This window comes from Larus michahellis, chromosome 2 (assembly GCF_964199755.1).
Source record: "Larus michahellis chromosome 2, bLarMic1.1, whole genome shotgun sequence".
Classification (NCBI taxonomy): domain Eukaryota; kingdom Metazoa; phylum Chordata; class Aves; order Charadriiformes; family Laridae; genus Larus; species Larus michahellis.
The window spans coordinates 74,708,680-74,836,771 of NC_133897.1; the positions used below are offsets into that span (position 1 = coordinate 74,708,680).

The 128,092-nt window shown below is 42.9% G+C and overlaps 5 protein-coding genes across 15 annotated transcripts; 2 read left to right on the top strand and 3 right to left on the bottom strand.

Moving 5' to 3' along the window:
• Window positions 1-4,737: 4,737 nt before the first annotated feature.
• Window positions 4,738-35,424, bottom strand: SYCP2L (synaptonemal complex protein 2 like). 8 transcript variants are annotated; one of them, XM_074575962.1, is made up of 35 exons: window positions 35,207-35,424; window positions 34,841-34,906; window positions 34,240-34,377; window positions 34,033-34,152; window positions 32,699-32,803; window positions 31,355-31,379; window positions 30,223-30,308; window positions 29,998-30,086; window positions 29,862-29,896; window positions 28,967-29,082; window positions 28,453-28,505; window positions 28,047-28,092; window positions 27,155-27,247; window positions 27,001-27,061; window positions 26,407-26,555; window positions 25,505-25,565; window positions 23,048-23,166; window positions 22,520-22,595; window positions 22,314-22,359; window positions 21,638-21,692; window positions 20,617-20,681; window positions 18,961-19,009; window positions 17,794-17,849; window positions 17,126-17,180; window positions 16,438-16,594; window positions 15,298-15,347; window positions 14,102-14,198; window positions 13,590-13,681; window positions 13,356-13,419; window positions 10,633-10,757; window positions 8,655-8,749; window positions 7,089-7,188; window positions 6,951-7,009; window positions 6,403-6,502; window positions 4,828-5,150 (listed from the first exon to the last, which is right to left on the bottom strand). In XM_074575962.1, exons 1-35 carry the CDS (start codon window positions 35,213-35,215, stop codon window positions 5,091-5,093), a joined length of 2,772 nt encoding a protein of 923 aa, XP_074432063.1. In that variant the 5' UTR covers window positions 35,216-35,424; the 3' UTR covers window positions 4,828-5,090. The 8 variants fall into 8 exon arrangements, with proteins under 8 accessions (XP_074432067.1, XP_074432063.1, XP_074432062.1 ...); XM_074575961.1 differs by having other exon boundaries at window positions 20,617-20,678; window positions 28,967-29,109; XM_074575960.1 differs by having other exon boundaries at window positions 14,102-14,195; window positions 28,967-29,109.
• A 1,025-nt stretch (window positions 35,425-36,449) lies between these two features.
• GCM2 (glial cells missing transcription factor 2) lies at window positions 36,450-42,127 on the top strand. The gene is made up of 5 exons (XM_074575968.1): window positions 36,450-36,491; window positions 37,860-38,112; window positions 38,513-38,625; window positions 40,746-40,871; window positions 41,049-42,127. Exons 1-5 carry the CDS (start codon window positions 36,450-36,452, stop codon window positions 41,928-41,930), a joined length of 1,416 nt encoding a protein of 471 aa, XP_074432069.1. The 3' UTR covers window positions 41,931-42,127.
• A 6,486-nt stretch (window positions 42,128-48,613) lies between these two features.
• Window positions 48,614-82,547, top strand: MAK (male germ cell associated kinase). Of its 4 annotated transcripts, XM_074575973.1 has the most exons (16): window positions 48,637-48,769; window positions 54,071-54,409; window positions 56,124-56,178; window positions 57,101-57,222; window positions 57,525-57,595; window positions 58,261-58,340; window positions 60,783-60,915; window positions 61,015-61,186; window positions 65,531-65,698; window positions 67,473-67,793; window positions 68,844-69,034; window positions 69,577-69,707; window positions 71,322-71,453; window positions 73,379-73,453; window positions 76,210-76,338; window positions 80,980-82,547. In XM_074575973.1, exons 5-16 carry the CDS (start codon window positions 57,540-57,542, stop codon window positions 81,132-81,134), a joined length of 1,743 nt encoding a protein of 580 aa, XP_074432074.1. In that variant the 5' UTR covers window positions 48,637-48,769; window positions 54,071-54,409; window positions 56,124-56,178; window positions 57,101-57,222; window positions 57,525-57,539; the 3' UTR covers window positions 81,135-82,547. The 4 variants fall into 4 exon arrangements, with proteins under 4 accessions (XP_074432070.1, XP_074432073.1, XP_074432072.1 ...); XM_074575969.1 differs by lacking the exon at window positions 57,525-57,595 and having other exon boundaries at window positions 48,614-48,769; XM_074575972.1 differs by lacking the exons at window positions 57,525-57,595; window positions 80,980-82,547 and adding an exon at window positions 78,712-78,943 and having other exon boundaries at window positions 48,625-48,769.
• Window positions 82,548-84,851: 2,304 nt separating this feature from the next.
• On the bottom strand, window positions 84,852-88,783 carry LOC141739185 (transmembrane protein 14C-like). The gene is made up of 4 exons (XM_074575974.1): window positions 88,596-88,783; window positions 88,131-88,232; window positions 85,901-85,985; window positions 84,852-85,668 (listed from the first exon to the last, which is right to left on the bottom strand). The coding sequence occupies exons 1-4, from the start codon at window positions 88,669-88,671 to the stop codon at window positions 85,611-85,613; spliced, it is 321 nt and encodes a 106-aa protein (XP_074432075.1). The 5' UTR covers window positions 88,672-88,783; the 3' UTR covers window positions 84,852-85,610.
• Window positions 88,784-96,039: 7,256 nt separating this feature from the next.
• Window positions 96,040-103,717, bottom strand: GCNT2 (glucosaminyl (N-acetyl) transferase 2 (I blood group)). The gene is given in 4 exon segments (XM_074573511.1): window positions 96,040-96,877; window positions 98,057-98,149; window positions 103,080-103,126; window positions 103,128-103,717. Coding segments are annotated over 4 exon segments (906 nt in total). The 5' UTR covers window positions 103,703-103,717; the 3' UTR covers window positions 96,040-96,686.
• Window positions 103,718-128,092: the final 24,375 nt, after the last annotated feature.

The window sequence follows — 128,092 nt, forward strand, 5'->3', positions numbered from 1 at the left end:
GACTGCCTGCGTTCACCAAGGAAAATTTGTTGTATGGAAAAAAACCCAACATCCCATTTTACCAAGCTCTAGTGTGTTTTCAGGGCATTGCCTTTACTCTGAATTGACGCAACAAGAGTTTTAAGCTGCCAGCAGCTCCTCTGTCCTGTGGAATGTCTGCACCTAGATGCTCATACCCACATCAAGCCTCAAGACTCTGATAAATGAGTCCCTTCGTTATGTGTCATCATCAGCCAAGTAGAGATCATGGATTGATGAAAGGATCAGATACTGTAGCTTTAAGCTTCCTTCACCCACAAATATCCAGCATGAAACACAACTCCGGCAGCACTTCCTACCCTTGCAGTTGGAAGGCTGAAGCACTTCTCTGCCAACGTACAATTGCTCCTTCAGGTGGGGCATGCTGATATCTAGCAGCTTGGTAAAGACTGCAATATCAGAAGCTGAGGCACAAGAAGGATAGCTCCGCAGTCTCGCACCTAACACTAGTTAGCACAACAAGGATTCATGATTGTTAAGAACAAAGGCTGTTCTCCAACAAGATATGAGAGTTTGGGTATTTAACTAACACTCCCACCTCTGGCCAATTTACATTTTCTAGACTTAGATATGGTGCCCATAGAAGTGCCATACACATCACGTCTCTTCTGACTTAATTTTAAACTGGACCGAACTACCAACCCAATTAGAACTTTTTTCCTATGGCACAATACTGTAGCTGGGAACTCCTAGCTCTCTACAGGCAGCCCCACTACCTGTAAAAACTTGTCTTTTGAACAAAGCTAAGGTTGCAATAACTCGCTTGTTCAAAGCTTGTACTTACCCATCAAAAGTCATCCTTTGATTCTTAGATTGTTTTCAGCTGGGCCCTGATAATAGAAAACTGAGAGGAGAGAGAACAGAGAAAAATCAATCTCAAAAATATAATTTCTTGCAGATTGAAAATACAAACACGGTGGGAGATGTGCAAACACTTGACCCTGCTTGGGTCTCCCCTGAGCGTATATGTGGGAGTACAGGGAAGTAAAGAGGAAGAGAAAGAGCTATTCAGTTTGATTCACTGGTTTTGGATGTTAGCAGCCTCCCAAGGAATGGAGAGGAAGGAATGAGCTTTACTAAGGCCCTTCCAGGAACACTAGGACTAAAGAAGAGAAATCAGGCTGCTGATGTGTGACAAGGCTCAGCTTTACAGGGCTTCTTTCATGTTTTGGCTATAAGTAATGCTTTTTTAACTCTTGCTCATGATAAACAAAACGCGCCCTGTAATATATGACCAGGAAAGGCTCTGTTGCTGTGTTTGTTTCCAATGTAGAATAGCTCTCCGCTGTTCCTGGAAATTTGTGTATTTTCCAATGCACCATTCTTTTAGACACAGCCCTACCACTTGCAGAAGCGGGACCTGTCCCAGCGGCACTGCCAGCCCCTATCAGCACACCTTACTGAGAACGGGGCAAGCTGACCCCAGGCCAGGGCAAGCACAAACAGGCAGTTCCTCTGGTCACTCTGCCTGTTTCCAGCCACAGAGGACACCCCCTTCGCTGGCACTGCATAGCCTTCATGCAGCCTCGCCACTGGGTAACAGGAGCCCTCTAGACCTTGGATGGACCATTGCATTGATAAGAAACGTGCAGGTAAACAAGCACTTGGCACAGCATCGTGCCCTGAAAGAGATATGCCATAAAGACAGCAGAGGTTATAACGAGGTTTAATAATAAGCTGGCTAAGAACTTAAAACGCACAAAGCAGTTGTCCTTAACCTGCACTTTGTATTTCCCATTTCTTTTTCTGGGTACTGATATATGGCTTTTGCATTTCAGCACCTGCATCATCTTTGTTTTTCTGGTTCAGAAGAACAGGTTGAAAATTAAGCTTTATCTATTTACACTGAAAGGAATAAAATATAAAAGAAATAGCTGGATAAATAACACTTAAAAGAGTGTAAGCAAGCAGGCAAAGGAAACCTGCCAGGTCAGCTACCTACTTTCCAAAAGGAAATATTAGGGTAACCCAGTTACAGGTCTGTGTTGCAAAGATATCATCTGCAGAAGCCAAATGGACTTAAGACCCTCAGGAGGTTTCAGCTCAAACACACTGAATTGACCCAACAGCGTAGGAAGTGGTATGAGATGGGCTGTCCAAAAATCAGAAAAAGCCATTCCTGCCCCAGATGCTGTCTCCAAACACAACTGCTGCTGACTATGGATGGTAAGATCATTAGGAAAGACCAAAATTTCCAGCATGTCCTCCCAGCTTGGGCAGTTCACAGGTTACCAAGCTAGAATTCACTGAGCTTCTCAATAGGTAAAGCATTTTATATGAAGGGGTAGAAAAAGAAGTGCAGGGGTAAGAGACAACTAAGCTGTATGGCATCCCTTTCTGCTCTCCCATAGTTATCACTAAAAGCAGCCTTTTAGGGTTCAGACTTTTCCAATAAAACAGTTAAAGGCAAGTGTAAGCGGATACAACTTTATGATAACTTCTGGTAAGTAAGAGATCCTGATTTCTCCTTCACCCACGCCCTGTGAAGTGCTCAACACTCACCTTCCAAGCTTTGTAGTGACAGGTTACACAGGGAACCAACAGCAAGAGATAGTGAGCATCGGTCTTGTTTCTGTAAGTTATCTAGCAAAGATACTTGGATGAAAAATTTTTTTACAGTCGCAGGAGACATCAAGAGAGCATTCTGTCAGCACACATCAAGTGTGGGGAAATGTAGCAAAACAAGACTTGCTACACATCTACTCCCCTCTGCTGACAAAGTTTAAATGCTTAGCAGCTCTAACTTAGAGAGCAATGAAGCCAAACAATATCTTGGAAATGAAAGATCAACCATTATTGTCATACTTAAAAAAAAAAAAAGATTTTTTAAAAATCCTTAAACCATAGAGGGACATCACATCTCACCCTCTTCCTATTTCAAACCTTCCCTTTGAGCAGTAAGCTCCTTGGAGATGCAGATGAGCAAGCTCAAACCAGCCAAGGCAACATCCACCCCGAAGGAGATGACACATGACTCAAGATGCAGGTTATCAACACTGTTTCTGTGGCTTTACAGAATTCAGTATACAACAACAGGCACAGTGTGGAAAGCTCCACTCAGTTCTTCTTGAGGTCTGCTTCACCTCAAGCACCACGTTAGGCCTGGTTGCATCCATCACATTTGGCCAGGTTGTGGGGAATAAAACCATAGGATGTAGGCATTTACCCAGGAACTACTAGAAGGCTCAACCTCGGTAGTTAGACCAGGGAACAACACTGCACGAAGCATCCCTTTACATTCACTAGCGTGAACTCTGGGTTACGATAACAAGCAACAGGGCAGTTCAAGCCCTTACCACACTCCTAGGCCCAGGACCTTGCATTACTACTCAGGTAGTAAAAGCCCCAAATGGTTTTCTGTTTTGCACCTGCTACAGCCAGGCAATAGGAAGAGATGCTCAGATCCCTCAAGGCTGGTATCTTAAAGCCTGTTTTGGTTAGTGACACTGCTGGTGCAACCACAGCATACCAGCGGGACACAAAGCATGCCGAAAACTCTGTTACCAGGCTGCAAAACTAAACAGCTTTACCAGGCACAAGCAGAGCTGTTCACAGGGGTTACAGCTTCATCTCCCAAAAGACACAGCCACTTTGGCTGAGTGCTTTGAGAGACTGGGTTCAAACAGCAGCTGGGAAGACACTGAAGAGCAGCAGGAAGATGGCACCTTAGTCAGGTCACCAGGGCCAGCCCTCAAAGGAATAAGTGCAACATACTGGATGCAAAAGCACAGCTTCAGCCCTTCACATTGTGAATAGGAGACAGCAGACTTGTGCATCTGGAGCTTCGGGAAGGGCAGAAATGGAGAGGTTTTTTTCTTTTAAACCAGCCCAGAAGGAAAGATTCAACCACTGCCCTTGACAGGGATAAAGGTGGTGTCCTGACTCATGCCAACTCCAGTCAGGACTACTTAAACTAAAGGAATACGCATAATCTCCAGACAACGATGAAGTGATGGCAACAGCAGCTTCTCACTGTTGTCTGCACTGGCACTACCCTGCATGATCTTCTTGAGAAGGAATGGTTTCAGCCCCCTCCCCGAAAGACATTCAGTGGTGAAACAAACCCTGCCAGAAGTGGGTTTTTGTCATGAAGGTACATTGCGTGCAGGGAATGATTCCCTCCACTCCAACCCACGCAACAGTCTGAGGTTGGTTTTATGAGATAAGTAGATAGAAACACAGAGCTTGGAAACATGCCATGTTCCCACAAATTCATTAAGATGCACTAGCACGTGCAAAGTCTGCCACAGCATTAAAGGCAGCTTGTGAAGGGCAACTGAGATTAGGGAACTCTGTCGAAGCAGAAGACAGCACTAAATAGCATGGTTTATTCTGCTACTTGCTTTCAAGAGACCTTTGATGCTAGTTTACTTAATCTCAACATTGTTCACTGTACTTTAAACTCTCGCAGAAATCAGTAGTCACTGGTTTTAAAAATCATTTCTCCAGCTTCACTTGCCGTTTTCTCTGCAATGCTCCAAAGTTTCGTGCCCTCCACAGTCTCCAGTATGCCATCAGGCATCCGGCCAATACCCAGTATTGAGTGGCTCTGGTTTCAAGCCAGAGGTTCCCACAGTGCTGGATGCACACGAGAAAGGCTACCCTTAACATGCCCCATGCAGGGTACACAGAACTCTAGAGTACCTTAACATAGGCATGCACAGTGCATCAAGTCAAAAGAAATGAGGAGACTTTTAGCCTATGCAAACAATAGTTTACTTAGAATCAGTCATTAAACGCTTTTACATTTGACAAAGGTATTAGCAGAATACTCAAAAGAAAGCCAGTATATGCATCAGTTTGGTGGCTAAATCATATTTAGTTCGTTTTCTATTTCATCAGAAAAACTTGATGTTATCAACACACAGGGGTCAAAACTGGACTACTCAGTGTATATTCTTTCCTAAGCAAAAAAAGCCTCAAAATCAATGTTATTTTGCTTCCCTTTTTTTCTTCCCATTTAAAATAGCTTAACATCCTTCACAGGATCATCTTCTCTACACTGTATAAGGTGCTCAAATATTAAGAGCAGTAATGAATTCAGGGGTTTGCTAGTCAGAAGGAACAATGAACACGTTGTTCTCTACTGTCTTCTTCATTGACTGTTCATACTGCAGGGAAAGAAAAAAAAAGATAATGAATAACATTTCAAAAGCTTATAAAAACACTTATATTGCATAAGAAAAGAAACTGTAGAGATCCTAGAAGCACGTTTAGATTCAGCTTTTAATTCTCAAGCCTGGAACCCAGCCTAGAACTAGACGCTGCAGGACGAGGAGCTCCCATGATACAATTGCTCTTTCCTCAGCCCTGTCCCTCTTTAAAGGTGTCCGTCCTTCACCAGGAGCACCTCTGGTAAGTGAAAGGCCTGTGTCCCCGAGCAGCTCAGTGCTCATCATGGAAACTTTTCCCTCCGGAAAGGCTCAGAATATGAAATTTAACAACTAAGGGAAACAAGCCCTCGGTTTTCAGCGTCTTTTCTAAAATCCCAGGCCCAGTCTACTGTGGTGACCACAGACACGGCTTCGACACAGGGAGCTTTCTTCAGCTCTGTGCAGTGCAGGCACAGAGCATCGCACACATCACAGTAATCCCACAGTCTTGTTACAGGAATGCCAAACCCCCAAAGCGTTCGGGTCTGAGCATAAAAGCTGGAACAGCAGCAGTAGCAAATATACATGCCCATGTGATGGGGTGGACAAGATGGAAACTAAGCATTGTATCAAAGTTAACAGAGTATTCAGCTTAACCTACTAATTAAAACAAGGGCATAAGTTAGTGATTAGACTCTGAAGAGTTTAAGAACTTCAACAGAATATTTAACTGGGATCAAAGGCAAATGAATACATTTGGTATTTAGAAAGCAAACTTGGAGGCATCAAGGCTAGATGTCAGACCCAAAAAGCAGATGAGAGAAAGCATACAGGGTGCTGTTAGGCTGCAGAGATCCTAGCCACAGGATGTCACGGATGCACAACTTGAAGGGCAAGCGGGACAAAATGACAGAAGAGAACTGCATTAAGGATCACTAGCAACACAGAAGCCAGCCTCTGGATGAAGGAATCCCTGAGCTATTAACCCAGGAGATGCATCACCACCTGATAATCCTTGTTCTTAACTTCTCCCTTAGGCAAGTGCTTCTTCACCACTTTCCCTAGTCCCTAGCAGGGCAAGCACTGCTTTCTCAATGCTTTTCACGCATTAGGATTGTGGGTCCCGTAAGGAACCAGCCCCATAGATCAGCTAACCAAAGCTTTCCCCTCCCCAGGACCTCAGTTTCATCTTTTCACTTCCACCACTTATCAGTCAGGCCACAGTCCAGAGTCCACCACCCGTGCAGAGCTGCTCGTGTACTGCACATACCGTTGTGTTCCGGATAGTGGTGGCAAAACTCTTTGCTGTTTCACCCAGGGCTGAGTCAACAGACTGAATTCTGGAAGGAAAGTGAGCTTGGCTAGTTTGCCTGTGAAATGTTAGTACTTACTGATGAAACTTGAACAGACATTTACCAATAAAAGTGAACATCAAGATTGCCCCTTTTGCAGCTTTTTGCCCAGCATTTGTACAAACAGTATTTTTTATATAGGAAATGATTGCCGCCTCCTACCACCTCTGACCTGTAGATACAGAGATGACCAGAGGGTACTTCTTGTTCCAAATCCTGGTACAGGTTTCTCGAGGTATGTGCCTGTCTTACACAGCTTCCCATGCAGAGAGGCCTTCATTGCACCCTAGTCCCAATTCAAAACCCTCACATGGCTGCAAAGGCTCCATCAATGGACACCAAGTGGAGATAACATGCTGACTTCAGAATACTTCCCTGTATACCAGCAAGGGTACCACGAGCCTAACTAGTGCCCTCTGACCACCAGAGGAATTGTGAGCATGCAGGACAGCTGGTAAAGACATACCTTTCCTTTTGCTGGTTGCAGAAAGAACTCAGTTTGAGTAACTGCTCATTCCAGAAGTCCTAAAAAGAGCCCCAAAGAAAACCCCCATTACTTGGGAAGGGGTACCTCATGGGCTGGCACAGAAGAAGTCATACATACCACTACATCCTTCTCCATGTTTGCTAAGATTTGAATTTCCTTCTCAAGGCTGGCAAGCTCTTCAACAACAATCTTCTGAAAGGTCTCTAGCTTACTCAGCCTAGTGATGGGGAGAACAGGAACAAGTTTGACAGTTTAATGTGGAGTAGCACAAGGCAGATGACAATCCCTTCAGCACCAAACCTGCCTTTAGGCAGAAGCAAACGTCCTTGCTGAACTACATGAGGCAGTTTTGTTCTCAGGTATGTTACAGAGCACATGACTAGCTGTACCAGGTCAAACTGAGCACGAGTTTAACTAGATAGCTTGTCTTAAAAACTAGCCAGTAACGGATGCCCAGGACAGAGCATAAAACGGGATTCCCACTGCAATACTTGCCCTGCATACTCGCCCAGCCTCCAGGGATTTCAGCAGAGATTTCCCAAGCTGAGAGAGCATCTTGGCACAAATAACCTCCGATTGGGTTTTCCTACCATAGGTTTGATATACATATACAGCATTGCCACAGGACGCCAGTGATTTCTATTCGCTTGTTTGCCACCTTTCCCCTGGCAGTGGGATGCCAAGCCATCATCTGATGGTGACTTTAGAAACTATCCTTCTGGGGTAGGACAGACTTGGCACAGCTCTATCCCCGCTGTCCTGCGGCTCTGGTTGGCCCCGGGTTACTTAGTTAATAACATCAAAGCATAGCAGCAGCTCAGTACCATCAAAACTCTTATCTTCCACCCCAAAACATTCCCTGGTTTTGTTTTTTTGTTTTTGGAACACAAACTTCAGCATGTACCTTAACGACAAGCAAATTCTGCTCATAGATATCCTATTGATACCAGGTATTTTGCATTTTAAAGGCTATTATTTCATACTATGTTTGATCTAAATCCTGCAAACTAAAAGTGTAGTAGATAGAAAGGCCTGATAGACTTACTCATATCTTAGGCTGTAGGCTGCGCTTGTATTTCGCTTATAACAAATCCATAACTGTTATAATTGACTTTTTTATCTATCTCCTATCTGAGAAATTGGACAACTTGTAAGGCAAAAGGACCTTCTTAAAGGCCCATCTGGCGAGTAGCTGTAAAGTCCACTAACTGGCACTTATTTTGTGTACATCAAAACAAACTACAGAAAAGTGTCTGTAACAGACCCCTTACTTTTCTTCTCCCCCACTTCATTAAGTAAATCAGAGTCTGGCTTCTTCCTTAAAACATGTAGAAACAGAAGTTCCTAAGTGTAATAAGAGGGTTTTTAAACAGATTTGTGAACACCAATAGCAATCAGAAGACAGTCTAAGGATTGCTTCATCAACTGCTCTTAACTCAAGCTTGTTTTGCCTTAATTAATACATCCCCTCTCTCCTTAACAGGAAAAGCAGGATAAGTCACAGGAGCCATGCTTCTAAAACTCTTACAGAAAAGCAGGAGAGACACACGCTATTTTGCCTTACAAACCATAGTAAGCGCAGTATCTTACTGTCAGGTTTGCTTACAAAGAGGCATTCTTTTTCATATCAACCAAAATTTACATAAAGCTGATGCTGTTTTCAGCCAGCAGCAGACAACTTACCTGCACTCATGTATCTGGTTCAGCAAGGTGGACACATTCTTCTCCGAAGTCCTCAGGGTGTTCTGTGCGCTGGTCTCCATCCTTTTGTACCGGGACTAGACACAGGATGCACCATTAGGGATAAGCAATGGCCCAAGCCAAAACCTAGAATTCTAGTTTGCAAAACCCTTCCCTGGAATACAAATCCCTCCACTGGCTGCCATTTAGCTTAGTGGAAACCATCTTAACTAAATTTAAGCTGAAGCAAGATGACCAGTAGAAGTAGGGAGTTGATTGTCCCCCTGTACTCAGTACTGGTGAGGCCACACCTTGAGTATTGTGTCCAGTTCTGGGCACCTCAATTTGAGAGAGATATCGAGGTGCTGGAGCAAGTGCAGAGAAGGGCAACAAAGCTGGTGAAGTGCCTGGAGAATAAATCTTATAAGGAGCGATTGAAGGAGCTGGGACTGTTTAGTTTGAGGAAGAGGAGGCTGAGGGGAGACCTCATCACTCTCTACAACTACTTGAAAGGACATTGTAGAGAGCTTGGTGCTGGTCTCTTCTCACAGGTAATTAGCGATAGAACAAGAGGGAATGGGTTCAAGCTGCAGCAGGGTAGGTTTAGACTGGACATTAGGAAAAAATTCTTCACGGAAAGAGTGGTTAGACACTGGAATAGGCTGCCCAGGGAGGTGGTGGAGTCACCATCCCTGAATGTGTTTAAGACTCGTTTAGATGTGGTGTTAAGGGATATGGTGTAGGGGAGAACTTTGTAGAGTGGAGCTGATGGTTGGACTCGATGATCCCAAGGGTCTTTTCCAACCTAAATGATTCTATGATTCTATGACATGTAGGCAGGATACTGCAAATATGAACTGACTTCGTTCACCCACGCTAATTACACCAACAAACCTCTATGTAACCCATGCGACTTCAGGTCAGGGTCACATTATCCAGCTAGCAAAGAAGTGTGCATCATCCATACTGCAACACACTTAACAACTGCACAAAAACAGGTCTTTGTTAGCACTAATTTAGATCAGCATTAATGCAAACTGTGTGCATTTTAATCATAACTGATTTGCAAATGCAACCACCTCCAGCCTTGATTCAAGGACTTAGTGACAAAAAGTTTAGTGTGAGCACCTAGCACCAGCTCAAAGAAAAAAGGGTCATGGTTGCATGATACAAAGTGCTGATCCAGTATAAGTTGGCTCTGACACATCTCGTTTGTTCAGAGCTTTTAAACATGGGATTTTGTGATGGGTCAGATACTGTCTTCTCATATTAAACTTGGTTTAATGCTCACCTTTTTATAGCTAAATCAACAGTAGCGGTTGGTTTTTTGCACTGCATCTCAAGTATGTCTATATAGTTGAGTGAACCAAGAATACACAGCTCATATACCACCAATTGTGCAACCAACACCTCCACATACCATTAATCTCAAAGATACAAGCATGTCCTTATGGATCTACACACGTTCTAGTCAATAGCTGTAGCCTGTATTGCTTTCTGATTTTCATTACGAGTAAGTTGCATTGTCTTACATTGCAGTGAAACTGCTCTGTGGTCCAAAAGGGAGTTTCTGCATTTTTGATATGTGCCCATAAGGGCAATGACCCACAGCTCCAGTGTAGGTACACTGTCACTTTTGAAAGGGTTACCTTTCAAAAAGCTTTGATCCCTTCCCTCTGAGGAAAGTATTTGAAATGCCTAACCAAATCTGATGTTCCAGCATATCTATAAGACAAAAAAGGAAAAAGCTAATGAAAATTTCTTTTCCACCTTTCCTGTAACACTTCTCAGAGTATACAGGTACTGCAGAATATTTCTAAGAGCTCCAGGCTAACAGACACTGCAGCCAAAACCCTGCTCTGGGCCACAAAATATTGAAGGGATATTTAACACCAGTTCCCCTGGTCATAAGAAGGTAATTTCATGTGTTTTCATGAGAAAACACCACACATGGCACACACATTAAGAGAGTGTGCATTACCCAGAGCAACTTCTTTAGTTGGCTGATAAAGCTTTCAAATGCAGTAATCACCCCTGAATCACTGAAGTCTTCATGCAGCATCTTGGAAAAAAACGCATCAGTCACACTATCATCCATTTTCTGACCTAGAAGAAAGTGTATGCCCAGTTAGTACCATGCTGGAGGGCTTGTTGGAATATAAACCCTCCTGCTATTGAAGGGTTCATCATTCATGTGAACAACAACGTTTGTTATAGAGCTGGAATTTGAGTCTTGCTCTTCCAGGACAGAAACTGCCCCAAAATGCATCAAGAAAGTCATGTTAGAAAGCAGCATGGAAGAAGAGGCACAATACTAATCAAACACAAAGAGCAACATATTTACAGATAATGAGGCAAAAGCACGGCATAAGGGGAGGAAAAAAAAAAAAAAAAAACACAAAACCAACAACCCCCCAAAAAAGTCAGGCCACTGTTTCACTGTCTTCTACTTGTTCATTGCACGGAAAGCCTAACCCTCTCTTCTGTTCAGAATTAGCAGTGTTTGCAGTTAGTTTGTTCATTATGCATGGTTTTTTCAGTTTTGTGTGTTTTTTTTTTAATAGCTCTGGAAAAACACTATACAGAAAGACGAGAAAGTGCAGACATCATTGAGCAGCTTTCCAAGTGGATTGTGGGTTAGGGAACCCAAAGTTCCTTACTCTACATACGTGGTATCCAATGGCAGTGTCGCAATACATGCCCTCTGCTCCATTTTGACTTTTGGAGAAGATATCCTCCCTACAGATACCTCTCTTCAAGCTTCCATGTGACTATGATTTCTACCATCAAAAAAAGAAAAGCTGAAAGCATTTAAACGCTTAACCTTAATTGCTAGCCTGACTTTACCTGTTTGGATATCTGCTTCATTCTCTACTGAATCAAAAAGTTTCTTTCGTACATAGAAAGTGTCAGACGTCAAATGACTTGTTTCCCAACTGGAAAATTTAGGCTTTTTAATGTCAGTGCCCCTTAATATACCTAGAAAGAGACTAGAAAATGTTTCAGAAAAGACCTGTTCTTTTGCATGAGGTACATGGCAGTACCTACCAACTACTCAAGCAGAAACCACCACTGGGATTACCAATACTGCAGAAAAGCAAGCAACTTCATTGTAGGGTCTGACATCACACTTACAGAACAGGATAAGACTTCACCAGCAAGTCTCTTCACTCACAAAAGCCAACAACTAGACTGCATAATGCTATGCAGATAACTGGAAAGCTACCGTATCTCCATCTTAAAGACAATTTCTTTTCTTGGCCCACTTCTCTAAGCATAAAAAAACACCCTCTTGTCCAGCTGCTTCCCATTCTCTTTCCCAGCCCGAGCTCACAATCTATGCCCATTTGTTCCTAAGTTAATTTCAGCTGCTCCTTAAAAAAAAAAAAAAGAAGACACACATAAAAACAGAAGAGGGAGGAAAACTATTCATGCCCATAACAGCCTTCTTTTCTGCATCTTCACTAGAGTTGCTATACAATTGCTTTTAACCCAAGAAAACCCTTGGTAAGGGAGGCTGCAGCCTGTATTTTAAGGAAAACTTGCAAAAAAGCATCCTCCCTTTGTCTCACTATCCACATTCCTGAGCTCAGTGAGGTGTTTGTTTGACCAACCACCTCTCTGGAGTCTCCATAGGGCAGAAAGCAGGAAGGTGGTGGAGCCCAGGACAAGGGGGACGGTCAGACCATGAGGAGCACACTGAAGCAGATTTAGAGTTCACAGAGCAAGAGTTCAAATGCAGTCACAGACCACATCTGAAATTTCTGAATATAACCCTACTTACACCTTTGCATGGTATCAATTTCTCTCCAACTGTAAGACTGTACAGTAAACAGTGATGAAAATTAAGTCCTCAGCACTTACCTTCCCCCAAAATTAAGCAGATGTGTTGGTGCAGTGAAACCTTATCCTACAAGTGCTGGACAGGTAAGAGACATATTGGGAATACAGAACTGTCAGTTCATGAGAAAGCGGATGTTTTTGTTCAAGACCAAAGCTTCAGTGACTTGGTTCATAGTCACAATACCTGTAAGACAGCCTTAACTACATCAGCGTGGGGAATAGTAGGATGAAGAAGGCCCATTGCTGCTCAACTTTCTTGAATTTCAGCTGTTTCCAATCACCAAAGAGACTATGCAACAGCTTTGAATTAGCTTGTGCAAGTTCTGCTTCATTAAAGAAAGGTCCAAAATACCACTTACATTAAAAAAGCCGCAGCAGTAATACAAGTCATCATTTACCAAATGCTTATAATCATGGTCTGAGCGTCTATATTCTTAGGTATAAAGAAAGTCAACAGCTTTCAGAGATGCTTATTTTTTTAAAAAAGAAGTTGCACTGCACTTTCACATCATTAAAAATTAGTTTTCAAGCTTCTTGTTTTACTTATTTCATATATTTTATTTTGGGTCACCGGGTTTGTAAATCCCCAGCTCTTAATAGCTATCCTAGTAGTTCCCCTGTGATCCAAGGATAGGATTTAAGAGTTAGTGATAAACTCAGGAACGTATACAAAAAGCATCTTGCCATAGCCTGTCATGGTATACAAAACAGAGGAATGGAAGATATTTCTTGTGCAAAAAAAGTATCCTTCAAATATCAAAAATCTCAGTGCCTACTTGTCTTTGAAAGAAAAATTAGAACTCTGTCGACACCCCCTTCTACTTTTCAAACAGCTCTTCCATGTTATCAAGACTAACAAACCTGAGTCCTTCCGCTTAAAACTTTCTTCTTCTCCTGACAATTTGCCAGATGCATCAAGAAACTTCTAAGGAGAGAAGGAAAACACAGTAAGAAGGTACCACCCTGCACTGCAGACAAGCTGTCAGGGGTTTCCCTAGTTACAGGAAGCAAAGCAACACAATGCACCGTTTTTAGATGACAGTTTTTAGATGACTAACAGCAGATTAGAAGGAGTTTAAGCGCCATGTACTGCACCTGCGTGGCCTTCTCCTCATCACTAGAATAGCCCTTGGCAGATGCATCAAGTGATAGCGGTCCCCCTTTGAGCTCCTCTGAGAGCGTTTCATCTGCATGAGAGATCAGCCAAATGACACAAGCAATAGAGGTTGAATCCTGTATTGACTAGAAAGCTCAATTTTATGACATATATAAGAAAAAAAACCAGAAGAATCCACCACCTGCTCCTTTATCTCTTCACACAGGAAACAGACAGAGGCTCAAACTCAGTCCAAAGATTGTTTTATTTCTGGCTGTCAATTAAGTTCATTTCTTCACCTCTCATTAGCCCCAGCTAATGTTCTCCCTGCTCAAGAGACTATCTACAAACAATATCCAGCCGCCATAGCCATTACAAGAAATATCACAAAGCAGAATGCTTATGAAGAAAATGTGAAGGAAAAAGGCAAAATTTTAAAAACAGCAAACACACCCGCACACATATCAAGACAACTTTTCTAATACATTGAAGAAGATTAAAAAAGAAATACCAGCAAGATCCACTGTAGGTAAGTTGTCTCCCTTGGAGCTGGATTTGCTTTTTTTCCTAAGCGTCTCCTTTTGAGCTCTTTGCCTTGATGTTTCCTGCTAAAACAAAATCAAGTCTAAGCATGTAATTTATTTAAACATTAATACAGAAGTAGGGGGTTGAGTTGATTTTGGGGAGGGACACTTTGTTTGGTTGGTTAAACACACTAAGAGCAGAGATACACTTGAAATATGCATAACATACTGATAGCTCTCTCCAACACTGAGGGAGATCTGTGCCCTGATGTTCAATGCACACAGAAGTTCTCCCTTTAGCCATTATAGTTGCATAGTGGATGAAGTTCTCATAGCAGAATCAAAGCATTTTAGTCAAAAAAATAAGAGAAAAGATTTGGGGGAAAATAAAAGCTTTCAATGCAACTATCAGTTGTGGAGAGTTTTTTTCCCAAATTTTCTGTATTTATGTGGGGACCTTTCCAAAACATTTGATATACAGCACTTAACAGCTGGGCATTGGAAAAGTCTGGCATTGCTAAACTGTATTTTATTTTGCCTGATGTATGTCTTGTCCACCAATTCTCCTATTAGAATAACCCATGGTTAGTTTTCCCAGAGCTGTAGTTGAAAGTGGAGCAGGACAGTGCATGAAACAGGACTCAGCACGAGCACAGGACTTGGAATAAAAGCCCTGGAAATTGCCCGAAAAACACAGAGAAGAAAATGAACTTTTCCAAGGCACCGGCTGGCAGAATAGAATAGGGAGACACAGTCTGGTACAACTCAGTTGGGATTTCTGCAGGTATTTGGATAGGCAGCTGTAGCTATCAGCATAGCCCTAGAGGCAAATTCATTCCTGTTGGAGTGACACCCACGTCATCCAAGGCAGATGTCACACCAAGCATGCCAATTCCTGCCCAATTTTCCATCTATCACAGGTAAATATTATAGTTTTAGAACAACTTGCTTAGGGCTCACACACAGCTGTTTCTGTTAAGTTTCCTGTGTTTTCCTAAGACCTCCTTGTTTCCCCAGCCTCTAGTACACCAACACAGACTCAGCAACACTTACTAGGCAAATTTGTCCATCAGAACATTTGATAAGAAAGATAACACCAGTTTGTTTAATTCCTACTCATTTGTACATGTTTTGCGTACGTCGTGTTTTAAATCCGAGACACCTAAGCTTGACAGCTCCTTACCTTCTTTGTCTCGTAGTCACTGCCGCTACTTGCGGAAGACATTGGAAGCACTGCAAGGAGAAAAGTTTACCTGGTTACTGACAATATAACTGTGTGGCTTACCCAGATAAGGGTTTGTAATAAGGTTTGTATCGCAGCTGGCTCAGCTTCGAGTTTGATTTTCTAAGCATTTACAAGAGGAAAACTTCACAACACTTGCATTAAGCTTCAAAGCCCCTTTCTAACAAAGCTTCTAAATGATGGTGCAAATGTACACGACTCACTGCATCCAGAGCAGTTGTCAAAAAAAGGAAGCAAGCTGAGCAGTTTGTCCAGTGGTCCCCAAACCCCAGCTGGGGTGCACGGGTTGGCACTGCAGTGAGAACAACAACTTCCACGGAAACACAGTACAAAGCATAATTTCTCCCTCAGCTTTCTTTTGCTTTTTCATCCCTACAGAAGCCACCAGCTACCTGAGCAAGGCTCATCCTCCATGAGAGAGACAGAGAGATTCCAGCTCTTTCTGGGCAATTTAGTTTGAATTTGGAGATCCCAGAAGCCATGGAGCATGGCCACAGGGGAGGTCTGCTGTTGGTCAAGCCTGAGCAGAGGACGCTATTATTAGAGATTATCACATCTGATTTTGCAAATCACTCCGAGGACAATTGGCCTGTCAATGTATAAACAGGGGAGCAGGGTGCCATGCTCTGCAAACTGTGTGGTTTCTCAAGTTTTATTCACCAGAAATACAACTGACATGTGAAATGAAGAGTGGAAAGTTGTAGGGAGGAGGTATGACAGCTCCAGAGAGATCCTTCTCTCCTTGCATTCAAAAGCACTAATGCAGCCATCAGGTCAGCACCCACGAGCTCTTCAGCCCCATTACAAAGGGCTGCACCCACACAGACATTTAGGTGCCAAATTTCCACCTAGATGTTTGAACTCCAGTACGTTCACTGAAGGGAAAGAGACAGGAGCCCGGTTCTTTGAGCACAAGGGTGCACAAGGCACCTCCTCCACAGGGCACCCTGTACTGCCAGCCTCAAGCCTGCTCTCTCCTACTTGGATCAGGACTCAGCTGAATCCTCCTTCTCAAATCATCATCAGCCACTTCCTTATCTGCAGTGCAGTACATCGTGCTCAACGGGGGGCCAAGCTCACCTTTCAATTTACTTCTCACCCTGGGTCTTTTTCGGGTATAGTCAAGAGATTTTGGCAATGACCGTTTCTGAGGGTCAAGGATCCAGCTTTTTTCACTCTGACCAGTACTTGTGTTTTCATTGTTGCTTTCAGAGAAAAGATGCTTCCTGTAACTGGACTAAAGACACGATTAAGAGTGAGTCCTGTGCAGTCAGCTCCCTCTGTCTACCCAGAAGGCCCCCAGCCATTCCCCCTCATTTACTCCCAAATTATTCCATTTCTTACTCCCCACAGTGCAAGACCTAAAATATTTTAAGCTGTGAAATCTGTCGAAAACAGCAGTATAAAAATACCAAGAGACACATGCTTGCCCTTTGCCAACATGGGGTCTACAGCATCCTCCAACCTCACCTTCCCCCTGCCTCCTGCATCGAGATAAGAGAGCTCTCACAAGGAGGAAAGCCTTGGCATGCCTGAACTGCAGCCAACAGCACAGTGAGGGGGGAAAAAAAAAAAAACAACGAACACAGACATTCACTCATGGGTCTGTCAGTCCTGGCACACCCTGAGCACTGCTTTCAGCAGCAACAAGCAGGCCGTTTTGAGGCTACCAGCCTCACGTTCCTCCACCTCTGGGCTGGGTACGCCTTAAACTTCAGCCAATTCGTACAGGCGGATACAGGCAGCCATCAAAACACCCACAACCTACCAGACTTCTCTTGAGCATGTTTGATTCCTCATTCTTGTTTCCTGTTTCATAACTCCTGCCAAGTAACCCACAAAGACCCAAGTTAGACTAGCAGACACTGCGATAGTGCAGTGCAGAAGGAGCACAGCCAAATAGCAATGGCAGGAGGGTTCCTATAGAGATCAGCAGGAGAACCAAACTGTTAATGCACAGTCTTTAGCCAAGTTTTTCTTCTTTGGTTCGTTTCTGAAAGTAGCAATCCAGGGATACCTAGAAGATTCCTTTTAAAAGAAAAAAAACAGGCTACATCCTTAGAGGGGCAAGTCCCTGGGAGCTTGCTATAACTGGAAGTGGCCAAGGCGAGGCAGAGGGTTTAAGCATTTTTCAAAAATTTAATCAGTAATTTAGGTATATGATCAGGGGAGGAGGATGTTTAAGAGTTAAAGTCTTATTACTGTCAAAGTGGACAGGAGTTATTATTCTCTCCAGTAACTTTTATATTCTCAGGTACTATTTTAAATATTAGTATTGACAACATACACAGATACCGTGGCAGCTAAGCAAGGAACTATTTTACTAGAAACATCTCACAACCTTTTTGATCCCAACTTAAAACAGCCTAACTAAAGCAATGAACTCTTCTATCATGGAACAAAAGGTTCATAAATGGTACATGTATAATCCTGTACCTCTGATTTTGAGAAGAAACTTTTTGGCCAAGAATCTTTCCTTTGGCTTCAGCAACCTAAAAGAGAAGCAGGCATTTGTCTTAAAGTCCAATTACCCCATGAAATAATCTACAAAATTAAAATGTATCAGAACTCAGAAGGGCTAGAGGATGAATGGATTACAAGTCCAGCATGAAAATCCAACTTTTTAATGGAGTGGGATTTGTTCATTGGAAGTGCCATAAATTATAACAGGCCAACATCTGTCTTCTTAAATAGAATTACTTCCTCTTTTCCTTGCTTTATGACTAACACTCATTTTAAGCAATAACGTCATAAGAAGCGTCATTTTAAGCAATAATACCACTAGTAGCAGCATACAGTACCTGTACAACCTTTGGACAGGGCTGCTAGGACATAGGGCAGGGTACCATGAAGCAGGGTTTTATGCTGACACCCAGTGGCAGTAGCGAGGATTGGTCGGTGTCCAGTTTATAACCGAAATTTGGGGTGTCCCAGTGAGCACCTATCGCCTCTGAATTAACAGGCAGCAGTGTTTGTACGGTGAAGCCATCTTGATGGAAGCCACCAGGAGCAAGTTTTCAGCTTCCTGGGGAAACCCAAACTGGTCAAAGTTTCAAAGCAGGCAGAGCCACTCATTTTTATTCAATTTTCCTAACAGTCTGCAAATATAAGTCAAGCAGAATTTCCAACATAAGTTTTGTGAGGACTAGCTTTAACCAGGGATTCCCAACATGCAAAGTGTGGCTCAACACAGATTTCAGTCTCTTCTGGTTTAGCCTAGGAGCGCAAAGCAAAGGATGCTCAGCAATCTGCTTTCAAAATTCAGTAAGATGCAAACAGAGGTTGGCCTTCAGTTGCAAAGATATCCCTTGGCCTCACTCAACCAACAGCTCAAATTTGTTGCAGTTGGTTTTATCATACATTACTCACCACAAAATTCAAGTAGTGATGAGCATTCTCCCCACCCCCAAAAAAAAAAAAAAGATATTTCCATGCATAGCACAATACTGAAAAAAGAGAACCTCAGATTCCCATTTGCCTGTTTTGCTAGAACAGCATGTCCATCCTCACTCCTGAGATATCCCCCGCTTCAAGTTACCGCTCTGTCAGCTGCTAAGCTGGGGACCTTAGTGTATCTCCTAACAGCTTCTGCCGTGACTTTACCTTTTCATGACTTGCAGAATCTGAGTTTTCAAAGTCATAGAAGTCCTTCCTGCAAGACAACGTATACATGGCAGTGACATGCTATCATGAACAGTTACCCTATAGAACTTCATTGAGAATATGGGGGGAATAACTTTTTCCCCCACTCTCTTATGAAGTCTGTTATAAACAGTCAAATACTTTATATGCTTAAAAATGCGATTTACTCAGCTTCTAAGAAATACTTGTTCCTTTCCTTCTTAGCCTCCATTATCGTCTTATTTAATTCTCACACTTTATTTCTTTCAATTACAGATTTTTAATTTTAAGAGAAATATGAAGAAGATACAAACAGGTTAGCCTATCCATGTTTATATAGTGGAGGGATTTTTTTTTTTCCACATGTCACTAATAGTATGTGGTAGGAAGAAGTCATGAATGAATTTAAAGATAAAATTTCAGAAGTACTTAAAAGGGGAAAAAAATCCATTTAATTCCCTTTTGAACATTCTAGTACTTAATGTTTGTTCCCTAATCCCTTCTCTGTATGCATGTAGATTTTTTTCCATGCCTTTCAACAATTAAGATGAAGTGTACTTTTATTTCTTTCTCCAAATCGCAGCTATTTAAAAAAATCCTACAATTAGCTCTCCACATACAGTACACCCTTCCCTTCTTATAAGCAAAAGGATAGAAGACTAAAGAACTAAGCTCTTCTCGTTAAAGCTTCCGGAAGGAAAGACATGGTCATTCTCACGTAAAACACTAGAGGGAGCAGAACGACTGAACTAAAACCTTCTCCATCTCGAACTTCTACAGTGCCAGTCCTGTTTACAGTTATTTGCTGCATCAAGCTATTTGGTCTTAAAACACAGAACTCGTAGTAATGATGAAGTCCTGCATCACGTTTTCCAATTCTTATCTCCAAGCGATAAAAAAAAACCCCAAAACTTCTGAACACTTGTTTTTTTAAGCTAAGAGCCAGTAGACTTAAGCAGGACACCCAAGGAAGCCCTGGAGCAGCCAGAATGGCAGCAGGGATCCTCACGTACAATTCATTTACTCTCTTGCCCAGCAGCAGGCATTAACTCGCGGACAACACTTTGCTGGCAGAAAGCACAGGAGGAGGGTGCAACAAGACAAAACTTCTAGTGCCACAGACAGCATATGGTCTTCAAACTCGAGTGCTTCTGCGGGCAGTGCCACTAGCTTTGAATATGAGCAGACCGTTCAGGTATGGGTGTGAGGGAAGGGGACAAACTGAGAAAGAGACAGTCCTGCAACTCTAGGACGCACGATGCCAAAGAACTGGGACAATATCTGAAAAAGCTTAGGTATTTGTGAAAGAAGCTGCCACTCAGAACCCAACTCACTGGAGGACAGGCAGGATTACAGTTGGGTGAGGAAAAAATGGAAAAGCCAACCTGACACAGCATCACAGAGGTGAGGGCATTTTTTTGGCAGCCTAGCATTAGTTTCTGAAGTCTTTATTGTCTTGGGGACCCAAAGATTCCTATTGGGACATTACAACCCTTCATAGCCTCCTGCTTGTTTAGCTGTCTGTTCTGTTCAGATGATCCAGCCTGCGGGCACTCCTTCCCTCCATTAGTGCTAGAAATGCTCTAAAATCACCAGGTACATGAGACCCTGCATAGATACGGGGCTTGTGTGTCATACCTGCCTTCAGTCCTCTGCTTAGCCAAACTTGTTTTTCTGTTTTTCTTTTCCCAGGTAACATTCTTCTGAAAAGAAAGAGAGTTGCAGGATCTAAAACTACAATATGCAAAGTCACATTCTTATCCCAGAGCCTGCTAAAAGCAGACATAAGGAGTGCCAGGAAACATCATTCACCCCTATTGCAACAGCCATCCATCTCAGTTTCCTGCAGTTTTTTCCTACCAGAAAATACTGGAGTCCTGAAACTAAAAACTAGGAAGGTGAGGATACAGAAAGGAGGAGTTCATAAGCTTTGAATCTAAACGTAGTCCATGGAAGTGTAAACCCAGGAACAAGTCTAAAATGTGATTTCTTCCTCTAAATGAAAGTTATTGCTTTGGAAATTTAGTTTCTCTCATGTAGAGCATAGATTATTTTTTTTATACCTAGACATATCAAAAGAAATTTCCAAGTGCGCAAGTTGTCTGAAGAAACACAACTGCAGGTGGCTCTCAGTTACTCATTGTTAATTTATCCAGGTTGCAAGCTCCTATGCCAGGAGTACAGAGACAAATCTAGTGCGGGAGGATCATTAGAGTTCAGATACAAAACTGCATAAATATGTCTGTAGACTTCCAAGACTCACTTCCCTTCAGAAACCAAACCTTTGCCCTTGCAGACCATGCCCAAGACTGTGACATGCGAGTTTGTCCCACAAAGGGCCAGGCTGGTTGCCCACATATGTTCCTGGACATAAGCATAGCACACCACCGCCAGGAGGTATATACTGAATGAACTCAGCTGAGCTTGAATTACATGGCTGGGCCACACTAGGCTGAGGCCAGCAGCCATTACCCTCTGCAGCTTGCTCCTGGTGCTGAATGGCATGTTACATCAGGTACAAATGACACTACATGGGCTTAGGACACTACTCAAGGGCAGGAGGGCATCAATGCATCCCAGTTTTCTTCTGCAACTCCACCAGAGCACCTCTTCCCTGCCCTATGTCTCTTCATTCAGGTGGGCCCCAAGGCAAACATACCTTTGGTGTCACGGAGGTCAATTCCTCCATGGGTTCTTCTTCCAGGGGCTTCTCACTGGGGACAAGAGGACACATGAGGGGAATGCAGTGCTGAGGGGCTGTTCATTTAAAGCCCAAAGAGTCAGTTTGCGAAGTACTAAGAGGAAAAAAACACTAGAAAAAAACACTTGCACCAATTAGTATCAAAGCAGTGATTTAAAAGGTGTATAGGGAAGACAGCTAATCAGTAGTTCTACAGAAGGCCAGCTCGTAAACTCTAAGAAATGCTGTCCTGCAAAGCTCTGAAAAAAGGTATTACTAATGCCAAGGTGAACTCAAATTCACATGATCTTTCACAAAAGTCATCATCCTCATTATGAACAGCTACATATCTGGTGAGCTCCGGTTACACAGCTGAAGTTAAATTCCGCAATACAGCTGTATGCTCATCTTGTATTTGGTTTAACAGGTCACACCAAAGTAGCCACCAAGCCAGTAACCCAACATCACCATCCTGCAACACCGAAGTGCTCTAACTCTGGACAACCAGCCGGTGGCAAAATAGAATCTTTGTTTTCAATTTAATAATTGATGGAATAAACCTCAAGATCACATGCATTAAAACCCAGGGGAGGGAAAACAAAAAACAAAACCAGAAAAAACATGCCTTGCAACTTTTTGTCTGTGAGACACTCACCTAGGCTTAGTTTTCATCCTTGGAGACAGAGTTTTGGTCTTTTTTGCTGAAGGAGGCAAGGAAACTACAGCTTCACCCTCTGGAGCTACTATTAAATGCTTTATCTGCTTTTGCTGTAAGGCCCACAAAAGCAGAGCCTTCACCATGTCACCTGGGTGACACACAACTGGGTCAGACTTAAGGAACTGAAGGGAGCCATGCCTGACCTGAGCCTTGGTTAGCATCTTCCACATCAGTCTGCTGGCTCACTGTAATCATGGCGACACCAGAATTAACCATTTTCTGCTCGGAGACATGAAACCATGAACAGAGCATGCATAAGACCAATAAAGAAGCGGGGGTTTGGGGGAGGGGGAGCAGAGCAGAGATTTTCAGTGCTAGCCTGTGGCAACAGCTGGATGACAGGTTCATCATTAACCACACATAAAAAAAACATTTTAGGTTGCATATAAAAGCAATACTACGAGCTTCTCACTAAAAGCATCTCACCATCCCCTAATAAGAGGGAGCAAAATTTATTTCTTTTTAAAGCAGTTTTGACAAAATTGCAGCTCTGGAGGCAGGTGTTTGTGTGACTTCTCACCAATATAAGATGGAGTTTGAAAACATTGCCATACCTGGGTACAGACTAGTTTTCTTTGAAAGAAGGTTTTAACGACACCTAATAAAAAAAGCAGACTAGAGGAGGGGGAAAAAGGGCACATGGACTGTTTCACCATACACCAAACACTTACTGGTACGGTGCCTGTTAACTGTTGGCTCTGCTGAGAGGTTAAGCTGTCTGATATAGAGTCCATGTTTTCAGAGTTCGAAGGATCTTTCCCGCCCTCTGGATTAGTGGACTCGGGTACCACTGCAGGACAGCAACAGGGCGAGAACTTTGTTGCAGTTACTGAACACACACACGCATTTCCTTTCCATTCTTACACATGTGTATAAAAGCATAACAATACAACTTATAAGGCACAAACACCTCAAGATCTTGTTTAATAGAACAAAAACATCAAACATCTCCAAATTACCTAGTGCAGAATTGCAATACTAAATAAATATCATCTTGAGCCTACTCCTTTTAAGCCCCTCGTACTATATGAATAAGTTTATCATCTTATTGCTACCTTCACTCTTAGCTCTTGAAGACATAGAGCAACCCTTTGTGTCTGGCTAAAGGAACAGACCAGCAGGATCTTCCACCATCTCTGTTTCCCTCCATTGAATCTCCACCAGACAACTGCAAAAGTTGTTTCACTACTCTGCCCTTTCTACTCCTTGATTGCTTCAAGTAGTAGTGCCCACCTTGTACCTCTGAGTGCTTCATGGTGGACACTGATGAAGGAGCTTCTCCCTCACCTGCACCTCCAGAATCTGGGATTTCCGTTCTAGCTCATTTTGGGTTGTAACCCAAGGAAAATAGGAAGGACTACCGAAGAACTTACTGTCTCAGACATCTAGAGCTGCAAGTATCCCTTTTGCCTATTCACCTGGAGGAATCTGAAATGCACAGTAACTAAGAGAAAAATAAAAATTTGCTTTTAACATAAGCACATAAAGAACGCTACCTAACCTAAGAGCTCTTCAAGCTTCTGATTCACTTTCTGAGATGATGGGTTGTAGCAGTAGAAAGAAAGCTGTGAGTTCATTGTCTTAAAAGACTTGGAAGGATCCCTTAAGCGAGTTACACCAAGGAATAATCCACACAAAAAATAATCACTTTAAAAACTGAAGAACAGCCAATTTGGTAGCAAGGACATATCCCAGTCTTCAGACAACTATACAGAAAAAAGCCATCTCCCAAATTGATACTGAAATTGAGCTGAGAAACATTTCCTGATTAATACCAATTTTGATCATGCATGCCTCTTGCTTTTGTGCTGAAAGCAGCTTTTTCCTCAAACTATGGATCACAGCCTTGGTGGAGATTTGCAGAAGAACTTCAGAGCAGGGTAGAGGGAAAGGAAGGAGCTACTTTCTCTTCCCCTTGGACAAGTGCTGGCCTTGGACCTTCCTTTTGGGCAGGCACCCAAGCATCATGCCTTTACTTCAGGCTCTGCGTTCCCTCAACATCTATCGTATTTGGAACAAAATTAAACTCAGACCAGTGTTCCTGGGAGGAAACATCCTGCAGACGTTCACTGGCAGCATGGAAAGTGACACTATTGATCACAGAAAATTCAACATTCCCAACTCAAAGAAATACAAATCATTGGCTGTGGGCTGGTGAGGAGAAGGAAGTAACGGCTATTCCAGGTCCAGCTAAGAGCCTTTCCTACTGTAAGGCACACATGTACATTTGTAGTTGGGGCACACAGAGACAGCCCTGCAACACAGGGTATTTACAGCAGCACTCACAATGCCCCTGCATACAGCAGCAGGTCACCTCCTGCAGAGAGGACCTGAGCTACTGCTCATCCCTCTACAAACAGGGATTGCAGGTGAGTGTTTCTGCTCCCCTGGCTGCACTTCCACAACAGCCCCCAGCGCCTCCAGGGCATCATCTGCTCTGCGTGGGCTAATGGGACCAGAGCGCACCATTCTCTATCATGTCTTGTTGCTGGAAAGAAACAGAAGTGGCCTCCCTGCAGGAAGCCCTGCAGGCTGCCCCACCACACACACCCGCTGCACAGAGAACACATCAAGTGCCAAAGTGCAAGCGCTGGTCCATCGGGGGACCTGTGCACCCACGGGCACACAGACACCACGATCCCCTCCTGAGGGGAATCTCGCACAGGCACCCGCACAGCACAGCCAAACCAGGAACCACGCATGGGGCAAGCAAGAGAGGATGGATATGTGCATCCCACTGCACTGCAGCTGCAGGTGGAGAAACCCTACTGCACTCTCTTTGCATGTCAGAGGTCTGCCACCAGCTGAGATGTGCCATGCCAGGCTACCTGCTGGTGCATGGATCCGGCCTCCACGAGCCGTTCCTCTGCCTATGCAAGCCCCACAGCACATGGCCATGGTGCCCCATCCTCACTCCCTGAGCTAGAGAGACCCAGTGTCCACCAAAAACACCAGTTACCAAGCTCAGCAGATACGAACAGTAGAAGATTGAGCTTGGGGGTTGCACCATTTTTTGGTTTGGTTTTTTTTTTCATGTGGTTAACTGCAAGCTGTGGACTGCAAGTGAAGATACTCATTTCAAAACTGAACAATTTAAACTTCATAAAATAATAATTTAAAAAAATCACCTGCTTCATTCTGCCTGGTTTGCTTCCCAGCATGGACAGACTCCTCTTCAGTCAAATTTATCTGTTGGTGTGAGTTAATCTCATGTGAAAGTGACCTTAAAAACAGTAAAATCTTTATCTAGCGAAGTCAGCTACTTAATAACATAACTAACAGTTGTTTATCACCAGCAACAATTCATCGTCAAATCACTGGATGATAGTGGAGTTGACCATTTGGAAATGTCTCGGCTCCTGCAAGGATAAATGACAGCCGCTCTACTATGGCTATTTACTGTCATGGAAGACTTTCTGCAAATGCCAATCACGTTGTGTGGATGAATCGCAAGTATAAAAAATTAGCCATATTAACATTTTAAAAAAAAATCACCCCCCGTGGTTTTTGTTTTTACATTAGCTTATTAAAAACTTGAGGTTTTAAAAGTACTCTACTTTTAATCTAGAAGTACCATATATAAAATCAAAGATTTGTGTCTTGCAGCATTCTGTTTCTCTTCTCTAGGTTCTTGTGTCACAATTTGCTCATCCGGTGCAATGTAACGCTTTGAGCTAATATAAGAGAATGTATATACTTCAAGTTATGAAATTAAATGCTATAGGCTTTATTTTCCTGCTTCAGAAACGCAGCAAAAATAATTGTATCACACTGAATTGATTAACAAACCAGTTTAACCTTCCAGCTTCTAAACCCTAAGTCTGAGTCCCCTGAACATCTTTAATCTCTCTTCCAGGCCAAAAATAAGAACATCTATACAGAGAGTCACAAATCCTCAAGGGGATGACAGATATATGATAAACAGACATGAAAAAAAAGCCACCCAAACAAAAAACAAACCTGAGTGGTTTTGCCCAATGTATATCAAGTAATATAGTTTAGAAAAGAAGAACTCGTACTAAGAGCTTACCATCATTTTTTCGTCTCCCAGGACTTTTCTAACTACACTGAAGATTTCAAACTTTGCACTGAAAGATATTTTGATTTTTGTTGCTTCTGTTTTGTTAAGAATAGCAGGAATCTTCATGTAAATTTTAACAATATTTTGCCCATCCTCCTCTGTGTAAAAAAAAAAGCAGTTAAGTCGTTTTAGAGCAAGACATTCATTCTATCACCCCAAAAACCAAAAAGTGGGGCCATTTGTTTTGTTGTTGGGTTGGTGTTTGGTTTTTGTTTTTGTTTTTTTTTTCTTTAAAACAGTTTCTTTTATATCTTGCCCACACATTTCCAGTTACTCTGTTCACTCATTTCTTTCTCACCGGATCTAGATGATTATGCTGTTCCCTAACACATCTATAAACTGACCCCTCAACTCAAGCAAGTAGGTTATGGACCCACAGACAGTCCAACACGCAGAGCTGGTGCAAGGTGACCACTGAAGCGCGCAACAGGGAGAGGGCGAGATACAGGAACTCTCTCCAGTGATGGTGAGATTTTAGGTTGGCTCCCTCTGTCTTGTGAGCCCACAGCCAAACAGAGAATAACACCGGTTGGAAAACCTTACCCTTCAGGCTGTAACTGCTGACTGCTTCTTTCGACAGCCTCACAGACTCCCAAAGAGCACCCTTCGAAAACCAAAACCACCACATCAGAAGGACTAAGCAAGCGACCCACTGCATTTGGTAGCTAGCCCAAGGCCACTTGGGCTTTGCTATTACCTCATTACTGTCCACATAGAAAGTCACACTCTGGGTACCAGTATTGAAGTCAATCCAGAACTCCTCCAGCTTCTCGTCTGATGGCTTCTTCATCTGCAGAAGCACAACAGCAGTGCTGCCATTCCCAGAAAACCACACAACTGCTGTCTTATTCTCAGTTTTCTTCAAGACGACAAAATGGGAAGAAGTTGCCCTATGTGCATGTGTACACATACGCATACCTTACAGAAATTAGAGTTGGGATCAACCTGTAAGTTCCCAGCCTACTGCTCACCCAACTGGACCTGCAGAGTCAGATGTTGCTCTACATCAGCCAAGGGACAGGCAATACTTCACGCAAATGCCCACATGTTTGTGGCAGGAAAGAATCTCTGAAAGTTTTCTGTGTTTCTGAGCACTTGAAATAAGCAGAATGAGTGGAAACCGCTTCCATCGACTTGGTTTTGATTTGATGTCAGGAACGGTGCCACAAATACATTTACTTAAAGGCTAGTAAAGCAATCTGCAGGATCTATAACTGTGACCTCTCCTACACAGGTGTCAGGCTAATCTTGTTTTCTGGCAGTCTGGGAGCAGCTCTGCCAGAGGAATCAGAGTTGTCCTGTCCTCCTGTTTCCTTTTAGAGATCTCTCGTCTGTCATCACCATGAAGAGAAGCGCTGCCTCTATCATTTGGCTGACACAAAAGCAAAGTCAGCAGCAGTAAGTTGGGAACTAAGTGACAAACAAGCAGGCTGTACAACTAGAATAGAAGGTTATGCTCTACACTCCAGAAAATTAGGCTCTCTTATGAAAAACAGGGAAGAAAAAAACAAAACCATATACGACAGAAAGTAACATTTTAACAGCAGTAACACTGCAGGGAAGGTGTCACAGTGTTAAGGACTGTTTACCTCGTTCATGTCAGCAAAAGCAGATATGCAAGGAAATGAATAGACTCTGGAAGAAAAGCAGACTTCACATGACACATTCAACATCAGAGTCCGACTTTATGAAAGACAAAATCATTAAGATTGGTTACTAATCTTATTGTCAAAAATATTTAATAAATTCCTAAGAGTAAAATAAGCTTGGAGAAGCTTAGAGAATATAGTATTTTAGTAATGCATTGCCTTCATTAATTTCACTTTCAAAAGAACCACCATAAAACGAATAAAATCACTTTCTTAAGGACTTAATTATTCATATATGTGATGCAAATCCTTTTCTTTGGAATATAACTGAGGTCAGTTTACAATCCTCATTTTCCCCCCCCGCAGTAACGACAGCACCAGCTTAGTCTGTTGGTTCACAGCTTACCTTCTTTCATCCCCAAGCCTTTCATTTAGCCGGTTAAGAAATTTTCTGCAGTCCTTCAAGATAAATGACATCTTATTAAAAAAAGTCAGGCTACATTTCCTTTGCAAAGAGTTATTCTATTGGGCTGTGTAACCTCTACTGCGGTTATAAACTTTTGGCTAGTCAGTGTCATGACAAAGGCCACTGGGGAAGAAACACTCAAGTTGCTACAAATGGTTGGACCCCACTTATGACCAGCAAGCCTCCAAACATAAACCACAAAAATTAACTTGTTTATGCTTTAGAAGTAAAATAACTTAGAAATAAGAGCTATTTTAACAATATGCCATTTTATATTTGCCAGATTAAAAAATTTAAAAAACGAACCTCCATCCACAAATAACTAAATAACTTTGTGTATTTATAAAATCGATTTTGTAGGAACTTCTTACAAGGACATCCTGACTGAGCTCAACCAAAACTAGCCCCTATACAGATTTGTCAAGTATGTTGTTTTCAAAATAAGGACCCTCACCGTCTCAAATTCTCTATCCTTGATCTCTTTGAAAGCTTCAGCAAGATAGTTATCTTCAAACCAGTGGTGAACAAGGTCATCCCTCCATTTTTTTGTCATTAACCTACAAAGTGCTTCTGAAAGGGCAACCTGAAGGTCATAATCTATGTGGTAAACATAAGCACAGGATAAATATCACCCCCCAGCATAACAGAGGGTTATAGCATTGCTACTCTTGCACTTGCATACTACACAGTCCTATTCACCAGCCAGCTTCAGTTTCACCTAGGAAGACAGCGTGTCTTGAGGGTAAGAGCCAAGTGTTAGCTCCAGGCACCCTCAGCTCCCCCTGGCTCAGCAAGGTTGAGATGCAGAGCACCGCTAACCACGACACACACGAGTGCGTGATGTTCTTGGGGATCAGGGAGGGGATGAGAGCGAAGCCTCATCACTAACTCAACAGGATTCAGTTACATTTGACATACCACGGTAATGACCTAGAAAGTGTTATCGCTAGCAGAAAACAAAAAAGATTTCACTCAAGAGGCTATAAACCTTATTAACTGCAATTTGTCCACATTGTGGTGAAGTAGTTAAAATTTATTTTTTTAAAGACTAACAGGAAGCATGGTTTGTAAACACGTACATAAGCCTGGTCTAATTGCCTTTCTACATACATCAGTTTAGCTTTTCTTATTAGTTAATACAAATTACTAATACTAATCAGAAAGAACTAATGCATTGTCGCACCTAACAATTTTTGATTAATGTTTTCTTAAAGTACCACCTGATTTTCCTCCCCAAAAATCTTGATAAGGAAATAATTTAAATTATAATTCCATCTACAATAAAGAAGCCGATGAAGTAAAGCCAGAGAACCCCACTTTCATACGAATAACCACTAAACACTTCTTACCACCAGCCTCCAGTATAGTTTTTGCAAGGTCTTTCCTGGAACAACATAATGCAACAAGTTAAAGTGGAAATAACTTTAAACGTTGTTGCAGGGAAGACGGTGTTTAGCTACAGGACCTGGAGGTAAAGCCACTTACGTGAGCGAGCACATCTCCTCGGACAGAGGGAATTTCTTTCTCTCTTCCCGTGGGACACTATTGAGTATAGAGTTGAGGGTCCTCAAAGCCTTTCCCCCCCCGCAGAAAAAGGGGCAGAAAAGTAAGGGAAATAATTCAGTAACATATTTTTCACATTTTGTATCTGATTACACACTCCTGTGTGCACATGTATCTGTAATTTTCTTCTCCTAGTAGGAGTCTTACCTCCTGACGCAGAGCGCAGCAAATATTTTCTTCTGTCACTAGATGCCCTAGTTCGGGTAAAAATAAATTCACCAACTCTTTCTTCCCTAGAAAAATCGTTTGAAAGGTTACAGCTAGCACTGAGCTGGTCTCCATATAAAAGACAGGTGAAGCAACTACAGTTTGTTGTGCTGAAGGAGTTAAAATATCCCAACTTGGAACACATTTTAAAACAAAGCTTCCAACAATCTAATCCTAGACAGAAAAGGGAACTCATAACTTCTCTGTAACAAAAGCTCCAGATACTTTAACTGCTGACCTGGGTAACTATTTAAATAGGTACAGAAAGGAAAAGCTACTTACTAACCACAAGAGATAAATCCATAATATACAGCTTTTGTCAAAGTCAACAGAACAAACCACTGGAGTATTAACCTCAAGACACTCTTGCTCATTCTGCTCCCACTGGAATAAGCTACAAGGATGAACAAGCTCAAGTTACCTGGCCCACAATGTAACACTTCATTTTCACATGACTGGTGAGCCTGGATGTCTGGGTACACAGATACTTGCTCTTTCTGAGAGCACCTGCCCCCCCACCCTACTGGAAAGCCATTTGCAGCCACAGACAAAATCTTGCCACTGCAATGAATAAGAGACAGACAGACATCCCCTTGCCCGGTTGGGACGGCTGAAGGAGTTACCATGTTATTCTGCAGAGGTGGTAGCCTTCAGCAATGGAGTAACACCTGAAGCCATTAGGAACAGACATGCAAGAGCAGACCACCTAGCCTGAACTCCTTTCAGAAGCACCACTTACTCTGACCAATTGAAATATTTGATGCTGACCATTCAAACAAGATACCACTAGATTACAACTACACCAAGCTAGATTTTTTTTTCAGCATATTTAAAACAAGCAAACAAAAAAGAAACAGTAAAAGGCTTTGTGTTCTGATCTGTTAATGAAAATTAACTGGAGAGAAATCAGCAGAAGAATTTAAAGAAAACATTGCAGAGAGGAGAGGAGGAAGAGGTAGGAAATGGAGGGGAGAAGAGAAAGGGGATAGAGTTCAAGCAGAATAAAGAAAGGTGTTCCTGAGACTGAGACTCAGGATATCGAGGAATGGAGGTAAGAAAAAAAAATACTGACCTTCATTACTGCACTTGCAAATCACCTGATGGAAAAAGTAAAGGAAGCCTTCATTAACACATGACAACCCAAGAACAGCAATACTCAAAGTGCTGAGGTGTTTATGTCCCCACCGTCACACCTTTCAGGGGCTAAATAACATAAGACATCAGTGTACCCACATCAGGAAAAGCACAGTGCCACCTGATACAGGGATGTCACTTATGCTCACCCCGATCATACAGGCTGGCATTATGCAGGGAGGGTCAAGGGAACGAAGCACCCACTTCCCCCAGGGATTTCAGCAGCACTTGAGAGTGCAATGCTCTCAGCTTCCCTGGAAAACCCACATCTTGGCATCACTGCATTACTTTTATTGCACATGTGGGCCTATGTAAAAATACACTTTATGTTTACACACTCCAGTACTAGATATCGTAACATATGATATCTGAAGAGCGTTAAAGTCCACTGAGGAAAATTAAAAGTAATAATGAACAAAAACCCACAACACAAAAAAAAAACCCACTTAATCCTCCACAGTGAAAACATATGGAAAAAATGGACATGGAAGACAAAGAAATCATATTTTGACAAATAAATAATTTATAGAGTATTTCATATAAATCCAATCTGGTTAGTAGGGAAAGAAGAAAATTTGATTTTGCTCAAATATCTTTTATCAGGTCTCCTAAAAAGAGTCATGAGTATCCAAATAAATTCTGACGCACAAAGTGACAGAGTTCTGGCAAGCTACAGACAAGACTGGGGAAACAGCTTGGGGAAGGAAGATAAAGGCATTCTTCCTACTGAAAATTTACATCACTAGGCCTCCGATACCTTTAAAGTTACAAATATTTAAAAATAGAAACCTAAATGAGAATTGGGAGCAGCTCAGCTTATTCTTTAAAAGTAAGTCAGCTGTTTTAAATACCATAGGAACAAGTCACCAGGACCACCTTGGCAAACACGTTTGCATGTAAGGTGCAGCTCAGTGTCGGTAACTTGTGCTTTTAAAAGACAGCTTCAGCACAAAAGCTTTTATTTGCAGAATGCATCAGAACTTCTTGCACGTTTTCCTGCAAAAACAAGCACTTGGCTTCACATTAGAAAATGAGAAACCGCTGCAGCTCTGGGCAGCCCCCCTGCAGCAGCTTCTCCAGGTGTGTCAAACCCCAGCCTGACACCAGCCCAGAGCACACCCCTGGACACTGCCCGTCACCACCACCTGAGCCACGTCCCAGGCTCAGTCCTGGGGCACAAGGTCTGTGTGACTGTTCATTTTTTAACAGAAAACTGTCTGCAAATGATGGCTTTTTTATCTAAGAAAGGCAACCCTTCTGCCCCCTTAATGCACGTACATACCAATGCAGAGTCAAAGAAGTCTTCAAGTAGTAACATCAGAAATTTATTCTCGTCTGGGTCGATGAGGATCAGAAATGCTCTTGTTCTTTCAAACCAAGATACCAGGTAAAAGTTAAAAGAAAAAAAAAAATCAGTTAAAACCCGGGAAGAAGGGTTAATAATCCTTATACTAGATATATCTGCAGGAAGCCTTACACGCATAGACAGGTTTTATTTTAGTCCTTGAACTTCAGAGTCATGTAACTGCATCAAAAGCTACACAGCATTAAGGAGCTCGAATTTTGCCAGGAGGACATGAAAGGTCCCACCCTCACACCCACTCAGCAGGACTTATCCCCCCCACTTCCCTCCTTTTGTTTGTCTTTCTTATCTCAAGGCACCCACTCTTGGTGCTCAGGACCTCCTTGACACAAAGCACAGTGCTAGTGGCGTTCAAACTCCTGTGGAAATTTCTAGAGGACATCAATTCACAGTGAAATAATTTTTTAAAAATTCATGAAGCTTTTTCAAAGTCATTATTTTAACACTTATGTTATTAAACATATTGCACAGCATCACACACCTATGGCTAGCTAGAAATCTATGCTTCACTAGAGATACAGAGCTCAGATTGGTAAAACTTTATTAATAAGCTCTCTATACGTGAATTTTGAGCAACTGTATCCCTGAGAAGCATAATCACAAGGCAGGATTACAACATTTTGGACTGAGGACTCCTTAGTACAATGCTGCTAAACAGAGAGCAAGTGTTAACTGTTCCCTCCTAGGTATGCTAGATCCAGCTATTGCTCACCTTCGGCACAAGTACATTTCTGCTACTACAAGTATTACAAGCTGAAATCAGTATTGTGCCAGAAGATACAATGCAATTGCAGATTAAATGCATCTGGTTTCTACATACCTAAAAAGGGAACTTAATAAAGAGCGTGTCAGCTTTTAAAATTTTAAAAGCACAAACTGCTCATCAACTCTATCACTAAAACTGTATTTTGCTGGATCCCCTAAAATGCATTTATAAAGTCTGTATCATTTCAGAAATGGGACTCATCAAAACTCATCCTCTCCTTCCATTGTCAGTTTAAAAGAAAAAAAAAAAAGCCATAAACCCATGAAGTCAGGTAATAAGTGATGCCACGATGTTAGCTACTATACTAAAAGTAATGAAATGAAAGTAAGCATTTTTCCTCCACTCAGTTCATGCAATATATCAAAAAAAATATTTCATTTCTGCATGGCCAACAAGCCATCCTCTAGTTCTCCCTTCCTTGGAGTCCTTTTCCTGATGTAAGCCACCTTAAATCACATCAGTAACTTGTATACAATATTATACTCATCTTTTCTACCAGTCCTTGCTCAATAAACAAACTCGTCCCTTCTTGAAGATCAGTTTTAAAGTAGACCTGAACACATTTCAGCAGCAGCGAAACATTCTGGAACTCATTCTTGTCCAGCTCCTACAGAAACACAGAGCGCTGTGCTTCATTAGTCTGATACCCATAGAGCCAGGCATTAAAATGGTTAAGATTACTTATGGTACTGGCCTTTCTCAGTGCTCTGTCTAGCTGATTGAAGAGAGATTCGCTGTATTTCTGGGGAGGCTCTATTTCTCTCTCCTGAAGCAGGTTGCTTATTTTCTGAAATCCCTTCCCCTTAAAAGCATCAGTGAGAAGTGATTCAAGCTGCGGAGCAAGGGGAAGCAAACAACTAAGTAGGACATTTGAATTGTTGCAGCACTAATTATAAGAAAACACTTGTAATGCTATTTTAAAAGTTGTAAGCCTTTTGTTTATTTGTTTTTACTTTGTTTCTCTACTTTCACTGTTGCATCTGAAGGTGAAATAGCAGTCTTAATCTCCAAAAGAGACAGGACCTTTGAAACTGAGTCATCTTAAAGGATGCTCAATAAGGAAACAAGCAACTCCTTTAGTTTTCTCAGTCTGTAATTCTTACCACGCCCCGCAACCCTTACAATCATTTCTTCCCGCTTACTGAGGACAAGATTAAGGTGTCTGTTGCACCTACCACATTACATTAAGATACTAAAAACTCTAGCTCATCCCACATCCATTTAAGAACACACCTTTAAATATATACATAGCTATTTGTAAGATAAAACTAAGGATACATTTTAAAGATATTTACATAGTCTTCTGCTATAGCTCCCATGTTGTTGTTCATCCCTTTATTACGGTCCTCACTTCTTCCTTCCTTTAAAAGGAAAAAAAGAGAGAAAACCACAGAAAAAAAGCCCAAAACCCTGAAGATTCACCCCATCTTTCCTAGAGGGCCGTTTTTCCTTCCTTATTTCCTACGTAAAGTTTCAAAATCCCCACAAAACCTCCAAACCAGAGGTTTACCAAAGCCGTGACCAGGAGAGGCGGTAGCGGGGCCCCGCGGGTGTCCCCCGGCGTGGGGACCACGCTGCGTATCCCTGTCCCCTCTCCCCGCCACTCCCACTTCATCCCCCATCCCGGCTGCCAGTTCCCTGCTGCACGGAGCAGGGCTTACCTGGTCCATGGCCGGGGGAGCTCTGGGCTACGGCTCCAAGGCGGGGGGCGACCCGGGAACCAGGGAGGGGGTGGGAAAAGGGTGCTGGGGCTACTTCGCCCCCTCTCCACGACCCTCGCACGATAGTAGCCAGGTGATGCTGGATACACCGGCGAGTGAGGCGAAGGGGAGACGCTCAGCCAGCACTTCCCACAGCTCCCAGCGCCCACCTTCCCTCGGCAAACTTAACGCGCCCTCAGCTCTGAGTGGGGGAGAAAAAAAAGCGGGGGGGGGAGGAGGCCAGTTTTCGCACCCGCACTAAAAAGCCGCACCTGTGCGGCGGGGAAGGGCCACCCCCGCACCCCGGTGGCGGCGTTTGGGACCCCCGTCCGAGCAGAGGGGTACAAAAGAGGAGCCGGGGGGGGCTCCTCTCTGGTGGGGGTGGGTCACAGCTAGCATTTTCTGTTACAGCCTAGCTTTTATTTTATTTTGCACAACTAAAGGTAAAGTTCAGTAAATTTTTAGAGGGGACAGAAGCAAATGAGAAAATCCCATGTAACAGGTGGGATCCTTCAAAGGATTATAGCAGCACTAGTCATTCAACGATTCCGTCTCTATATTACCCATATTTTTTTTTTCTTTCTGTTTCTGAGAGCTAAAAAGAAATTCCCCCACCCCGCCCCCAAAAGCCCCATCAGCTACTTCTTCCTAAAAGAAAAAGGTAACAAAAAAACGTTACCTGTAACTTTTTAATAAGTTAAAACGTGCTGATGGATAGGACAGCACCGACTCTGGGTTTCTGTTTTAAGCCTTGTGTCACAGAGCACAGCGGGAAGGGAGAACACGCGTAAAAACCCTTAATTCGTTTACATCCAAATCCGAAGCGCAGGTATACGCCCGCATTTGAGGAAGAGCCGGTTATTCCTATTTGACTCCCTCCAGAGGCATTTTTTTAAGCCGCAGACAGCTACGAAATCAAACATCAGGGGCACCCCCCGACTTACAGACCCTACTCACATTTGCAGAGGTCGCGCCCTCCCCCGCTGATGCTGGGGGTGTGGATTCAAGCAAGACCCCCCTCAGCTGACACACACACACCCCATCTCCAGGTAGCCGCAGCAGAGCCCGCTTGGGGGGCGGAGGGGGGAGCAGACCCTGCCTGCCCGGGGGGGGGGGGCGGGGCTGGCTGGGAGTCCCCCCACATCCCGGGGACGCCCCGATGGCATAAAAAAGCGGGAGCCGCCGCCCGCTGCTGCCCCCCGGCATGAAGCTCACCTGGGACATCAACGACCCCAAGCTGCCGCAGGTACCGGGCCGGGGCCGGGGTTGGGGGGGAACGCGGTAGAAAAATCCCCGTCCGTCTATAACGCGGGTCGAGGCGGCAGGGGTGCCAGACAAAAAAAACCTTCCCCCCGAGCAAAGCTTCGTTTTACGGCTGGTTCAATTTTCCTGCACCTTTCCACGTATAATTATATGGGTTTTGATGGGCTGCAGTAGTCCGTACAAAATGACTTGTAATAAAATATGGATTTGATACGCAGCTTTGGCCGGCTGTCTGTGAACTCCTAAAACAACCTTCAGCTCCGCTGTTTAGCGTGTTTCCCTTCTCCCTCATTCCCCATTTAAAGAAAAGTAAAAAAGAACCCTGGATTGACTATTTTCTGCTATTATAATTCAAGCTCTCTAAATATTTCATTGGTTTGTTGATGTGACGTTTTATTGTCAATGAGCACTTCGCTTTTTTCTAGTTGTGAGCTCCAAATACATTGTTAATTCATGACTTTTTTCATCTTAGAGTTTGTTTAATTTTACAGAGCCCATGCAATTACAGAATGGCTGAAGCCTGTAAATGCTGGTAGTTTACCTCCATTCACTGGGATTCCTCATATGTGGTACATATGTATGTCAAATAAGTGTTGCAGGAAGTCTTATTTATACTGTAAATATTTGGAGTTTAAAATCTTGGTCATTCTTTCATTGCTCTGATAATTATATTTTGTTAAGGAACTCCGGAAAGCCAGTGACATCCAAAATTGATATTTTCTTTCTCCAAACTACAATGTATATAGTAAAAGTATATTTAAGATGCCAATCTTTTTAACTTTTTTTTTTGGTCAAATTTTCTTTCTCCAAACTACTATACTTATATTGGAAGTACATTTACAATGACAATTTTTTTAACTTTTATTTTTTGTCCAAAGCCTTATTCAACTTACATTAGATGCACTTGAAGAAACCATTCCTTAGCTAAAACTTCTAATTTCTAGTTTGCAGGTGCACAATTCCACAGTGAGGAGAAATTAATAGCAAGTAGGAGCAGGGCAGCTTCTGTCCTACCTGGGCGCGTCGGTGGTAGATCAGTTCTGGTAATAAGGCTGATCTCTTACAGCTGGGTAACCTTACTGCAAAGAGGCATCTGTGATAACACACAGTGGTCATAATGCAAAAGAGGAAAGGATCCTGACTTTCTTTTGAGATGTGGAAACTCAGACTGCCTCTCCCCTTTTATAAAGCATTTCTGAATGAGCTATTCTTTTCCTGCTGCTTGAGTGGTCACAGAAAAAGCCCTTTTTTCCCCATTATGTATGTTGTTACAGGGCAAAACCATCAGGTTGCAATATCCTGCTAATATTGTCTTGCCCTCTCCCTTGCTGCCTTGCTTGCCCTGCCACAGGAGCCCAAGCACTTCGACGCCTTCCAGGAATGGCCCGACGGCTACGTGCGGTTCATCTACTCCAGCGAGGAGAAGAACGCACAGAGACACCTCAGCGGCTGGGCCATGCGCAACACCAACAACCACAACTGCCAGATCCTCAAGAAGTCCTGCCTGGGGGTGGTGGTGTGTGCCAGGAGCTGCGCTCTGCCCGGCGGAGCCCGGCTGCAGCTTCGCCCCGCCATATGCGACAAGGCTCGGCAGAAGCAGCAAAGTGAGAGTCGGGATGCCCGAGGGATCCCATTTTTTTCTTTCTAAAGATTTATTGGTTTCTAAACTGGGATCGCCCTCGCTTGCATGCAGACTATGGCGATAATTGCAAAGACTGTGATGAATACATTTATTTCCAAATTTCACCAGTGTCTGTCTGTAAATACTGCAGGGGACAAATGGATCTAAAATCCTTTAACTCATTAGCATTTATATCAAGTACGCAGCTCTAGTCCATACCATTCAGTTATGCTTGGCGGTCTATGTTGCATTTCCTTGAACACTGCATTTTGATCTGAATTTCTATGAAGACTGATCATATTGGTTTTGAGCTCTGTTTACTCTCAGACAACATCCTTGCCTTTAACTGCTGTCTTCAGTAGTTTCTTTATCTCTATTTGCAGAGAAAGCCTGCCCAAACTGTAACTCGGCCCTTGAGCTGATCCCTTGCCGCGGACACAGTGGCTACCCAGTCACTAACTTCTGGAGGCTTGATGGCAAAGCAATATTTTTCCAGGTAAAATGCATGCATACATACGTGCACACGCATTTTTCCAGTTTTACAAATTACTCACATCCCTGGAATTACCAATAATTAAGGCATTAAATCCAATCACAACAAAACATTTTAGGATTCCCCAGATCAGACTGTTTTGAAGGAATCCATGAACGGTGTGGTTTAGGTTATATCTTCAATAATACAAAAATAACATTTTTTTTTGCTAGGACATTCAAAAAAGCAGAAGTTATTTCTCCAGTGCTTGACATTCTTCACTAATGTTTAATTCCCTTTTTTTGACTGGTATTTTGAGATCTATGTACCTTTGCTCATATTTATACTATTTTTTAACCAGCTTCAACAACATAAGGTTACCGATGATTAATACCAGATAGCTTGGTGCAGTTATAGAAAAGATTCTACACAAATTTAAGACTTTTCACCTTCTTTGAAAATTAATCAAAGCAAACTTTCAAAATTTCATAGCTATTGTAACAGAGGAACAAATTCATCACTAACAGAAGATCCCATGGTTCCTATGACTTGCATTTGGAATGATAACATTGGATGAGAACAGGCTAAGCACAAACAGGTTGTCTTCAAGTGATTTGTAAGCCGAGAGACAGACAGGTAATTTGGTTTTTTTTTTTCCATAAAAAGCATGCATACATAAATGCATATATAAATTATATCCAGAGAAAGAGATTTTTCCCCGCCCCCCTTTTTTCTCTTTTTTAGTGTAACACTGACCATGGTGAGCCTGGTGGACTCCTGGTCCATGACTGAATTCCTCTGTAGTACAAACCTGACAAGAACAAATAAAACAATAACACTTGGCTGTCTGCTTGAAAGCAGCACTTGAGTGTTAACAATATTCAATTTTAACTATAACATCATTACAGATGTCTAAAATTCTCCTGTTTGCAGTACACAAATATGAACAAAAAGGTTGTCCTGCACCCTGGCGCATCTGACAACTTAATCTCACCAAGGACCTAATACTTATTTCCTACTAAAATAAATAAATGGGAAAAGAAGAGCCTTATTGAAATTGCACAAGTTGAAATGGGAAAATTTTACTTCATGTGAAAATAACCTTTGGATTTTAAGAGAATTTTAAAAATTGCCAGAAAAAAAAATGAAATTTAGAAAGCTGAAATTTGAAATTTCAGGTTGATTTGTTCTTTTTTAGCAACATTAGGACAAAAATTTCATGAAAAGCTTCTGTTCTATGAGATTACATTCTCTGATGGATGATTTTTTTTTTTTTCCCCTGACCCACACTGCAGTGGATTCTGTTCTCCAGTCGGTAAATGGAAGCAAACTGGCCACATGCTCAAATTCTCAACTGAATTATTACAATTATTACTATTCAGATATTCTGTCACAGACATGCAAAAACTGAAGATTTTTACCATCAAAATTGTCGAAAAATCCTCACTTAGAAGTTAATTTCTATTTGAGAAAGGAGAACATTTTAAAAGCTATTTTAAGTTTCCTAATTTGTATCAGAGCCTATATGCAGATCCATTTATGCAAATGTAATGAGTAAGGACATGTAGAATATATTGTTTCACCATATATTAATATAGCTTTGGGTACATAGATCTGCATATCCATAGATGTTTCAATAGCAGAGCATCATTGGATGGCTTTCCAGGGTATACTTTTTAGTCCTTTTCAGAAAATGTTTACTGTTTTTAGAGTAGGGAACATTTGTCATCTGGTGGCATGAAACCTCTTTAAGGCCTATTTATACTGTTTTAACAGTGGCTGTTCTAAAGCAGAACTGAGACCCTGGACTGCAGAAAACCAATCAAACTAAATTTATAATCTTTTTTTTTCCATTGGTTCTAATCAGCTACTCCTGAATGTCACAAAGACAGGTAACACCTTTGATCCTTCATCAGCCCTGCAGTCCTCTCTGACTTCTCCCGTACTTTTTCCATCTATCTACCTGCAAATCATGATTTATTTTATTTATTTTTACATTTAATCCCTCCTTGTTGGTTAGTTTCTCCTCTTTGTTCTCTTGTGCCAAACCACAGATGGTGCCGTGGCTACCTCTCATTCTAACTTACTTCTCTTCTCTTACCCCCTTCCCGTTCACATCTAATTCTCTGCTAATCCTAATTTAGGCTAAAGGAGTCCATGACCACCCCAGGCCAGAGAGCAAATTGGAGGCAGAGGCAAGACGAAGTACAATTAAGAAACAAATGTCCTCTTCTCATCATTCCCAGAAAAAGAGACCTCTCAACTCGGAGGTAAGTCAAAGTCATTAGTCAATTAAAAAGATGTCAGAATCATGTGCTGGGGATCCCAGGGCAAAATCAATCCATTCATTTGGGGCTGAAATGAGCAGTAGCACAAGTGTTGAGACACATACGGATGTGCAGGCAGTATTGATTCCTGAATCTCAAAGATTTTCTTGCCTTTGTCAGGCAGGAAGGTATCACGACACCGGCAATTACGCCAATAACCTACAGAATCTGCCCTGCATGGATGGCCCAGAAAGGGTCGGTATCATCACAGACACCGGTTTTCCGATTCCAGCCCAGTCTTACCCTTCACTGCAAAACACTGACCTCTACAAAGCCTCTTACGACCCAGCCAGCTTCCAAGAGGACCAGCTACTGCCATACCCAAAGTGCCCCAATCCAAGGATCTATGTGCCCAGGCCGTGCAGCTATGAGTTCGGAGTTCCTACCTTTATAAGCTCCAGCCCTTACCCAACATTTTACAAAGATTTGACAAGTCCTGCCATCGATGCTGATCCCCTTGGTTTGAATGGATCTCACTACAATACTGTGACCGCCCATGATAAGAGCTTTGATAACCCTGGCAGACATTACGGACTGAAACCAGCTTGGGGCAAAACTAGCAGTGGAGAACGGAGTGACTATGGACAGATGCAAACAAGTGTTAACCACCCTTACTGTGGTGGGGACTACCCCTGCAGGTATGGTCCCAGCCCTTCTCCCATAGCCCCGCCGCTGCAAACCGTCATCACAACCACCACCAAGGTGTCCTACCAGGCCTACAAGCCGTCCACGCTGAAATACAGCGACAACCTCTGCGACATGAAAAATCTTCAGAGCTATACTCACGTGGCAGAAAACGTCTCAGGCACTATCTATTCAGGGATGAAGATTCAGGAGGATTTTGGAATGATAAAGTCGGCGTTGCTCTACCAGCATGACCCAGTCCCCACAAAGTCTGAACCAGCTGAGAGTATGGAGACCTATCGATATGGACCAACGCTGGGGAACAGCTATGCTGAGCACGAAGGCGAGACCTTACAGTTTGACAGTGCTGAATATTGACTAAATGTTGCCTTAAATGGCAAATACGTGCACATGGCAAAATATATTCTCGTGCTGACCATGTGCATGCTAAGCCCAGTGGTTTGGGATTTGAGGAGAGGTGAGGAGGCAGTACATCACAACAGCTTATCCCCCAAAAGTACCTTTCTGGAGCTGTGCTGAGCAAAGCGTATTTCGCACAAAATTTCAAACCAGCCCCACCTATTCTCTAAAATGGCACAAGGAGCTGAGCCCCAGACATGCCTGGGGGAAGGCAGTGGGTAGGCACAGCACCGCTGGGAGTCAACAGCCACCTCTGACGGGGGATGCAATCCGCTTGTAGCCACAACTCCTGCCAGACTCCTCCAGCTTTGAGAGATAACACTCCATCGCTAAAAAAGAAAACACTTACCAGGTAATGGGAAAAAAAGACGAAGGAAGGTGGCTATAGACTATAGTCAACTGAAAGAAATGACAGAAAATGTAAGAAATAAAAGAAATGAAAGCAAGACAATTTGATGAATAATTGATCTGAATGGTCCATTCACCTGCTGTGATCCATTTGATGAATGGAAAAACCAGCTAGGTTTCTCTGAAATGAGAAATGAAAAACCTACGTGCCAACTTCATGTTGCCTTTTGATCCCGTGCATCAAGGGCTCTGACTGTCCAGCCTTTCTATGCAAAAAGGAAAGCCCAGGCATAGCCCCACCACCACTGAGAAACAACATCTGGCTTTGGAGGCAAGAAGGCTCAGGTGATCCCACCAAGCATGCCCGGCGTTGTGTGCGTGTCAGGGTTATGCATATGGTCCTCAAAAGCATTCGCAGTGAAACCGCTTTTTGTCTAAAAGGGTCTGGCAAGCTGGTCAGACCAATGCTACGCAGGTGTTGCTGCAGAAATTCACTTTATCCATGAATAGAACTCCATCCTGTCTAAAAATGCAAGATGCTAGCTGCTTAGCAGTACAGATCAGTGTTGAACGCACCTTCCTGGCACACCTTTCTGCACTGCATCTCCACTGGATCCTTCTCCGTCCTCCAAAGGATTCCTCCTAGTCATTTTTCTCTCTGCAATCATAACTCCCCATGACAGCACTGTTCTGGAAATGAAGCAACCAACAAACTGAGAGTTCAGAAAACAAAATTTCTAGGCACTCTGAGCTAAACAACGAAAATGTAAGGACTGGCATCCCCAAGTTCTTAGCTAATTCTCCAGTAGGCCAGAAAGAAGAAGAAATGGATGAGTACTGCTGGTTTAAAACTGAGGTATTTTGAAAGCTGTCTAGCAAGGGGGAATGGAACCCATACCCAAACTGTGCATGCTGAGCAAGGGAGCTATGTAGACACAGCGGATTGGTCAGAGTGACAGAATTTATTATCATCATCATTATTAAGTTACTAAGTATCTTTAACTTTTTGGACACTGAAATATTTTTGAAAAGTCAGTTTTATGTATATTTTTGCTATGTTTTGAGTAACAGCATGCTACTGTACCCTTTCAATAAACATGAAATCACAGTTAAAAACAAAGCACCACATAAACTAATGTGAGCAGCTGGCTAATTGGCTTCAACATACAGAACCTTGTGATGCTATCATCAAACTGCAAAACAAATCTTACTTGCAAAGCATGGTGTACAAATACCCAACTTTTAAAAATCATTATTTCTTTCTTTTTGTATTTTTATGAAAACAATGTGCACAGTCTGATAAGTGAAACTGAGCCCCAACGGAATTTAGCTAATAGCATCCTGTTTCAGTAGTGGATTGTCCAGCATTTTAAAAATTCAAGCCATGCAAAGCTGGAATTTACAAAAACACTAAATGAATTCATCTGCAGCAAGCCTACCTTGTCCTTTAGGGTATTTGCTGTATACCTCACTTGGCTCATGTTAAACTCTCAGGGCAATTCTTCCACCAGGTGTTTTAAATTCCTGACGAGAACAGATTCAGGTGAGCAACATCAGCTTGATAATTACCCCATACACTGATCTTAAAAAAAAAAGAAAAAAAAAGGGGGGGACACAAAAAAACACCCCACCAAGTTACCACCGAGAAAGACTGATGTAATGTTTTAGAGTTCAGGAATAAATAACGCTATGCCAGTTTACAAAACTGAGATTTTTCATCTGTACTCCAAATCATATTACAGCATTTGGTGTGTAGAATAAAAATTGAGATTTACAGCCTTCTAAGTTTAAAAGAAGCACACTGGAGGGGAATAAGGCAAAACAAAATGACTAAAAAATCTGGAAAGATTCACAGCAGATGCGAAAGCCGAAGAAAATTTTAAAGCTGTAAACTGCTCCATTTTACATTGATTTTAGAAGAGTTAGACAACCACAACACAAGCTTCAAGTGTATTAAAATATTAAGCTGTGTGGGTTTTGTGCTGTTAATGTTACTGGTATAAAACTTGTCATTGTAGCTGTATGCTTAAACCATTATGCTATGCTCTTAAACGCAGCCTTTTAAGCAGAACTTTGTACATGCGTTAAGAAAATGCAGCCAGTTGTGTTAAGATGCTACTTGCTTAAGATGCTAAGATGTGGACTTATTTCTAATAAACATGACAGCTGTTTAAGCACAGTAAAAAGCTACGGTAGCAATTACCTCACTGCATCATCTGTAGCACTAGAACAAATAAAACTACTCTAAAGGTTATTGCAATCCTTCTTCACTTTGCTCCCTTTCATGCACAAGTGTCTGGGACAAGATAGACATACGTTACCTCTTTCAGATAAAGGATCAGATGGATAAAGTCTAGTGCTGTACATAGTTTTCTCTCCAAAATATATAAATATAAAGGCAATGCGAGCTTCTGTAACAAAACAAAAAAAAAAAGCTGAAACTGAATGCCTCCTTTTTGGTTTATATAGCTACAGAATTTACTTTAAAAGCGTGTTTCTCAAGCCAAGCAGCAATCCTGAAGAAAGATGCGATCCCTTCGGTCCCTGAGTAAGCAGCTTCTCCTCCATTAATCATCCCCTTCAAGCGCGGTTTCTGGTCCTGCCTCGAGCACATGAGAGGAGCCCCTCACCAGCCCGCATCCTGTACTGCGGCAGACATCTTCATCTAACAAATTCCAGTTGTTATGGCAAAGCCACCGAGGGAGGGGGGGGAAAAGGTGCTTTCAGACCTCAGCCACCTGTGCCTCCGGCTTCATATGGACTACAAGGGCCCTACTGAGGTAAAGTGCCATCTGCCCCCATGCTGAGGCTGCCCTTTGTACCCAAAAAGCAGCCTTTTAATGGTAAAGTTTAAAAGCCCAAGTGTTGAATGGATGCCTCCCACAGACAAGAGGCTGCTTGACAACGTTTTTCAACCGCGTACCTGCCGAATGCAGCCATATGTCACACATCTGACAGACGCAACTTCACGTGGGCATCATTCCGTGGTCGCATCTCCTTCTGCGGGGAGGACAGAGCCGGGCACACTGTCCCACTCCAAGGCCATGTGTGTCCGCCCAGTCAGTCCTGCCAAAGACCTCCGCTGAGAGTCTGAACAATTGGCTTTGCCCTCACTCCTCTTCCGAAAGCAGGTTATTTCTGGGCTCTTCAAATACACTAAATACTAGAAACAAAGCGTGCAGAAACTTGGCTGTTTGGGGCTTACTGAGCTTGAAGCAGGTGATCTCATGTTGGGGGTCAGAATATCATCTTTAAAGACAGAGGCAAGCTTTTCTCTGAGCTCTGCGGGTAGAAACCAGAGCTACTCTATAGACACTGACAATGCAACAGAGCAGAATATGATTTCTGACACTGGTTTGGGTTTGGTGTGCTGTTTTTTTTTCCTGGGGGTTTTCTGGGATTTCTTCTGGATTTCTAGGGTTTTTCCTTCTGTCTTTTTGGGGGAAGCTATCTAATACAACCAAGTGACTCCCACTCACAAACGTAGATCATGTTTCTTGAGAGACACTGTTTAGCAGGATGCAGAACGCAGTTCTAGAGATGCGTTTAGGAAAGTTCATGGCATTCCCACCCTTCTCAGTAGCAGTCACATGCAGATAAAAAAGGGAGAACTGGGACATTTAACATTGAAGCAGTTCCTCCCAACACGCAGAGTGAAAAGTTAGTACAGGTAGGTTAAAACCCCTCTGCCTGAGAAGTAATGAGACTGGTGTACGGTGGTGTCCCATGTCTGGATAACAGCCTTAGGTGTTCTAGCTGCGTAAAGTAAACACCTGTCTGTCACGAGCAAAGGGAGGGTGAACCTGTTACCGTTTATGTAGGGCTACAGTTGGGATTGTGCAAAACGGAGAGTGCATTTCAACAGGACACCTCCGTGGGCTCACAAGAGTCCGATGTAACACAAACATCAGTGGGATGATACAGGTGTGAACAAGTAATCACACAGAAGCCTGGCTCAAACTCATTCAAACAAGCAGAAACCAAATGAAGTTTACACAACCCCCTATTATCTTCGACACGCATGCTGGCACTTGTGATGGCGTTGGGGAGAAGCTGGTTTCGGGTACTTAGGCTGGAGTTTGAGCAAAGTATTGACACCTTTAAGGACCACAACCAAAGAGGGTTCTTTCAACAGAAAATTAGCAGCGGGTCTGCTCGTGTTGTTGTGTAAAATGAGCAGGGAAGCAGGTGCAGGAGGATGTCCCCTTGGAGGTCCTCTCACAAGGCTCACAAACATCCCGGCAGCTCCCGGGCCTCTGTTCCAGCCTGTTGCCTTTCCTTCGGTTTCCCGGTTCACAGGCAGAGCACAGGGCAGCTCCTCTCTCCCCCATCTTTGTGACAACATGGGGGTGTGAAGTGACTGGCTTGCAGTGCTCATCCTCCAGCTCCACACCGTGTTGCAGGTTGGCTTAAACGCTGGCAAGTTCTGTCTACAGCCTTTCTGCCTTCACCCACGCGAGATGCTGGGGAGCTTTGTGGAAGGTACCAACAACTGACAGGCACAAAGTCCTGGTAACAGAATTCAGACTTAAGTGCTGCACCTCTGCAAAACTGCTATTGAGATTATTTAAATATCAGATCCCTTGTCAGTGACAGATCTCTTATAAGTTACTATAATTAGACCAGAAATGCCCCAGAAGCAACGAAGAACATTGTTCTAGGGACTTCCTGGATAAGAGCGTTAAAGCAACTGCAACTTCCTTCCTTTCCACGGTCTAATCTCCTTGGAGAAGGGATTATGGCTTCACAAACCAGTCTGACAGGCCACCTAACACGCAGGCACACAAGCCCAGCAAGGTCCCAGGAAGATTCACATTAGCCCCAGCACCCTGCAGTGGAAGGCAGCCAGAGGGATATCCACAGAAATTGTGTGGCAGCACCAGAGGAGGAGGAGGGAGCCCACCACAGGGAAGGAAGGGCTGATGTGCGATGAGGCTAAACTGAGGAGAGGGAGAGGAAAGGACAGAAGCACAGGGAGGGGACACTGCAGGGCAACCTGCACCGTTTCCACTGACGGTGGAGAGCTACTTCCACACGTCATGTACGCCCAGTATCATGTACGTCCATGCGTTGAACAGCGTTCAAACACATCCTTACAGGTGAACACATGGTTAAAGGTTTTGCCACGTATGATCGACTCCTGTCGAACCTCTGCCTGAATTCACCCATGTGGGCGATGGCACCTTCTCCCTCCCCAGGTCCAAGTCTCACCTTTGAACTTCGTCTTACCCGGGGAGGCACGGCTGATGTTTTCATTTCAATACAGGAAGTGGGCATATTCTGTTTCAGAAAAATACAACGTTGTTTTCCTTAACTTTCATTTCAGCAAACTATGCGTAAGCAATCAAATCCTTCGGATTCCAGAAAACCGATTCCCATAGCCCCACGTTCCACACAGTTGACTTGAGGTAGAAGCAATTAATCTGTCAATGCCGTTTAAACCACCACAAAGTTACCACACCAGTTAATGAGGAACACCGGGGGGGGGGGGGAGGGGGGGAGGAAGAAAGGTAATAAAAAAGAAAGATATAATTAAGACAGCTTCCCGTTTTCACTCAGCAAGCCTGCTTGCTGAAGCAGATATGAATCTGAATTTGTAAAAAAATTTTCTGCCTTTCCCTCCACAGTACCACTAGTAGTTACCATCTTGAAAAGATCTCCTCCTTTCCTTGCCCCCCGCTCTCAAAAACATTTTAAAAAAATAGGAAGTTCAAACTAACGTTGAGAATTGAAAGCTTAAAATGAGACTTGACTGCCAAAATTATTCTCCGACTCTGACGCTAAACACGCAATCTTTATTAACCGTGCCTTCTGCTCACCCTGGGAAAATGTGGGTTACGAAGGACTGAGAAACTTCACGTTTATTTTTATAATAGAAATATGCATATATATTTTAGAATGCCTAGAGCGTTCGAAGCTTCCCCCCTGCATCAGTATCAGCAGTGTGCATTTAACAAATTGCTTGCAGTAAATAATAAAAACGCCGGCAGGCTTCATCGCAGCTACGAGTATTATAGACACGAGTTTCTGTGCACATCCTGAGGCCGCAGCGGCTTCGCTGGCGCCTTTAATGATCATGAACAGCAATAACTGCAAAGACACTCTCAAGGTGATCTCGCGTATTGTGGTGCCACCTTCCGGAAGCAGGTGACACGGCTCTCGTCGCCAGGCAGGGATCCCGCCGGCCGCTGCTGGCTGCCTGACTGCGTTTGTGCCTGGTCCCCTCTCCCCTGACCGCCCCTCACCCGCCACCCGCCATCTTGTCCCCCTCCTCCGCTTTGCGCACTGCCCGCGCCTCGAGCAGGGGCGGGGCCGGCGGCAGGCCCCTCCCGCCGCCCCGCTCCGTCGCCCCGGCGACGAGGCAGAGCGGCCCAGCGGCGATCGGCGGCCGTCGGGTGGGACGGGATCTTGATGGCGGCCGGCCGGCCAGCACCGCCTGCAGCGCTGCAGTGAGTGGGTGGCCGGCCGGCCGCGCTCGGTTGACGGGGAAGGGGTTGGGTCTCTCGGCGGGGGCGGCGGTGGGCGTCCCTGAGCCTTTCCCGCCTATCCGGGGCCGTGCCGTTTGGGGCGTCCCTGGGGTCCCACCAGGATGAAGGAGCTGCCGGTTTAGGTGGGAGCAGCCCTGGGGTGCATCGTCCGTCCCTCAGCGGGACGGCCTCTGCCAGGCCGCAGGCTGATTTGAGGTGGGCCGGGTCACTAGTGGCCTTTCCTCGCGTGTGTGAGAGCTCAGCTCTGCAGCGGTGGGCTCTGTTTGGGTGCGGAGCGTGTGTAGGTAGGGACCCTGCCTGCTTTGGCTCCAGTAAGGCAGGTCCGGGCCTTGACAGTCTGACAAGTTCAGGGTTAATGAGAGGAGGTGAATTTTTATTTATGAGAACCAGGGTGAAACTTCAGGCCGGGTGATCTTGAGTTTCGTGGCCTGAGTAAGCGAGAGGAGAGTTGTGCCCCCCTTTGCACTGTGAGCATATATTAAGGAAGGCGGCTGTGCACTCGTGGGAGATGACTGTCATCAGGCGAAACTAAAATTGGCAGGGAAACGGGCATTTATTGAAACTTGCGGTGGTGCGGAGTTGTTGAAAGATGGGTAGTCTCTCTTCCTTCTGGATGCTGCCTAAAGCTGAAGACTTGAAAGTCCATCAGCAGGTCTCGCTGAAACCATTGCTGTCCTGAAACTCACTGTACTTGCTGGTCATTGCACTGCGGGAAGAGGTTTCATGGAGGGTGGGAAGAGGTAACCTTGCTGGCGTGGGGCAGCAGCATCCAGGCAGGTTGCTGTTGAAACGTCCTGAAAAAGTTAGTGTGGATCATTTTGTTTTGAAAGCAAAGCTAGTTTGGAACAAAATGAGGGAAAATATTTCCAGCAAGCTGCTTTTTGATATGCCCAATACAAAGAAGTGAAACAATATTTTAGACTTTTGAAGATACTTTAAAAAAAAAAAATTATTTAAAGCAGTAAATATTTGAAAGTACAAGTATTTATTGTCAGTGTTATTAACTTATTGCTTGCAGCTGAGCAGTCATGCATCTAAATAACGACTGGTCTTTGATTAGAGTAATGGATTTGTAGTTAATCTTAAGAACTGAATCCACTTGCCATGCGACCTGATTACTGCCAGCTTCACTAATACACAGTCACTACAAAGAACGTTCTTGTAGCAACAATTTGTTCATTGGTTTGTGGTTGTTTGGTTGGGTTTTTTGACTTTTAAAATTTGTATCAGCATACCTTCTGTACTGTGTAATACTGCCAGTTTTGATCATTGAGAGTAGTACCACTTTCTTTGAATGGTTTTGGTGATTTCAACGGTTGCTGTAAACAGGTTGGTGAAATTGGGTTGTATGTGTTTTGCTTATCTGTGTGGGAGGTCTTTATTGGGTCATATATTCTAGTTTGTATTTTAATTTGAGTGTAGGCGATAGCATGCAAACAAAACTTTTGGTAATGCATAATACTTATACAACAGAAATGCAGATGACTTGCTGTTGTTCGTCAAATTTTGAAATGTAATTCAGATATTAAAATAATTTAAAGTTGTAGCTAGTGCTTAAAATAAAACACCAGTAATACAGTAAAAGTGGAAATTTGCTTAAATTATTTAGTACTTGTTCAGATTCTCTAAATTTACGCAGATTACTAGATTCTTTCAACCTATTGTATTTTGTCCTCTATTTGTCCCCTGCTTTAATCTTTCCTTAATCCTATGTGAAGAGATTATGGGCAGTATGTCATTAAGAGTATAAAACAAGCTGTTGTTTACAGTAGGATTTCTCTTTTCAGTTCGGTAGCTGACTATTATGACAATTTTACATTTTTGAGCTTCATGTAACTGAGGAAATACTATAATATAAGCTTCATGATGGGAAAAGTTACTTCAGAGGCTTGTGTTAACCATAAATTGAGCCCTTGCTCTTCCCCAGGTTGGTACAAAAGAGAAAACTGAACTCCAAACTTGAAAAAAATAGAGACCACAGAGAAAAAATTGCACATCTGAGCTGAGTACCTGTAGTGCAAAGTATGGTTAGAGTCTTGCAGGATACAGCACTGTACTTTTTGGTCAGCAAACCTCTGCCATTCTCCACCACTTCTTATGGACTACTGTGTGCCATAGCATTGCCGTAAAATGACTGTTTAGTTGTCCACAGAACTCTGTCATTTTTTTAGATACTTCTGTGTGAAGGATGAATTCTCTAAGAAGTTGGAGAAGAGCCTAGAGTCAAGCATGATACCTGCAGTCCTTTTTTTCCCACTGCATTTGGTTAGTTTTCAGTTGATGATGTCCCACTGTAAGAGTTCCCTCGTTTGCCTTTCTTATTAACTGTAAGTGACCAAGACAACTCTTTCAGGAGAGTCGTTAGTGGAATGGCCTAGTGCGCACCAGTGTGGTGGTGCATGTATGTGGTACGTATGATGGTACTGTTGTCAAGGTACATAGTCTTCACACCTGGTCTTGTGCACTTCAGTAGAGTAATTTTGACATTTCCATTTGATTATTGAAAGAATGTGCTGACATTTCTGTGCTTCACTTGATTAGTGTTTTCATACCCTAAAAATTACAGTATACAGCAGAAAAGGAATAAGGCAATAAAATATATTACAGAACAGACAAAATGCACAATTGTGTCTGTGATGTGTTACATTACATAGCATTTCTGCAGGGAAGAAAGACTTTATGTGATGCGGTTTCAAGTGCACATGCCAAAATAATAGAATTGGACAAAAGGAATAATTGGACAAAAGGAATAAAAAGTAAAACTATGTGATTAATTTATATTCCAGAAATTACTTGGAAAGCTGATAGGATTTAGGCATCAAAATTAGAGGACTTCAAGGTCAAAACTTGCGGTTTGTGTCTAGATCAGGGTCTGTTTATTGCAAATACAGAGGTTTTCATTTTGGTATTTTGGGTCACTTTGTTAACAAAAGGTTGGACATGAAATGCATGCGAGTTCTCCAAATTTTTAATGTATGTAACTCTAGGAGTTTAGGCTAGGGCCATCTTTGGCAGACACTGGTGAATCCCCTCCGAAAACCATGTCTTAAACAATGTACAATGATGCTTGTTGAAAGAGAGAAACACAGGCGCTGAAATGCTGTTACATGTAACTTCACTTGGTGTTATATGCCTATGTAGACCTGTACATAAAATGCATAAGCAGTTTATCATTGCTGATGCTTTAGATGCAGATGCTGTGTTTTAAAATGTGTAGTAGAATACTTCCAGAAAGTTTTTGGTTTGTTTTTTCAATATATGTATATATAAAACTAACAACTGATAACTTGCAAGATATGTATGTGGTATGTATCTTAGCTTGGCATAAACACTTGATCATCTCCTCATTATTGGAGTCACCAAATAGTCTTGGTGAAGAAATGGCATTATTCAGGGTATTAAAGACCAAGGTATTAAAGAGTGCATGCAGGTACTTTGGGGAATAAGCTATAAAGCTGAATTCTGAGAAAAACAATAGGCTTAAATATATGAAAACCTAACTTAAAACCCAATCATAATTTGAATTGTCTATGATTGTTACTTTTTGGTAAATTTGTTGTTTTGTTATGGAATACACTATTAACTAGCGATCTTTTTTACCGTAGCTATGGCTTTGGGGGTGTGGGGGGATGGATAAAAACTTATTTATATTCTTCACTGCCAAACTGGCGGTTGTCTGGTACAAAGATTATAAATTGAGATGTCCACTCGGTCACTTGTTACTGGCATCTTAACAGCTGATGTAAGATTCCTCCCTGGTAACAAAAGCAACAGGGAGTAACAAGGTGCACATTATGCCTTCTCCAAGGGTAAGCACCCTTTCAAGTAATACCAGTTTAGAAACATCAGTGTATTGTCCAGGCAGATATTTCCTTTACACAGTAGGCTAGTCTGCTTGAGAATGCTGCGTTCACACTTGTAAGAGTCTGATTTTATTGGTGAATTTGGCCAGGCCTGTGAATCTCAGGGCTGACCCGTATTACCAGCTGAATTTCAGTTCCTTAATCTGTTTGGACAGCCATACCAGCCTGTAGCTATTTCTGGCATAAGGATGAGGACTACAGGATAGAGTTGCATGCGGAATCCTGCATCTTCTGTAGAGGTAGGCTGTCAGTGGATGCCAGTTGATTTGAGCTTTATTTTGCATTTTCAGATAGCAGAGGCAAAAGGTAGAGATAATGCTGGAATTTGATTAGCAGTCAGTGCTTCTATTGCGTTTAAGCATTTGGGTTATGGTGAGCAAATGGTACAGTGATTGGTTGGTAGCATTTTCCTAGGTCTGCAAAAATAAGTGGATGACTATTATGAGTTTGCATAAGTGCTTTAACATTAGGTTTTAGGATTGCATCTAGTAGGCAGCCGGTGCTAAGGTTAGAATTAGGATTTGTGCATATGACCTGTGGGAACTGGCCTTCATCTGAAGCGTTGGTGACAGATAGTGTTGTGTATAATGAAAGCTAGGGTTCAGATTCAGGTTTGGATCAGGATTTACATTAAGGTTTACATATATTCAAAGACGAAGATTCAAAATTGTTTAATGTGGATTCTTTTCCAAATGACGGTTCAGATCTAGTCTTCCATACCAATGCACGTTAGCTCTATACTTCTCTCTCCAGGCCTTGTAAAACTGAACAATAAGCTTAACTCTTCAGCCATTACTGTGCCTAATCCTAACTGTGGCTACAGAGTAAGAATTCTGTGAACTTCAGAGCAAAGTATCCAAGTACATTTAAAACATCTTGATTTACCTTGGTGAAGAAGGCAGCGTTTATCTTGCTTCTTCACCTCCCTTCCTCAGTTAACTTTAAGCATAGCGAGCCTGCTTGCACTACCAATCCAAAACACAGCATTCAGACCCTAGGTTTACCATAGCACCTTGTGCAAAATTTGGGTTCTTCTGTCTGTTTTCCCAAACTTCGGCCCTGGCTTCATTACAGATTAGGAAGCTGCTGCTGTGTGCAAATCAAGAATAAAGAGTTCCGTCAGAGGACATCAACCTTAAACACGCTTTTCTGGTTCTAGGGAATTATGATGGTAATCTTGACTCTCCGGTCCCTGCTTACTCTAACCCTAATCCTAGACTAGGCACCTTCTGTGGTTTGAAGGATTTAAAGGAACTAGTTATATTGAAGTGTTCTATTTAAAGAACAGATACAGATTTGGGAGTTTGGGAGTTTTTACTGTTAGATACAAATAGTAGAGTGACCCTTTACTAAAATACTATAAAATTACATATTTCCCTTTTTTTTTTTTTTTTTAAAGGATCTATGTGAGAATGACCATGTTGTTCTGTCTCTTAAACTTTGTATCTGGATCTCAAAGTAGCTGGAATTTGGAGGAGATTAGTGAATATCCTGCTCCATTATGAGAAGACATTCACCAACGTAAAACAGTCTGGAAGAAGAGTTCCTGAAGAAAATCAAAGAGCATAGAATCTCTTATTAAAACAGAAGACATTTAGAATTTCATAAGCTTTTGGCTATCTGGGTCTTAAAAGAAAATGAACCGTTATACAATCATGAAACAGCTAGGTGATGGCACCTATGGCAGTGTTTTGATGGGGAAGAGCAACGAGTCAGGAGAACTTGTGGCTATCAAAAGGTATGTAACACCTAAATTTAGTTAAGGTACTTGCAAAAGCTTAAAGATTTTCACTTTTAACTTTATTGTTGTCTGCCATCTGTGTAAAATAAAAAAAAAAGGGACTTTTTTTTCTGAGGAAATTAATATAACATTATTTTTTTTAATTAAGATGATTAACAAGGTGACTGTGGATCACATTTCAGCTAACAGAACAATAGTGATACACATCACTTTGTATAAGTTACTGATTTATCTTGGCTTATAAAATTGCATGCTGGTTTTGTTCAGTTCGAATGTGTTTCCTTCTAAAAACGTTGTTAGGCTAACACCAAAGGAAAAGCAAAACTGAATGTGCAGTTGATTAATTAGGGAGTTTGTTTATTTATATGAATTGTAACAATACCCATCTCAATGGGTAGATTTGCAATACCTTCCCACCCCACCAAATCTTTATAGGTCCTGCATTAAGTTTCAGATAGTGCTACATGATAAATACCAGGTAACGATCTGGTTGGCTAAATAAAGACGGTCTCCTTGGATCTAATGAAGTTGTGTTGTGCGTAATCATTGGCATTATGATACTTGCCTAAAAAGATTATTAGAAAACAAGAAAAATTGTACTAGGGAAGTGGGGAAGAATTGCAAGCAGGATGTAAAGTGTAAGTTGAAATAGCAGAAATTGTTGTAGGTTGCTGAGATATTTTTTTTTTCCTCCATTTATGGATTTTCTGCAGAAAGATAATTGTAATATAATTGACTGACTTTTGTTTTAAGAATTTCAGGTTTTTCCATATACTGCTAGTACTGTTACCTAAGTTATTAATATTAATCTAAGCTAAAAAAATAATCTGCGGTTGATTGTTCTCATCATTTTTAGGCAAAAGCAACAACATTTTGTGGGAAGTGTTTTTCATTAGCATTATTTCAGGATTTGGAATCCTTTTGTGGGATTTTTTAAGTTTGGGATTTGAGGGGGGACAGTTTTTGTTGAAGATACGTTTATTTTTAGTGAAAATCTTGGGTTTAAATCTCTTTGCTCTAGGCGCTAGAACTTTACGGAAACACAGCAAATAACATGCCATTCCCAACACTGTCCCAAGATCTGAGCAACACGGAATATCCACATTTGTATTTATGCAAGACTTACAAATAAATGTATTATACTGTTATATATAACGATTAGTTTAGAGACTATTGTATATATGTATGAGTATTGCTTGAAAAAATGAAACTATTTTTATTTTGTATTTAAAAGCTTGGAACAGGATTGTAAAAATGACTGATCAAGTCAGATGCTTAATTATAATGTTAAGCAGTCAAGATGCTTTTCAGATTCCAAAAATATAATTTTCTTGTTTTCCTAGAATGTGCAACCTAGGCACAAAGAGGGGATTTTTTCTGGTTTGAAATATCCATGTCTTACGTGCAGCGTCACTGTTGCTTTCCTTGTTATTAAGAGCACACTTAAAATGATACAAAGGGGTTGTGTGTCCCTGATGTTTTTATAAATACTGTGGAGTATCACGGTCTTTCTGGCTAACTACTCCTGTAAAATATGTTAGCAATTCTAAGAGTTGAGTTTGGTTTTAATTATGTTGATGATGGGTATTCTAGAATGTTTTGAGTTCAAAATACAGCTTATGCTACGCTTGGAAAATATGTTCAGTTTTTTTGTTCTAAAAGTATTTTGTACTGTTCACTGAAAACACTTTATCTTGAACTTATATTTCAGAATGAAAAGAAAGTTCTATTCATGGGATGAATGTATGAATTTGAGAGAAGTCAAGGTAAAGTGGTGAACACACCACATTTAAAAATAAGTGTCTGGTTAGGTTTGCATGAAGGAAAAGGGCATCTACAATGTCCAAGCATAAGGCCAAACTGTGCACACTTTAAATGGGGGTGACAGATTCTGCAAAACCATGGGCTGCTGGCACTCCTAGAGCTCCTGCTGGTTTGTGGAATATCTCATTATTCTCAAGCAGTGGCCATGTCTCATAGCCAAGCCTCTTGTCTTTGAGAGAAGATAAAGAAATTAATTCTCTGTTTGTGTTGTGTATGTTTCTGTGTTTTACCATCCTAGTCTTTCATTTTACTGGCAGATTTCTAGGTGTATATCCAGTCCTTATAGCTTGTATTTGAGGCATTTGTAGAAAGCACTGGGAGTTTTGACTAGCCAAATGACAGAATAACACTTGAAACCCTGCACTTAAATTCCACGTCATCCCATGTTTCAGGCATCTGATTTTTTTGTATATACAAACCACAAAACTCCATAACAAAGAAGTTGGTTTAACTTGTAATCAGTATCTTCAAAAAGAACACCTGTAAGAGAGTCCTTGTTCATGAAAGTTTCGTGACAAAATACTTGCTGGGTTTTCTTATACAGTCCTGTGAGCAAGAGCTGTTACAGCTTCAGAACTGTCTTTCATTGCAAGGAATTAGGTTTTTGTGTTAATCTTCACCCCAGCTATGATGTAATCCCTAGAAATAGAAGTTTTGAACTACTATTAATATTGTTGCTGCTTTTATTTTGAAGTTAATTTAAAATGCTATTTTGTTGTTCTTTGACACAGATTACAAGATAAATACAGACTGTCAGATGGACACGTTTTGTAAATTCTGTGCTAGAAATTTTTACATGTTAATTCTGATAAGGAATCAAAGTCACTGTTGAATTCTCTGAAGCCATATTTTGCTCTATTACAGTCTCTGAAGAAGCTAAATCATGCCAATGTAATAAAATTGAAAGAAGTCATACGAGAAAATGACCACCTTTACTTTGTATTTGAATACATGAAGGAAAATCTTTATCAGTTAATGAAGGACAGGTATGTATTTTTCATGGAACAAATAGGGTGCCATCATGCTTTATTTAATGATTCTTATGCTATCCTGAAGAACACATTGGAATTTCTGGGTTTGGCCCTTCTTGCAGTCCCACTGATGTGAACAGGAGTTGCTGCACTTGCTTATCTGAGAGTAGAATTCCGCATTGCTCTGCATTACAATATTTCATATTGTAATGCCTTTTGGAAATAAGGCTTTTTCAGTTGTTAACACAATAGTTTGCATGTCTTTGGTGTGTAGAGCCATGAGAGAAATTCCAAATACTTTTTTTTTTCTTTATTAGCCTTCACTTTAATGTATGAAGGATTGGATAAACACTGTTCGTTCTGCTTTTGCTCATGGATTTGTCTTAAGGTGGGGATGGTCATCTGCATGTATATGCATGCATGCTCATTAGAAATACCTATATATGGACTGTGTGATGTTGCAATCACGGACAAACAGTACGTAGCAAGGCTTGCAAGCTGGACTTTGGAATAGGACCTGCCTTTTCAGTGACATTTCTCTTTGCTGAATACTTTTGCCTTAAATGTGTGTTTCTTTCAGGCATGGTCATGCACCTTTATTTCCTAATGTGCAAAGCTCTTAGGTTGGCCCATGAGATAGTCGCTAGCGATATTAACACAATGTTACCCTGCAGCTGAGAAGCACTGCTCTCAATCAGGGTTCTGTTAAGGTTACAACTGGGTAGCACACCTACCATAGGGCTGCAGGTGCAGTCTGTTCCTTGCTACATTACTGTGCGTTCCATATTCAAGCACGCTACTGACACCCAGCTTCTACAGAAGAGACAGGATCATGAACTTCTGTGCAGCACTTAAAGTGAGTGAAATTAAGGCCTGGCAGCAAGTGAGTTTTGAGATGAGAACTAGTTGCATCTATCTTATTTTGTGCGCAAAACTGGATGGGTCTGTTTTTGTTTGCTCGTGATGTATTGTGCAAGATGAAGAAACACATGTGTTCTCAAAATACATTATTTTTTTTTAGTTATGTGAAGTGGTTAATCTCTTTCTTCACAGAAACAAGTTGTTCCCGGAGTCGGTCATCAGAAACATGATGTATCAGATCTTACAAGGGCTAGCTTTTATCCATAAACACGGTAGGTTTCGTTATAGAGTTTAATTATGTAGTGCTTTTTTAGAAAACGGGGTAATGCACAGTAATAACATGAATAAAAATATCTGGCAAAAGCTATTACTTATCTCTAATAAAAATTATTCTTACCTGTTTCAAGTATGGTGCATTTTTAAGCCATACTTGAAGGTACACACTGTTTTCCTATAATCAGTTTTTTCTCTTTCTTTTTGAAAGCATTGGATATTGTTCATACACTGTTCAGTACTTTTTCCCACCTTGTTTATTCATCTGGTAAAAAAACTCAAGAAACTTGTATGCTGTGCTATGCTATGCATTTCTGTTCCTCAAAAAGATCTATTTAAGGAGCATTGATACTTTACAGATGGCAGTTTCTCCTGTCTTGAGATACTATAGCTAATATTGTTACCTGAAATAAAAGCCCTCAAAACCAAAAGTAGTTTAGAGAGGAGATATTGCTTTATTCGACGTCGGGTGCTAGGGGAAAACCCACAAATCTAGCACACCTTACCGGGGATATTCACCCATTACTTATACACAAAATATTCTCATAATTCCGCCTACCTAATACATCACTCCACCTAGGCTTACATATTCATTAGGATGACCAAATAGTCTTTTTGCACAGACGTATCAAATTTTGCTGCATCAGCAAAACACTTCTGTACAAGTGTGAGTGTCTCAGTGGTTGTTTGGGTAAGGAGACCCTTCCTCACATTATCCTTTTAAGGTATTGAGTCATCTCAGGACAGTAAAAGTTTACTGTAAGTTTGCCAACTTCTTGAAGATAATAAGGATGTTCTTTGAAGTAGCCATAACTATCCTAATTGGTATAGGAGTACATACTTGGCATATAGAAGAACCTTGAAGTGATTAACTACTTCTTGTTATTCCATCCTTGGTGATTAACTACAGGTTGTCTCCTCATTACCACTATCTGTAACATCAGCTCAGTAACTAACTATTTTTTTACACAGTAAGAAGGTCAGTAAGAAACAATCATTTTAGAAACAAAGCAGAGGCCTGTCTTTGTTAACAATATGATATCCTACATCTAAAAAAATATTAAAATAACTTGTTCACTAAGAAATTCAAACAGTCTCCTTATCAAATACAACCTGGATATAAATATTTTAAGAGATAGGAACTTTTCTAGGAATTACATACACAGTCTAAATAAGAGGTGCTGTGTGCTCACCACAACAACAAAAATTTCACAGCACTTAGAAAACCTTTAATGCCCAGTTTTAATATCTGTCTGCACACTGCATTCTCAAATACTGCTCCTTTGCATTTAAAAAAAAAGTGGTAATTTACTGTCTTGCTCAACTCTTTTATTTTGTACTTGTCCTTCACATCACATTGGTTTCCTTAAAACTTCCCAAAGACAATAAAATATTAGCTGAGAATGAAATAAGAAAGTTCCCAGTGATCTCTGATTGGCTTTCATCTACCCTGGTGAGGCCTGTTGATGAATTCAAATACATAATTAGTTCTGTATAGTATTATCAAATACCCAAAAATGCCATTTCTACATCTTTCTGATCAATGTCACGTACTGTTCTCTGATTATTAGCATTCTCTTTTCCTTCCTTATTTCTATGTGAAATAAATGAGAAAATTAGAATTTAAGGAAAACTGCCATTTCTAAGTTACAAATGAGTATTTTGTTACATCCATAAGTGTTTGGGAATCGTGGGTATGATAAATTTGAACATTTACATTTCACTGTAATCATTTCAGCCAATTTCTTATAGTGGTTTTCATTTTCTGCATGCAGAAATCAAACACTTTATTGTAGCAAGTGAATTTCTATCAAATTGATTTATAACAAATTGTGTGTACTGATTAAATAGCAGAATTTATTTGCTTAGCAACTTATCCGCTGTCCAGGTATACAGGTGCTCAAGCCAACAGCAAGCATTAAAGAAACTCCATATGGCTGCATCACTAATATTAGCATTCCGTAGCATAATTTTGATATTTCTTATATGTCTGTGTCTGCAAATGGTTGTCACAATGAAAAATAAACTAGCTAAAAATCATTGAAGGAATTTTATAAATCAAGTAAGTCCGTCAGATGCTCAATTTTCCATTATCCAAAACTGATAAAGCAGTTGTAGTTTTTGCAAAAGATTTCATTCTGAAATTGGTTTGTTATTTGATATTGCTGCAATTGCCAATTCATTTTCCTTAGTGTGCTAATGACACTTGTTAATTTAAGAACCCTTGGTGCCATAATCACTGGAGAGAAAATGTGTGCACTTATTGGGGGAGGGTTACCATTCTTCTATGCTGAATTTAAAAAATAAACAAAAAAACAACCAAACAAGCTGTATTCTGCCAAAATATCCCGAAGTGAATTTTGGATTACTTTATTAGAGGTTGCTGTTTAGGAAATGATGACAAAATAATTCACTATTCTTTTCTGTCTGGTCTTCTCTAGGATTTTTTCATAGAGATATGAAGCCTGAAAACCTTCTCTGTATTGGACCAGAACTTGTGAAAATAGCAGATTTTGGTTTGGCTCGAGAACTAAGATCTCAGCCACCTTATACAGATTACGTTTCTACCAGGTGGTAAGTATATTAATAAGTTGATACATTATCTTAACTAATTACCTTTCTCTTGCCACTTTAATTTCTGTTAATTTCTGTTATTTCTTTCCATTCTTATAGGTACCGTGCTCCTGAAGTTTTACTAAGATCGTCTATTTATAGTTCACCTATTGATATGTGGGCAGTTGGCAGCATAATGGCTGAATTATACACACTAAGGCCTCTTTTCCCAGGCACAAGTGAAGTAGATGAAATCTTCAAAATTTGCCAAGTATTAGGGACTCCAAAGAAGGTAAGATTTAGGAAAAACTCACACAATTGTATTTAAAAACAAAAAACAAGTTACATAAATTTGTTATAAAACATTGAATGTTATCTCTCTTTTGCAACGTACATATAAATTATTGTTTTACTAAGTTTTTTGCAGACTTAAGGTTTTCTCAACTGTATTTCTTTTAAGCTTCTATTAAGACATATAATGCTAGTCTTTTGTTATATATTAGCACCTGTTGTATATCATACCGTTATGTGTAGTCTTGCTCTCCTCTGATGAAAGCTAGATAAAACTGTTCAATTTAGTTGTTTTAAGCTACGCATATCGGAAAGAAAATCAGAAGTATCTTCGGATTTCATTTTGCCACAGCCAATTTGCTTTCCTTTTCTGAAAGTAATTCTTCTAGGCTGGCACACAGAATTTGTAGCTTGTAGAAGGTACCATAAATAAGACAAATTATGCTTTTCTTATTTTTAAAGCATAAAGGAAACATTTGATCTCAAACACAGATATCTCAAAAATACTATTAGCAATAAACAGTAATGGAGGAAAAATGTGCAGTATTTTAGAGAGGAAATATTTTCAATTATTTTCTGGAAAGGCTAAATACTATTTAAAATTACAAGGAAGGTTTGGGTAGTGCATATAAAAATGTATTTACTTTAGTTAGAAAGTTGTTTGAGCAAACAGGTATATGAACACACAAGAAAAGAATAAGCTTACCTTCAAAATATTGAATAAATGGAAAAAAGACCATATAATATAAATGGTTTTTGGAGAATAAGGTAAGAGATGGCAGATATTTATCAGTACTGTAAGGATGCAAACAGAACTTGGTGAAGTAACTGACTGAACACAGAGTTTCTAGATCTGGAAAATCTAAGGGTGGGAGAGAAAAACATCAATTTCATTAGCGTTGTACTGGTATAAAATATAGCATAATTCCTGTCCAGTAAATGAGCTGTTATCAGTAGAAAAATGAGGAACAGAAAACTTAAAACAGAAATAGATTAAGCTTAGCTAGGAACATGCAGAGCTTGAATTGGTGGGAAAACATCCAGGAGAACATACTGAGAAACAGGTGCAAACTCATGACAGAGCAGAGAGTAAAAGGTCAGAGGTGGAGAATAACAGATGAGACGTTATGGAAGTGAAAATTGAGTCTAGAAGACTAAGTGAAAATTGCTATGATGTGTAAACCAGTGCTTGCTATGACAATTATGCATCAGAAATTACGTGTAATATGAGCATTATTTTAAGACTTGAGTCTTCAAACACAGATGTTAAGTTTCTTCAGCAGCTCTCAAGCCTAAGATAGTAAGAAGAACATTTTGATGTATAGTAAGAGTATCTGCGAAAGAGCAACATACTAGCTTCCATCCAGAACATTTTCAATGTATAGCATAAACAAGTTCTGCAAGTGCAAGGCAATCAGAGAGAGGATTTCACTGTGTGTAGCAGCAGAGCAGTGCTGAGCTGACTGCTGTGGTTTTTCCCTAACCTTGTACGTAGCTCAACAGAAACAAATCCTGACTGGTTACACTCTGACGTTCCCTGACTAGCAAGCTTGGGGATGCAGGGAGCATTACCAGCTGAGTATTTCAGAGCAAACTGTAGCCTCTTCTAAAGACCCTAAGGGTTAGAGACACTGTAAAGTTAGCCCTCTAGGATCAGGAAGCAATAATTAGTTCCTTTGTGCCCCTGTCATCTGCTAGGCAGACTTGGGAATTTTGTCTCCTTATGACAATGCTGAGGCATTCTTCAGGGAGATCACTGTGTAAGAAGAGAACTTAAATATTATGACAGGAATTATCACAACAAATGATGCATTTGTTACAAGTGAAGTTCTGTTCTGCGTTCTGAAAAATATGAACAGTTACTTTAGTAGTCTGGTTTTGCAGATAGTTTTACAAATAGCATTTTTTTCAGACATTAATTTTCACTTATTCCATTATCCTGCAATAAGGAATTGCAGGAATTATGCCCAGAAGCTACCTTCATTCCAATTTGCCTTCCTTTGTTTAAATCCATAATAGCATACTAACAACTTCTGTGAGTTTGGGTTTTTTAAATAGTGACAGTCAACTGTTTTCCTTTATTTTATAAATGAAGTTGCTTTATTTATAAAATGTTGCTTTATTTATTTTATCAGAATTTATTTTATAAATAAAGCAATAAGTTGCACCATTCAAGTACTGGCAACGATGGTACGCTTCTAGTGTGACAATTTAATGAAAAAGCGGATGATGATCTGAAAAGGGGAGAGTAATGAAATGCACTTTCATTAATTGAAGGTTGTCAATAGCACTTTAAATAATTCCAAATTCTTTTTTTTTTTTATAAATTGGAATATGTTTTTATTTTTGCACTTGTACTAGTTTCCTATCCTATCCTTGCACTTCAGCAGTTCAACACTCAGCCCTCACTTCTTTGTTATAAATCCTTCCTTTTTCACTACCTCTAGCAGATAGAATGTCACCAACTCTAATAAAGGAGGGAGATGGAGCTGAGGAGGAAAGAGTCTGTCTATCTCCATTAATTTAAATGAACAAGTAATTCTCTGAGGTGGAATAGGAAGTCACTTGAAGTCTTGAGGCTTATTTTAACCAGACTTGGTTTATAATTATATTTGAGTTCTTTGATTACCATAGACTATGTTAACAGAGCTAAAACTGTTGTACACAAAAATATGTGTAACAGCTAACATGGTATCTTAAGACCAAATTCTGTCAAATCAATCCAGTTTACTCCTGTAGCAGTGTAACAAGCTTTGGGGATAGAGGAGAAGCACTAATATCGTACATTGTCTTCAGTAAGGTTTCTGATGCTGTCCTTCATAACATTCTCATCAGCATATTTATATAAACAAACTGCATGGTAAGTGCATACCTGTTTTGAAAGCCTTATTCAGAGAGTAAGTTTTACTGGTTCACATTCAAAATGAAAGATCTAATAGGACTCCTGAGTCATTCTGCATCTGATGAAATTTTTAAATTGTGTTAAAGGCCTTCTGATGGAATATATTTTACTTAAGTTGGTAGATAGCAGGCTGGGAAGGACTGAGTATGCTAGAAGACAAGATTAGAATTCAGAGGGTTTTTTATAAAATTAGAGATATAGCTTAAAAATTTTTCTTTAGTAGTGTGTAGACAGCTGTACTTAGGCAGGAATAATCATCCGCCTAAATATCTGGGGATAACTATACAGCTAACACATCTGTAGAAGAGGATGTAGGAGCTGTATAGTGCATTGTATGTCAACAGTGTTTTGTTGCAATAAAGACAAATACCATACCAGTGTGTAGAGAAGGGAGTATTGTCAACTGACGTATGAACTAATTTTTCTGTTCCGCTTGCTATATTATATCCAGTTTAAAGTTTTGCCTTTCAAGAGAGAAAAATCAGAGTCCGGAGAGGAAGAAAAACATAAAAAGCCTAGACCCAGGAATTCAATTGTTTGGGTTTCTTTAGCCTATACAAAGGAAGACGGGAAGAAAGGAGAAGAAATACACCTTCTAATGTATAAAAAGGCTGTTCTAGATACAAGAAACAAATAGTCCTTCTTGGTATCCATGGATGATAGCATACTCAGCAATGGTCTTTTATTGTTATAAGAGAAACCTGCATTTTTCTAATCCTGAGGAGAATTACGCATTGGAATAGACTGTTTAGAGCGGTTTTGGAGTGCCAGGAACTGGAAGCTTTTTGAGACTAAAACCTACCACAAAGCGACAAGGGCATGGACTACATGATCTCTTGAGGTCTTTGATAATCCTATGGTTCTGTATTTAAACAATGCAGTTATCAAGCAGCAAAGGACTTCAGGGTTTACTTTTGGAAAGTGAAACACTTAAAACCAAAATTTAATCTGGTGGTCGTGGCTTTTTCCTGTTGCAGTAGTGTCTAGTTGTAATTTAATCATTGACTGTCTTAATGGTGGAGTCAGTGGTATATTGTATAGGTTTCATCATGGTTACACAACCATGGTATGCTGGGTGGAAGGGCCTCACCTCTACTATTGCCATAAAAGAAGGTACGTTGAAGTCAGCTGTTTGAGCTCATTTCTGTGGTAGATGGGATGTTTGGTCCTGCTCCTGGTACTGCTGCGCTCTCTTCTCCTTCAGGTGGACTGTATCCAAGTGGGGATTACAGCTTTACCTACAGGAGAGCTAGCGAAGGGCTGCGTTCACTGGTGGTGTAATAATTGTAATGGAAAACAGGAATGCCTGTTTTCCACTATACAGGAAGGAGCTACACAAACCACGCGTGACTCAAGCTGCATAAAATTAAATTTGATCTAATGTTTCAAAGATATATAGTTTTTGTTCTTTTTTGGTGCTTATTTTTCTTTCCTTTGAAACAGAGTGAGTGGCCAGAAGGATACCACCTTGCTTCTGCCATGAATTTCCGTTTCCCACAATGTGTCCCTATAAGCCTAAAAACTCTAATCCCAAATGCAAGCAATGAAGCAATACAGCTTATGAGTGATATGCTGAACTGGAATCCAAAGAAGAGACCTACAGCAACTCAGGTCTGAGCACCTGAATGATTAAGTATAAGACTGAATTTTCTTGCATTGTTAAAAAATTGTAGATACAGAAAGCAATTGATTGTCATAATACTGATGGCCAGAGAAACATCTCCCCATTTTGAACACTTTGGTGGGAATGAGACTGAGTAGTGAGGAGAGAAAGTTCTAAACCTGTCTCAGCAGACATCATAAACTCTTTAGGTATTTCTGTAAGGTTGTCTTCTGTATTGGCATATTCTAAAACTTTCTCTGTACAGGATAGAGAAAAATCTGAGCTGAAAATTTCCGAATTGTAACTCTAAGTCACTTCTGCTGCCTTCTTTTTCCTCCCCCATCTGTACAAATGGGGATATTGAAAATTCAGCATTGGTTTTTGTGATGCTGCAGATGGAATGCAGTATAGAAGAGCTAAGGATTATTTTTACTTGGAGATGGGACATAAACTACTAAGTGATAAGGAAAGAACTTTGTGAAGAACATACCAATAGGTCGCAAAGGTCACAGTTTTTCTCCAAGTTAATTTTAAAAAACATGTTTCAAGTACTAAAGATGGTTACATTCTACTGATTTTTTTTTTTTTTTTATTATTCATACCTAATGCAATCCTATTTAGAAAGTATAAAAGGGGAATACAATTGGGAAAGAAAAAGGACATATTGCAAGTTATGCAAGATGGATGTAATTTAAGTGATTCAGAAGTGGTTAAGCAGATGGTACCAAGTACAGCAACCATTTCTTTCCACTTTATAAAGCATATCTATTGTTACAGTCACTGAGATCTAACTGTAGTCCGGTGCTGTGTATCTCTACATAGAATACTGCATGGTGCTTTATGAAAGCAAATAACCAGCTTTTGCCTGAGTGAATTGTCAAGGAAGCAGCTGCAGCAGTTGTGTAATCCACAGCCAAAAGGGAGAGTTTAATGCATATACATGGAAATGTGTACAAAGACAGCAGTTCTCAAGTGTAGCTGAGGCAGAACATCTCTTTGAGAAGTAACAAAGAGTAGGATCCTACACAGGAGTAGCAGAGTGTGTTTTGACATAGGAGGAGCTGTGCTAATAAGGTATGTCCGTGCTGTGCATCTAGTTGTGGACATGAAAAGGTCAGAGAAGAATGAAATACACATCTGCCTGAAGACAAATGCTGTAGTTTCTCAGTAAACACCATGAAGGCACAGCAAGCACAGTGAATGTATTTCAATGCAAAACAAAAAACAGGGAAAGCTGGTGATAAGAAAACGAGGGAGAAACTTTGCTTGTTAACATCCTCTAATTGTAAAACCCATACATTAGTATTAAATGGCAATCATCACACTTCTGGGTTTTGGGTTTTTTAATAAAAAAAAAAAAAAGCACTTCATCAAGTTGCCAAAATGTAGTTAGCTGTGGAAACATGTAATAAAGCATGTGGTAAAGGTAGTGGAGACTACCTGTTTTAAGATTGAAATTCATTACTGCATTAATATAGAATAGTGTGGAATGTAAAATGCACCTCAAAACACAGACTCCACAAAACCTAGAAGAAAGGCGGGAAAGAAAGGACATGACTGCTGTAACATGTACAAGTACATCCGTCTTACTAAATTATATGATGGGAAGAGTTTAAAATACAGAACTGACAGTTATCAGTACACACTGTTTACATATGATCTCATGCATCCATCTTGCATCTGTGCTGTAGAGCTTGCTCCATAAACCTGCTTAGATCCTTGATGAGGTTACCAAAGTCCACTTTTTGAAGTAAAATTATTATGTTATATCTTCTTCTCCAGGCTTTGAAGTACCCTTACTTTCAAGTTGGCCAAGTTTTAGGACCTCCTCCACAGTATCTGGAGAAGCAGACTCCTATTAAACCAGTTCAGCCAACAGAGACAAAGCCAGCTTTACCTAAACTGGAAGCTATATCCAAGCCAGAACCTCTGTCTTCACCTGAGGCACCTGACAAAACAGAGCTACAGCCCCTGTCAAAGGTTAACCACCAGCCTCTCCAGCAAATTCAGTTGCCTCAGAATACAGCTAACCAGCAACTACCAAAGCAGCAGCAGCCACAGGCACAACCATTTTTTCCAACGATCAATAAAAACTCATCGCCAGTAAGTTGTCTTCAACAAATACTTAGGTGGTTTTTTTTAGAGTTCTTAATATATTCAACCAGGCGATCCCTTGAATATTGTCATACTTTTCCTTTTTTTCTTTTGAGGAAATACAGATAGTTAGGTACTAACTAAGGACATAACTGGCCACTTACTGAAATTTTACAGCAAATCAGAATACTAGATTGCTTGTAACAACAATGTATGTTCGTTTATAATAGCCTTTACTGACATCTTTATGCAGTAATGTAGTTACAGTAGCTATTGTTTATTGACATTTGAGAAACAATTCACAAAAATATTGTTAGTATACAGTACAGAAATGGAAAGGGAGAACTTCGCTTGCCTCAAGCAGGAAAATACCTGAGAAAGTTCATCCAATTCCTAAGCTTGTAAGAATTTAACAAGTAAGATTTTTAGCAAGATGAATATTAAACTTTGGTTTGTAATCTTCATTTTGCTTTCCACTTATACTCATTGAACTACAATATAAAGTATGCTAAAAATAATAGGTGTTCAGAAAATACTGGAAAGCAAACAGTCAGATGAAAGGACAGTTTTAAAATCTAATAATTTATTTGGAAGGGAATGTTAAGGAAAGGCCCAACTAACTTTTTTTTATTTACTGCATTTACTTTGGGGCCACAACAATTGGCACTTCTAAACCCCGAGTGTGATTGCTGCAAAGGTTCTGCACCACTGTGCCCTACTTCTTGATGGTTCATTTACCACCGTTGAGAGCATGAGTTCAGCAAGATACCAGTAGTAGAGGCTGAGCACTGAACTGGGTCTGCAAGTAGAACATTAACTTCGCTACTTCAGGTAGATTTGAGCAATTTAAGGATGACAGTCCAAAAGAGCTACGCTCAAAATACCTGCTGGCATTATTATTATGTTTTGTGCTTAAAGTCATTCTATGATCAAAATAGGCACAACACAATGGAAAAAATTCCCTCAAAATTCTTAAGTGGTAGTCAGGAAGTGAACTAGATACAAAATACAAAATTTTAGAATTGAATTGAAGCTTTTTTTTTTTCCTATTTAAAATAGAAACAAGCAGCTAATGGCCCTCAGAATGGTGCAGTAGGTCCTAAAAGCTGCCGAAGACGATGGGGTCAGACTTTGGTAAAGGCTGTGGACAGCTGGGATGACTTGGATGACACTGAATTTGGAATGTCATGTTCAAAGAAGCCTAGCATTGCACTGTTAAAAGAAAAGAAAAACAAGGAATGTCTTTTTAGGTAAGTCTTATAATTATAAAATCACATAATTATTATTTATTTTTTTTAGTAAACAGTGTCTAGTAGATTTATAAACTAAGACAAATTTGCTAAAACTTAAATCACCAAAATCCTGCAAGAATGCAAAGAGCTCCGTGAGCAGAGCTGCTTTGGGTGTGGTGTTGACTGTGCCAGTAACATCCAAACTGAATCAAATTTGTTTTCAGACACTGTATGGTTTAGGTGTTTGTCATGTTATTAAGAAATTGTGTGTTTTACTAAAATCAGATATACTAACTTCACTTCCTTTGTCAGTTAAGCTTGGTACTAAGTTCTGCCACAGTTACCCACATTTGCTTTTATTCTGTAGCATGGAATACACTTTTTACTTCAAAGTCCCAGGTCAAACTCTCATGAGGTATGAGATTTGGCTGTTTCTTTCTGAGAATAAATACTGCTGATGAAAGCAGGATAAGAAAAGAGCACTGTAGTCTTTGGGCTAGGATCAGCTTTTGGTATTCCGAGTTGTTGGTCACGTTGTTTGAACACTTTTCATTTTTTAGTGTGCCAGAACAAAAAGCTTCATGCTGTATCCAGCCAGGAGGGGAAAATAAGGTTCTGATGAGAAATGATTCTGGAAGATCAAATACATCAGCAAAGCAGTACTATCTAAGACAATCAAGATATCTACCTGGTAAGGGTAAAAGTCAAAACATATGAAAATACAAGCTGTGAACAAGCTACGTACAGTACATTTGAACTTTGGATTTCACGCTGGATAATGTTGCTTTTCGTAACCAGGCTAAATTTTCAATTTTTGGACTTATGCAGAACATATCACAATTGATGCAGAAATTCCTGGCTATGTAAATGTAGAAGGGAGCTCAACGCTACTTGTACACCGTAGAAGTTCACAGGCCCTCTTATGACCAGTAATACATAAAACCCTCAGTAATGTGAATTGAATACAGTGCATAGTTTTCAGTTTTGCAGTGTCAGGAGGTTTGGGGTTTTTTGAGATTAAAGTTCTGGTAAGCTCAGTTACCCTTCTTCGTAGAAAGTGTTTAGAAGTATCAGCCACTCGCATTGGTAGGAATTCACACGCTCACTTCTCGTCCCAAGGCAGTCATCCTCCTTAAAAGTAAATACATAGCTTGGTCTAAATCTGGGTGATTTTATCAGGAAAATAACATGAAATGCTGTAATTGCTAAGGAATAAAAATGGGAAGGAGGAGAAAGAAAAGGGAATGTTTCCTTCAGTTACTATTCTGAATATATTTCATAACCAAATAATTTCCTTGGTGTCTCAGTATCTTTTCTTTATTACCATGATAGTTTGCACAATTACAGTAAGTAATTTATGTACAGTAAGTGTATCATGACATCTACTGTAATCCACATATGAGAATTTAGGTGACTGACAGAGAAATTCCTGATTGTCAGGCAAGTTGTTTTGTTGTAATGTATCACTAATTCCTCAGAAATTCATTAGGCCAGTGATGACTTCTGAATATGAAATCACTTCTTGAATGTTAAATAGGATGCCCAGAGACTCAACAGTTTAAGTCCAAAAGAGAAAAAAAAGAAAAAAAAAGAAAAAAAAAAAAAAGGGGGGGGGGGGCGGGGGAAGCTTCCCTATCAAAAGGTAACACAAATGGAAAGTTCATCTGTATGTCTTATCTTTTCTGATGTCTCTCTGATTTTAGTAGAGTTTTCAATGAGAAATGCATAGGTGTAAAAAATAATTAATTTCAGCACTTAAGAGAATAATAGCTCTCCAAGGAGCATATTTGTTATTTATCCGTATTACATATTACTTTAGTTCTGTTACTGCTAGATCTGGGAGCTGCTTTCATGCTGTGTTGTTGTAATGCTCATAACATACTGAAGTAACAAAACCTCTTTGTCCTACTTTTTAATTTATCCCTTGAAGAAGTAGTTTATTTTCAGCCTTGAGAACCCTAGTTTTTGATAGGTATTTTTAGTTTGTGTTAATTGTTTGAGAGTCAAAAGTATCAATAATGATATTATGGTTTTATGCAAAACAAGTAACTGTACTAAAAAGGCTTTGAAAAGTTCTCTTGAAAGCATGAAGAGAATTGTTTTTAAGTCAGTGTCTCTAGTTTTCATGGTTTGGCTGAAAAATCTGACCTAATCAATGGACATTGTTCTTTTACATTAATGGTGTTTACGTTATACCACAAATAATTCAGTGTTGTTTTATTGTTCTAAAAACGTACATTTTTCATTGCTTAAATGATGCTTGAAAATTGATATTTATAACATTTTCCATAATTTCTTTTCTAAGGTGTAAACCCTAAGAGTGTCTCTTTAGTAGCAGTCAGTAAAGAAGGATCACAAGGAACCTGGAACAACCAGTTATTTTCTAAACCGCTGGCACACACTGGAGGAGGAGTGGCTTTCAATAGAAATACTACAGGTAAAAGTGTAATTAAAAATGGTCACTTATATCTTGTCATACTTTAATTAATTTAGTTAAGACCATCTGGTTTAACTTCTGTTGTCAGGCTTAGCTTATTAGCTAACTTTTTTTTTCTTGTTTTAATGACAGACTCTTAAAGTAACAACTTCTTCATACGTAAACTATGTGTTTTGCTTTCAGAGCGTAAAGGAAGTATAGACCAGCCCTATTATAAAGTTCTATCAAGACAAATTTTGTCCATAATCCTCTTAGACCATTATTTCACTGTGTTAATTTAAGCAAATAGTTTGACCTCATTACTGCCTGGTCACTGTGCCGTGGAACACAATCAAACGGCAGTCTCACATCTGAAAACAAGACGGTGGGTGGTGTGCTCATGTAATAGAAGTACTGCCTAATATTCTAAACATGTCTTTTAGAAATCTACTAGCCTTGTCCTAAATACTTTGCTGCATGAAAATTCCCCTTATTTTCAGCAAGGAATTTGCAGCAAGATGCCTTTTGGTACTGCATTTTGTGAAGAACACTATTATCAGCATTTTATAGAGTGAAGACTAAGACTAGTTAAACATCTTATCTAAGATTTCACTGGGGAAAGCATCATACTCGAGACTAAAATCTATCTTCTGACCACCAAGCCCTGTACTTTAGGTACACAGTCCCATCACCCTGTTATGGGAGGTTACCTTCTTAAAAACTTTGCAGCCATTGTCCAGCTAGCATGAGTCACTCCCAAATACTTTAATGCGAGTAAACCACCTAGCCTTAAATTCTTGTAGAGAAAGAACTTTAGGAGGTTTGTTTACATGCAGATGTTGCACCCCTTTCTAATAGAACTTCAGTAGCCATTCTGCAGTATCAACGAACCTGATTTTCCCTCTGAAAGTCAGGTGAGCTGTAAGCTGTTCATCTGAAATTATGTGAAAGGTTTTTTGCAGTGGAAAAATAACAGTGCCTACCAGAATTTTTATGGAATACAAGAGACTTTTTAAGCAATCATCATATGTACCTTTTTATTTTCTGAAATATAGTATCCAGGTGCCTTGGAATTAATTAGTATATTCATAAAATAGTCTTGCAAGGCAATTAGGCACAAAAAAGCAAAGAGCTGTTTCCAAAAGTATGCATCAGTAGACATCTACCTACTGAATTGCACTGAAAATAAAATTAAGATGAATGCTAATGGTAAAAATCCTGCTTTTGTCTTGCTGGCTTACTTTGAATGTCTACCAAAAGTTTAAAGAAAATAAAACCTAAAACTGATTATTTTGTATGTTTGAAAATACTTGGTATCATTTCCATCGGTATCTTAAATTGCATGTGATGTTTCATATGCTGGTGAGTCAACAACATCTAAGACAGACACACATGAAACCAGGATAGCTGCAGCACCCATCACGGAAATACAACACATGTAAATTATATATGTTTACTTTTTTCATATTGACAGATTTGAAAGTTGACACTGTACTGTTTACTGTTTAAATAACTATGTTTAGTTTATTTAAGTGCTTCTTTTTTTTTTCCTCATCCACAACATTGCCCTACGGTGAAATAAGATAAGAGCAAACAGTTACAAATGATTTATTTGTGAAGAATGGTAACGTTATGATCAGTCAACTTTGTAGATAGGTCTAAGTGCTTAAACTTGTGATTTAGGCATTTGTGTGACTGGAATGTTATTGCATTGTTGGTAAATTACATTTGTATTCCATTATTAGAAAGGACCTTGTAAAGTAACTTGTTAGAGTTGCTTGAGAAAACATAGGAATGAGACAAAAGTTCCAAAAATGTCAGATATTTATTCTTTCTTGCTTTGTTTTCCCTCATTTCTTTTACATCACGTAGCCATGTTCTTCATACACTTTTTCTAAAGTTCTGTCTTTCCATCTTTTTCTTCCTTTCATTTTCCTTGTCTACAGATGAGAACTTAATTATACCTATTGAAAAGCTATCATGCAAAGAAAGGTTGAATGAAAAATTAGAGGATCCAAAAGGTAATTTATAGCAATTATAGCTTGGTTCTTTGTATCTTACCTATTTATGTTTTACATTTTCTTGTAAAAAAAAAAATGCGTTTATAATGCAGATTCAAGGTGATCATGTACTTCATTTTCAGTTGTAATCTGTTTTGTAAAATCATGGTCTCTTCATTGTGATTTCTGGACTCTTGGCACTTAACTGTGCTTTAAAAGACAGAGAGTATTTTATTACCCTAACTATAATCCACCGCGTGTCACTGGACTATTGCCGGATAATGGTGAAGAAGCGCTCCTAAAGCAGCAGCATATGCATCTCTCCTGAAGAACTGCTTGTTCTTAACAGCACTCGGGACTTGCACCATTGACTGCATTCTCATTCTCTGTGTTACACTGATTTTACAGCCCTGTGATTGCAGAGATTTTGGTGGAGCTACCTTAGTGTAAGAGGGTGGAAACTCAGGTTTCCAGGCAGCCTAGTTTGTATTCAAACACACTGTTCACGGCAAGCATTGTAAAGCTGCTGGAATGTTTCACCTCTCCCCCAGTTTCTGACCCCTCTGGGGTGTACTGCCTGTGTGGTATGCCCCATTACAACTATTCATTGGGTTTTTTGAACTCACTACCCAGCTCAAACAATTCAATGACTTTGTCCTTTATGAAGAATCAAGTAGGGGGCATGGCCTTGGCCACACTTATACTTGCTGACATCACGGCCGTGAGTACTTCCCTATACACCTGCTGCCAGACCTCCTGGATGCCTGATGGATCAATACTTCTATAGCAAGCACCCCTTCTTTTGTACGGCAGCGGTTAGAGGTAAGGAACTGTGCTTTTCAGTAGGCTTATTTTTTTTATTTGTAGTTATTTTGTTATTTTATATTGAACTTTTTTTCCCTCCTTCCCTTGTTCTCATCCAACAAAAGATCACCACTCCAGACCTCTCTGTTTCACCCAGACTGTTCTTCCTGGCTGCACTCTTCCATTTCCTGCAGGAAAGCTCATAAAGGACATTGAACATCAAGAGGTAAGGAGAACCAAAAAGTGGCTGAGCAATTTTTGACAAGATAGGCAGCTTTCCTGAGCTGTAGGTAAGAAGCAGACAGAAGTAGTCTTTTTGAAGTTATATTGAGGCCTATCACATTCTTATTTTCAGACCTCAGAATTTTAAGGGATGCTACTGAGCCGTCAGAGCTCTGAACCATGCCCAGTGAAATAATTAGGCACTGGGGGAATAAGAGAATGTGTATGTGCACAGGCGGGTGAACGAACCACTAAAACTGTGTTGTTTTGTTTTTCAGGCAAATTCCTGAAAAGGAAGAACAACTTAAAGACTACAAGAAAGTTAAATTGTATTAGAATACGTTATTAAAGTTATATTTTTTTACTAGGCCTTTTGTGTCATTCTTTTCTGTGCTGGAGACTGGCATCAACTGGACACAGGGAGGAAGCCACACAGAGACTCAACTATTTGTGGAACTGATAGAAGCAACAGTTTGGGGACACTGAGAAAACTGAGTTATCTGAATGCTTTTTTGTTAGTACTCCTGAACAGGGAGGTATGCAATGACCCAACACAGCTGGAGGATAATTTTTTGGGTTTGTAGATTACCAGTTTTGCAGCTTATAGATCCACTGCTCTGAGCTCTGAAATTATCACAGAAAACTGGGAGTATTTGTGTGAAGAGGAAGATTTTGGGATTGCACTGAAGGCAGAGATTTAGGAGACAGAAAAACTGTCAAATCAGATATTCCGTGTTTTATTGGAACTACCATTGAAACCATGCTGAATATTAATATGATTAAAATGCTCACACTTGATAAAGGTCAAATTAAAACTACTGTGTATGGCCTTGTAGTTCATAAATTTAATACTACGGAATACAGAACCACACCACTAGAGAAAAGCATTTCTCTCTGGACATTGTGCCAGCGCAGTCTTAACACTGTCCCAGGTGATGACAGCCATGGAGAAAGTAAGACATTTTCTTGGAGCAGGGAGTTTAAGTACTGTTACAGATCTTTCTGCCATTAGGCAATAATTTCAGTACTAATTTTGTATATAAATGCGCAATGTTTCTCAGCTTCCAAATGAGGATGATTATGTCAACCTTCCCAAGGTAGCACTTCTTTAAAAAAATATCTGAACCAAAACTAGGCACAATAGAATTATAACCAGGATTAAAGAAAGAGGGTAATTGCGTCTGACACTTATAGCAGGCCTTTAACTGTAGAACTGGCAAAGTCAATTTCAAGCGGTGCACCGCTTCCCACAAGAGCAGTTTGGTTCCATTATTTTAGACAGATTTAGGCTGAACATGTTGAGAACAAGAGTACTGTTGAGCACTAGTTTTCAAATACTGAAGTGCTTAAACCAGCTTCCAGTAGAGCAAATAGCTGTGCATAAAAGGTAAGATGCTACCTTTCTCTAAACCTCAGGGTAAACCTTTCTCTGTGGTCTAAGTTTAATGAAAGTATTAATTAAATGTTCATCCCCCTCTCTTGTCTTTATTCCTGCTGAATTGCAGATCATGTACTGGATCTGCAACTTACACAGTCTGTTAAGTGCTATAAAGGGTCCAACTAATGTACAAAGCAAAGAATGGACATAATACTTTTTTTTCAACAGACAAGCACGAGGGAGTTTTTAAAGAATGCTCATACTTCGTTCTCTTGTGGTGCTGCAAATGTATTTTGAAGTGACTTATATAAAAGTGACTAGGCAAGATTTTCTGAATGCAACTGAAAGTACTGAACCTCTGTAATTTCAACAGGAAATCCTGGCTTTGTAAGTGGGGCTGCTTACAACCCATCAGGAGTATACATCCCATCCTTTCATAAAAAGGAAGCTGGATCAGCTGGACAACGGATACAGCTAGCCCCTCTTGGTGCACCTGTATCAGGTAGGAAATATCCTTTCACTATACATATCTGAGACAAAGAGCACCTTAGGAAGGTTTTCCTCAAGTTTTGTAAATAAAATTCTTGGGCATAAATTTTTTTTTAACATAAGTGAATTGAATGTAGGTGTCTAGAGGTAGGTGGTCCTGATAGAGAAACTATTGCTACTATTATTTAGAATCATAGAATCATAGAATTGTTGAGGTTGGAAGGGACCTTTAAGATCATCGAGTCCAACCTTTAGCCTACCCTGACAAGAGCCACTTCTAAACCATGTCCCTAAGTGCCCCATCTACCCTTTTTTTAAACACCTCCAGGGATGGTGAATCCACCACCTCCCTGGGCAGCCTATTCCAATGTTTAATAACCCTTTCAGTGAAAAAATGTCTCCTAATATCTAATCTAAACCTCCCCTGACGTAACTTGAACCCGTTTCCCCTCGTCCTATCACTTGTCACCAGGGAGAAGAGGTCAGCCCCCATCTCTCTACAACCTCCTTTCAGGTAGTTGTAGAGGGTGATAAGGTCTCCCCTCAGCCTCCTCTTCTCCAGGCTAAACAACCCCAGCTCCCTCAGTCGTTCTTCATAAGGTTTGTCCTCCAGACCCCTCACCAGCTTTGTAGCCCTTCTCTGGACACGCTCCAACACCTCAATGTCCCTCTTGTAGCGAGGGGCCCAAAACTGAACGCAGTACTCGAGGTGAGGCCTCACCAGTGCCGAGTACAGGGGGATGATCACTTCCCTAGTCCGGCTCACCACACTATTCCTGATACAGGCTAGGATGCTGTTGGCCTTCTTGGCCACCTGGGCACACTGCTGGCTCATATTCAGCTGGCTGTCAACCAACACTCCCAAGTCCTTTTCTGTTGAGCTGCTTTCGAGCCACTCTGCCCCAAGCCTGTAGCACTGCATGGGGTTGTTGTGACCCACGTGCAGGACCCGGCACTTGGCCTTGTTGAACCTCATACCATTTGTCTCAGCCCATCGGTCCAGCCTGTCCAGATCCCTCTGCAGAGCCAACCTACCCTCAAGCAGATCAACACGCCCGCCCAGTTTAGTGTCATCTGCGAACTTACTGAGGGTGCATTCGATCCCTTCATCCAGATCATTGATAAAGATATTAAAGAGAACTGGCCCCAGCACCGAACCCTGGGGGACACCACTTGTGACTGGACACCAACTGGATTTAACTCCATTTACCACCACTCTCTGGGCACGGCCATCCAGCCAGTTTTTTACCCAGCGAAGAGTACACCTGTCCAGGCCATGAGCAGCCAGTTTCTCCAGGAGAATGTTGTGGGAAACAGTGTCAAAAGCTTTGCAAAAATCCAAGTAGATAACATCCACAGCTTTTCCCTCATCCACTAAGTGGGTCACCTTATCATAGAAGGATATTAGGTTTGATAGGCATGACCTGCCCTTCACAAACCCATGCTGACTGGGCCTGATCACCCTTTTCTCCTGCATGTGCCGTGTAATGGCACTGAGGAGGATCTGTTCCATGACCTTCCCAGGCACCGAGGTCAGACTGACTGGCCTGTAGTTCCCCGGATCCTCCTTCCGGCCCTTCTTGTGGATGGGTGTCACATTTGCTAACCTCCAGTCAGCTGGGACCTCCCCGGTTGTCCAGGACTGCTCATAAATGATACCAAGTGGCCTGGCGAGCACCTCCGCCAGCTCTTTCAATACCCTTGGGTGGATCCCATCCGGCCCCATAGATTTGTGCACCTCCAGGTGCTGAAGCAGGTCCCTTATCGTTTCCCTTTGGATTACAGGGGCTTCATTCTGCTCCCCATCCCTGTCTTCTAGTTCAGGGGTCTGGGTGCTCACTTGTTAGGTAAAAGAGAAAATAAAGGTGCAAACCTTCTGTAATTCTAGGTTTGGATCATTTGCTAAACTACTGTTCCTGAGTGGTGAAGGGTTAAGCAAATTGTAAAAATATATAACTCCACAACTCTATAGTAAATGGTCACATAGACTGCACACAAATATAAATCCATGATTTGTGTAGCTAGTAGGAATTGATACAGTCACCAACTATTAAGTATGCAAAATAGATAAATTCAAGTTTTTAAAAAAGCCTTATAATTGAATGGATTTGAAGGAATTTTCTTGACAGTGACTTCCGTGTAGCTTGGGGCTGTCTTGTGTGGGTCTCTTAATCAGCTTAATGTCACTTAATGCAACTGAATGATGCTGATCTATGCTTACAGTGGCCAGATGAGAATGCAAATGGCCAGTTCTTAATAGTTACGATACAGTAATGGAGTAGCTGTACATTGCATTAACAAAGACATTAAAAGACACTTCTATTCATCAGTTAAAAACAACGTGAAATCTGTTCTGAATGTAAATGTTACCTTGGATCTTCTACAGTGTGGATGACATACTGAGCACCTTCTTTGTTGATATGTTTCTGATTCAGAGAAGATGAACTGAAGTCCTCAGGTTGCAGGAGAAACTGGTTTGCAAGTGAAGATTTAGAACTGTTGTCCAAACCAAACAGCACACCTCTCTAGTTACTTCAGAGAAAATAGCAAGGCCCTCAACTGGTCATGAATTGTTTAAATAAAGGACCTACGGCAGACCAAACTGATACGGTCCTGCTTAATAATGTTGTCTTTTTGCTGACTTTCTGAGTTACCTGTTCCCCTTACAGACTTGCAAGTGACTTGTGAGAAGGAGAGGGGGAGGGAAGACAAGAGATAGCACACATGTATAAAATACACTTAGATGTATGCATGTTCTGAGTCTGAGTTGATCAGCAGCCCACCAGGGAAGACTGGAGCTGCACTTCATTATCTTATCAACTCACTGCTGAAACACAACAGCGAGAGTTCTGATTTGTCACAGTGTGTGGATCAAGAAGTTCACAGGAGGACAAAATCTGCAACTATCTCTAGACTGCTGTGAATAGTGAGAATGAAAAGGAATTACGTATGGTGATCCAAAGGGAAATAAATTCACTGTTAATCTGTAATTAGAAATGGAAAATGTGTAGTAAAAGTCAGAAAGGCTAGCAGATGGAGGTCAATTAAGAGACTGTTCCAACGTCTTGGAGAAGAGCAAGAATCCTATTGCTTAAACCCCTTATATTTAGCCGAAAGTCTGCAGACTTGCAGGGGAAGAGAGATAAAGATGAAGCAAATGGCAGGTTTTATCTCCTATCTGTCGGTATTTGAACATTAACATTTTTGCTGACCCTTTGTTTTGTATTATCCAAACTGAAATAAGTTATGGTCTCAATTGTTTCTGCTCTCTTCGTTTGTTCTGTTAAGTTTTTTAATGCCATAATTTAAATAATATAATGTAGTATAAAAGATAAATTTCTCTGTGGAAAACGCAATGCCAAGACCCGAGAAAAGTGACCTTCATTGCCAAGAGAGGGTAGGCTGGAATCGTACTTGCTGATGAAAGATAGGGAATGCCAGCCTACAATAAAAAGGAACAGTATTAATTTTCAAAGAGGTGGGGACCTGACCCCCAGTTTCAGTTCCTTGAGATTCCTCCTTTTTAAATGTCTTGATCTGCACCCGTTCCTGAATGGATTGAAAAATACCACCAAAAATAGGTGGACTTTCATAAGAAACAGAATGATATGTAGGCACACACACAAAAAGTATTTTATCCATGACATGTTAAATGTAATTAGAAAAAAAAAAAGTATCAGTGAGACCTAATAAAAGATGACTAAACTACAAAAGCAGGAATGGAAGGGGCAGAGAACATACTTGAGGAATGCTAAGGAAACAGTGCTAAGGTATAGTAGGAGTTATATATATTTCTTATACACACAAATCCCAATAGAATTTCTTCTTTATATATGAGAGGTCCCAAATGACTGACTTTAAAGGCATGGGGAAAATGACAGAATTGGTGATGAGCAGTCAGCCCCTGCAGCAGGGCAATTACTATAATCACACGAAGCTTGAGGAAGCAGTGACTATCTGAAATGCAGAAAGGGGAAATCTGAGTAGGAAGGCCGGGAATAAAGTAGTGCACTACAGTAGCGCACTACTCACAGTGCCTGAGACCAGGTGGATGCCAATATAAGAGACAAAAAAAAAAAAAACCAAAAAACTGAGGACTTGGAACAGATCCTATGAAATCAGTAGAGAAATGGGAAATGCAGATGAAGAGGACTCACCACCACGTACACCGGAGTTCTCAGCTAAGCAGGAGGGGAATAAAAGGTGTAAAATCTCAAAAAGGAACAAGAGGGTCTCCAGAAGCTGTCCTTCAGTCTAGGCTGTTTGGTTTTTAGTAAGTTTAGCAATGTTATATGTTTTTTCAAATATGACATAAAGGAAAGAACACTTCCATTCTATAGCTGTTTTGTAATAGGAGATACAGAGTTGTAGACAGACACATCAGTTTTTCCACTGAATTTCAGTCTGTGTTTTCTCACGGGATTGATGCAAAATAAATATCCAGTAGATGAGAATGACTAATAACATACACAAACTATAGGAAACATTAACCTTATCTGAAAACAAGTATAGACAGCACGTCACAGACCAAAGTATCCTGCTCTGTTAGCATCCTTGTGTACCACAGGTTATCTTTAAGCTCTCATTCTTTTCTGTGTAAAAGAGTGAAATACCTGTTGAGTCGTAACTAATTCAGAGTTCTTGTTCCTTTCAGATTATTCCTGGAAAACCAAAGCTGCTCATCCTCCATTACCAGGTCCTACTTTCAATTCAGCAGCAAAAAACGTGACTATTTTAACTCGCCCACCAGCAATTCAGCCAGTACATGGAAGAACAGACTGGGTGGCCAAATACGGAGGAAACAGATAGAAAATGCCATCCTTGTGTAGATACGTGAGCTGTGTTCAATTCTCCTGCACTGGAAACCTGAAATGCCTATTTGCTCAAACTTTTCTTAAGACTATGCAATACTGAAGAAGGAAAAAAGACCTTGTGTTCTATTACCTGTGGAAGAAAAATATTAATATATATTTATGATGCTGTGTAAAATACCGGCTATAAAGTAGGATTTGTTTAAGTATTGTATAACACATATTGCCAAAACTACTGAGAAGTAGATTTCACTCAACATTTTTCTATAGAGGGTCTCCTATCATTGTACTCCTAAAGCGACTGTTACAGTTGTTCGCCCAATCCAATGTCCACTATCAGCATATGCTTGTTTTCATGTACACAAGCAGCTAGAAGCGGGCCTAAAGCAGAGCAGCATCAGGCTTTCAGGTATTAGGCTGGTTCCTTACCAGAAAGTGAAAGCACAGATCGGGCTTGGTGAAGAACACCACGCTCTCATACAAAGATTTCAGAACTCACTTGTAGCTAAGAGTTACTTAGGGTCTGTGATGTGCAAATATTCATAACAGCAATGAGAACCTGACTCCTTGTAGCAGGACATAAGCAAACCACGGATAAATACTATACAGGGAAGGTCTAAAAACTTGGCCCATGTAGCCCATGAATGGCTACAGAATGAGATAGCAATATTGGAAAATAGCTAAACAAGTTCTGAACGCTAGACTTACCTTGCACCAAGCTGTAGTGAAGCCTAAAAATTAGATTCAACTAGATTAACTTATGACCATTTTTGGTCAAAGATCTGTGGAGATTTATATCTGTCCTGTCAAGGGAGTGTCACAGTGGCATTTTAAGGAGCCTGAATCACTGCAGGCTGTCATCATTTTAAGGGTGAATTAGCCAAAAAGGCATAAATTATCAGTTAACACCTACTTCTACATGTTTTTGATGATGGTGATCAACCTAAGCTACAGAAGTTGAGTAAGCTACATGAGGGAGGGTATTGGGCTGTTGCTTTCTGATTTAGATCTTAAAGGCCAACTTAGGTACCTGAAAACACAAGCTTTAATAATGCAATACCTCAATCCATATATGCTCATTCAATACTTTCCCTGGCTTCTATACTAAGTTTTATAGTAATATCCCACAAAGGACCTTGCAATGTACAACAAATTGTTTTTAGGATGTTGATCTACGCTCTTTCTGTTAACAGCTGCATTTAGAACAGATGCTTGAGGCTTAGTAATTACATTAAACCTGCCATTTTAAAGTACAAAATTTGTATGTTCTTTAAAGGTGTAAAGCTGTTCATGACTGCTTTAAGCATTGTAAAAAAGAAATGTATTTGTATGACTTTTATAACTGCATATAAAAATATAAATTCCTGTTGTTGACCTAATGTGCCATAATACATGGGTTACATTAACTTACCGGAAGTCAGTTTAATCTACCATACTTGTACCAAAAAGTATTTTGTTATGAAAATTGCACCTAAAGAAAATGCCACTTTAATACTGGAAGAGCTACAATGGGATGGGGATATCTGGTTAGTAATGCCCTGGAGACTTTAATTCAATCGCCATTGGCCTAGGCTTAAGTATTTGTCATGCCCTTAGTACTACCACATGGCCCTATGCTATTTAAATGCATCTGAATTTATCTGTAGAATATATCTGTAACTGGCTATGGCAATGAAGGACCACCTCAGACTTTCTGTAACAGGCATAAATGCATTAGTTTCATAATTAAAAAACAAGATAAATGAATCACTCATCTCCAGTACAAGACACCGTTGACTTAGTTAAAATCACAGTCTGGTCAAGGAATTAATTAATAATGTGTCCCTGTCCATAAGTCACCTAGAGCAGAAAAATAAATAGGTATTATTTATGGCACTAAATACGGTTAGAAGAAACATGTTGTCCTTACCATATGCTAATGTACATCGAAACTGCTTTGACATAACCATAACAACCTTGACATGTTCATAATCAAAGCATGACAAGCATTAAGAAATTCTTGCAAACAGCAAGAAAAAACAGTAGTAAGAGGCTAATAGGCTTTCTCGAGTCATTGTAACTCAGATGCATTGATACACATTGAACTGTTAGTGCAGAAATGCCATCTAATGCTTAAGAAATTTAGTATATGCTGATAAAGTTCCAGGGGAGTAAGAGGTATGTAAGGCTCAAGCTTTTCTCTCTCCCATTTGTCTGGATTACTACTGTTTCTCCCGAACATGAAAAGTGATAATAAGAGTTCTACAAGCAGTTCTTAATTCAAGCTACCGCTTTCCTAAAGCAAGGCTTAACACTTTGATCTAAGAGTTTAAAAGCTTATCAGTCCAGTTCCCTGCTTTCTATTGTCTTTATTCCATTAAAGGACAATTGCAGGCCAATTTTGCAAGTTACCTGATTTGAGACTGCCATTACACAATTAGAAAACTGCTGAAGCATCTGCTTATTGCAGGAGATGGATGGATGTTTGCACCTTACTTCCACAGAAAATAACTGCTTCAAAAGCAGTATGAAGAGGCAAATAACCCATACAGTACTTTAGAGAAATATCTTAAATGCTGATGTGTGGCTTATTAACCTTTTCAAGTGAGAGCAAAGACATTCAGACACCTGCGTGCCAACGCTGGGTCCGCAGCCTGTGATTAGGCACTTTAAAAGGACTATTTATAAGCAAACTATCTGCTGTCCTGCTCAGTCCTTGTTTCTATGCAGAGAGGTAGGAGGAAAAAGTAAATACGGTTGAGCACCTGAAGCCAAACTTTGCAGGATGAGGAATAAGAGCTCTAGGAAGGTGCCCCGAGTAGTTTTTCCCAGGAGACCTCATTGCCTGTGCTCAAGCCGGCTCTAACTCAAGCTGTGTGGCCAGGGGCAAGGCTGCCGAGAGCCCTGCCGGAGCTGCGTTGCAGCCGAGTCCCTGCCTGGCCGTGTCCCTGCTGATCTGGAGCCCACCCTGCTTGACTTGGCATCCCGGCTTGACCTCAGCCCTGCCTCACCATTGCACTGCTGGCAGAGCCTAGCCACCGCCACCCCACTGGCTCTGCACTGCCTGTTTTACTGCGACAAGGAAGGAAGGGAAGAAGACCACAAGATGTCACCCTCCTGCGAAGGTACTAGCCTGATTAATTCAGAGAACTCGGACCAACTCCAGAGTCATCACTCTAATGGATCAACCCCACTGCTTCCATCTCTCCCAGTACCAGCCACCAAAGAAGAAAGGCTGAGGAAATCAAAGCTCAGGATCTGTGCAGAAAGGGAAGTTAAGTTAAATGAGAGCAGAAAAGGGATACATTACCATCCATGTGCAGCTCCCAGGATTATTTCTGTACGGCAGGTTTATATTTAGAACTATCTCAGGCATCAAGGGAATCAACTGAGGACAAAGACTGATCAACTGAGCCCTTCAGTCTTTAAATAAACTTTCATAGAGCATTTTTCAAATCTGAAATAGATGATTCCTCTCAGAAAAAAAAAAAAAGAAAATAAAATTACTTTAATAGAACACTTGTCTGAATATGTAGTGTGTAGGCTTTTGTCCTCTACACCTCCCCCCAGTTCATGGGATTTTTATATCTACAAGTCACTAGAGTCAGGGAATGGAATAGAGGTTATTTATACAATTCATGTTTGCCAATATATCCAGACACTGCGGGAAAGGCACCGAACTGTATAAATCCAGATGAACAAGTAAAGTTAAAAACAGGTGTGCAGAACAGAGAAGTTTGTAATAATAATTTGTTCGTTTATTTAGAATAACATTTTAATCCTCATGAAATGCAAGACTATGCCTACAATTCAGCATTATCTAATACAGCATATTTTTGATTTATGAGTTACAATCTGTAAAAGTGAAAGAAATGACATTTAGCTGCGCACTTTCACTTACAAGTGATTGCAAGAACAGGTTTGCGTTCATTGTGTTACAGCAGGACCTCGACAGCCTGCTCCGTGATTGTGTTTTCTGGGACCGGGTTCGAGCACACAGTGCTGGGAGAACAAAGTCCCTGACTGACAAACATCATGATTGGATAAACTGGCAAGGAAAGGGAGAAGTAATGTAATAAGCACGTTTGTTATATTAATTACTAGTGACAAATTGGCAACTCCCCTCCCCTTGTTTTAGCGGTATAGATGATTTTAGAATGACAAGTCCAGATGTACATTTAAGTTTCAATCCTGCAACTGTCCGTGTGCAAGTGCCAAGAGGTCTTTGCCTACAGCAAGTTGCAGGACCAGAAGCTAAGGTAATGCTATACTCATATTTTCTTGCTTCACAGTGCAGAAACTGTTAAGACAAATACCATTTTGGAAGACGTAGCAAGGGATCTCAATGTCAGTCCTTTAAAAACACAACCCACATGTGTTAGGATATGAAAAATACAATGGACAGACAGTGCCTTTTCCACTTTTGTGCAGCACATTTAGGCAGTTGCATTTTCAGGCTTCTCAATCAGGTATCTTCAAGTGACTTGATGCGGACTTAGGGCTTAAGAGGCTTTTCCATGATCTGCAATCCAAGCCGTCCAACCATCAGTAAACTGTTGAACAGAATAGTTGTTATAAAAAAAAAAAAGGGATGGAGGACAAAATCCCATAAAGAACAAGGAGGAAGAAAACACTGACATGATTTCATTTAGCTGAACTCCGCCAGGAGATTTCATCATTCACAGAACTTGCCGCATAACATTTTAATCACAATATAATCCACAAATAAGTTAAATAAAATGCTTATTCAAAAACAGAGAGAAGAACAAAAGAGGGGTGACTTACCTGGCACCAGCAACTATCCCAGGCATTGCTTTTCTGGAGTTGTAAAATCTCATTCCCATAACAGCAGACAAGGTTCCAGACGCCACTGTTGAAAAGAAGCCCAGTCAGATCCATTTGAAACAGAAACACCAGCAGAGCACCGCAGTGCTTGGACACCTAGCGGTGCCAACCAAACAGGCATATGTCTACAGACAGGAACGCCTCCCTCCTCGCCGCAGGGAAGCGTATGCAAACAGAAATTTTTCACTATGAGAGTGGTGAGGCACTGGAACAGGTTGCCCAGGGAAGTTGCGGATGCCCCATCCCTGGAGGTGTTCAAGGCCAGGCTGGATGGGGCTTTGAGCAGCCTGGTCTAGTGGGAGGTGTCCCTGCCCATGGCAGGGGGTTGGAACTAGATGATCTTTAAGGTCCCTTCCAACCCGAACCATTCTACGATTCTATGATTTTACTTCTTTTTGTTAAACAGTAGAGCTGTTGCAAGCTTCTCAGCAGCTTTGGTAAGCGTGCTCCACTGCTCAGTAGAAGCGAGTAGATCTCACCAGGGTTAAGACTACTGTCTAATCACCCACCACCTCCAATCCTCTGGGCAGGCCACTCTCCCTCCCTCAGCTTCTCCTGATTTGCAGAATGACTATTTACTTTAATACAGATAGGCTCAAAACTGCCAGAAAGCTGGGACAGTGACAAAGTTCACTATGTGGGAGGCAAATATTGTTACAGTTCCTGTTTCTCTGTGACATTCTGATCTGGAAGGTGGCAATAAATTCTACAGCTAGAAATAAAACAACCCCATTTGAAAATACACATTAGTAAACAGAAAGCAACTTAAGGGATCAAACTGAAAAGCAACTAACATTTTAAACATTACTCCAATTTATTTAATCTCTAAGTCTGGGAAAAAAATCCCATCGATATTCACATAAAAATTACAGGGCCGTTGCTTCTTCTTCGAAGAAAGGCAGGTGCAGGTGTTTTATAACTTTCTCCAAAGCTTCAAGATTGTTTGCATCAGACAGGGCAAAAGGTATGCTAAAGATATTCCATCAAGGTTCTTTTTCTGGATTTCTACCCGTGACGCACTGTGACCAACCTCAAGCTCAGTGGGAGCCGCAAGGGCACACTGCAGCAGGACTGAGGAGGACTGGATGAATAAAGAGTTGTCCTACACTGGGACGTAACACCGCTTTCAAGAGGTCCACCTGCAAGCGCTACATGCACCACATCAGGGCATAGCGAAGCTGCTCACCTTTCTGTCACGACACTGCCTAAAAAACTCACGCTGGAGATGCACAGAGCAGAAGAGACAGTTCACAAATGGAAACTTTGCTCCATGTTGCACTGCATTTTATGTTTCGTTCCTCACTGAAAAGGCGGTTTGGTCCTCTGCAGTATCTACCACGGGCTTCCTAAAGCCTTTCAGCACATTATGTGATCAAGTCCTATTGGTTTTAAATAGTGTTAAATCACTGTAATACTGTAGTATCATAACACTAATAATACTACGGCGTAGTTACAGAACAAGGAACCTCAAGAGGTCATCTAGGCTAACCTAGTGCCCAAAGGCAAGATCAATTCCTGACAGACACTGGTTTAACCAGTTATTAAGGTCCTGCAGTGATGGAAGCCCACCTGATCTCTTCCAGTGCTTCATAATACTTTCAATTGGCATTTTATCCTCCTCTGTCACCTGAAGGGTTAACTGCAAGCTAAACTCACAACTTCTTGTCCCACCTACTGTAAGCAAGCAGAATGTATCATTGCCTCCTTTCTTTTACGTACTGCAGACTGTTTCTTCCACAGCGTATGATGCATTAAAACATACACTGCTCTTCTGAGATGCCTGTGCAAGCCAGTATTCCATAAAGCCACACAGCGCTTGTCACAGTGCTGTCACTATTGCAAAAATGCTTATTCCATGACCACAGGCTAAAAACCCTGCTTCACAACCGAACATTTTTCATGTATGTTTCCTGTGCCTACATTAGTTTAACACGGTATCTCCTCTGGCAGAGGAGACAGGTATTTCTCACCAATGCCGGCTTCAAGGACAATCTACATTTTAGGTTTACACAAATACCTCCGGGCTGTGGGACAGGAGCTCCTGCCACCACCACTTACAACATTTGTACAAATAGAAGGGCACAGATCAGCTGAAACGCGCTAAGAAGAAAAGGTTACTATTCCCACTGCTACCGGTAATGCTCAGTCCTTGGCTGCCCAGCGAACTCACCGAGGGAGAGCCACACATTCTTTGGATCTTTGGACTGCTGGTAAGCGCCTAGTCCCGCCAAGCCACCAAAGAGGAGCCCGGCAGCTAGAGACGGGACGCTGCCTTGGATAGAATGAAAGACACAGCAGTTAGTAACTAAGTATACGCACAAAGCTACCCTGCAAACCAAACAAGTGTCCATCGCTAAAATAATCCACATGAACAATCTAAAAAAAGGACACTGGAGTGGGGTTTCTTATAACTAAGACACTTTGCAGGCCTCGGCACCATTTCCCCACAACCCGGATTCGGGGGATCGGCCGGGGTCACTCCCCGCCGCGGCCCAGGGCCGGCCGACACCCCGCCGCCTCCCGGGGGCCTCAGGTGGGCCCGGCAGCGACACAGACCGCCCTCCCCAACCGCTCGGACACCCGCCGGGCCAGGCCCAGGCCCGGGACACCCGCCGCCGCCGCTACCGGCACCTACCTGCCTTGGCGTAGCCGACGACGCCGCCCGCCGCCACCAGCGCCGCGTAGCCGAAGCCCAGCCAGTCGTACTCCATCTGCGGGCAGCGCCTGGCCTCGCCCCGCCGCCCCCCGGCTCCGACCTTGGGCCGCTCTCCCCGCCGCGGCGCCGCCTTCCCCCGCAGGGCCCGCCCGCTGGGCCGTGACGGGCAGCCGGAGGGAGGCCGATCGACCCGGCGGCCGCGGAGGCCGGGGCCGGGGCCGGGGCGCGGGGTGGAGGCGGGTGCGGGAGCCGTGCCGCCGCGGCCCCTGCGGGGCTGGCGGGGTGGATGAGCCGCAGTGCGTCCCGGGCCTGCGGTTCCGCGGGAGAAAAGGTCTTTAATCACCGGTTACCGACACGGGTAAAACAGGCTCGGCTTGGGGAGGTTAATTTAATTTATTGCCAATTAATAACACACTAGGAAAGTCAGAAATAGAACGAAATAAAACCATCTTGTCCCCTTTTTTTTCAGGCTCACCATCACTCTGGACTCCCCCGGGGGATGGGGAATGGGGGTTGCGGTCAGTACAAAATGCCTCATCTCCCCTGCTCCTTCCAACTTGCTCTCTTCCCCTGCTCCAGCGTGGGGTCTCTCCCGCGGGGGACAGTCCTGCACGAACTTCTCCAACATGGGTCCCTCCCACGGGCTGCAGTTCTTCACGGACTGCTCCGGCGTGGGCCCATTGCACAGGGTGCAGTCCTTCATGGACAGGCTGCTCTAGCGTGGGCCCCCCACGGGGCCACAGGTCCTGCAGGAAAAACCTGCATCTGCTGGGGCTCCTCTCCACGGGCTGCAGCTTCCTTCAGGGCATGTCCACCCGCTGCCGTGTGAGGTCCTCCACGGGATGTGGTGTGAGTACCTGTTCCACTGTCGTCCTCCATGAGCTATAGTGTGGGTATCTGCTCCACCGTGGTCCTCCATGGGCTGCAGGGGGACAGCCTGCTTCACCGTGGTCTTCTCCGGGGGATGCAGGGGAATCTCTGCTCCTCCTCCCTTCCTTCTGCTCTGACCTGGGTGTCTGCAGGGCTGTTCTCTCGTGTTTTCTCACTCTCTGTCAGCTGCTGCTGTGCAGTGTTTTTACCCTTTCTTAAATATGTTGTCACAGAGGCACTGCCACCATCGCTGACGGGCTCAGCTTTGGCAAGCAGTGGTTCTGTCTTGAAGCCAGCTGGAGATGGCTCTGCCCAACATGAGGGCAGCTCCTGGTATCTTCCCACAGAAGCCCTCCCTGCAGCCCTCCCGCTACCACAACCTTGCCATGTAAGCCCAATACAGATATCAAAAGAAGGCATCTGGATTGCCCAGAAGCTCTGCTGAGCACAGTGTCACATGCTGAGTGATGGCAGTGATGTGCTACAGGGCACAATCCCTGGCATCACATGGAGCAGCCGCCCCAGCACTGCACTGGATGCAATCCCAGCTCCCGAGGGCGGGTGGAGGGTGTAGCTCTCCCGTTCTGGGGCTGCAGAGGTGCCTGGGACTGGTTGGCTGGAGAGCAGCTTTGCGAGAAAGGCCTTGGGCATCCCAGGGTGTGAAAGAAGTTGCTCATGAGGCAGCAGCATGCCCTTGCAGCAAAGAAGGTAGACGGTTGAGGGAGATGATCCTTCCTCTCTGCTCTGAGGTGAGACGCAGCTGGAGCGCTGGGTCCAGTTCTAGGCTCACCGGTGCAAGGGAGACATGGACATACTGAAGCAGGTCCAGCAAAGGTCTATGAAGATGATTAAGGGCTTAGAGCATCTTTCATACAAGAAAGTGGTTGAGAGAGCTGGGACTGTTTAGCCTGGAGGAGAGGAGGCTCAGGGGCATCTTATCGATGCGTATAAATATCTGATGGGGAAGAGTAAAGCAGATGGAGGCAGGGTCTTCCCAGTGGTACCCAGTGATAGGACAAGGGGCAATGGGCATGAGTTGAAATACAGGAAATTTCATTTAAATGTAAGTAAATCATTTTCATTGTGAAGGTGGCCAAACACTGGAAGAGGCACTCAGACAGGCTGTGAAGTCTCCATCCTTGGAGATACTCAACACCCAACTGCACACAGCCCTGAGCAAGTTGACTGTGCTTTGAGAAAGGGAGTTTGGACTTGGTGTACTCCGGAGGTGCCTTCCAACCTCAACTTGTCCATGATTCTGTGTGACACAAGCTCTGTGAAATTGGTGCAAGTTTCCCAGCTGATCTCTACCTCCTTCCTTCCCAGCCATGCTTTGGGAACTGAGCGCTGAGGTTTGTGCTTGTGACAAGATCTTTTATGTATTTTACAGAAAGGAAAATATCATGAGGCCCACCTGACACAAGAAGCAAATTACCTTCTGACCCCTGGCAGAGCTTGTTCATTAATGTGTACCCAAAGGTTTACCGAACTTGGCAAGTTTCAAGGCCTGCCTGTAGAACAACACAAATGACTTGTCGATCATGCTTTCTGCTTTGTGGGGCTTTTTTCCCCAACTGCACTACTGATGGTAGCTATTCTTGGGCCTGGATGTATTTGCAAGGAAAAAAAAATCAGAAGAGCTGAAGCTTGCACACTGCAAACTATGGTCAGACCAATTCCTTCACAAGGCAATGAACTTTCCTCCACACTTGCTTCCATAAAAGACTCCGGAGAAGAGGTGTTCAGGCTAGATCTTTGTTCTGTTGTATATGAATAGTTAAAAGACTAGCACAAACATATTTTGACCAAAAGAAAGTTATTCTGACAAAAAGGTCATCAGGCTTTCGCTAAACAAACAAAACAAGATAAAAAAGGGCCACCTATTGCAGTTTTATGAGCTCTATGGCAAACCAGCAGTTTGCCCCTGGTTATCTGGAAAAGAAGGCTTACACTGAACAAATGACGCTTACCGAAACAGTGTTTTTATTCTATTTAGCTCATCAGCTCTTCACATTCTCAGTTCATTCTCTCACGTGCTGTTTTCCTTTTCCCATCTTTTTTTTTCCTTCTCTTGCCTCCTGCCCACTTTTGTCCTCAGGCTTTCTCTGTCTTGTCAGCTGTCCTCCTCTTCCCAGTGTTCTCTGGTCCCCCTTGCTCTGAGCTCTGTCTATCCTCTTAAGACCCCCTCTACTGCCTGTAGTAGTGGGTGCATGGAAAAGACTAAGAATATGGATCACATTTGCTGAAGCTTGCTGTCTTTTGTGGGGGCAACCTGATTTGCATTTTTGTGCCAAATATTTGTGTTTCAGGCACATCATAGGGTTTGCAGTGGAACCTGAAGCATCTAGCCAATATAGTGCTAATGACTGTCCGCAATGACTTGCTGATCAAAACCAGGCTGGCTCCTTTGTTTAAAGCAGGACCTTTGGTCTTGCTTTGGCATACCTAATCAGATCAGATAGTAAGGTTTACCTGTTACCTACTTGATGCCATTGCTTTGCCTTGAGTACCTATTTCTAGGCCTATTTCTAGTACCTATTTCCCGCCTCTTTCAGGTGCCCCTCCCAAAAATGACATTCACACACCAGCCAGTTGTTTATCATTCCTAAAGAGTGCCTTCATGCTCACAGAGCAAACCACCACCGTGCCACCTTAAAATACCTGCTGGCAGTCAGCAGCCCTGAGCCAGCAGGATTTGCTAGGCAAAGACCTTTTCTTGGATGGTCCTCTGTTAGCAGAGGTCTGAATCTTCCCTGGCTTCTCTGGCGTGGGGAGAGGAAGGAGATGGCAAGCAAAACCATAGCTATAGGGTGGCACCATGAATCTGGAGCAATGAAAATCCATCTTCATTCAAATCCATTAAGAATGGACTTATTTGCAGAGGGTCAGCCTCTCTGCTGTGGAGCAAAGCCAGCAAAACATTTTTTTTAAGCCATATGTCAAGATGTTATGTCCATTAGATATTTGTGTGTTCACAGGCTGGATCCTGGTGGAAGCGGAGGATGCTATTGTATTCCTGCACGTCACAGCATAACGCGGCATCTTGACCTCTGAATCAGTGTGTGCGAAGCAGCAGATCTTGGCACCATCCTCCGTGATGTTTGCAGCACCTGTGGCTTCTACTTAATTCATTGTTTGGCGTTGCTGATGTCACTGCTGACTTCACAGCCCACAGAAGTCAGGTCTGCCAGAGTCTTGAATTAGAAGCCAGCGACTGACTCAGAAGCCAGTCAGAAGGCAGTCCTACCGGCCACTTTAGTTTTATGCCACCTGTGGGTATGCGATGATTCATTCATGTGCATCAAAGCTTCAGTCTGGCACTTGTGGATGCCAGAATGCTGGGTTTGTGGTAGCTGTGGGGCCCATAAATTGAGACAAGGTTTGCAGGACAGGGAGTGGGATGTTGCGAGAGAGCAAAACAAACCAGACCACAAGCCCATTAAAGTGTTCCTGGCTTTTGCTCTGTTCTACAACTTCAGTGTCACCCCTCCTTGCTTTTATACCATTTCTGTTATTCGTCTGGGGAACATTGATTTTGGACTCATATTAGTTGGCTACTGTATGACCTCTCGGGTGATGCCTGATAGTAGTGGTGAAACTGAAAACATGAATACATCCGCATTACTTTCATTCCTTAAGTGAAGTTAAGAGGATACCCTGGTGAGCCTCTCTTTTTTCCTTTTTTCCTTTTTTCTTTTCTTTTTTTCTTTTTTGTCACTAGATTGACTTGAGCAGCTGCCTGGCTCCTAGTCCTGGGATCATCGCTGCCACCTCTTCTTTTGGGTCGGCAGAAGTACTGCTTGGCCTCTTGGTAGAGGAATTGATATAGCTAGGGTGTGGACAAATCTAGCAGGAGGGGGAATGGGAGGGCTGGGAGTCTTGTGGTTTAGGCTGGCTTTTGCAGCACCGCTGCCAGACATCGAGCCACAAGCTAGGCCTCAGACTCGTTCTCCCTTCTCTTCAAGAAATCCTGCTTGGGGACTTCTGTGGAATTTAATTCAGGCCTCTAGACAGGAGCCCTGGAGCAGCATTTGCGCAGATGCCGGGGTTGCGATAGCAGCCTCAAGCCCTGCAGTGAACGCGAGGAGGAGCCACAGTGTTGTATCTTGCTTTTCTTGGACCCGCTCTCACAGCTGTGCTCCCGGGGACTCTTTTGCAATTCCTGCAACCTGGCACGCGCTGACAGACATTTTTGGCTGCTGCGCACAACTCCAATGTTGCAGGCACACGCGGAGCATACATCTTTCTAGGGGCAGGGGATTTTTGGAGGTATTTGGGTGTGTTCAGTTGAAAGGGAAATAGCGTGAAACCTGCAAGTTATTCACAATGGGGAGCAGCAGACCAGCAGCCATGGCCGTTGTGTAAGCCTGAAACCGCAGCTCCTGCTGGTGTCGGCTGGCTCTGGGGAACGCATGGCCACGGGGTCTCCATCTGCATCAGCTCTGCTTGTCACCCCACGCTGAGCACTGACTGCACCAGGTCCGCACCTGAACTGCCACCCTTTCTGCTGCCTTGCATCAGCCCCTGAGAGATAATGAGTGTCTCAATTCTCGTATTAACTTCAAGGTGCTGCACTGTGGGGTGGAAAACGAGCACCTGGCAATGCCTGCTGGACCTGAAGTAATAGTGTGTCTTAGGAAGATGAAAGCTTGGGAAGAAACTCTCAACTCTCACACCCAACAGCAACTTTAAAACCCTGTAGGAGAAAGTTCCACTTAATTTGAGACTTAGCAAGCACCACCCCTGTCAGCTCGTATACCCCATTGCAAGCCCAACTATGATGCTGTACAGCCACAGGGCAGAGTACTCCATGTCTTGCGCAACTACGTACTTGTATTAATAGACCAGTTAAACAAATCCTGATGATAAGTCCAAGATTGGTCCTAGGCTAAGACAACAGCAAGCAAGGCGTGAAGCAATGGTGATGTCTCTTCCCTACCCCTGACAGAAGGTGCAGAAGTGCTCCACCAAACATCCTCTCCTCCCTACCTCACCTATAGAGTGACAAAAGAGGAACACATGCTCCTTCTCTCGCTCATTTTTAGTATTTTGAATCTCTGAGGTGCTAGGGAATGAAGGAAAAATGTTGCAGTATCTAGAACAGGCACAGAAGTTTGCAGGGTCATGGAGCTGCTCATACATCAGGTTCAGAGTACAATACCCTTTTATATCCGTATTTTCAAACTGCCAAGCTTATTGCTTCTGCTGTTGGGTGATATTTTGCCATTTGCCTGCAGAGTCTGAACAATGAAAAGTAATCTTGTTTGTACTCTGTGCCACTTTAAATATTCACATAAAATGATGAGAATGCCTTTATTTTATTTGGGATATTTCAACCTGCCGAATATTCAGCTTAGTAAAACAAAGTGGGGGCTGATTCCAGACCTCTCAAGTTGGACACCCTAAAACTCCCTCTTTAAAAGAATGACTCCAAAATACTTCTCTCTTCAGCTGCCACCATGGCAGCAAGTTAGCAAAGCCCTCTTCTTCTCCCCTCCCCCCCAAAAAAACAAACAGGTTTTCCACCAAAGTTCTGCTCTGGAGGTAAATTCTCAGTGCCTTTCTGCAGGGATCAGCACTATTAGGTGTTGGCAGCTCTAAATGCAGAATAAGCTGACTGAAGCAGATCCCGCCTGTTCAGACCCTTCCCTGGGGGTTACCAGCTGTGCTTCAGGATGTCTGAATGTGATGTGTTGTCATTTCTGAACTGCTGCAGGTTGCAATCCAGTTTGCTAAAAGACCCTGGAATTAGGAATGGTTTAATAAAGTTGATGGTAAATTGCTGTTATTCAAGAGGTACTCTTTGAGCCATCTTCGCTTGTTCAGAAGAGAGACAGGAGAGCAGCACACACACTCTCCTTAGACTCAGGCATCCCGATTTATACTGCCTCCATGCTGCTAATCAGGTCGCTCAGCAGTGCTGCTAAAACGCCCCATAAATGCAACCGTCATAGCTACAGGAAGAAGTATTCATAGTTTTGCTTCCTTGCTTTGTTTTTTAGAACACAATGACTGATACCCGTAACTTTTGCCTTCCGTTTGCCATACAAAAATATTCCCGAGCACTGATTTTTTTCTCTGCGATATGCCTAGTCTGTTGAGATTTTGTGTGCTTGAAAGGTTTATGTAGACTTGGAAGGGAAAATCTGCTCAGCTATTCGTTGGCCTCCCTCTAGTGGCTGTTATCGGGGAATAAAAATAGGGCTGTGATGAAGTGGACCCCAAGGTTAAGTATGTGCATTAAACATTGTATGAAGATGAAAGGAAGTATACTTGGGAAGAAGGCTTATGCCATAGCGACATATGACACAGAATTCCTGAGTTACTGCCAAAGCTCAGTTACTGTTCTTTCAGTCCTGAAAATATTTATCTTGCTACTTCCTTCCCCGCTTTCCATCTCTCCCGCTGTGTCCTTACATATAACAATCTAAGAACACTGGTGGCCCACAATCTGCGTGTAGAGAGGTTTGGGTTTTTTTTCCAGTCCTGTTAATCGGCCAAGACAAATATGCAAGCCCCTGTTTTTCAGACATGGAGAAGGGCTCCTGTGCCTGAAAGCCTATCTGATTTTTCTAACCACACCCATTGATTTAGTAAAAGATGCTGTTTTCTCTTACAAACCTTGTCCCAACAGGTATATAAATAACAGGTAAGATCTGGGAAGTGCAGCATCTTTATTCCATTTCCAGTGCTTTTCCACCAGTTCTCTGCAGTAAATATCAGTATCTTTGACAAAAGGGCATCTGCGTGTATAACCAGCAGTTGCGTTCTTGCTTTTAAGATCTTTCTGACCGTGACTCATTACCTTTTTGCTTACCAAATGTGAACATTTGTTTTTTAGACACAAGAAGTGGCAGGGATGATACAGTCTTATAGAAAAAGATAGCAGTGACAGTGTAGCAAGACAAAAGTTGGGGCTGGAAAACAGCCCATTAAAAATGTCAAAAGTGCAAAGATCCTCCAGCTGCAACAGAAGCTTTTCCCTGGTGTCTCTTTTTGGATCTTTTGCGCTTTGGCCGCCAGGTGTTAAGTGGGAGGTGAGGTTTGCAGGCAGGATGAGACAAGCTGACCCGAGCTGCATCTACAGAACACCCTAAGGAAACCCATCTCATGAGTTCGTGCTTCTGGCACAGCAGAAATTAAGATTGCTGCTGTTCTCTTGACTGCTTCTGTTGGTGTTGTAGCCTGGGGTTTTGCTAGCTAAAAATACCAGTTGGGTTCCACCTGAACCTCACTCTGGGACAAGGTTCTCTGCCGATGTCTCAGCTCCAGGCACTCCACAGTCAGGGGGTATGTTTTAAGCTCAAACTTATTTGCAAACATACAGGTAGAGTTAAAAAGCCACTTGAGGTCACCTGTTCCATATATGCAAATCCCTCTGACATAATGGCCTGCCAAAAGAGAAAGAAAAAAAAACAATGTCAAAATCAAGGATCCAAATCATTCTTTTTTGAGAAGTTTTATCTGCAAAGCCACTGTAAATAATTTCCTACACAAGAAACACGCCAAATGGCCTACAGGACGTGCAATGGGAATAAGTATGAAAAATGGGATGAAATGAAGAAAGTTACTTCAGAATATATAGTGAGCAAAATAAGGAGATAGTTCAGAAAAGAAGTGTTACTACTTGAGACTCTTTCTCAGACAAGGCTGAAACACACCAAAGTGTTCCTTCTGTTAGTGAAGAGAAACTCATACTTCTGCTCGGACTAGATTTCCCACTAACTAATTCCGGCTGATATTGGTGTAATTTCACTGATTTCAATGTAGTTATGCCGATATAAAACTGCTGCAACTGAAGTTGACTGAAGTTCTCAAAAACTTTCCCCTCAACACAAACAACTATGTTATGGATTAAGAATTCTTGAAATAAAATTCGTATCATTAGCATTTTGGCATTCCCTTTCTCATTCCACTTGGATATGTCAGAATTAGTAGCAGTACGCAATGTACAAACAAGTGACTGAAAAATTGAGTGTGCCATACAGAAGATTATCTACTGCTAATGTTACATCATGAAATAACATGACATAGGAAAAGTCAAAGCTCAATCATCATTGCCAGCATGCAGGTCCTTAGGTTCCTCGTCAGCTGTGGCTCTGGCAGGCATCAGTGCCCATTTGAGAGCTGGGATTTATCCGAGTCCACACAGGACACCTTCCATGCACACTGCCATTGGCTCTAGCACATCTGCGTCCCAGCGAGAGACATACACGTGGGCTATTCCCACCCACCTGCGAGAAAATTCCCCCAAGGCCTTCAAGAGAATAGTCAGCTAACTCATGTGAGCTCTAAGCGCTGTCAAATCTCCACCTTTCCAAGGCTGATATATTCAATAAAATTCCTGATGAAGAAGCAACTGTTCCAGCTTCCTCACTGTTTATGTGGCTACTATCATTCATATATGGACTATGAAGGAGATGACTCCTTTTTAATGTCTTCTCTCCAATGAAGTGCTGTCTAAAAACGGTATCACATTATGATCAGAGGCTATAGGAGTACAGAAACAACAGTCGAGTGTTTTCACTGTATGAACAGGAAGAAGAAATAGAGCAAAAAGTACACATTACCATGACAGCCTCCATGGCTCTCTTCCATATCAATCCACTTCACGGCTTTCAGGTCACCTTCCCATGAAGCGTTGGGCATGGAGCCTGGGACACCTGCAATTAGAGAATAGAAAATCAAATAATTAGTTCTTTTAACAGCTATGTGTTCAGGTTTATGTCCACTCTCTGGGACCTTTCTCCACAGAACTGGGATGTGTATGGAATATGTATCAACAGATGCCTATCTGTTAGCCTTTTTGTCAAGTTTCTTCATTGAAAGCTGCTTTTGTGACATAAACAAGATGTCAGCCCAAGAGACCTAAACATTTCACTTGAGAAATAAAACCCCTCTTTTGCAGCAGCCTCAGTGTGATACTGCATGCATGTACTCATGTCACCTTCCCAACCAGCACTGCCTTCCAAGGGATATTTGAACACTGAGCCACTGACACCTAGTATCTTCACGTGAATTTGGTGGTAAATACTTTCTTCTTTTTTTTCTTTTTTTTTTTTTTTCAAAAAAGAGGCTAACAGAACAAATTCAAGCATGATACAACTGGATGGAGCTGTTGAAACTCAATTATAGCCTGTAATGTTATATAATTATATATATAAGTCTAGGCAGGTCACAGGACCTATCTAGGAGATAAACCAGTCAGAGGACCTCTCCTCATCAGTAAATGATCAAGTCCTGCTATAACCTGGCAAACATCCATTTTAAGTAATGAAGGGGGAAATGCTGAACATGCAGTGTTTGGTATTTGCTGAAGAGTAAACAGGCAACATGTCTGCAATGTGTAGGCAACTGCTGTGAGTCAAGGGGATTTCAGTATCTTCAGCACAAAGCAGTAACTATACCAGACCATTGCCACGGGATGACGTCTTTGCCTCCGAAAGCAAGAGCAGATCAGGTAGGTACAGTGAGGGAAACCTTCTGCCTGGTCTGTACTGCAGTATTGTATTCAATTCAGTGAAAGAAGTTCATTGAAGTATTTTCTAAAACTGTCTTCAGAATACAGAAAAAAAACCAAAGCCCCAAGGTATAAAATAATAAAAGCTTTCTATGAACCCAACCCTTTCAGCAAATTTTATCTTTCTTATTGGCTCAATCAGTCGTTGAAGAACAAAACAATGATACGGACTGTGTAACTGCCACCTGATGTACAAACCACTTCGCTAAGAAAAGCTGGAAAAGCTACAATTTCTCACTGTAGCGCAAACACTTGTATATAACTTATCTGCCTGCTTGGAAAAAACTAATCATCTTTTCTTCTTTCCTGCCCAGCAAGCAATGACGAATGCTGTACCTGAGCTATCAAAAGGCAGAACAGGCAATGTGTGGGGAGCCAGCAGGTACAAAACCACAGATGTTATTTCTGCTTTCTCCAAACGAAGCTGAAAGCAAAGGAGAAGACTGACTTGCTCAAGTGCAAAGAATTACTGCAGGGTTACTGCTGAGGATTACCTGGCACTCAAGCTTTTTAACAAACGCGGCAGAAGTGCCAGCACTGGCTGGTGGCGGTGACCGGGGAGGAGAGGATTTGTACCAACCTGGCTGCTCCTCACGCGCCCAAGGGGGTGACAAGGCAAGCTGGGCATCGCCGCTCTGTGCCGCTCACGCACCGCTGAAGCTCAGCCCCTACCCCACAGCCCCCCGTAGCAGATAGCCCTCCTCACTAGCAAAACTGCGATTTTCGTTGATCTGTGTTGTACACACAGGGGCTGGGGAGTTCAATAGTGATGCCAGTATTAAGTATTATTACTATTAATAATTACTATTAACCCTGCTACTACCCTAATCATAGCTGATGCAAAAGTTAATCTGGTTTAACAGATAAACATGTTCAAATGTTTTTCTTCCAGATTTTTAATAGGGATGTTTAAAACCTGTTATTCCTACTTACTCCTGTTTTCTTTTTAAAGGAAACACGTGTATGAGTGTCAGGGAGGGAACCATGCAGCTTTTTATGAAAACATCTTCATGACATTTGTATTATTATCTGTCATTTGTACTAACTCTGTATATTGAAAGACAGCCATTTTCCTCGATTTACAGTGAGATGAGAACGAAGCCTTTTAGAGCTTATACCGAATGCATACTAGCACTGGTTTGCAGTTGTGGGACCTGTGCAGAGACAGGGAACCTAGGCCCTTCAAATACGATTTTTAACTAAAATAAAATTGACGTTTTAATCTCCAGTTCTGACCTCTCTCTTTCTTTAAGGGTAATTAGCCCATCTTCCTGATTTTCCTAACTTCATTTAAAATGTGTATTAATATAGGTTATTTACTTTGCTGGTTAGCTACAATCCTAAACAGGGTGATTTGCCAGCGGTTCTGTAAAGCACAATTTCAACTGGTGACTGCAGCACACGCAAGAAGCCCTCTGTGCCGAAACGGTAGCTGAGAATGTGTCATCATCCTAACTTTGGTGATTTCTAAAAAATAAAGGTGAAAGCAAAGTAAGATTTTGTTACTACTTTGTTTTTTTCTGTTCCTTCCTTAGATGGCAACAAGTAGAGTCACCATAACGCAACAACTGTTTTACTTGTGAGCTTGTAAGAGAAGTGCAGGGAAGGAGAAACGAGATCCTAAAGGCACTGGATAATGTCAGGGGCGGTTGAGTTTGGAGTTGGTTTTTTTTGAGAAATTGGATGGGAGAAAGGTTAAACATCAGGGTTGGTTTTTCTTCTGTTTGCTTGCTTTGCTCTGTGTTTTTAAGGATAGCTTGTTCCTGGTAAGTAAGGGTGGTGGTTTGCAAATAGCGAGTCATGACTTTTGTATCTGATGCAAAAAAACTGTATGATCCAACAGCAGAACCACCATAGCACTTTGCCATAAACAGAGATATATGTGGCAGCTATAACCAGAACTTCGTGACATTATTTCTCTCCCTCTGTATATTGGGCTGTTATCAAATAAAATAACATGCAAAAAAATGTGGGTTTGTCCTGGGGAAAATTCGGAAAATATTACTCCTCCGCAGAAAGCATTAAGCCAAGATAACACTTTATAAAAAGACAAAAAGAGGCAGTGATGGCAGGGGATAAACACTTTAAATGGCCTGGGATGTGCATTACTATCCCAAATTAAAAACCTGTTCATAACAGATGGCAGTAAATGTGGTGGTGTGCAGAAAGACTTGGAAAATGCTGACACGGTGGGAAAGCAGAAAAATGACGGACAAAACAGGAACAATCCCAGGACATCCACAAAAACACTGGAAGGCACTGCCTTCCAGGAATACAAAACTACTGACTTCACATTATTCACCATCTCCCAAATTGAGTAAACTAGGCATTTTTGTAAGTTAATTAAAGAGTGGGGGAATGTGTAGCTCAGCACTGGGAAAAAAAAATGGATTTACCACATTTTCTTTTAAATATTTGTTTGAGCGACTGATTTCAGATTCAGAAGATGTTCGGGGGTCCTATTCTTATAAATACAGCTTGTCTGAAAAGTGGTGCTGATGGTAGAAGTTAATATAAACTTCATCATGAGTTGCTCACTCTACTTTTGTCCAGCTCTCGTTCTCCCACTCCATCAAGGTGAGTGGAGTTTTCTCCCCAAAAACAAGGAGGAGGGAAGGGAAGAGCCACCTCACAGGCAGCGGTACTGAGCACTGCCCTGGAAACAAGTTTGCCACCACCAGGTCTTAGAAAGAGCCACCAGCAGAACTGCAGTGCTCGCGCGTGAAGACAGACACGAGTGACTAGAAAGATGTGCCAGCCCCTCCAATGCCTTTAATTTCATGTCTTCCCACGGTGGCGGAAGTTTGGAGGCAGGAAAAACACTGCTTCAGAGCCTGGACCTCATTCACAGCAGAAAGGCAGCAGAGCCTGCTTCTCTGCAAAGCTCTTCCTGGTTTTTTGTCAGTGCAATTCCATTGAGAGCTGATCTGTATGTGTTGGCTCCAAGAGACAGCCCACTCCCTTTCCTCCTTGCTACTGTGTATTAAGAAGACAAACATAGGCAGCTTACACAAAACGAGTCACTGCGTTGGCATTTCGGTAACACACACACATAAACCGACATTGGGCTGGGAATCTTGCAGCATAAAAGGCTGCCTGATTTGCCTTGACCTTCCAATCCTGTACCTGTGATTCCAGGATCAAACCCACACATCAGTTCAAACCTAGCTGCCCATGGGCTAGTCTCCGACAGTCCACTGAAGCAGCCTGTGCTTCCTCGTCGGCATCTCTCTCTAGGGAAAGGGACAACTTCTTTACACTTACGTGCCACCAACTGATCCAAGCTTTTCTCCTGCACTTTATAAGCTGGTGCACAGGAATTTGTACTTCAGAAATCTGCCTGGAATGGTGTACATATCACCCTCGGGAATATTATTCTGCAAGACCTGTTTGAAATCAACTACAACTTTTGCTGGACTTCGGGGCCATGTATTTATGTTTGGGAAACATGCAGGACTTGGGGTGGGCCATGTATAGGGGGGCAAGTGCATACCCTCTCCCCTACATGTGAAGGCATGCAGCCCACTAGTGCGTGAGAGGGATGTGGAAACAAATCCCTTTGATGGCTTTTGGAGAAGCAAGATGGTACAAGGAAGTACATATGGGACTAGTAAGACAGTGTGGCCAAAGACGATGGAAGCTAAGTGGATGCCAAGCTGTGTCCCTAGGTCTTCATGGACCAGGGCAGCTGCTCCTAAGCATGAAGGCGTACGGTGTCCTTGAACCCAACACACAGCAAAGCCCACCATCCCTGGGACCTCCCTTACCCTGTTCTCCCTAGACGACAGGTCAGCCAAGTGGATAAACGTCCAGGACACTAAACGCAAGGAGGCTCATTGCTTACCACTAGTGCTGACAACACAGGCTGTCACCTGCATGGGTGTTTCTGCATGTGAAACAACAGGAGTGGTGACAACCTGTTGGTGGGCACCAGCAAGAGCCACAGCTGGAAACACCTCCATGGAGAAGAAAGCCATGGTGGCCACCACAAAGGGCTGGCACCACGCAATGGCCAAGTGGCGGCAAGTGCTGGGGCAGGGAACTCCATGCCCTCCCCGGACCTGATGCCCTACCTGGGATCCTGTTTAGCGTCACCCAGAAGTGCTCGTCAGGGCTGTAGGTCCTCAGACCATGCCAGCAGATCGATGGCACGCTGGTCCTGCAGCACAAACTCCACGAAGGGTCGGGTGACGGCCACGTACGCAGAGCCAAAGTAAATGGTCAGGTTGTGGGGGGGGGGCGCCTTGCGCAGCTGGGGGGTGACCAGCCTTGAGGTTTTGTGCCCGGTTCCCTCCCTGTGGACGTATTTGGTGCGTGCAGTAACATGGGGTGGTGGCAGCACCCCGGGGGTGATGTTCTTGCCCCCAAAGCTCTTCAGCAGCCGGACGATCTCCCGGTTGGTCTTCAAGGGGAAGTCCTGGCCACAGGTGTTGAGCAGGTAGCGCCAGGGCACGGCCGAGGCCAGCAGGTCTCTCATGCAGTGGAGGTCAGCCCGCAGGCGGGAGATGCCGCCGTAGACCACCTGCTCCGCCCGGGAGGCGAGGAAGGCGTTGGGGAAGCAGCCCACCAGGCGCCGCACCGCCTGCTGGAAGGGGGCCGGCGCCTTGGCATCCACGTGGACACAGTAGACATTTTGGGGCATGTACACCGCCCTGAAGAGCCGCTCGAAGGTCTCAAACTCCTTGTGCACGGTCATGACATAGGCGAGGGGGAAGGCGGCCTCCTCAGCCGAGAGGGCGCGGGTGATGTAGTGGCTGCGGGACACGTAGGTGCTGCAGGGGGCTGCCCCCAACCATGGCTGCAGCTGCGGGCCCCTCAGGCAGGGGGCCCGGCCGGCCAGCAGCGTGCCGCACGCCCGCTCCAGTGCCATGGCTGCCTGGGAGCCCCTTCCACCCACCCCTTGCCACCCGCCATGCCACAGCAACATGGCAGTGCCCAGCAGCCCCACGGTGGCCACCAGCAGCCCCACCACCACCACCACCCGCCGCCACCGCATGGCCCACGCTGCCAGTCTCGGCCCACCCCTGGCCTGGCCAGCTGTCCCGGTTTGAGCAACACAGGACTAATTCCTCTTCTAATGCTTGGGAAAACTGCACTTTTAGAAGACTCGGGTGTCTGTGAAATATTGAATTTGTGAAAATATTTACTTTGTAGCCAGCTATGGTACGCGGGTTTCAAGGTCTCAGTGTTTCTGAGTTAGCCAGGTGCGGGGATGAGGAGGAGCGAGACCCGCGCACTTGACCCAAGCTGGCCAACAGGAGTATTTCATACCATGAACATCACATTCTATATAAATAGAAAGTTTTCTGAGGAGTTTTCTCTCTCTTCCTTAACGGCAGTGATCCTGAGAAGTCCTCGCCCCGGTGCCAGACCGCAGAGGCCTTTCCTTCCTCCAAAAGCCATAGCACTCGTGGCGTCCGACATTTGCTGTCCCCTGCTGGGAGTGCACAGCTTCCTGCTCATATATTTGTCTCACTATAATCCTTGTATATTTTATATTGGTACCAGTATCACTACTGGTTCTTTAGTATTATTAATGTTGATTATTTAGTCTTACTCTATTAAATGTGTTTATATTTCAACCCTCGTGTTTCCTTGTTTTTCCCGATTCCCCTTCCCAGATGGGGAGGGGTCGTCGGGTGAGAGAATCGTTGTCTAAACGACCATAAATTGCCCTAGGTTCCTCAAACCATAACACCGGCACCTCCTGAGCGGTCCCACACCAAGAGGAAACAAAGCAAGGCCGACCCATGAGATGCACCCCCGCCAGCCGCCTCCCACGCTGGGGAAGGGCAGCCTTGCCACCACCCATGGCTGGCCCAGCACCCTGGGGTGCTCCCTGCATCTGACACATTTCCAGACTGAGCCCCCAGGCTGGCACGGGCACTGCTGGGGACAAGGGGATGCACACCCCATGGGGCCCACCATGCCCTCACGGCCCTCCTGGCTGCATGAGAAGTCCCACTCTTGGACACAGGGCTTCATTCCCAGGCTCACTCACAATCTATTTTTAGGCTTTCCAGAAGTAAATTAGGTTTGTTTTCGAGTGGGTTTTTTTTTCAGCTTTTGTCATTTTACAGAGCTGCTCAAGGGAGAAATTAGGGTTAAACTGTCAGTGTTAGGAGGATGGAGAAAAGCTGATGAGCAAATGTAGGTACAATGGAAACGATCGCCTCCTAACCCTGTACAGCAACAAAAATTTGTCTGACTGGGCTCATGAGACAGCATACAAGAACAATCTGCTCTGAAATCCTGGTTTGTCTGTTTTCTTGTTTGTCCTGCGAGACAAGCTCTCCCACCTGTCCATGGGAGGGAGGTGGCTAGTAAAGATATGGGGGAGTCCTCAGAAGAAGAGATTTTTCTTTTAAGATCAAGTTGAAACAACGGACAAAAAAACCCCACCACCCCTCCTTAAAAATGTACAAAGGCTCAATTTTGTATTTTGCCACCATAAATTTTCATTTCATTGGGATATGCAAATGCGAAAATGTGTGTGTGGAGGGGTGAGGGGTTAACTAAAATAAACTCAAGATTGTCAAGCTTTAAAGCAGACCTCAGAACCTGGAGAGAATGAAATAAAACTCAGGAAAAACAGAAGCTTATTTGAAACTACTTCTTTCAAGACAGCAGTCTGAATTAAGGCAATGCATGTCCTCTCCTTGAGCTGTGAGGCTGTTGACAGTCATAACAGAGCTAAACTGCACCTACTGTGTTGAATCACCTGATGGATAATAAGGAAAGCTTCTCATTTCTGGTAGCTTCATTTGATTATATGTTTTGAATTAAGTTTTTCTGAGCTGTTATTGACCCATAAACTAACTCTAGTGTCTTTGGTAGGGTTAGGGGCAGTCCTGCATCAGAGGAGCTGAACTCTACGGGGCTGTTCAGGAAACACCTGCTTCCTGGAGTGGGAGTGAGCTGGACCTGTGGGGACACGCTGGGCATCGAGGACAGCCAACAGGAGAGCCGCTCTGCAGGAACTGCTGGTGCCCACCCTGGCACCCGTTCAGGCATGGCTCTTCCAACTTCCACCCGAGCTGCCCAGGTGGGTGCTGGCATCGGGGTTTGTCTCTCAACACACATAACACAGCTGTAGGCGTGGTCAGATGAATTTGCTCGTAGGTGAAAGGAAGGGACAGGTTCAGGTAGCCTGACTGGAGTTCCCCTCTAACAAAACCAACGGCTGTTGGCAACTCAGCATCTGGGAACGTCAAGAAAAGTCTCTGTTACTGCAGCTGAGCTGGAGTTTAGCTGCTTACATGCATGAGTTGTGACAGACATTACCTGATGACAGAATTTAGAAAGAAAAAAGTTCTTCCTTAAATTACTGTCATCTGATTCTGTTATTCAAGGAGTTTTTCTGTTCGAAGCCTATTACACCAATGTCAGATAGTTGTAAAGACAGAGAAGCAAGGGAAGGAACACAAGCCCATTTACTAGCTGTGGCTTTTCAAAAAGACTTCTTGAAGACATATCCTTCCTTATCCTGTTGTCACTGAGTAGTGTTTTAGTGAGAAGCAAACGATTGGTTGAGAAGCAAGGTATTGTTCCTATTGAAAGCAGTACTTAAATTCCAATGACTGCGGATTGCACAGAGACCAAACCCTATTTTAAGTTATATCTTCTCAGATTAACTACAATATCTGAATGGTGGATAGAGCACAAGAGTAATTGTTGAGGAAATTCTGCCACAAAGTGATTGCTGTGAGTGTGTTGCAACACCATCCCTTAAGCAGGTTTTTCAAAAGAGGAAGGTTTTGATGATGAGATTACGACAGCTTTGCAAGCATGAGACTCAATAACAGTCACAGGAAAATCCCTATATTTTTGTGCCTTATTGCTATGAGAAGTTCTTGCTCAATCAGGAAGTCTCATTAAAATAATGGAGAACATGAACAAGAGAGCAAGGATTAGTTATATGAGTAATGCTGCAGACATAGGTACAAAATACTTTCTGGAACACGGCTTATTCAACCAGCATCACTGTCTGGAATCATATCAAAAAACTTCTGCGTCTGTCTGTCTGTCTTTTGAAGGATGGGCACTAAGCTAAGGAAAAGGAACAATTTTAACAGGCAGAAAATAACCGCAATATTGCATATTAGTATGATGCATGTGTAGTGGAGAAGGTTGTTCCAAGAGCCTGTCTACAAACTACAGTGGGAGGGAGAGGTACCAAAGTAGTTTTGAGTGATTAAGTTGCTGTAGTGAGAAGCTCAGTGCAAACTTAATTGTCTGGAAAAAACACAGGTCTGTGTGTTTGTACAAGGAAACAGCCATATAAAACCTTAAAGATAAGGAGCTGGATAACGTGATTTATTAATTTGCTAGCAATGCTACTCAGAATTTTCTGGTATTACTCTTGTATCTCACACCCATATCCAAGGGAGGTGAATGAGATGTTCCTTGAGAGCCACCAGCTCTCATTTGGATGTAAAGCTACTACTTCAGATAAACTGCAGTGAAATTTTAACAAGGACAACTTCCATCTCTCTTGAGAACGTACTAGCTTGACTCACAGCATTACCTGCTACATGCCTGCCATTACCTGAGACATACCGTCTGCCAACTATTTTCCTTATTTTTCTGTCTACCATTCAGCTCCCAACCGTGGAGCTGACATCAGGATGGTGCAGACATATTTTCAAAGTTTTGGGGGTGGTTTAGCACTCCACTCACAGACAAAACTATCCAACATTTTCATTTCTTCCCGATCATTGGTAAAATGAATGAATATGTTAGCAACCTTCATCCTGCTTGGAGAGAGCTGGGGTGAGTCTGATTGTTTGCACTTAGACAGACACAGTATGCAAATGCGTCAAAAACACTTAAAATTGTGCTTGGCACACAGCTGGAAAAGTTCGCACAAGCTGGAATGCAACATCATCTTCCACAGATTCCCAATTTCTGTGTCAGATTGTCAGCAACAGGAGAAAAAACCTCAAAGATACCAGGCTGAGGTTGTGGATGTCCCCAGATGCCTGTGCTTGACAGGAAGCTGCTGGAGGCCTGGTGGTTCTGGGATCTGTGCATTCAGATCAGAGTGCGGTCTGGGTTTGTGGGCTTGCACAGGACACTGTGGGCTAGCCCCTCTAGTAATTGGCTACCTCCTATTCACGCTGATGTAAAGTTTGTCTAGTTTTGCAGCAGGCAGCAATGGCATGCTGTGTACCCAATGTCCCTTTTGGGCTGGCACAAGAGCAAAAGTGTGCTTTTTTTACCCCCCGTCTCTGGGACATATGACCCACAGCAGGTCCCCATTCTGCAGGCTTCTTGCAGAAACCAGGAATAAAAGTGGTTCTGCCCTGGCACTTTCCTTGCAGAACCCCAGCTTGACTTAAACCAAGTGACTGCCAAGCACCACTCGTGATCTCTGTGGAGGGATGTGCATGACCAAGGCACATCCCAGAGGTGGGACCATACTGTCCATGGGTGGCTGGGTGAATTTTGTGCCAGCCAGCCAGACAGCAGGGAAGAGGGGCGCATTACTGTGGCTAACGGCTGGCATGGCTGCTAACCATCTTGCACTCCATGTAAGGGCAAATGTCCCCCGAACTAGTTGCTGTTGCTCTCTGCAGTGACAGGAAACAAAACATTGCTGAGCATGGCACCATTGCTGCATCGCCAGCGTTTTCAGGGAGAGAAAGGAACCACATGTTAGGAGTCTTATCATGGGAGCTTAGAAGGGCCGCTCCCGCAGGGCAGGACACATCTGCAGCCTTGCTCAGTTGCCGGAACATAACTAGGCACAGGACAGGAAATGAGTGGGTGATTTCTGTACCAGACACTTGCTACGTGCAAAATTTGCCTCGCCGCTCACAGCCTGAGGGGATTGCTAAGGATTTAACAGCCCTTATATTGGGACTGGCAACACTCGTTGCGTCTCTGCAAAACTGAGATCGATGCCCCTGGCAAGTGATCCCCCCAGAGCCTGGTGTCCCCCCAATACTTCCCTGCCATACATGCATCTGAGTTGGAGACATGCGTACTGGGATGGGGTTATCGACGCTGGACTTGGGGTAAGGTCAAAAAAGCAGTGTGTCTGGATATGAATGCTCTCATGCAGGGATTTTTTGTGGCATCCAGGAACAAGGATCCTGGATGAGAGTAATGTTGGTAGCACGTTGATATTTTTGGTTGTTGCTGAGCAATCAAGGCCTTTTCTGCTCCTCACACTGCCCCACCAGTGAGTAGACTGGGAGTGCACAAAAAGTTAGGACTGCTGACCCCGACTGACCAAAGGGATATTCCATGCCATATGACATCATGCTCAGCCTATAAAGCTGGGGGAAGAAGGAGGAAGGGGAGAAATGTTCGGTGTTACGGCCTTTTGTCTTCCCAAGTAACCGTTACATGTGATGGAACCCTGCATTCCTGAAGATGGCTGAACGCCTGCCTCCCAGTGGGAAGTAGTGAATGAATTCCTTATTTTGCTTTGCTTGCATGCGTGGCTTTTGCTTTACTTGTTAAACTGCCTTTACTTCAACACAGGAGTTTTTTCTCACTTCTACTCTTCTGATTCTCTCCCCCATCCCAACTGGGGAAAGTGAGCGAGTGACTCTGTGAGGCTTAGTTGCCAGCTGGGGTTAAACTACGACACAACTAAAACGTTAATTGTGTAACCACAATCAGCAAAGCAAATGTATCTGTGCAAAGCCTGCATCCAGAGCGCTGTGCTCTGTCTGTGCAACACAGTGCCTTTTGGAGACACACCGGCTAGTTGTGTGGCAGCGATTCTCCAACCGATTCCCTCAGTGACAATGCGACGTGAAGCGTATTCCTGAAGTTCTTGCTCCTCTTGTTCATAGCCCTCAGTTGTGCTGATGCAGTTTTTGTGGAGCCACACAGTGAAGCCTGGGGGAACGGTACCTTGCTAGGAATAATCCTTCCCCAAAAGCATCAGAGTGGAGACGCAAAACCCAGTTTCTCCTGGTGGTAGCTGGGTTTCTTGTTATGCCTAGATTGCTTGTAGTATTTGGCCTGCTTGGATATCGTGGTACAACACTCCACTGCGCCTGTGTGCTCCCAGAAGAGTCATTCCCAAACTTCTCTGCTTCTCCACCCGATTTCTTGAGTCTTGACTGCAATTCACTTCTAAATCCAGCTGTAGCAACTCCTGCCCCTAGGAATGGAGAGGTTCTTCATATCCGCTAGTGAACAGAGTGGAGGGCACCTCAGGGCTGGCTCTGGTCAGAAGCCCTGTGGAGTAGAGGATGCTCTGCCAACTCTCTTCGTGATTAAATAGCTAAGACCTCATTTGCTTTTTCAATGGTATGGCACTTTGATGCATGTTGGTTAAGTTTTGAAGCTAAAGACAGCAACTATTAAAATGCTGCTGCTCCACCACAACAACAGAAGCTGTTGCACGTACCCTGGTAAAGCAGGTAAGAGGCAGCACCTCGGGTATGTTTCCCAGACTGCAGTAACAGTTCTGGTCTCTTTGCAACAGGGCAGAGAGGACAAGAGCCCAACTAGGCAAGAAGCTGTCAAGAGGGACTTGGAAAGAGTCTGTATAAAATAGGACATTCTTGGCATGCCTGAATTTGGGAGAAATTCCCTAAAATGAAACCTGAACAAGAAACTTGGAAAACAGCTGCAGGAGACTAGGAAAGAGACTTTGCACGTGCACAAGTGTGTTCAATCACAGCTTTGAGAGAAGGGGTGAGGATGGTGGTTAAAGTACTCTGGGAGATGAGCCTCTTACCTAAATAAATACTGCCGGCCCTGGTGATTTATTCACTGTCCCTGAACGTCCTGGTTGTTCATTCCCACTAAGCCCCTCTGGTCCTGCCAGCAGAGCCATTTATAGGACTGTGTATTAATCCAGGGCAAGGATCGATTACAAATAAACTCTTTTACATTTTCCAGGCTGGCGTTAACCTAGGTCATTTAAGACAGAAAGACCATCTGTATAGATGAACCTGGTGCCAGCAGCACCTAGTAGAAAGGCCAAAGTAGAAAACAGATGCTATTTTTGCAGGATATTGCAGTAAACTACCCGTGGCACGCAGATGACATTTGTTCATCAGACTATGGGCTAGCCCTTTTAACATGTTTATTTTGGCTGTGAGGATGCACTCTTGAATATTTCCTTATAGCTTACTTGTCAGTTGGAAGGTGTGCACGGTATAATTTTTAAAATTAAAGCAGACAAAGTTACGATTTTTTTTCATTGAGATCAACATGAGAGAACTTCCTATAAGTAAAAGCTTTAGCACAAAGACTTGAGCACGTGAGTTTTAAACAGGCAAAGTTTGTAAGAGTGATATAACCCATGGGACTTTTAAGTTAAAGCTTCTATCTCATATCCTCATTTCCTACAAATATGTCTTAAATGCAATAACAAAAATTTGTTTGACTAGCAGTGTTGTATTTCCCAAATACATCTTGTCTGCATTGGAATGAAAATTGTACAGAAACTGTTGATACTGATAAAATACATGCAATGCCTTTAAATATTTCTGCCCTATCCTTCCAAGCTCGGATGTTAAAAAATGCCTGTATGCAAGTGGCATTGTAGAAGGTGGATCGAGCCAGGCTTTGACTGAAAGGCGAAGGGCTGGCTCCTGTTCCTCCTCTCCTTCCCATTTTCCTCTCCTTTTTGCTCATATCTGCATGTTCACCCCCATCTTTAATTTGTGCTGACTCCAGTGCTGACCAGATTCTACACCAAGTCAATTCAATTCAGAGACTTAGAAAAAAAGTAGATTGTTTTTCTTTAGATCTAGTGTGTTGAAATGGCAAAAGTCCCGGAACAGGACTGCTGGGCAGAAAGCAGTGGGAAGGGATGAGCAGGAGAAAATCCCCTATTTTGGCAACAATAAGGTTTTAGCACTGAGCCGTCTTGTGCACCCTCACCCGTAGTACAGAAATGGGGCTGATGCAGAAGCGACAGTGCAACCACGCTCAGTTATTCTGCAGGTGAGACAATTCTGAAAAAGCAGTTTAATCCAATGCATTAGACTGGAAGTCAGGTGTCGGTGCTCCAGTGCTGCTTTTGCCCACGGCCTGGTTAAAGACACTGGGAATATCATTTTGCTCTTTTCTGCCTGCTTCTATGAATGGGGAATAATAGCACCGATCTCCCTTGTAAAAGCGTGTTGGTGTCTCTAAATGAGAAGTGCTGCTGTTACTCATCCTGACCTTTATTTTCGCACTTGAGCAATGTGTAAGTTACTAGTATGTGTATGTAAGTTACCAGCATACATCAATGTACATAGTGCGTACCCTTGAGGGATTATCACCTGAGACTGCCTGCATCCCAAATCATGCATATGCTGTGACCATATCACATGATAGTGGGGACAGGACCTTGGCTTGGAAGAGGATTCAGTAAACATACCCTAGGACTCAGTAGCATGGACTGTGGATGCACGCCTCTCCCCACCTCAGCCATGGTGACCAGAACCTACTTTCTGCTCTATGTGAGCAGAGAGGAGAAAGGTGGCCCAGTGGTTACGCTGCTGGGCTGGGACATGGCTGTTAACCTGCACTGCAGTGGTACGTGCTTCTTGTGAGAGCTGGGGGAAATGATTTAGGGCCAGTCACTTCAGGCCTAGATACTTTGCAAATACTTTCCCCTAATTCCCCCATGCTTCTTTTCCTTATCTCAAAAGTGACTTTCAAGAATTCTCTGTCACACAGGAGCCACGTGGGAGAAAAGTGGCCTGACAGAAATACCAAAGGTAACTTAAGACTGTTATTTGAAAACCAACTGAATGGGAATTGAAAGTCTTTAGCCTTTAGGTGGGGCTAAAAAAAAAAGTAAATCTTGGTCTTTGTTGCATGACTCCGGTTAATAAGCATGCTACTTTAAGATTCAGGGACCAAACAATCTTTTTTTATCTTTTATCTGAACTGAGATTATCATGGCTATCTGAAATCACAAATATCTATTTGGTTTAGTTCTTTCATGATATGCTGTACATCCAAACTGGTCCTTAAATGATGTCTCCACTTGCCTGGAGGCCTCCAACTATTTGTACTAACACCTGGACCACTGCCTGACACCATTATCTCCCTTTGATATGCCTGAAAAGCTAAAAGGAAGTTGCTTGGTCAAACTTGGACGTGAGGTTTTTGTTAGAGCTGGGAACTGAGTCCCAGGCTAACATTCCATGCACTGATAGAGACGACTTCTCATCCCAGCTCTGGATCTGACTTGGATACGTTCAGGTGCATGTCTGACACCCTATGCTACGCTTACAAGTTTGGATTCAAAATTCTGGACACATCAGCCCCTGAGTACATCTGTCAGACCTGCGCGGCCACTTTTGGCCAGGTACCCTAAAGTGATGGCAGGGAAAACAAGGAAGAGGAAGAAAACGTATCTGTTGTGGAAATGTTTCATCTTTTTCGGATTCCTTTTTTGGATGCAAAGAGAACACACACAAAAAAGTGTTACGCCAACGTGCAACACTGGAAAGCATATGGTGATGATCATGGAAATAAACAATGAAATACGCAGCCTATGTAAACTACACAGTGCAGTACAACAAATGGCAACCAGCTAAAGCTTTCTGAATGTGGAGAACATATCTGGTCCCAGGTTGCTTTTGAGGCAATGAGCTATAATAAGATCACAGCGACCGGCTTCCTGGAAAAGTCAGCTAGCTACAAATAATATATGCTGATGATTATACCGTAAATATCTCAATCAGTAATTGTTTGTGCATCATGTGCATGCCAGTTGTAAAATACAATTATCGGAAGATCAAGCGCTATTCTCAGAGAGTTATGTGATCATTTGAAAGCAGGCTGGCCTTGCGAGATGGACCCACAGTCTGCTGCTTAGGCTGAAGTAGACATGCTCTGCCTCTCTGTTACTGCTACCTGTTCTCGTTTCCCACAAGTTTACAGGAGGCAGAGGGTGGAAAGGCAAAAAAAAAGACAAGAGAATAAATTCATCCTTGCTTCCATTCCTTATATCCTTGCCTAGGGCTGCTGTGAAGCTCTAGGGAGTCGGGAGCAGTAAAGTCCTACCCAGATACTTCTAAAAGCAATGTGCATGGGGGAGGAGTCCTGTGCATCTTCTGACCCTTTCCCAGTTGTATGAACAAGGTAAAACTAATTGTAAATATATAAGGTAAAGATGAAAATACTGGTTCTGATTCTGTTTCTCTGAACAAATCGTTGACTATGTACAATGGAATTAAGGCAATAGTTATGAGTACAGGGATTTTTTGCAGGTGTTACTGGAGAGCTGGTGTGTGTGCACATGTGTGTGCCCGCAGAAAAGCACATGATGACTAAAAGCAGATTCAAGCCTGAACTCAGATTTTCTGGCTCTGGAATAATAGATAGAGAGGGAGGAACTGACTTCTATTTGTGGAAGAATAAAATTCCCCCCAGCAAAATTAAGATCTTCTCTATAATGCTTACATAGCTTACATATTTTAATCTTTACTCCTCCTCTTTTCTTCACCTCAGTTTTTACAGATAAAAGGCTTAAATCAGCTGAAATGTCCAAGGATTTAAATTTGCACTTAGATCCCCTGGGCTTCTTCCTGCTCAGATGCAGAATGGTAACGCACATCCTGCACGGCACAGTCACCTCTCCCCCAATGGTTAAAAAGGGCAAGTAAGCTTATTTGATAGATCAGCCTTTTATATCCATTATGATTAATTTATATCAATTAAACTTTGCATCTAGGCTTTGTCAAAATCATCCTCAGATGTATGTCTCTCTGTGTGCATGTGTGTATCTACAGAAAACAAAAGTGAAGGCACACTCACCCGGGATCCTGTTCAGCGTCACCCAGAAGTGCTCGTCAGGGCTGTAGGTGTCCTCGGACCATGCCAGCAGATCGATGGCACGCTGGTCCTGCAGCACAAACTCCACGAAGGGTCGGGTGACGGCCACGTACGCAGAGCCAAAGTAGATGGTCAGGTTGTGGGGGGGGGGCGCCTTATGCACAAGTGTCCTCAACATGAAAGAAAAGAAAGTGTATAATTGCTCCCTGTGGACGTATTTGGTGCGTGCGGTGATGTGGGGGGGTTGCAGCACCCCGGGGGTGATGTTCTTGCCCCCAAAGCTCTTCAGCAGCCGGACAATCTCCCGGTTGGTCTTCAAGGGGAAGTCCTGGCCACAGGTGTTGAGCAGGTAGCGCCAGGGCACGGCCGAGGCCAGCAGGTCCCTCATGCAGTGGAGGTCAGCCCGCAGGCGGGAGATGCCGCCGTAGACCACCTGCTCCGCCCAGGAGGTGAGGAAGGCGTTGGGGAAGCAGCCCACCAGGCGCCGCACCGCCTGCTGGAAGGGGGCCGGCGCCTTGGCATCCACGTGGACACAGTAGACATTTTGGGGCATGTACACCGCCCTGAAGAGCCGCTCGAAGGTCTCAAACTCCTTGTGCAAGGTCATGACATAGGCGACAGGGAAGGCGGCCTCCTCAGCCGAGAGGGCGCGGGTGATGTAGTGGTTCTGCGTGATGTACTCCGTGCAACTGGATTCGCTGAATGATGTTTTTAAAGCATTTTCCTTCAGAAAGGGTGCCTTATCTTCAATAAGTGCATTACAGGCTTCTGCTAAAGTTGAATTCACAGAGAGGTTCAGCCTCTGAAGAGATTTTTGTGCATGCAAATCAACAGCGTAGAAAACAAATGGAAGTGAAACACTGAGAACCAAAACAGCAACGAAGCAGTACCTGAGAATATTCATTGCTGCTCAGAAAAAGAGTCTCACTTGAAATATTGCAAAGAGATCAGATCAGACACCACAAACAGCTTGTTTTGCTGGCTGCGCTTGCTTCCTGCCGGAGAACGCATGCGTCCACCTGATGCATAGTATGCAGCTGCCCGTCCTTACTTTCAATATTAATAGTTTCATAGACATTGTTGCTGTGGAAGCAGCACAAGTAACGAACAACTTGCAGACAGAAGCTGCTTCATGGCACCCTGAGGATTAAACAGACACATTGCATAATTACTACCTTGGCAACGAACAGACGGCACTACATATTTCACAGTGTCCCTGAATTCAATTTATGGGTATGTTCTTAACTGCACCCTCCCCACTCTCCTTGCATATAGCTGTAAAACTTCCTGTGCGTGCACCCTGTGGCAGGAAAACCTCATATTTACCTCTTGCATTATTCTATTTTTTTACTTATAGGAAGTATTTTTTTGAACCACCCAAGTGTATCAGTCATCGCTGCTTCAGAATTACGAAAGGCTTGTTCAGCATACCATGCTACTGTGTAAGGCCACCAACACTCACGTATTAGAAGCAGGACAGTCTTTTTTCCTCTGTGTAGAGTTATATCAGAGCCATTGGGTTTTTTCAGCAATGTTTTCTTCATTTGTAAATTTGAAATCTGCCAAATAGTTTCAGCTAAGGATGAGTTGTGATGAGCTCTGGGCTTACATCCATCAGAAGGAGCTGGGTTAGCGAAACCTGCTATTTAAACTACTTAAGCTAACCTTAGGCTTTCTGATGAGACATTCTTGTTTCTAAAAGCCTTGCATGCATTTGGTATAACAACATGTTTATACAATGAGCTTCTGGCATGGCTCTGACTGAAGTGAAATACTTGGTAACTCTCCCTCTTCCAACTCCGAGTCTGTTCATGTGGATCTGCTGCCATGAGACAGCATGACTGGACCTTATTAACTTTTTTCAACATCACGTTATTTTGATGCAACATGAAGTAATGCTGAGGAAATATCAGATGATCTGAGATTACACCGATAAATGTTTTGACTGGGCAGTCCAGCATGCTACAAAAGCAGAAATACTATCACCAACCTTCCAGCTCATGCAGACAAGCCACCTCAGGCGCTGGCAGGTCCCTCACAGAAGCTGCGCTTTCCTCCCATCCTGGCCCCAAACACTGCTGGGAGTCTCCGTTCAAACAGATTGAAGGCTGCAAGCAGGAGTTTCAACCCATCAGGTACAGTCACAAGCTGTAATGAGGAGAGGAGCAGTCGAGAAACTTTGTAAGGACTTGTGGCTAGATTGTCCCCCAAGAGGCTCACCGGTGCAGGACAGACCTGTCAGTCAAGCTTACCCGCTGATGGCAAGCAGCAGAGCAGCTTCTCACCAGGGCGTCAGCAGGGACAGGTAGGGACAGCTGTGGTCACACTGGAGATCCAGTGCAGCCTTCTTTGTGGACACCAGCACCTTTGGAAGGAGGACGGCTCTGACGGAGCTGAGGGGCTGCAACAGAGGTGTGCAAAGTCCCAGGAGGTAACGGAGACTCGCCTTACTCGCCTGATGAGAAATCATCTGGAAAATGCTGCCACAGCCCAACGGTACAGCTTGTAGTGTTGTACTGTACTGTACTGTACTGTTGGGGATTCAGAGAGATGAGCAGATGCTGAGACCACTGTCCAAGTCCAGCAAAGAAATGTACAGCAAACACCACTGTGAAGGGACAACATATCCCAGTGCAGTGACTGGTGAATGCTGTCCTGATGTGCACAGACCTGCCTGGAGCGCTTCAAGCCACTGCTCCTTCCTAATTTGATTGTTACAGTGAGTTAGGAGTGAACTAGGAGCGAACAACACTCACCTGCTTAACACTTTAGTAGCACAAACTGCCATGACCACCAGTGACTATAAGGCCAGCAGCCCCTTGCTCTCCTCTGTGCACTCCATGGACCATCGAGTTCAATGTCTTCCCAACTGCTCAAGTGAGCCAGCTAGCTACAAGAACCATTTCTTCCCCTGTGCCATGGTCTTAACATGAGACCTCCATCCAGCTGGAGTTAGGAAAATGTGGAAGGAGGAAAAAGGGGGGCAGGTGCCAACATTCCTGCAGGAGCCACAATTTTCTTGGAGAAGTCTCAGCTGGGGGCAGAAAACACAGGTAGCTTTTCTAAAGTATCAAAGGCTGAGGTCTTCCAAGGCATTTAGATGCCTTTGAAACTGACGGCTCAGGTGCTTTTAAAACTCTGTTTTAGGCACTGTGTAACCTACTACACAGCTAGGAAGACTTTTAAGAACTTAAAATATATATATTTATACATGCGTGTGTGTATACGGAGACTGTTTTTCTCTTAGGTGTTGAAGTTTGCAGTACTGCTATGGTCTCTAGCAAACAAGTAAGCTACATGCAGAAAACAAGAGATAGGCCTGCTCATCATAGGAGTGAAATGCAAGATTTAGCTTTTCCTTGGTGGTGGTGTTTTTCTTGCACAGACGTTGCTGCCAACACCGTTGCGGCAATCCAGGCTAACCATGATCCTTTGGTACTACGAGCCTTCAGGGAAGGAAGGCTGCATGCGTGGTTCTACTTCTTAATCCTGGTACCTCAATTCTCCAGCACAGTTAGTATCAAAAAACCTGAAAACATGCATGCAAATGATTGCTGTGGAAAACCAAGCTTTCAAAACTTTTTTTTTTTTTCACTAGTTCTACCTTGTGGTGATCTTTGTGAAGTAAGATCCACACCTGCAATTATAGGCAGAAATCACACATAACACACACACACAAAAAGGGCAGGGAAACAAAGAAATAGAGTGTGCAAGTCACATGAGCCACCTCGATGGAAACACTCTTTCTCAGGTATTAGTGAGTTGTTAATTTTACAGGCTCATCATAAGTTCAGATGAAGGAGAAGCCAAATCTAGATGCAAATCTGAACCATATCATGGCAAACGTCAGTGAAAGAGCAGCAAAGTGGCAGTGGACTTCATGATGCCCATGGCTTCTCCTGTTGTGGATTGTATTGGGCCTCTGCATATTTTGGGTGCAAAAACAGAGTTACTGGCCAAAACGATAATAGAAGATCAAATACACCATGCTATTTGACAGAGGCTGCATAAAAGGGGTCTGTGCTAGTAGAAATAAAACTGTTGCTGACTGAGACTTGCAGTGTAGCTCCTCTTTATTGTTCCCTGGACCTGCATTGTAGCAATTCTCATTGTAGCATGAAAGGAACTTTTGGTGTGGCTCCTGTAGCGGAAACACACTCCCCAGTAGGATTAGCAATTGAAATGGCTTCCCTGTGGATGCATGGGAACCGACCTTTCCTGATAATGAGGATATTATCTTCGGAATATAGTTAGTACTCAGTAAACTGCTCCTGGCCCTAATCAATATAGGTAATTGGTTTCAGCTAATTTGCCAGCTAATTAAAAAGCAAGATGCACAGGCTTTGCACATTGGTTTCGAGTTCCTGTTTGGCCTCGGTTAGTAGTGACAAACATTATACATTTCATGTCTATTTGGAGTCACTTGGTATTTTCTATTCTATTGTTAGGACAAAACCATCTGTATCATGACATTCCTTTTCATGACCCTCGCATGCAAAGCTGTCAGTTTGAATTGGCACCGTTGTTAAAATCACAGCAAGGCCATTGTGAGCAAACAACTTCTCCTCAGTGTGGTTTTTCTGGTTAGGAAATGCAGGTAGTCACGGTGCGCTGTTTTGTGCCTAAGTAAAGGATCTCCTCATCCGTCACACCTTCTGGCACTAAGATGAAACTTGGTGTTGTGCTGCTCTGTGCTGAGTCTTGTACTGCTCTGGGATGCCATGCAGCGTGCACGGTCTCCCCAAAACTCTCCTCTTGGAGCAACCCTGCCTGGAAGCAATCTTCTCTAACACGTGCCTTACACACACACCCTGCCTGAGCTAGAAGGTATATACACACTGTATGACACAGGGAAAGAGAAAGCAGTCTTAGCACAAGAGCAGTTAAAGTTTATTTCTATCTCTTTTCTTCTGCCCTCTCTTTTTTTCCTGTTCAGAGCAGCCCCTGGCATTCCTGCACTTCCCAGTCAGCCATGATCTGGTGATTCGAAGAGAAAAAAATACGAGCCTACCTGAAACAGGAGCTTCCAGGCAGACGCACTGACACCGGACAGTCACAACGCAGCAGCACTCGCAGCAAATGGGAGGAGAGATGCAATGACACATCAAGGTAAACAGTAGCTCAGCTCACATGGTCCGGTAAAATCATCGAGTAATCTAATCGTACACAGTCAGTGAACACATCTGTCTGCGCAAACAGCACGGGCCAGACAGTACACCATCCCAACTGCTTTTGTCTTGCCGTGCTCCCAAGCTCCAGACGCAGAGCCTCTTACACTGTGGGAACTTCGCTGCTTGTCTGAATTTGCAGTAGACTTTTAAGATATAAAGGTTTCAGGAACAGGTAAGCTGCCTAGTCTCTAGCAGAGCGCATTTTGCAAGTCAGACTTGCTACTGGTCTGAAGCAGAGCACTCTACTGCTCCCTTCTCCAATTAATTTCCAGCGGGGACACGTACTCGCCTCTGTGCAAACTACTCCTCATCAGCTGCTCAGGAGCAACAGCACGGCATTCTCTTCCCTGCTCAGTTATCTTGCTGCGCAGAGAAAGCAAGACGTAATTAAACATGTCCTAATAGAGGACAGGCAGGCTGTGGTGGGGAAGTTAGTTTTCTTCTGTTAAATATGACTGGATTTTATAGGTGACGCTAGTGTAGTCAAGGCATGGGGAGAGATCTATTTTGTTACTGCAGATTAATATATGCATTAATGTACAGTAAAGTACAAATGTACACATGCAGCTATTATTTGCGCTGGAGGAGTGTCCGAAGGTAGCTTACACTGGAGTTTGCAAATATTTGGGCACTTGCTAGCTTTATGAACACAAACTCGAGGTGTTCCCTCAGTGGGTGAAGTGGGGCAGCTGGTGCCAGACCCTTAGGGAGGTGCCAGGTCAGGGCAGTGTCCCTGCAGCCCGGCCTCTGCATGGCCAAGGGCCGGTTCCCAGCTGCAGGTGCCTTTAGCAGCTAGAGGAGTAAAGCAACTCCATCTGCAGGTTGGGATTGATCTCCTCTGCCAAACAAGGCGAACCACAGCCTTGCCTGCTGGTTCATGTGTCTGGCTGTGCCAGCAAGAGAGCAGCTACACGGGTCACTCCTTTTATTTCTTTCTAATGGCTCCACTAAACGTTTTGCGTTATCATGCTCTTTATTCTGGCAATATAATTTGCTACCAGATATGAAATGGGCAGAGAGTCCATAGGGATCTAGGGACCTGTCAGGAATGACAGAATAGATATGGTTGTCATTTTAAAAAAGGAAGTAGCCAGAAAGTTTTCAAATATGTAAAAAAGGCAAAACCAGAAGCAAATCCTGATGCAAATAGAAAGGGAGTAGCCGATTCTTCATGTTCTCTGTGCATAGGACAAGAACTAATCATCTGAGATAACATCAGGAGAGGTGAAGATCAGACATTAGGAAAGCTTTGTAGTGATAAACAGTTAAATGTGGATTACATTGTCTGGAGAGGCTGGAATTTTCCTGCTGATGGTTTTCAGGAGCAGGTTAGGCGTAGCTTTTTCAGCAGTTTTGCAGGTCATACTGGTCCAGACCTGGTAATTTTCTAGGTCTTTCCCAGCTCTCTTCCCTATGATTGTCTGTATTACAGTATCTCTTAGCTTGGCTGTCGCCGGGCTGGGGATCCTATTACATCTAGGAACTGTTAACAGAAGGACTTTGTCATCACTTAGAAATATACTCGTCATCTCTACTACTTACCATTAGCATTGCAATTTTGATAAGCTCAGGGTAGTCCTGGACCATTCTAGAAGGAAAAGCATTTGTATGAAAATTCTGTGATTCATCCTAAGCACAAAGAAAAATAATGTAATAAATGATAAATCTGTAACTGTTTACCTATTTACAGGTATTTCACCTCTCATGTCTTTTCTCATCAGAACACAAATTAGCTTGATGCCTGTCCCATCTCTTTTCTTAGTTTTCTTTCAGTGAATTATCAAGATCCTCTTCCAGAGGGCTGCGGTAGTTATCTGTTGTCCTTAAAGTCTTCCTGGCTGGGACAGACTTTTTGTTAGGTTTAGGTAGAATCGAGACAGGACTTGCCTTGAAAAAGTCTCTTTCCCACCCCACCACGCTGGTGAGCAGCAGTGAGTTACCACCTGGTTTGTAAGGGCTCCAGAGTCTCCCACAGGGCTTTAGTATTGAAAGCGTCCCCATCACGCTGCACTCCAGGTCTGCTCAGGAGGTAATACTAGACATCCATGACCATTAGAGCCTGCAGGGTTCTTAGTGAGTAACGACAAGTCACAAGTAACTTGTGACTAGTGACAAACGCTGGCTGCCAAACTGGGAAAGAAGTGAGCCAGTGCTGTGCAGCTGCAGTTTTCTTCCCTCCAGCAGAAGTGCTGTGTTTTGTAACCCAAAGTATAACATTTTTCTTAAGGCTTAGCCTAAGATTAGCTTCCATTGCCTCCTTTTCCCTCTGGAGGCTTTACTGTGTGCCAAGGTCTCCTCTTCGTATAACCAAAAGTCTGGGCAAAGGAAGTTGATGTATCTGCCTCACACTGTGTAAGACTCAAACTTGCACTTAAAATTGCCACTGTCCTGCTGTGAAGACAGTCTTTTTCCACTGTCCTTGCCATCTACACCAATTAACCAGTATTACCCTTTTCAGAACCAGCCCCGCTTCAGGCTCTATTAAGTTTCCACATCCATCTCCATGTCTTTTTCCTGATTATCTCCTAGAGATGCTGATGTACGCACACCCAAAACAGCGTTCAGCAAAAGCCCCAAAACAGCGTTCAGCAAAAGCCCCAAACTCCACTCCTGGGTGTTTCAAATTGCCAAGCACCTTCCTGTTTGCTTTTGGTTTGGGTGGAGGCTCATGCTTATGTTTTGGTCCCTTGTTCTACTGCTTCTGCAAAAACTTTTTATGGCTCTCTTATGGGAAGGGCAGTTGCTGCAATCACCAGTCACCGTGAGGTTGAAGACAGACCCTGATGGCATTACTGAAGCTGGGACAATCTAGTCTCCCCATATTGGGTCACTGGAAGGCTGTAAAGAGGCTAGAAAACTACTGGAAATCTCCTGCCTCGCACAACAGCACATTCCTCAGTTCCTGCAGCCAGCCTCTTCTTGCCTGGTCCTTTCCTGCTCAACTGCCTCTCCCAGGCCAGAGTTTTCTTATTGGGTTCCCCAGTTACCATACATACCTGGCATGGGTTTTATGTCCTGTGACTGGTTATTTCACAGTGCTTTCTGGGACCTTCCTTTTGCAGCATGCCTGGACCCTGCCTTGAACTGCAATTCCACTCCACAGTCTCAAAGTTTTGCAAGTGTCTGTTTCTTTTCTTCCAGTTTGGCTCAATTTCTCTGTTTGGGAGCTACTTACAGCTTCTTGCCTGTTGCTCACACTGATAATGCTCCCTGGCCTGAAACCCAAGCCTATATTTAGGTTAGTTTTTGCTATACTCCTTTTTATTTGTAATGAATGTGCACAAAGGCTTCTTTCCCCTCACCTACAGCAAGCAGAAGAAAACAGGCTGCTTTACTCCTAAATCCCTGCTCACACCATCTCCCTGTGGTCTCTGTTCAAGAAGTGGCTGGGTAAGATCATGAGAGAGAGGACCATTCTTGAATACACAGCAACCATCTCCATCTTGGGAAGACCCTGGTCTGCAAATGGTTGGAGCTGGCCTGGAAGGCCGTCAGGAGAAGTACCACATTTCCTTGCCTTTCTCCTTTGCTCTTCCATAGGCCTCAACTTCTGGCACCTGCTGGGGACATAATACTGGGCTGGGATGTTATGATCCTCCTAAGTTCCTGCTCTCTCTCAAGAAGTGCACAGACAGTTGCTTTTCTCACTCTCAGGTCCTTTTCATATACATACATATAGCTCAAGACAGCTGCAAACACTGCCCTGCTCCAGGCCGGTTGTTGTCAGTGGATACTGAAGTTTCTCCAAGTTAGGTCTTGCTCAGGACATTACATGCAGTCATTGTCTCAGACAGCAGCTTCTGTTGTTTTGGTGGTGACTAAACAGTATGGGAGTTCAAGTTGTTCCTGGTGGTTAGCCTGAAGAGACCGCAGAAAGGCACACTGCATCCCTCAGCAGGCTCTGAGTTTTCTTACATACCCAGCTTGCCGTGTCCAGCATGAGGCCACCATGTCCTCTGTTCAATGCAGCAGTTCTTGAGTGACTTGGCTTCTCTGTCAGAAAACAGTGGGTGAATTCATGTGCCTTGTGTTCAGACAGCCCCATCTCAAAAATTTCAGCTGGGCCATCTCATAGTGGAAGTAAGACTTTTTCCAGGGGCGTTAGCTGTGGGATCTCTGGAGTTATAGCCACATTAATCGTGAATTCCCCAAGAAACTGCCCTACCCCATTAAATACACTGGCATATTTTTTAATAAGGTCACCTGCCTTGTGTCGAATGAGATGGAGTAATTCCCACTTTCATTACCAGTTTGATCAATTTAATATCCAGCCTGCTCGGGGACTGAGCTCTAGTGATGCTGCTCTGTGTACAGCATAAAATTCGTGGTGGTTTGCATCTTATTTGATTGGGTCTAAAAGCACACCATGTTTGTCGGCGTTCCCCTGCTTTACCTTTCTCTCGCAAAGGTGGGTTCTTGCTCTCTCTTCCTTCAACCAGTCCTGTTGTTGCCACACCAATGTGGAAAACTACACAGCCAGTTGGGGAGCTATGGATGAAGCCTCTGCATGTTCTCGCTTTCTGCTAGGACCTGACTGCTTCCACAGGGGCACCAGGAGGGTGGTCTTCTTCCTGATGGCTGCCTGGTCTTAAGCATCACATATTCCACCCTGGTTTCAGCTGCATAGGCACTGGTGTCATATATCAGCTCTCTGTGGCAAAACTGTTGCAGGCCACCATACTGTCCCCAAGCAGTCTGTCCTTGGCATTCACCAGGAAGCACCTTCTGTCCTGTGGTGAGAATCTCTGCTGTGGCAGCAGGACCAGCAGTTGTACTGGGGCTTGCAGAGTAACCTCTGTGCTATTCCATCTATCTGGCTTTTGCAAAAAGAAAAACAGTCCTTCTGACTATTCTTAATGCAAGCACTTAAACCCAAGCAGTTGATTTGGGGGATTTTTGTCCAATTAGTATTGGAAAATGACCGTCATTCATTGGCTCCTTTGGGTTGGGCTTTGGTCCTTTGCAACCCAGCTGATTCAGAGGATTTCCCGCTGGGCAATAAGAAATGGCTGCACGGCCAAGCCATGAAAGTGGGTGGGTGATAGATGTGTTCCAAAGGCCAGACCAGACCAGACCAACGTAAATATTGCAAGTTTTCTTGGGAAAAGAATGACCCTATATTTTTGCAGATTATTTTTACCAGTACTCTTCTGCACTGGCTACTTAATGCTTGAGGTTTTGGGGAGCACCCTGGCTAGCAGCATCTCAGGAAAAAATTCTAGGGCCAGGCGAATGCATTAGAGAGTTCATTTTGTAATTTACTCAGCTCTGCAATCTATAAATCAATAATAAAGCAAACTTCTACTAAAGCACCAAATACCTATACCAGAAAAACAAACAAACAAAAAAACCCCAAACACCTCCAAATACAAGTAGGATTTAGGATCCACTGCCAGACATTCTCTGAAACAGGGTGGGTGCCCTTCAGTTAGCGCGCCATCCCCAGATTACTTTAAAAGTTCACCTCCTTCTCCACAACATCCCGGGTAACAGCAAACTGGTGCTAAACTGTAGTGATGCCGCAAGCTATCAATAAGTGATGTACTACATCCAACCACTAGGTCGCTGCCCAAGTTTGGGCCAACTGTCGAGCCGCATCATCAGCGGGTATAGAGACCAAACAAACTAACGAAGGTGCCCCCCTCCTCCGGCCGGCAAGCTTTTCCGCTGTCACTTGTCCCCTCTGCCACTGGGTGGCAATGCTGACTAAAGTATCGACGAGGTTTCGCGACCGGTAGCGGAGGCCAGGAGGAGGTGGTGGAGGAGGAGGAGGAGGAGGAGGAAGAGGAAGAGGGGGAGGAGAGGGCAGCGTCGTGCCGAGCCCGTGGGAAACGCGTCCCGCTGGGACATCGCACCCTTTGCTGTTACTTCCAACCTGACAGGAGATGCGGGATTCACAGGGAGTGATTTCTCAGGACCCTCGGATATGGTGGACTTGAATCATGGGAAACTAATACTTGGTGTCGAGGTTTTAAGTGTAGGAAGGGCTTGCCGGGCAAGAGCAACTAAGAGTCACGCATTGTCACGGCTTGCCAGAAATTGCCCAATTTTTATACTTAAAAAACTGTACTTAGACTTTGTAAAAACGACTTTGTAAGCGTGGCATTGCTGAGCTCAATGACTATTCAGTGAACTCATTTGAATGTGCATAGACAGGGCTTGCTTGAACTGCTGCATCAAAGAGAAATGCTGAAATGAGTCATTTGTGAATCACAGCTTATTTTCTGTTGTTAGCTCATCTGGAATCCCATGGTGATCAAACAGCCTTTTACAATGTGTTAATACATCGCTACTCCATGTGTTTAGCAACAGCTCAGTTCCAATAAATTGTAGGTAGTCACCCATTATAAAGAGGTAGTGTTTTCTGCTGCGTGTAAACCAGCTGGGACGAACTTGGAGGTGAAAACGCATGTGAAAATTCGTGCTGTTCCAAACACTCTTTTCCATGCTGTTTCCACTCTGATTTCCTACTTGCTTTCTGTCTCCCTGCTTGGACAGGCCAGCCAGAAGAGACTGCCTCGAGGACAAGCCCTCCTGTCCTGCAGCAGGAGCCAAGCCACTATCCAGGCACAGGAATGGAAGGGAGGCAGGAGAAAAACACCCTCGACAGCAGTTTAAGGTAAGGCCCTGGTTTCCAAATTGGTGGCAGTCCCCGTCCTACACCTTCAGCTCCATGGGCTTGAGGGCTTAGGCCGGACTATAATCAGGAACTGATCTGCGTAAATTTGGAGGAGAGGGTAATTTCCCCACCCTTTTTTTTTTTTCTTTTTCTTTAATGAACTGAATCAGTCCAGCAGGTCTGCAAAAAGTTGACAGGAGGCTGAGGAAGACTGTGTGAATCCCTCAAGGCTACTATTGTCATTGAACTCTCCATGGTGTGAAACCACAGCCTGAGGTGCTGAGCTTCTCCCAGGAGCAACTGAGGCTCAGGAACCAATTCCCTTCCGCCAGCTCTTTTATTGGAGTGAGTGGCTGGCGATGGAAACATCTTCAACCAGCACAGCAAGCTTCACCACAACCCGTCTGTCAGTGCCCTAAGCCCTGTCTGCTTGTATATGAGTTACATGGCCGTAAAGGCCAAATTCTCTCTGCCATCAGCTACTTAGGCTTCTTCTGTCACACATAATTGTAGCTCAAAGGTCCTGAATAATTGCATTCATATTGGGCCTGATCCAGCCCCCAATAATAATCTTAATAATGCTGCTCTTAACCAGCCACATGAATCCCTTTCAATCCCCAACGCAGGCTCAGTCATGCTGTAATTCAGTAGAGGAGGCCATTCACTGAGGGGCTAATTTAGTTTAAAATGCAGACAGCCTATTTATGGGACAATTTTTTGTTCCTGCTCTAAATTCTTATGCTCAATCAACAGCCTGTAAACCGGGTCAAGCCAACACATGACCCATTAGTGTAGGCAGTTGGGGCTTACAGCCCTTAGGACCTCTATTTGTGCTTTGCTCCCTCACAAGCAGGATAGATCCCTTCTTTAGCTAACGGGCCCTGTCGTAGGGGAAAAATATAGAAACCCTTTTCCTGCACTGGAAATCAATTTCACACCATCCCAGGGCTGAACTTGACCCCACACTCATCCACTCAATTAGCCATCAGCTTTTGCAACCAACGCTGGCCTTCCAAAACGAAGAAGCACCACTTTCCCTCTGCGCAGGAAGAGCACAAAACAGACGTAAGCAGAAGAGCTACACCCCGTTGAGATGAAGACCATCCTCCCATCATCTGTGCTGCCCAGAGCAGGATTCCCAGGAACATGGGGGAAGGCTTTCCTCCTGGGGAGGGTCCACATGGACGCAGGACTATTAACAAAGCTCAGGTTCCTTAATGGGTCTAAAAGAAGATTAAGAAGTAGCTTATTGACAGGTTTTGAAACTCAACCTGTAGCATGTTGTAAGACTGGGCAGAGGTTAAGACACGCTTGTATCCCAGCAGGGAGGTGGGCAGCAAGGCAGATAGGTGTCTTGGGTCCTTACCCAGGACAAGTCCCTTGATTTAAGCACCCTCCTCCCTTTTCTCTCGCCAAGTTATTTTTAAGCTGGACGGATAGTTTCAGCAGTGCACCTTACCAAGAGCTTCGGTGGGGCAACCCGATACTGTGTGAGGGGAGGGGAAGGGTGGAAACAGAACAAGAAATCAGGGGGAGGGAGGTG

What these genes read in the sequence shown, in the direction of transcription:
- SYCP2L (XM_074575959.1), bottom strand. An exon ending in GCTGCGCTCTGCGTCAGGAG is followed by an intron (nt 30,087 to 30,222) that starts GTAAGACTCCTA and finishes GGGGGGGGAAAG; the next exon opens with GCTTTGAGGACCCTCAACTC. An exon ending in GGTGAGAAGTAAATTGAAAG is followed by an intron (nt 15,348 to 16,437) that starts GTGAGCTTGGCC and finishes TTCTCCTTGCAG; the next exon opens with TGCTTCCAATGTCTTCCGCA.
- LOC141739185 (XM_074575974.1), bottom strand. Translation starts at nt 88,671, where the DNA reads ATGGAGTACGACTGGCTGGGCTTCGGCTACGCGGCGCTGGTGGCGGCG. An exon ending in CGTCGGCTACGCCAAGGCAG is followed by an intron (nt 88,233 to 88,595) that starts GTAGGTGCCGGT and finishes ATTCTATCCAAG; the next exon opens with GCAGCGTCCCGTCTCTAGCT. An exon ending in GAATGTGTGGCTCTCCCTCG is followed by an intron (nt 85,986 to 88,130) that starts GTGAGTTCGCTG and finishes TCTTTTCAACAG; the next exon opens with TGGCGTCTGGAACCTTGTCT.
- GCM2 (XM_074575968.1), top strand. Translation starts at nt 36,450, where the DNA reads ATGAAGCTCACCTGGGACATCAACGACCCCAAGCTGCCGCAG. An exon ending in ACGACCCCAAGCTGCCGCAG is followed by an intron (nt 36,492 to 37,859) that starts GTACCGGGCCGG and finishes GCCCTGCCACAG; the next exon opens with GAGCCCAAGCACTTCGACGC. An exon ending in GGCTCGGCAGAAGCAGCAAA is followed by an intron (nt 38,113 to 38,512) that starts GTGAGAGTCGGG and finishes CTCTATTTGCAG; the next exon opens with AGAAAGCCTGCCCAAACTGT.
- MAK (XM_074575969.1), top strand. Translation starts at nt 54,309, where the DNA reads ATGAACCGTTATACAATCATGAAACAGCTAGGTGATGGCACCTATGGC. An exon ending in AACAAGGAATGTCTTTTTAG is followed by an intron (nt 69,035 to 69,576) that starts GTAAGTCTTATA and finishes TTCATTTTTTAG; the next exon opens with TGTGCCAGAACAAAAAGCTT. An exon ending in ACAATCAAGATATCTACCTG is followed by an intron (nt 69,708 to 71,321) that starts GTAAGGGTAAAA and finishes TTCTTTTCTAAG; the next exon opens with GTGTAAACCCTAAGAGTGTC.